Source organism: Pseudopodoces humilis, chromosome 1 (genome assembly GCF_049639895.1).
Source record: "Pseudopodoces humilis isolate 2021_Gansu_Grassland_sample_001 chromosome 1, ASM4963989v1, whole genome shotgun sequence".
NCBI classification, from domain to species: Eukaryota; Metazoa; Chordata; class Aves; order Passeriformes; family Paridae; genus Pseudopodoces; species Pseudopodoces humilis.
The window spans coordinates 24392455-24536633 of record NC_142200.1 but is presented as its reverse complement, the minus strand read 5'-3'; the positions used below and the strand labels follow the sequence as shown (position 1 = coordinate 24536633).

General features: G+C 37.3%; 2 protein-coding genes across 2 annotated transcripts; both read left to right on the top strand.

Moving 5' to 3' along the window:
- Positions 1–9002: 9002 nt before the first annotated feature.
- OTUD6B (OTU deubiquitinase 6B) lies at positions 9003–19446 on the top strand. The gene is made up of 7 exons (XM_005517033.3): positions 9003–9122; positions 11618–11772; positions 12840–12935; positions 14362–14674; positions 16139–16200; positions 16801–16907; positions 17344–19446. The coding sequence occupies exons 1-7, from the start codon at positions 9032–9034 to the stop codon at positions 17426–17428; spliced, it is 909 nt and encodes a 302-aa protein (XP_005517090.2). The 5' UTR covers positions 9003–9031; the 3' UTR covers positions 17429–19446.
- Positions 19447–42758: 23312 nt separating this feature from the next.
- On the top strand, positions 42759–109604 carry SLC26A7 (solute carrier family 26 member 7). The gene is made up of 18 exons (XM_088056089.1): positions 42759–42948; positions 56130–56240; positions 59897–60069; positions 67646–67810; positions 75373–75525; positions 76875–76957; positions 78518–78665; positions 80228–80341; positions 83584–83661; positions 85113–85208; positions 92103–92209; positions 94457–94523; positions 98155–98271; positions 100110–100158; positions 102806–102906; positions 105119–105173; positions 105261–105364; positions 107357–109604. Exons 1-18 carry the CDS (start codon positions 42759–42761, stop codon positions 107390–107392), a joined length of 1947 nt encoding a protein of 648 aa, XP_087912215.1. The 3' UTR covers positions 107393–109604.
- The last annotated feature ends 34575 nt before the right edge of the window (positions 109605–144179 follow it).

Here is a 144179-nt window from a genome sequence, read left to right as displayed (position 1 = left end):
TAAGGATGGAATGATGGCTGAGGTTAAGTACCAACACTAGTTTGAAACATTAAAAGTAGTGGTTTTGTAACTACAGCCCTGTTGTTAAAATGTACATTATATTATTCTTTCATTTACCAACGGCTGTATCCTTTACATGTTCTGCACTTTTTCAAATAATCCAATTTTCTCATTTCAAATCAACTGTTGTCTTACTCCATCTCATCCCTCTCCACAATTTAGTTGTAAATCATCCCATGTGAGGAAAGTCTGGTGTCAGATTCAACTTCTTAATTTGCTCTTTGTAAATGCTGGAGTTGGTGTGATAGTTTTCTTTGGAGTGCATGCAGCAATGTGTCCACATGTCAATCCGAATATGTGTGGGGCCCACTCACTTTGGGACTGCAGAATTTTGGAGCTTGTTCTTCTGTTTTGTTAATCACTTTTTGTTAATCACCATTTCATTGTCCCGATACTCATACTTACAACTCCAAGTCCTTACCCTGGTTTACCTCTTGCTTTCTCCTCCTCTCTGGTTTCTCACTCAGCTTACCCCAATTTTCTCTTGCAGCCTTGCTTCTTGCCAGATATCTCCTAACTCCACCTATCTATGATAGGGATCAGTGATTCTTTGCCTCCTTCTCTGACTACTCCTAGTCCCATTGTCCATCCCCCAGTTTTAGAATTCATAGGATCATATAACAGTTTGGGATGGAAAGGATCTTTAAAATTTGTATAGTCCAACCCCCTGCAATGAGTAGGGACATGGTTTGCTAGATCAGATTGCTGGAAGCCTTGTCCAACCTGACCTTGAATGTTTCCAGGGATGGGCCATCTACCACCTCTCAGGGCAACTTCTTTCAGTGTTTTACTCCCCTCAAACTCCTCTCCCTTTGTCAAACATGCTTTCTCCAATTACCTCCACAGTTTTCTCTATTGGATCCAGACATTCCTTTCTCTTGTCAAAGCCATGATATCTCTCTCCAACAATCACCTCTATAGTTCCTTGCAGAGCTCTCAGAGTTTTCCCTTTCCTTGTCCTGTGCCAGGGTCACCAAACTCCTTTGTCTTTCCTTGTCCTTAGGGCACTCAGGCAGATTCCTTTCTTCCCCCCTACCCAGGGTATCCAGAGATGAGAGCACTAGAGGTGGGCTCCAGTACCTAGCCCTATGGACAGTTCTGGCAGTCCAGGGTTGGGATTAGAGGATAGGCCTAGATTGGTACTTCATCCCTGGCCAGCAGGTTGTCTGACACAGCCAAGTATTTTTGGTTGAGCTGTGACAGTGATTATGTACCTAGAAATGATGGAGACGTCTTTACACTGAAAAATTATACAAAAGTATACCTGTATTTTAGTGATATAAGAATTTATAGTGCATAAATCACAGTGCATACTTAGTCATATATTTGTCTGAAGTCTATGTACAAGTAAAATGCAACTTTAGCTGCAATGCTTACTACTGAATGCTACTTTGAGAGTCTCAGAGATTGCAATAACTGTCCTGTTACTCATTTCAGCAGTTTAAGGAGTACCTAGGGTTCCTCTTGACTTTTCTTTCATTATCATGAGATACGGGAAGATTACCTGGCAAAAAAAATGTCTGCTTAACATGTGACACTCTCTTTCCTTGTTTTACAACAATAAAATGAGCTACAGTTAGCAACTCCACAGTGTAGAAAGTAAGGAAAGAGTATAGTGAAAATAAAACAGCATAGTGAAAATGACAGCACCTTCACCTGAAAATGACAGGGGTTTAGTAGAGCCTGGATTATTGGCCAAGATTCTTTCCAGGACTACACCAGCAAAATGTGATGGCATCCAGTGCTAGCCCTGTGAAACCTGACTGATAGTGTCTGCTGAATGCATCAAGGAACTGTGCTTACATACTGGAAATCTCAAATGTCCAATTTTAATATTTCTTCCTCCTGAAAAGCAGTGTGAAGAGCTGCAGCTGGGCTTTTACTTTTTGCTTATTGTTTCTGAGCATCTAGAATGCATTCAAGTCACCTCTTGTTAAACAAAGACTACATCTCAGTCATACAGCCAAGAAAACTGCTTAAAAATCCAGACTTGAGGGTTTTTATAAAATTTCACCCTTCTAACTTGCTAAAATTTAAGAAAGCAAAACACTGCAAAGCTCACAATCCATCTGCTGAGGTTGGTGATAATGTGCTAGCACTAACAGGCACATTTCTCAAAAACAATCTTCACAGAAACCAAGGACATCTCCAGGTAACAGTCACAGTTTCTCTGTATCCCAGCATTAGTAAGACAACTGTGAGTGAGTGACCCTGAATCTACTTGCATTAATGGAAACCTAAGTTTTTTTTACATCTTCTAATTTTACAAATAGAAAAGATAAATGCATTGGTCTTTGTAAGCTCAAAAATATCAAATCCAGAAATAAGCCCCACTATTTTAACTGATAAATGATTCATTACAGATGTTAAGTGATTTTATATACATTAGGTCCTGACTCTTGTCAGATTTGGATTGAAAAATTACTAGAAAAATTTCACAGATTAGAGATCTCAGCTGCAGATATCCTGCTGCAAAAATCTTCTAGCACTGTTTCCAGCAAACATAACAAAGCAATAGGAAAATCTCAGCTAGTTCATTTACTGATATAAGTGAACTTTCAACAAGTCTGTAGTGTATATATCATGCTGGGACATTTTAGGAGCCTAAGAGCACTTGCCATACTGAGCTTTATGTTCTGTAGAGGCTTCATTGCAAGGTCATGTATACTCCTTCATTCATGTAGACTAATTGCAAACCATACTGCAAGCCACTTTTAGGGCATAAAGAAAATGAGAGTTTAATTACTTTTGCTTCAGTATCTGGGCTCAGGTAACCCAGATTCACTGATTATATAGCATGTAAATCAGAAAACTCTCAACTAAACCTTAGCAAAACAGCAGAGCCATTTCAGCAGTTTCATGTATAGCTGTAAGCAGCCTATAATTCACTTAAATGCTCTGCAAGAAACATCTTGTAGATAATAGAGGGGAACGAGATACAAGCTGATGTAAAAGCAGAAAATAGCTTCTTTGTTTGACCAATGATTTACATCATTTAGCTGAGTAAGATTTGGGTAGTCTTTACTGCTGTCATGTTAACTGTCTGCCAAACAGCTTATTGGCCTTGCAATTGAAGAAATAAAATCAAGATTTTTGGAGGGTAACAGAAGTATCAGGGGTCCCACCCCAGCTTACTTATGAATGAACAAATAACCTTCCTGAAGTTCAGATGCAACTAAATACTGTGACACCACTGGTAGAATGATACTAGAAAGGATGTCAAAGTGCAGTACTTTAAATAGCCATGCATGCTTTCCTACCCAGAAAAAAAACAAATATGAAAGAAAGTGAACACAGCAGATGGTTGATTCGCTGTCCAAATCAGCTGATATCACAGATATGACATTATTGATTTCAGTGACTAACCTGACAATATTCAGTCACATTGCAAAAGTACCCCTTCATTCTGAAAGTTTCGATTTTGTCAGTGTGTAAGACAGACTGTGCTTAGTACAGAGCATCTTACAGCTCTCATTGATTTCAATGGGAGGCTCAAATTCCTACAGGATGGATTAATGAAGAAATAAATTCTAATACCAGAAAGGGCCATAATGGTAATCCACTCTGCTTGAATTCTGAAAGTCAGTAAATGCTGCTTGCATGCTTGCTGTAACTTAGGTCTGAGCTAACATATATCCATAGGAACTATTTTAGTCTATTAAGGACTATTTAAGGACCTGTGTGACAGCAAACATCTCAGAAAACCTAGATAAAGTGCTTCACAGTTGGTTACCTCAGATTTCAGAGAGGTTTTTTTTGTTTGTTTGTTTGTTTTTCCTTTCAAGTTCCAACCATTATGTTTCATTATGACCTTACCTGTTAAACCACCCTTTCTACTCAAGACCTAGATAAACTGAGTTTACATGCAGGAAGGATCAGGCTAGATGCTGTAAGACTTTCAGAGAGGAAAACCAGAATTTGTGGAGGGGAAAATGCTGATGATCTGATGAGCTGGCAGATCAAGAGGTCCCTGAGGAATCAGAGATCCTGGTGCAAGCAGGCAGGGAGCAGGCAGGAACAGGGAGAGCCCCTGGAGCCGGGGCAGGAACAGACAGGGAGAGAAGATGGCACACATGCCACCCTGGCAGTCCCACAGAGACGTCTTGACTGCAGGTCCCCATGATGGCAGTTTCCCCAAATTCAGACTTTTTTCCTTTTATAAGGAGATTTCTGATCAGCCAGCAGCCTTTGGACTCCACCCCCTAGGGCATACTCACGCTTGGCGATACCGGAGAGTGCCGTTTTCGCAGGTCTCAGCAAATGCCTCCTCCTCTGCCGCTAGGTTGATCCTCTCTAGCTCAGCTGCTGCTTCCCTTTGATAGCCCAAAGCATTCTCCATAACTTGTGATGTGGATTTTTTCAAGCAGTAATTTGATATCAGTTAGTTTATAATGCTGGGTGCTCTGTTTTCAGTACTTTCAAGGCCTTTGCTGTTATCCCACATTAAACTCCAGTTCCTAACAGCCGTCTTGGCACAAAGCTCCAGTTCCCAGGACAGGCTCTCACCACAGGCTGGTAACAAATGCTGCAGGCCAGAACTGGGGCACTGAGCCTGTGGCCTGCTGCTAACGACAGAAGTGCTTTTCTTAATAGCTTTTATTTATTCCAGGTTTCATGGCAGCAGAGGAAACTCATCGTTAGCTGGCTGTGCAGCATTTATGGTACTGCTGTTACCAAACATGTACTCCCTCATACTTAGTGTACACTAAAATCTCCACTCCTGTGTAAATTTGAGTTCAGTTATATTAAGTGGTGTTCAAATGAAGCTAGCTTTAATCAACCCAGCACTGTCCATTTGGTGACTTGAGGTATTTATTTGGTTGTTGTTATTTATTCTATATTCTTTTGGGTTACTCCTAAAGATATGGCAGAAGCCTGGACTAAAAACAGTGGTCACTGCAGAGACTTCACTGTGGTGGATCCCTGTGGTGACTATCCTTTGAGTGGGGATAGCTCTGCTGGAGGGAAGGAACCTCAGCTACCTTTTTTTCCTGAAAGATTTAAGGCTGTAGTCTCCTAAAAAACAGAACTCAGCCTGCTTAAATGACAGTGTGTCATGTGTCTGAACATCTAATTATAGTGTCTTATATGGTAAAAATAGGATTTTTTTTACTTTGCTGTGATTTCTAACATTCTGGAAAAAAAATCGAGAAATGTAGAAGGTTTATATGTTAAGGAAACTCTCCCATCTGGCCATTCTGAGGGCAATCTGGGAGTCCCACTTGCACCACTTCTTATTTTAATGCTGTGACAGAAGCCCCTTTGCAGCAAGTAGATCCAGTGACCGGGCAGGTTTGACTCCCGGCATAGCCCACACTCAGACCTAAGTTCCCCTCATCAGCTCAAACCCAGGTTTCCCATAGCAGAGTCCCAGATATCCTTTCTTTTTCAGTAATTTAATTGTGGTACATTAACTTACAGAGCTGCATGCCTCTGGGGGAAGGACCCCAATGAAAAGATCACTGGGGTTTTAGACCCTCACAGTCTGTGCACCTGTGCTTCAGGCACCTCTTGATCCAATGGTGGGTTTTGGTCTGGGGTCTTCCCGTTGCTCACTGGGTCTTGCAGAGTCTCTGGTTGACTGACTATCCCTGCCTGGCTGGTGTTGCAGGTCCACATGCCCTGTGTCAGGCAGCGTGGCTCCTGTATCTACCAGAAATTCAACAATGACACCAACTCCCCACATACTGTATGTCCCTGTTGATCCGGGTGTTCTCCACAAATTGTGTATTTCTAATTGTATGGCTCCCTCAAATTCAGTAGAATTGCTGGTCTCTAGTCATCGTGACAATCTATCCTTGCACAATTACTCCCCCACTTGGTTGGAAAGGCCATTCTCTTTACCTATATCCTAAATTTCCACAATAGTAACACTCCATTTCCACATCCCTTCTCTGTCTCTTTCTGCTTTCTGGTTTAGGTCCACTAATTGTATTTGGTCTTCCTCTCTTTCATTTTCTCCCCTGGAGATTTCCTGTCAAGGCAACAGCCATCAGATTTTCCACTTTCTCCAATTTCCCTTTTCTCCTCTACTTGCTCTGCCCTCTGTTTTTTTCTTTTGCCCATCACACATGTATACTGCAACACATGAATTTTACTCCCTGCCACCCTTGCGTATGGTCCTAAAAATACTTTTGGCTGTCTGGTGCTGCCTGACCTACAAAGACACTAATTGCAAGTGTCCCATTGAAGTTTTGTGAAGCCATTCCCCCATATTCTAGCAAAACCTGTTTGAGGCAGCCCCAAAAATCTCTAGGATTGTCATCCACTCTCTGTTTACATTCCATTATTTTAGTCCAGTTAACCTTTCATTCCTCATGATGAAATTGCTTCAACAAGGTTTTGAACTCTTGTCTGACATGCAGGCCTGTCTTCCATGGTATTATTACAATTTGGGTCATTCAGTGGCCAGGGGTTCCTGTTTCCTCCTGGCTGCTGTCATAGTTCTGCTTTGCTATTATTTTTTTCCCTTTCACCTGGCTAGAATAGTTCTTTCAAAAGCACAGGTATGTCCCCGCAGCTTGGGTCATATCCAGTACATATATTACAGCTGAGCACACTTCTTGCTATTTTCCCTCAGCCTTGGCATCTCACTTCCCTATAATGCCAAATCCTTTGGACCCCATGGGTGTTTGATAAACACCTGGAGTAGCCCCACAGGAGGAAAGTTAGATGGTATTGAAGTAGTATTTAAAGGACAGGGCAGTGCCGAGGCAGGAAGAGTGCCAGGGTTCCTGCTTTGGGGCTCAGCCCCTGCCACTGCCAGTGTCACTGCTGGTTCGGCTTCCCTTTGCCGACTTCTCAGCCGTGCACAGCTCTTCCAAACATAACAATAATCCATGTGATCTGGGAATCTATTTTCCAGACATTGCCACAGGAAAGTTAATTTGTGGAGATCAAAAAGTGCCTCATGACAGCCGTTGTTCTGCCGAGTTACCGCTCCAGGTTACAGCTGGGCAATGCTCCTGCACACTTACTGCCTGCTCTTCGAGGAACAGCAGAGTCCCAGACACGCTCTTATTTAATCGTGGTGCAGCTGGGTACCCCTGTGGAAGGACCCTCCCCAAAAAAATCATCACTGGAGTTTTATTCCCTCACAGTCAGCACGCCCGCACTTCACACAGCTCTTGGTCCAGCAGCGAGTTTTGGTCTGGGGTCTCCTCAGTGTTCAACAGGTCCCGCAGAGCCTTGTGGTGACCGGCCACCCCCTGGCTGGTGTTGCAGGTCCCCAAAGCGCCCTTGCCCATTCACAGCTCGTTGCCTGGGTCCCCAGCCACTTTCCCCAGCCAGGGCACACCGAGATATCTGCAAAGGGTGCTTTTCAAACAGTATAAACTGGTATTCTATATTTAAATATACAGTATACTCAAGAACATGTAGTAAATGTAATAATATTAATATATAGATACAGGTAGATATACACATATATCTATATTATATTGTATCTATATGATATATATCTATATCTATATATATCTATATATAGATATATATCTATATATATATCTACATCATATATGCATATATAGAGATATAAACATATATATACATGTAGATGTAGATATATACATATAGACACATACAGATACAGACAAACTGATACAGAGCACACATATGTTAGTCAAACCAAATCCAACACGGATTTGTCCCTATTCTGGATTAGAAGAATATTTACAAGGCCATCCTACTGCTTTCCAGTGCTATACTAGCTAAAAGTCAGTTGTCCCCTTTCTCTCTTCCTAACTCATCTGTGATGTCTTTTATTCTAACAAGATGTGAATAGCAGGTGGGAGTAAAATAAAATGATACTTTCAGGTATGAACATATGAATCTGAAAATCATTTACATTTCAGCATAATTCTAAAGGGGGTCTAAAAAAATAAGTGGTTCTATACAGCAAGAGAGTTTGATATATCATGTTATGACTCTGGTTTAGACTTGTGTTCTTTCTTTACACTTGGCATTATACTTCATAGAAACTCAGAATTGTCTAGGTTGGGAAAGATGTGTATGATGTCCAACTGTTAATCCAGCACTGCCAAGTCCCTAACCAACTCATATCTCTAAGAAACATATTTACGGTTTTTTAAATACCTCCAGGGAGGCATTCTTGTAGACATTCTGTTCATAAGAATGTAAAATGTGTAACAGCGATGACCCTAAGAGCTAAGAGAAACGCAGTTCCATTACCAGTTTTTGCTCTCAGTTTTTGCTCAGTTTGAGTAATTTACTCATCATTAAAACATTAATTTTTATAGGCTATATTTTGTCCATATCAACCAAATGTTCCACAGTGTTGATGCCTGCACTGAACAGAGAAGCATCACACTACTCAACAATTTGTAGTTCTCACTTTGACATGCTTATTTGACCCCAAACACGAAGTCTGCTTTTTACTGTAAAATGGGGTTTTTTATTGGCAAATGTTTCACTGTCTGAGTGATTTCACAATGGTGAGGACACACAAACACCGCAACTTATAAAATCGTGAGCCTTTCTGGTCTTTTCGGGTTTCAAGAGAAACACACACAGCAGCACATGCAGCACTCTGTATTTTGCACAGAAGTGAACAGGCTAAATACTGGTTTTTTTCCTTTATTTGCTAAACCCTAACCGATTGCTTTCTCACCTTCTTGTTTTAACAGTATCTACCTCTAGCTGAGTTAAACGTGCGGTTTTTTCCTTGTGCAGACTTGTCCACAGGAGTCCTTTACCGGGCCATTAGGGCAGGAGCGAGTACCCCGCAGACATCAGCGGACATAAACGCTCTCAGCCCTGGAACAAACCGAGGATTCCTTCCCGTCCCACGAGCCGAGCGCAGGGCCCGGGGGCAGGCGCGGGGGCCGGGCCGCTCCGGCTCTCCCGCCGCGGCTGAGGCGGCGCCGGGCGGGGCGGCGCTGGCGGAAGCGCGGCGAGCTCCCGCCTCCCGCCGGGGTCGGGGGTCAGGCGTGCCCGCCGGCTCCGGGCGCCCATGGAGGGCTCTGGGGACGAGGAGCCGGGGCCCGAGGGCCCCCTGCAGCAGCTGGTGAAGCGGCAGCGCAAGGAGAAGCGGGAGCTCCAGGGTGAGGGGCGCCGTGCCCGGCACAGGGCGGGCGGGGAGAAGGCTGGGGAGCGGCGGCGGGGACACGCGAGGCCGGCTGGGCTCGGCGTCCCCTCTCCGCCTTCCCTCGCAGGAAACCCCGCTCGGCAGCGCGAGTAGCTCGGAGGGGCGGGAGGGACGGCGGCGGCTGTGGAGAAGGAGGGAGCGGCCCAGGCAGTGCCCTCGCAGGGGGATGAGCACGGCGGTAGCCAAATGGTGTGTGCGAGCAGCGGTGTGGCAGCCGGGCTGTGCTGCCGGCAGCAGTGCTGCTCCTGCGGGCGGCCTGCGGAGCGCGCCTTGCCGTGGCCTCGGGAGCCGGGCCATGCGCGGGAGCTGCGGCTTAATGCTGAGCCATTGCCGTGATGTTCGCGTTGTGTTGCTTTGGTTTTTACTTGAAGGAGGTGTGGTTTTTTAAGGCATTTTAGACGGAAAAGCTTATATAGGGACTCTTCCTGCCCAGCCTGTTACGTTTCTTCATTCCAAGTACAGTTGATCTGAACCGAATTTTCATATCCTGTCCAGCCATAATATAATTATCAGTGTAATAAAAGACCTGGGTGGTCTTACAGTGCTTCAGTATGAATGTGTAACACTTTACATCATTTGACCTACCGTATTACGATGTATTAATATAATTAAGGACGTCTGATAGATTCTCTTGAGTTTCATAGTTATTATAACATTTTTGTTAAGCCTTTCTCATTGCTGGTATACTGATACAGCCTTTTCTTTGTTTGGTTGGTTTTTTTTTGGTATACAATGAAATTGGCTCATATGCAACCTTTTATCAGAGGGTTAAAGAAGAAGGGAGTCAGGTTGCATACTGTCAGTAAATCTGTAGGAACTTACTGCTTTGAAATGTCTGTTGCTCTCTCAGATTTGGTTCAAATCTAAGAAGGGTAGGAATCAAGCATTTGGTAGCTGGGGTAAAAAAACACATTAACTGGGGGAGGCTGAGGAACAGAGGGTTTTTCCACCTAGAGAAGGTGGTTTTACACCTGGAGAAGATAATTCTCCACGACCAGTTGGTGGGGGGGATATACGCAAGGCAGAGCCCCAGTCTTCCTAGTAGGGAGCGGCAGTGACTTAGAGGTACATATTTGCCTACTAGAAAAATACATTCCTGGAATATGCATTGATTACTGTTTACCAGAATAAAACTGTTTGTAGGAATTAACACAAGGTGCATCTCAACCTCTGAAAATCCAACACCTTCTCTGGTTGATGGTACTTGTCTCTACACCCCCCCTCCCCCTTTCCACCACCCATATTCTCAGTTGTGTATTTGTGTGTGCCTTCTATGCTCTGGATTCCCTTCTCCTCTATTATGTTAATTTTAATGAACAAAGCTGCTTTTCTGTCATACTCAGCTTATTCATCTCTGGAGCTGAATGCTTAACATAAATCTTTCAGTATGAGCATTCTTTCTGCCTCCCTTTGAAAAGTTTCATTATCATTGCCATCATCTTCAGCTCAGTTGTGTCAGTCAAGGGTGAAGGACAGGAAAATGTACAGGTGATGAATAGCAGGCAGGGTGTTAAATAATTGCTGCTGTAACTCTAAAACAGTTAATACAGAAGTGACAGAGGTAGTGGGGAGTGTTCATTTAAGACCACATGAGAAGAGAAGACTATGGATGAATCTGGTTGTAGTTTCCACTGTGTAATGGATGGAGCCAGACCCATCAAAGGATAGAGAATGGACTAGGGACACGGGCTGAAGAGTAGCAAGAAAAATCTTCATCAGAAGAATATGGGAAAATATTTTCATAGTAAGGATCATTAAATATTGGGAAAGAAGTTTCCCAGAAAGGTTGCAGAATGCCTGTCCCTGGAGACTGCATAGTCATCTGAGTAAATTTCAGGTGCATCTCAATTAACATAACCTGATGTAACTTTGAACTGAGTCCCACTTTGAGCAGGAGGTAGAACTAGGTAACCTCTGGACACCATTTCTAATCAAACTATTCTGTGATTTTAGAAATGAAACATTGACTTACAGCCTCAAAATACTTAGGGACTTTAATCAATTTAAGATTTTTTTTTTGTTTTTTGCTTTTAGAAACTTTGTCTTAAGGATGGGTAAACTCAGTTTTTAATTTTAATCTGCTGCTTATGTGATTAAAAATTGCACATCTTTCCTGTGAGATTTGATATTTTGATGCCCACATAATCTTTTTGAAGGCAACAGGCCAAAGTCTGCTGCATTGATGAAGTTCATATGTATTTTTACTAGTAACCTGGCATAAGTTTTTCTCGTCTTCAGAGAAAGAAAGAGAAGGCAGTTTGCATCTTTTAAGAAAAAATATAGCCATTTGGAAAATGTGAGGATTAGAATTGGCAGTCTCGCAGCTAAACTCTTCTACTGATTTGTTGATGTTTGTAAATTAGTTTTTCTGTGTGACTTCCAGTCATTTTCTGCAATGACCATAGAGTATATATTAAGAAATAATATTTTATTGCAATGCTTCTCTAACAGCAAAAATTCAAGGCATGAAAAATGCTGTTCCCAAGAATGATAAGAAGAGACGAAAACAGCTGGCAGATGAAGTTGCCAAACTAGAGGCAGAACTTGAACAGAAGCACAAGGAGGAATTAAAGCAGCTGAAGGAAGCTTCACTTGAACAGAATAAGGTAGGTACCCTAACTTCAGCTGAAGTTGTACAGGTACAGTTTGTGTTAGGGCCTTTTTAACTTTTAAAAATCAATGAAATAATACTTCAAAGTAGATGTCCTTTTCTTCACAGTACTAGTAACTCTTTACAACGTAGGAAAGCTTTAGCTGTTACAGTAAATGGGCAGTGCTGGAAGGGACATGTAACAGTGGGGGGTTTTTGTTCTTGAGCACTGTTGCAAGAGTGGTTTGGTTACTTAAAGAATCACTGTAAAATTATATTACAATATTTCAAAAGCAGGTTTAATATAAATTTACAAAAGCATGACCAAATTTGATGATAAGATTTACTCTCTTCCTGAATCCATGGATGAGACATACAAGGAAAATCATTTCACAAATGCCAGGCTGTAACAGAGATTAAATGTAGAGTAGGGGGAAAGGTGCACGAGTGCACAAGTAGTATGTGGTGTTGCTTTTAGGGCTACATGAGTAACTCAGTTATGTTAGAGAATTATTTTTTTAAATTATTATTTGTAGTGCTTTGTATTGCCACTCTGGTTATTTTAGGTAAACTACTCAAGTATTGATGACCTTCAACAAGTATTTGACTTGTCCGGTGTGTTTTGTCTTGCAATTTTGTCAACAGTCATACAGTTACTATTAGGGTTAAGTTTGTCATTTTTTTTGAGAAGTTTGAACTCTATCTTTTTCAGTTGCTGGTTATGCTTTGATACAGAGGATGGACACTTCTGCTTTAATTTTCACAGAATTTGCTAATGGCTGGCATGGTGAGGAGAGCTTTTTCTTAAAGCCAGTAAGCAGTGCTCACACTCCAGCATGTAAGAGAACATACAGCTTAAATTTGAGATGCACGTGACTGTCAGGACTGCAGAAAAGTAATGAAATGCAAGACAGTTATTTGTGACATGAAATGCTCTGATGGCTTCTGTGCTATACACAGATCTTTGTGGTTAAACTTCTTAAAAATACCCTGGAAGAGAACTTAAAACTGTGTCAGAAGATGAGTATCTTAGTTGTTGTTTATACTAATAAGAACATTTAACTTTTTTTTTTTTCTTTTTAGACAGATTCCATAGCTGATGGGGTTGCAAATATAGAGCTTGAAGGAGTAGAGCAGCAGATTCAGCATCATCGAATATCAAAAGCACAGAAGAGGCGGGTATGACTCCACGTTAAACATTTTGCAAATAATGATTGACATTATGTTCAACTAAACTCTAACAGCCAAAGGCAAACAATTTTGTAGGGGACATTACATGGGTGATTCTGTATTGATGCTGTCCCTACTGGGTGCCTTGAAAATCTGTTAAACTGCTGTCTAGAGATATGTGAGGATTTTATAAATAGTTGTACTTTTCTACCCTCAGCCATGAGCCAGGAATCAGATTGTCAGAAAATGTGAGCCATAAAAAAAGAAATGATGTAAAGCAAATGGTTTTTGAAAGACTTCCACTAAAAATATTATTAAAGAAGTAAAGTAGTTATACTACATACATAATACTATGTGGAAATTATGCAACTAGTGGGACTTTACACATACAATGAAAGAATATCAATACTGAAGAAATTCTTTTTAAATTGTTGTTGAGTTGTTAAGAAACACTATCTAGTGTCCTGTCTGTTAGGCTTAGATCTGTCTGGTTCAATATCAGATGTCATGATGGATTAACATTCTTGTTGTACCTGCATGAATCTGCATATTGGGTCAGGGCCAGGGGAATACTGCTTTATTGCATATTTCATCCCCTCTTACATGATCACTACAAACATGTTAAAAGGATGTTCATAATTCATGGCACTATGTCTAGGCAAACCAGGAACTCTGGTCTAGTTTTCCTATATTCTTATTGCCTAAACCAGTCTGATCTTGATTTGTGGTGAATTTTAAGTGTGAAAATGGAAAGATCATTCTTTGTACTGTTTCCTTTCTTACTTGCTCATTTACTTTGGTTCTTGCTCCTTTATTAGCATCAGCATGTATTTACGAAACATTCTATGAAAGGAATTTTTCTTTTTTTTTTTTTTAATTGTATTATTACATCACATATTCTCTACATGCATTCTTAGCCATCTTTTTATGTTAGGAGCAGTCTTTTATGATGTAGAGTACCTGTCCTGAGGGAGTTTCAGTTTCATGGCATGAGCTCCATTATGCAGTCATATACTTAACTGGTAGATCTCACACTTCTTATGAAAGAGCGGTATTTTCTTATGTTTAATTAGAATTCCCACACTTGAGTGTTGAAATAGTTGATCCTGAAGAAAGGACTATGGTTAATAAGGCTGCCTTTATATGAGTGTTGTAAGGTGTTATTTTGCATGTTGATAATAACTAAGATTTCTCTTGTCATATAAATTTGGGTGTGGCGTCAGAGGCAGTTAGGTTATATTGTTCACTTAGCATTTGCTAAAGTTTGGGTTTAGGAAGTCTCTAATTGGTAGTACTGATTCAGACAAATATTTTATAGATAAGAATGTGCTGAGAAACCATTGGAAGAGTTAGAAGCAAGCACTAAGCCGAGAACTATACAGGCATATTCTAAATTTTAATATTTGATGTAATTTTTGTGTGTTTTTAATCTAAGGAGAAAAAAGCTGCTTTGGAGAAAGAAAGAGAAGAAAGAATAGCTGAAGCTGAGATACAAAATTTAACAGGTGCTAGACATCTTGAAAGTCAGAAACTTGCCTCCCTATTGGCAGCAAGACACTTAGAAATTAAGCAAATCCCTTCAGATGGCCATTGCATGTACAGAGCTATTGAAGATCAGCTTAAGGATCACCAAAATTCCTGGACTGTTGCAACTCTGAGGAATCAAACCGCAAAGTATATGCAAAGTCACTTTGATGACTTCCTGCCTTTTCTTACAAACCCTAATACTGGAGATATGTATAGCAGAGGTAAGACTTGTAGCATAAGAGATTTTAAGAACTATTATAACTGCTTCTGATACATCTCAGTCTCAGTTACAGCTGAATTGGGACTTTTATGGTGTTTGTAACTTTGTTACTTTATTGTGTTTCAAGGAACACAGAATTATGATCTGCTATGAAACTTGGTACACCTGGATCTTTAATTAGTATATGTATTTAAATTAATCTAGGAAATATTATTCCCCATTAAAAAAACCAAAAACAAAACAAAACTTGCTGGTTTCTAGATGATGTGAACTCATTCTGGGATGTGATTTGTTATTATAAACAGCCTGGCTACCAGGTTGGAGTGATTTTCTTGTCAAGTTTTATATTTCAATGTACATAGGAAATCTGTTAAAAGTTATTTAATAGTAGTTTGAATAGGTGCATTTTCTTATTCTACCTTGTTGTTTCACTGCAAAGTATTTTGGAACCATTATTTTACAAATAGGCTAAACTGAAAAATATTAAGAAGCTGTAGTGTGGAGCAACGGTGTTGGTTGAGTAAAAACAGAGTTTATGTATCTCTTATTTGAGCAATACAGAATTTATTCATAATGTGTGGAACACCCCAGAAATGACTGTGAAAATTTCCTAAATTTAATGCTACATTTGTTTAATAGGCCTTGCTGTGGATTTCATGTAGTCCCTAGGTGATGTCATTCCCATGTTGACAGAGATTTTCGTCACGGGTTAAATGTGTCCCAGGAGAATACTGAATCAAATTCTGCACAGCAACAGGGAATTGTGCTTTTCTGTTATAAAGGAAATGAATGAAAAGTCATTCTGAGCGCTCTACAGAAAATCTGAAGAATCTCCTTTCTCAAAATCTGTTTGTAAGGTTCAAAAGCTTGAGGGTTTGTAATTTACAAATTTTAAACTTGGTTTCTGTAGAACATGATCTGAAAAAAATTTCTTTAGCTATTTACAAAGGAACTATTGAGATTAAATACTTCGGAGGTTAAAAATAAGGCAGCTAATATGGAAATTTAAAGAACCCCTGCCAACTGATTGACTACATGCAGTTGCAAGATTTTTAAAACATACCTGACACCTGGCTAATGTAAAAACTAGATACACTACTCACTGTCACGTTCTTTTCTAAAGTTTCTAAACATCCTCTGAAACTTAACAGAAGGAAAACAGTATGCAAAATCATGTTTGTTGTTACCTGTTGTTCTCTGAATAAAAAAAGTAAAATGGCTGTAGTTTATTTATACTCTTTTTTTTATCCCTCTCTTCAGTCTGAAATTTTTTTTTTAAAACAGAATGTGTTTGGGGGTTTTCTTTGACAACTCTTTTTCTCTGCTTTTCTTCAGTGAATGTACATATTTTCCTTTATAATATGTTTGTAGTTTTCTGGCTCTAGCTTTTCATTGCACAGTCAGTGTATTTCTTCAGCTGCTTGTTCTCAAACAAGAACTAAAAGTTGTCTTTCTTTCCCTGCAGAGGAATTTGAGAAATACTGTGATGATATAGCAAATACAGCTGCATGGGGTGGGCAGCTGGAAGTAAGTATTGTATTGATTATTTTTATTTGTGAAATTCTGAAGTGGGTGAATATACCTATAAAAAAGGGCTTCTTTAGAAGGAATACCTGAAGGCATAAAGAGACATAGTCATAAATAGCTTATTAAGAATTTTTCCTTCTGGTTATAGGTTGTTTACCCAAAATAGTATATTTTCTGATGGTGCACCACTGTTGTGTTTGACAGCATGCAAGTTAGCAAATTCATTTGGTATAAATATCATTAGAAGGACTGACACTATGAGTGGGGGAGTGTTGTTAGGTTGTTGTCACGTAAATGAGAACTTGAGCTTCAAAAAATACATATTTATTTCAGTTTGTCTTATTTTTTACAAAAGAATGGTTAGCAAATTAATGAAAATAGCCCAGTGTTGTATCCTCTGAACAATGATTAGTCCAAGGCAATCTGGTTTCAGTTAAAGTTTTAAAAGTTAAAATAATTTTGCTTATTTTAATAAAGTTTATTTTTTGAAAATCTTTCTAATGTTATGCTTGAACTGTCTGTTAAAATTAAATGCCTAGCCTTCCTGTCTCCTGCCTGCATTGTCTTTAATCCTATTACTAAATAGTTTTTCTCTTAAAGCTTAGGGCTTTGTCACATATTTTGCAAACACCTATTGAAGTAGTGCAAATGGATTCTCCTCCCATTATTGTTGGTGAAGAATATTCAGGCAAACCAATAACACTTGTGTAAGTATGTAATTTTATCACTTAAATTTAGTGCACTTATTTCTGTAACAGAGGACTCACCTATAATTCTCACCTGCTCTTTTGTTTTCTGTTACGCATCTGATGTTGAAACACTGCTTGAGTAATGGTTGTGCAGGTCAGAAATTGTTTGTGATTGGCACACTTTGGAGAAACTGTAATTAGACAGTGTCTGATGTGTATTAGTCACTGATTCAGAGAATGCTGCAAGGTCATTTTGCCTGTTAAATAATTACAAAATAATAATGACATTGATACAAGATAGAGGAAACTTTTTTCCTTCTTCAGAGTATTTGTCAAACTGTGCCTGGAAGTCACCAGAATTAAAATTTGTCTTTGTCTTCCAGTGCTGTTACTGTTTAGTGTGATGTATACTTTTTTGTTAAACTGAACACTATTTCTGTAACTTTTTTTTTAGGTATATGAGGCATGCGTATGGATTAGGAGAACATTACAATTCTGTGAAAGTTCTGACAGACACTGCTACAGAAAACAGCAGCTAGCATACGAAAGTTGTACATTCACATGGATAACAGTTGCATCATTATGTCTTGGGCTCCAGGAAGTTCCCAGTAAGACTGGAAAGTAAATGGAATGGATTATAAATTTAAAAAAGAAAAATAAAAAAAAGAGACCTTTAAGGCTTGCCTATAAATCAGAGAGGTCTTGATTTGAAACAAAACCAAACCAAAACAACACAACAGTATTTTGAATTTGTTGGTATTAGTTATGTTTAGAAGATCTTCTGTAAAATGGTGGCTGTGTAGATCAGGTTTTTTTCAATAGAGCTTCCTCCCAATTCTGCAGGGAAAACAGCAAATAATAACAATCTGTTTTGGTTAATCTGCATTTCTGATGAAGAATTAAGGTTACCTGGAGGTCCCTGTTCCATTATTTCTGTCAAATTTTCACGATAGTGGAAGAGTTCAGGCATTTGAAATAACTGATTGTATTTTGGTTATGGAATATCCTCTGCAGTGTTTCTGTAGTCCTGTCAGGATCTAATATCAACAGTATAGTATTGATTCCCTTCTTTATTTAGGCAGAAAAGATCTGGAGATAAATCCAGCAGCAGAATATCTTGCTTAGCTGAAGGAATTGCACAGTCTTTTTAGAGACTTTCATGTAAGATTTTTACCAAGGTTTGATGCAGGGTTGTTTGTTTTTTTTTTGCAGTTGAGGGTAGAAATTCAACTCTTGTGCAGGAGGAGCATTGTTATTTATGATTGTACATTATGCTGTCAGTGCAAGCTAACTGCACTGTTCATTCTCCATAGTCTTTCAGCTGTGCATTTTGGTGAATCAGAAATCTTACAGAGCTCACTTCAGGTAGTGGAACTCATCTGAACTCATAATTTCTGGATCTGCTGATCTAAGCACTTTGTCATCTAAAGTGTGATGTTTTATAATACTTGAAACAGCTGGTTGCACACAGCTGTAGAAATAACCACCTTGGGTTTTGTCAGTAACTAAAGATGATCTGAAAAAAAATTGCATTTATTTTGATTGCTTCTTATGGTGCACAGAGACTTGAGAGGTTTTAATATGGCTTGACTTTATACATTAGAAATGTAGATTGTTGTCTGTAAATGTGACTTCAAAATTAGGAGCATACCGAAACCAAAGTTTTAATGCAAATGTTTTTTAACAAGAAAAGTAATTTTTAAATTTTTTTTAAAGCCTTAGTCAATAAAAGAATTGTCTGTATTTTACTGCTGCTGAGTTGGTTTGGAGAAAAGCTGTTCATGAAAAGATTAAACACCTTTGCCCTGGTTTGAGGATTATGACCTAAGAGTATGTATCTTGTAGTCCTTCAGTAAAGCTAGCCTGCAGACTTACATTCCTGGAACTTAGAAAAATTTTCTCTTACTTAAGAAGGAGATAAGTGATCACTTTATGGGTCAGATTATGTCTGATTTAAAGCACTTTGAGAGAGAGAGAGGGTAAAAAAAATCAGATAATTACAGCAGGAGTTTTTGGACAAGCAATTCTTTAGGCTGGTGCCTGCTGGAAAACAAAGTATTAACCAGATCAGGAGTTTTTACATTCTTATTTATCTGTTATAGTATAACAAATATAGCTGGTTTATATACCAAACCAGCTGGCTTACTGTAAAATTTGGTTTATTACCTTGATTGTATTAAATGATGGTTTTCATTTCAAACAAAAAAAAAATAGGATACAACAGCATGGAAAAACGTTTCTATTCATAATACCATTACAAATTTCACTGAAAATAATAACTAGTACTGTTCTCTGCATTGCTTAGAATTGATGTGATATAAAATGCACATGCTGCATTTTATAGATAGGCAGTTCTTTGGTTTATTTGGGTTTCAGTTTTGTTTAATTGAGAGAGAAAAGATTCTAGAATCAGGGAAAACCTGTACTGAGAGTTTGTCGTGTTGAAGATGTTTACAGTTTGTATAAAGTTAAATAATTTAATACAGTGAGTGAAAGATCCTTGCTTATGCTGTATGGGACTTGCCAAAAAGTAATAAATTGGTTTATTTGTGGCAAATGTTGTTGGGGTCAGTTTTATTTTGTACTCAAATAATTCACTTATTTCCTACTATGAATAATCTTATCTGTTTAAGTTTTAGGATCCTACTGTAATATGAATTCTAAAACAACTGATTGTATTCAGGCAGACAAAGCTTCACTCCATATGAAATTGTTTCTGAACAAAATTTATCCTTAGCGTTTTAGCAGTTAAACTTGAGCTCATCTGCAAAACTATTTGAAAATACTGTTGACCTTCCCCATGTGTTAGAAAGATGAAATGAAACTGAGAGGGGGTCTTTTTACAATTAAGCTTTTAACTTCTTTGTCAGTTTACATTTTTCTCTGCAGAATACCACAATTTACTTTGAGTGCACATTTCAGTAGCTTTCTTTGCTTTTATCTGTAATTCAATTTCTTCAGCCACTATTTCTTTCAAGGAGTGTTGAATACTTTTTGCAAGATTGAGATTAGTTGCCAGTAGGAATGCTCACATAAACAGGAGGGAAGCTGTCTAGTGGTCTGCAATAAGTTGTGTACAATATTCTGAAAGGGAAGAACATATCTGTTGTTGAAAACAGTGGTTACGTGTGGCTTGTCCTTGTCCCCTTCACTTTGTACCAGTCTCTGCTCTCCTGTCCAGTTGACTGGGCTGCAGGCAGCCCCAGGAAGGAGGTGGGAGCTGGGTGGCAGCCAGAGGGAGGGCAGACCTGTCATAAATTTATTTCAACAGTAAATTAATTTTTCTAATAATTTATTATTTAGATAGTAAATTAGTTCAAGGATTTTTTTTTTAAAGAAAGAAATTATATAAAATGCAATGAAGCAGTGATGTCCCTCGTGCACATTTGTTCAATTCTCATAACTTACTATGTTTACGTGTGTTAAAATATTGCAGCAAAGCTAAAATGGAACTTTTTATGTTGAGGATGGCAGAGCACTGGAACAGGCTGCCCAGAGAGGTGGTGGGGTCTCCATCTCTGAAGACATTCAAAACCCACCTGGTTCCTGCTCTGGGTGACCCTGACTTGGCGAGGCCGTTGGACTGGATGATCTCCAGCAGTCCCTTCCAGCCCTAGTTACTCTGTAAAATCCAGCGAAGAGGGAATTTGTTTCACAGCCACTTGCTTTGAGGCAGAATTGTCAGTAGGAGCACTTTTTGCCTTCTCTCCATGCTCTGTTCTTCTCCCCTTTTTAACAGGCAATTGCACAGGGGCTGTGATAGGCTTCTGGAAACAAAAAACAGTGCTGAAATTTGGGGTGTATGCAGAACACATCCCCTCTGCTCCTACCGTGACTCAAGGAGAACGATGTGCTGGCAGCAGTGTGACTGGTGCATCTTGAGTTATGCCTGAGAGTAAGGTGTGAGTTACAGCAGTGAGAATTACTGGATAAATGCACGGGTGGCAGTAGAGTCGGTGGGGTCGGGAGGGACACTCCCTCAGGCAGTTTGGGCTGTGGATTTTACCCAGTTCCTCCCTCTGCAGCACTGGTTGCCTTGCAGCTTACGGGTTCGGTGATGTGGCAGTGACCGAGTGAAGGCAGGCGGCGTCCCTTTGGTGGGCAGCGCGGGTGATGTGCATGATGGAGGTGTGTGCAGGGCAGTCCTGCTCAGGCCCTGCAGAGCTGTGCTGGTGTCTGCAGGGGTGCAGCAGCCTTCCTGACAAAGGAGCCAATGGTGAACATCTGGAGATGGCCTGAAAGCTTTGGTGAGTGTGGCCATCAGCGTGTCCCGTCTGCATCATCTGGGTACATTGGGCAGTCATTGGCCATGGAATTATTGCAAGTACAACTCTCCGTTTTTAGTCCTTGAAACACAGCCTGCTTCCCTTTGTCTCCCAGCAGACCTCATGGGATTTATTTATGAATGACAAGCAGCCTGTGTTTATTACTTAATCTATAAGAAGGTAAGCAGACTTAAAAATAGGATCTGAAACACAGAAGGCATTTTCTGTACTTTCCTTGGCTCCAGTGAGAATGCTAACCCACCAGCTCCTTTGTTTGGAGCAATTAATAAAAGCAACAGATGGGTTATGATTGATCACTAGATGTACTTTTGAATATCGCTAAAATCCTTAGCAATTGCCTCTGTATGTTAGAAACAGTTACAACATAGAAAGAATTATTCATGCACAAAAATATTTGGTAAAATTTAGAATAAACTGATGTAGTCTTTGTGTTGAAAATTAAATAAATACATCAAGGTATTAATTGAAAAGCTTTATACTCTTTACAAGTTAGAAAAATTGGAGTGCATAAACTTATATAGCAAGCAGATTAAAAATATTCCTAGGAGCTGTGTTTTCAACAAAGGCTCCCTGAACTTCATCAGTTCTGGAAATATTTTGTCATGATATATAAAGGAGTTAGACACATTAAGAATCTGATGGTGATATGTTTGTCGAGAAACTAAAACCTTCCAGATGTGTGTAATGCTGTTTTATTTTTTATTGTCCTTTTTATTCTTTTCTTTTGAAGGATAGTGTTATGACAACATTTGAGCAAGATCTCTTATTTGAAATTATTGTATAAATCATGAAGTTTGGCAATTGCGTTCTGGAAAGTATATGAATATTCTTTTGAGAGGGCTAAGGATGTAGAGATTTTAAACTAATAATTCTTCCCTGCATATATATATTTATCTATATATATATTATCTATATGAAATAACAAATCAAAACATAATTCTAATAATAATATTATCCTAAATAATAATCCACACTCCACTGAGTTGCAAAAGAGTGAGGGGCATCTATGAAGAACCATTTTTTTCAGCTGTCTTGCAGAATGTTGGAGCACAAAAAGCCAGAAAGAGGATGGGGAAAGTAGTTGTGAACTGGGGATGCCTGCATGAAATGCACACAATTATTCAGTGTTGAGGAATATTCTGGGTGCTGGTGGCTGGCTGTGCCACACATTGTGCCCTGGCTGAAGGGAAGTGACTGGAACCCCAGGCAAACAGCTGTGAGTGTCCTTTTACACTTCATTGCTTTCCAACAGTTGCACCATATTAATCAGCAGCCTTCAACATTCAGAGTTTGGTGAGCTCCCTGAGAGTGTTCCGTAGGTTCACTGGCATCACTTGTGTCAATGGATTTTAAAAACTTAATTTTGATCTCTGGTATATTTATCAGTATTAGACATACTGTGCTTAATGTTGCTGATTCCATTGTAGTGCTTGCTGTCTGCTTGATCTGCTGCTTGCGTGTCTTATCCATCTACTTCTGAACATTTTATCACAACTTCTGCAAACAACTGAGGAATTAGAGCCAACTTGGAGCTTTTTGAGAAAAACTACAGGGGGCAAGGAGCTGGAGAATGTAATGCAAAAATGCTTTAAATCCAAGTAGAAAAACAGCTGTTCAGTAAAAAAAAACAATTAAGAGACTATTAAGGAAAATGATTCTGCTGATCTTCCAAACCTTTACATTTTAGGTTGTACATTTTAGTTGCTACAATCAAGTAAAATTTTTGTTTGTTTTAAATAGAGAAACAGCTGGATATCACACCTCTGATAGAATCTGCAAAACCTGAGTACATGCTATCACTTCTAAAAGAACTTTAGCTTTCCCCATCTTAACCTTCTTGTGGAAGGACACATTACAAAAACTATAAGGGTCTTTTGCCATTTGGGAATTCTCTTATTTTTCATGAAACATTTTTGATGCTGTCATAATTATCCACATAATTGCTATGTCCTACTTGTGCCTGGATGAGAGCCTTCTGTCTACAATTCTTGCCACAGCCATCACTGGAAATACAAAAAAATGTGAAATAGCTATCTGTGTGGATACAGACCCTTTGGAAAGGACAGGCTGGGAAGGTGAGGAGGAGAGGGTTAGCTTAGTGCTCGTCTGTGGGACGGGTGCTGGGTCTGTTCCTAGCTCATGCATCACGATCAGAGGGGTGGCCAAAGTGGGCTTGTAGTGGGTCCCTGTTACACACCAACAAACACATTTCATATTTTTATTAAGTTTACTAATAGTGTGGGTGTTTTGCACAGCTTCAGGTCCCTGGCCAACTCCAGAGCCTTAATCTAAAAAAAAAGGCAAAGCAGACTAAATTTGAAAATTTTTGCTTTGTAAATACATTTGATTATGAAATCTCAGTAAATTCTGTCTCTGAAATTTTGTATCTTTTCTCTGCAAGTCTTTTACACATTTGAAGAACACACAAGACAGGTTATTTGTACAACATAAGAAAGCAAGTCTCAGTATAGGATTTCTAGTAGTCTCACTTCACACAATGTATGTTATACTATTATACATGCTATTGATGCATGTACCACTGAAGTTTGATGCACATACTAAGCTACTATTACCTTCACAGAGTGGCCTTTCCAAAACTCATTAAAAATGTTATATGAGTATTGAAATAGTCTTTATAAATTTCAAATGCACTGGTATGCACCAGTTTGCAGTCAGAAGGCATAAAAAAATCATTTTACTTAGCCCCATCCCTGGCAGCGTTCAAGGCCGGGCAGGGTGGAGCTCTGAGCAGCCTGGTCTGGTGCAAGGTGTCCCTGCCTGTGGCAGGGGGGTAGAAACAGAGTAAACTTTAAGGTCCTTTCCAACCCTAACCATTCTATGATCATTTCAGGGACTGAAATCAAATTGCATTTTAATAAGGGGAGGAAAAATCCAATCCTGTACTGAGCACTGTAAAAATAGATGAGAACTACTGACAATTATATTAGAATCTAAGTAAACAGGCCAAGAAGAGAATGAACTGGTAAAGGTATAAAGCTTGCTTTTTATTTATTAAAGCACTGTACTTTAATTAGATTGTACTGTAATTAGCTATTGTTCAGTGTAGACTCGCAGTAAATTTTAATTGAAGAGCCTTAAAAATTATTAAAGTAACTTCACTTCTAATTTTGCATATAGTACATCTCACAAACATTTCCTTTTGAAGTACTGAAGTGAGGGAATAGATAATCCATAACTATTTTGAGTAATTCAAATTATATTTTAAATTCTGAAGCTAAGATTCTGCATATTGCTCATGTGCACATGGACATACAAAAAATACATAGATGTAAAACATATTTTCTACATATTTGGTACTTTTTTCAGTTCATTTTCTAAAGTAATGCAATAGTTAAACAAATTGCTGATGTCAGGGCTGAATGTATCACTAGCACACAATGCACAATTCAATTAATGGCTTCAAGGATGGTTTAACCAAGTATTACTGGCACACAATGTGCATGAAACTCTTTTCATTCAATTAATGGCTTCAAGGGTAGTTTAACCAAGTGTGTGAAGAACTATACACCAAGATTAAAGATATGTATTGAATAACTTTTTATCTCTTAAATATAGTCAACTGTTTTTATAATAGCATAAATCAAAAAGCAGGGTGGTGGATGTGGGGTGGGGGTATGGATCTCAAAGCTGGGAAAAAAAATACTTGAGGTTATTAGTGGCCTCAATAACACATTTTAAAACTGAGCAAGTTCCTTCCAACAGCTGGTTTACAAAATATCAAAATTTGATCTAATTTTTCTAAATGCAGTGTAAAACAAATTGATTTTCATAGAATATTTTAGTTTTTAAGGGATCTCTGGTAGTCCTCCAGACTGAAACTCACAGAAGCACTAGTTTAAGATAGAGCAAATTATTCTGTCTTTTGTTTGTGCATCATCTTGTATGTGGAAAAAGGGGAGGGAAGGCAACTGAGAACTCTGTAGACACGGTCAGAAGAGAAATGCATGTTCTGTGTTTGCTTCAGGCTGCAGGTCCCTTATTTCTGTGTCCATGCCAGTCAAAGGGGCCACCTCAGAAATCTTTTATCTGAAGGTTTCCCCAGTTTGAGCTGAGTTTTCCAGTTTCTTCAGGCTCAGTCTCTTAGGTCATAGTGAGGGAGATGTTTGCTTGGTGTTTTCTGATTGCTTTGATTGATAGAGCCAGCTGACAGATGGAACAGCTTTAAAGGTATTTCTGCTTGTTCAGCCTGTTTATAATACTGCTGTGTTGTATTCAGTAGAATTAAGTCCCCTTATACTTATTCCTTAAGATAGGTCTTTCATTCCATCCTTATTGTTAACTCTGCCTTTCTCATATGAGCTATCATGCTTAGTGCTTTTTGGTTAAATCATTTTGTTGGAAAATATCTGAAGAGTTACAGAGACTGTAATCTCCTTCTGCTGGGGACTGTTTGAGTTACTGAAGAATTGGATATCAGTTGTTTCTTGAGATTCCTGGAGCTCTCAGCTGAGTACCCTGGTGGTTGTGAGCACATTCCTTGGCAAAGAAATCTGCTTACCATGTTTGGGCAGATGGGGAGCAACTCACCCTTCATTTTTTGCTTGAACTTCAGTTTGCCATTTTTCTTTGCAATTTCCCATTTCCAAGGATCTTTTCATGATCACATCTTCCTTCTGCTGCTTAGCAGCAGCTGCAAATCTCATTAAAGCAGTTTCTATTTCTTGCACCTCTTTAATAAAGGTGTTACCAGACTGGAGTGGACATTACTAATGAACTTTGTCACACTGCATTAGCTATCCCTCTCAGCAGATGCCATGAACTTTTATAACTCTCCCTGAGCCTTTCTGCATCATGGAACATCAGTCCCAATGAGCACAGAGTCTTTCTGCACTTTGTTATGTGGCATCAAATACTTTTCTAGTTGGATGTAAACTACACAAGTTATTACACAGAAATTGCTCATTTCTTAGGCCTTTCACTTCTTTCAAAGAGACTTCTCCATCTCAGAGTAGGTAATGATTTCTTTGCATGTGCAATTCTTGCTGTGACTGCCAGCAAGAGTTCCACCCATACGATGATTTTTTCCAATATCTGGATTTCATCCATGAGTATCTGGTCTCAGGCCAGGGAGTTAATAACAAATAGTTTGCAGCAGAAACTCTCTGTTATAACTCATAGAGTATGTAATGAAAAGAGTGACTTGGAAATTGAATGTCCTAAATTCCTTGGCCATCTTCCTCAGCCATCCAGTCCTCAAGACACATTTGCATTTTTATTTACTTTCTGAAGCGCTGATAGTCCTAATTTTTCCCTAGGTCCTCTTAAAGTTATAGAGTTTTGGGAGTAAAAGATTTCTGTGTTGGATAATGAACTTTCAACCCCATATGAAATGATGTAATGCAGTTAAAAACAGCTCTTGAAAGAGACTGAGGTGGATATGCCTCATTCCAAATGTGGGTGACTTAAAGGGTCCCATTATGGAAAAATAAATGGAGCTTCGTACTCATAATTACTTTAGCTGACATGTTTAGCTGAGCAGCAATAAAACATACATCATCTTAATATATATTGTTAATCTTGCCAGTGATTTATACCATGCAAGCTGAAATTACCTCACCCAGTTAGAATGAAGTCAGTGAAAAGCAGCTAAGGATAATTAAGCTAGACAAAGTGGCAAGTAGGTTTTTCACTGCTTAATATATGCTATTATAAATTGTTTAAATACTAAAAGACAACATGAAATTCCTTTCTTTTAACCACAATTGTTCTTGCTGTGGATATGTTCAAACAAAAAAGATATTTCAGATGTTTCATAACAGTAAATAAATATGGTTTTATTTCATTTGGAGAACTGTATTAGAATATGCAGATTTTGGGCTAAGATCTCTACCCTTGATATTCTTCTGATCATGAATGCAAAGCAACAAATCATGGATGCAAAGCAACAAATGAGAACCTTGCTGTTTGGGGTGTGTGTCTGAATATACTTCTGTCTGTACTGCTTTGGAGAGAACATTTTAGTTTAGGTGTGTTTCTTTCAGTCTTTTCTAATCTGAGAGAAATCAGCCTGGGAATCTTTGCAATAAGAGAAAATAAAATTGTATACTCACCTACCTTTTTTCCTTTTCTATTTAAGATGATTATTCTTTAGATAAAACATACAGAATTTATACTTATTGGGATATTTTCAAGCACTTTAGCATAAAAGGAAATAATTATATTTTATTGTCTAACAATATCCTTTTTTTCAGTTTGGCTCTCAGGGCAGTTTTTGTAGCATCATTGTGCAAGATGGGCTTGTAAGGTTCATATACTTTTTTAAGTACTCCATAATGAAAATCAGATGAACAATTTCACTAAAAGAGAAAAAAGAAAAAGGAAAAAAAAGAAGTAGTTCAAACCTAAGATTTAGAGGAAAAGAAAATCCACATTATAAAATCTTTTGTCATTGTTGTTTGTCATTTTGTAACAACTTGGAGCAATATCTTAATCCAAGGTTTCAAACAGAACATGGTTGGCTCTTCAGTCATGGTTATGCAGTTGCTTATGGCCACCATCACTTATGTTTTGTATGCCATTGAACACAGGAAAACACGTTTCTTCACAGTAAAGGCCTAATTTAACAAGCTGTTTCTGGTTACTCCTAGCGTTTGTTTATGACTGAGTTGTAAAGGAAATGCTCCTATGCAAGCCAAATTTTTATGAGGTGTTTTGAATTATCTTTGCTGTCAGTGGAACATAGGTGCATCTTTGTGCTTGTTATACAGGCCACTGATTTGTTGTGGTAGATAAGGCCATAGAGGTCAAATGTTTTGTCTGCAATTTGACGAATTGTACAACAGGAAAGAGAATTGCATTACACAAGGATGTGGGATGAGAAATTGAGATGGAATTTCAAAGCTCTAGGAAGTGCAGTACTGAGAAACAGAAAATCCTGAACCTGTTCAGCATGAGCATAAATATCTATGGAAGTAAGTTCATTTTAAAGTGGCCAGAGTATTTTGATTTTAAAATTGTTATTTTTCTGGTTCTGGATGATCTTAGATAAGAGGATTTACAGTACTATTCATTGAAGGACTGAATACTTGATTAATTTCTTATACAGCTGCTTAACTAAAGGCTTTATTCTGGCTTATAATTTATAGTTTTATAAAGCATTTTAAAGACATCAAATACAAATGCATTTTGAGTCCCAGTGTAGGCGATGGAAAGGAAGATTGAGGATGGTCAACACCTCGGAAACCCAAACCTCTTAAGAGCCATTTGAACGTGGAGCTACTCCCAGCCAACAGTAACATCTGGATTTCACAACAGCTTAAATAACTTTCCAGATGGATGTTGCTTATGTTCCCATTTCTGTAGACACAGTTGACATTGTGAAAAAAGAGTGAGAAGCTTGAGGGTCTGTTTACAGCATCTGTACAGTGCTTACCTTGTTCTTACTGGCAAATCATCCATTTCATGGAGCTTGAAAATCATGGAATTGTCATGGTTGGAAGGAATCTCCTGAGATTGTCTAGCATAACCCACTGCTCAGGCAATTTGAATCTCTTGGCATGCATCCTGGTTTTGGCCCAGAGCAGCGGGAGGCAGAATGGGCAGGACCGTAATGTTACTCGATACCAGCTTATGTCATTGCCGGGGTCGGGGAAAGGGATTCTCTCCTGTTTCCAAGATGAAGGACATTCTTTGCCAGTGGCAAAAAGCATGGTGTGATGGGGAAGAGTCAGATGGCATTTGTTGTGTTTTTCTGTGTAAATAGCTTCTTTATCTTATACCTTTTGTTATTAATATTGTTGCTGTTACTGTTCGCTTATCTCATTGCTGTTTCCAGTAAACTGTTCTTATCTTAACCCCTGATTTTCACCTTTTAAGCCTCCAATTCCCAGCTCCATCCCTGGAGTAGAAAGGGGGAAGGGAAGGAGGGGAGGGTGAGGTCTGGTTTGGGAGAGTCCTGGTGGGGGCACTGAAGTAGGGAGAACCATTCCTAAACCACAACAGAATGTTAGCTATGGACAGGAACCACAGGTGGTTTCTGAAGATGTTATACTGAATGTTGATTGACGAGTAGTATTAAGGGTGTCTTGGATTCTGAAGCGAGACATTACTGATCTGCATGCATCACATGGCAGGACTTTGCCAGGGAAAGCAGGCAGAAGGCTGCTGCAGCCCATGCCAGGCTCTCTGCTGGACCCTGCCACCCATGCATGACTCCAAGGAACAACCCTCATCCTCATGTGCTCCTCTCATTTTAAAGTTTCTGAAGCAAGCTGAGGGCAGCATTTGTACAGAATGGAAGTGAAGGTATGTATAAGTGTTTGACAGTGCAGCATAAGGATTTTTAGGGCTTTGTGGGGATGGAAAAACTTCTGGGATAGCACTGAAGGGCTGAGTATGCAGAAAAAGGCAGAACTGATGTAACCTTATCCATACTGACTTTTGGCTCTGGTTTTTGAAGTGAAACCTCCTCCAAACCTTGCTCAGTTTGCAGCCCAAAAGATGCAGGGCGTAAGCAAAAAATGAAGCAGTGTGGACACTGAAGGGTGTGATGAACAAGTTCATTTTCTGGCCCTCATTTACTTATCAGCATGGATATTTTCTATGGAGTTCTGTCCTAGTTAGAATATTATTTATACTGCAGTATAAAGAATAAATAAATAATAAATTATTTTCTTCTTCCTTAATTAAAAATAACCTAATTTGGTTTTTTGATTTCAGAAAACTTATGTTTTCTTCAGCAACATTACTATCTGATCCTCATGCAGGATCATATGACATGACAGGTAACAATGGCCCTGCTCTAAAGAAACCTACATTTAAATATTAATCTTGAGGACAAAATCTGAGAGTAAATTGTGCCCTCGGAAGCCTTTGTTCCTTCAAAACCATTAAGAAAGAGCCAACACTGTACAGAATATCTGTCAGGAAAAGAATTCAGCAGTACTTAGGGGTCTAGATTTGTGGAAAGTAGTTTCGAAACGTTGGTGTTACTCTGGTGTTTCTTCGAAAAAAAATGTGCAGCACCTCTTATTTTCAGAAGAAAATGAAAGTAAGCTGAAATGTACACCTGCTAGTATAGAGAAAATGCTGTGCTCTTACCCAGTCGTGGGTGTGATGCTGTTGTTGTGCCGTGGAGCAAGCAGGGAATGTACTCACTAGATCAGTCAGATTGCTCTCTTTGGTATTGTTTGCAATAATTGTTAATTAGTTTCCTAGCATAGTACCTCATTTGCGGTCAAAGTAAAATGTACACCAGCTGGAGAGAAAATGAATTCCAAAGCAGTAATCTCTTCATATACATAATTATTCCTTGTAACTCTAATGGTGGTGGTTTTGGCTGTTTAAACTCCAGCAACAGATAGATCAAGCAGATGACATTGCTTAAACATTATTCAGGGTTTTATTGAGTAAACCACAAACAATTGATATATGATTGCTTTTCGACTGGCTTCTTTCATGTGTTTTAATTTGATATTGTGATTAACATTTTTTCACTTAGAGACTTTTGGTTCAAATTTTAAAGTTGAAGAAAATGTTTGGATGTGCTTAAAGTGTTACTTCTAATATGTTTCAGCATTTTTTCTATAAGTCCTGCCTTTCCTTGGTTTTGAAATTGGCTTTTAAAATGTGATGTATGGATGCCTTGATTTAGAAACAAATACATTCTTAAAAATTAAGATAAAATACTAGGTTTGAAATGTTTGTAGAGTTTTGTGGTTTTGGTTTTTTTTTCTGAAACAGTCTGATCATTCATGTAATTTCTTTCTTCCCTAAAATTAGAGGGTTTTGTTATTTCTCACCCTTTTGAAAGGATCATGTTGTTACAAAGACAAAACTGATTCAGGAAACATATTCTTAAACAAGTTATTAGTAAGTAATTTCAGTGCAAATCTCAATGTGCTTGAATTTAAGGATGTGCTTAGTAAGCTCCTTCAACTGATCCAAATTTACTTATTTTGAAATAATTCTAGTATGTCTACCACTAGTATAGTAGATAACTTTAAGGATATGTAAGTCAAAGTTCCATAAAGAGGTGTGGATTTTTTTTCCTATGCAGATACTTTTTTTGTGCTTAGAATAAAGAATTGCTGGAATGCAAAGGTTTCTGGAGACTTTTGGCTCTGTGATGGAGCCTGTGGGGACTTTGGGCTTGATCTTTTTTCTTTGAACAATGAAACTGGCTGAGAGATGAACTTTTATACTGCTGTACAAATTGTGAGGGGTATCTTGTCTATGCTCTAAATATTTTGTCACCTTCCTGAATGTGAACATCTCAGTAAGAGGGTGTTTAGAGAACACTTAATTCTATTTTGATTTTAATGTAGAATAAATATGTAAAAATGACATACTAAATTCATATCCCCATCTCATTGAGATGATGTTAAGAAAGCTTTAGTAGGTGCCCAATATATGGAGGTGACAAAACTGACAAAACCAGAGCTGGTCAGGGGAATTTATTTGTGCTTTGCCTTTAAAGGTCTTTATAAATCAACATTTTATGTGCAATCAGATTGTATTCCCAAATACAAGAAGATCAGACTATATTCATATCTGTCTAGTCTAAGATATAACATTAAACATGATACAAAAGCCGATTATTTAAAATATGTAAAAAAATTCCCATGAAGGTTTAATTTTTTACATTCAACTAATTTATGTAATGTAATGATGCCTTTCTGTCTGATATAGGATTCATCAAAATGCATCTATGACAAGGAGAAAAGTGCATTACTGAAGTTTATACAATGCTGTCACAGGGCAAATGTTCACAATGTCTTGGCTGTGTAGGATGACATCCGCACATACAGGTTAACCATTTAGAAAATAATTGCACATAGATCATTCTATGGAACGTTAAAAATTATCTGTAATCTAGGTACAAAAATTGTTCTGTCCAGGTTTTATTGTTAAATGCACACGTACTAATTTACACTGAAATATTTGTTCTGTCTTCCTTTTCAAAAGCAGTTTCATTACTTCATTACATAAAGTTTCACAGTGTTTCCTGTTTGATATTATATAAGACATTGGTTTAAGTTGTTGACTTTTTAAATAGCAGTTTACAAATACATGTACAAATGAATAAGGCAACATCAAAGTGGTAGATATTAATTATACTGGCAGATAGAGTAAATCTGGTGACAGACAGGGGCCTCATTTACCAAACACTGGGATCTAGCATGGCTTGAGGCAGCAGAAGGTCAAAGAAAAGTTGGAAAATGGAATCCTGGTGCAGCAAAGTGGGTGCTGTCTCTAACAGCTGCACAAACCTTTGGGCTCTGGTGTAGGTCCTCATGACTCCTTTGTAATTCTTTCCAGTTCGTGTAAAGGACAGTCATGAGACATCTCACTGCTTTATCTTCTTATGAGCTGCTGAGTAACATTTCCTTCTTCCACTTATGGATGGACAGAGAGTCTCTGAAATGCAAGGGAGGATCACGCACAGAGCTCCTCTGCCCATGGATGATAGTTGTACGTGACAAATTTGTGTCAGTACAGGCAGGTGAAATTAGTCTTGCTTCTCAATCAAAATGCATAAGCAAGTATGCCAGATTTCTTTGAAGTCTGGAAAGGCCTGGAAGGTCTCTCTGAGTTAATCAAAGTCTATCCCTCTCATTTGGGGAACAAAGTTTTCTGTAGAAATTGTACTCAGATGTGTTTCAAAGCAAGTTGTTTGGGTTTTTTTAATTGCTGTATCTTGGAGGAACTTTCCCCTCTCTCCAGTGAAATCCTATTACAATTTCAGCTGTGGCAAAATTAAGTGAAAGCAATTATAGTTTGAAACAACCAATCTGTGCTATATATGCCTTATTTTACGCACTGTTCTGCCCAATGTCTAACTTACAAATATTTCACATTTCTGAATGAATGATTCATTTGAGGGAAGTAATTCTAAACTGGGAAAGTGTGAAACTGATCAGTGATTAAGAAAGCCCCAGTGAATAATTGCATCAGTGCATTTGAGCACATGGGGACAGGTTTTCACAGGGTGGAAGGGAAATGCCAGTATGGAGTAGAGGAGTCAGAACAAAGAAATCTTGAATAAGAGGAGGAAAAATATTTGTAAACCAGCGTAAGAGAAGACAAGGGCAACACAAGAGCTAAAAAGTCTAAATTGTAGAAGTAGCAATGGAAAAGGAAAAAAATGGTTTTGTCATTTGCAAAGATCAGGAACTGAACAAAAGCAACTACTAAGCACCTGACTCAGCAAACTATCCAGCCATATGCTCAAGTGCATTTTTACTTAACAAAGCACTCCACAGTCAATTAAGCAATCACTAGGGTCAGGAGGAATCTTTCCATAACAGCTATGAGAATTTAATCTCTTAGATTTTATTCCTTTTTAATTTAGTATGTTTTGTTTTCCCATTGTTTATGGGATTAGACAAAATGAGGCTGAGACAATGATAAAGATTTTTATAGTTTCTATGTAAAATTTTAAATGCATGCATAATGAAAAGCACTGCCTTCCTGTTTGCTTTCCAAAAATATTTTAAGAAGTTGCATCAATCGCTGGGTTTCTGTTTTGGAAATATGTCTTAAAAATACAGGGTTTGAAGTATGTAAGAGAGGAAATCGGCATGAAATGACCTCAGTTGTCTGTACTCCTCCTTCATGACAAGGAAGAGTGGTAACTTTATAAGGTTTCAAGCTATCTAGGACAAATAATTGATTATTTGGGAAAACATGAAGTTCTGCAACAGTTTTTCAGTAGCAGTGGTGCATTCCTCTTGCCCTGAAGAGCATCCCTGCTCCCTTGGACGGCACAGAATGGTCTGTGCCAGCCATCTTTACCAGCTGTCCTCCACCCTCTAGCTGGTGCCGTGTTCATATTCCTAGGAAAAACAAGACATACTATGTTTTATGATGTAGGTTATTGCCTTAGAGACCCAGGAAAGGGATCATGTTCAAAACCTTGAGATGTTTACTGAGATTACCTCATTTATTATTATCTATTGTTAAATTTTCTAATCTAAGTAATAGCTGATAATTAAGAAAGCACAAAACCACTGCCTTTTCTTCATTGATGAAGTCATTAGCAATCGCGTCAGAAGAGAAAAGGAGTATATCCTAATTAGCATGTGAAGCAGAGCTATAAAGACAGAATGTATTGTTCAAGGTCACCTAGAAGAGATTTTTTGTTGTAGATATAGTTCAGTAACAATTAGGAAAAATTGTCCAAATCATAGAATCGAGGATATGCAAGCATGATTGTACATGGAATTACTTTTTAAAATAATTAATTGTATAAAACAGTACACACTGCATAAAATGGACAAGTAGCAGCATTTGGCTTGGGCTTCTTCTCATTTCTGTAATTTTATGCAAATTAAAATGGACTGTGGTTTGGGATTTGGGGACTATGGAGCTGTGTAATGGGCATTTTGAATAAAATATATGGACTTATCTAGATGGCATATATGAATGAACAATCTCTTTTTTTTTTTTTTTTTTAGTACATTTTAATGGATTCTTAAGCACCTGGCATGTGAGTCATGGTGTTCTCAGTTATCCAGCACCAGTGTACCACTGGGTTGTTTTTGTTTCTACACTTTGGAAGAAATAGCCAAAGGAGTAGCAACATTCCTGATTTCAGGGCACTTGGCAAGTATACTGGGAGATTTAGGTTGAATTATTTGTATGCTTTTGAAATTTGGAATTATTATATTTTTATAACCTATGGATGCACGTATGGGGAAGTTTAAAATACATTCTTTCAAAGTGAAGTATTGTGTGTGTGACCAGTTGCTAGGTCCCAGGCAAGGATGAGAATTTGTATTGAAGTAAGCAAGATAGTTCAGTGCAGCTGTTTGTTGTGTGACTTTTCTGAGGTTACTGTCTTGTAGTAAAGAAGTTGTTTAGAAAATTAATGTTCTTATGTCTCCATATATCTTTCATGCTTATTAGTGGAACTAGTAAAAGCTGATGTAACAATTCCAATTATTATTAGTACAAATCTTTTCATCTACTCTTTAATTTGGCAGCAATGGATTTCCTGATTATTCTGTCAGTTTGGCAAACAACAACTTCGGGGAGAAAAATCATTAAAATCTATTTGGTCTCAAGTTTGAAAAGTATCCTCTTTTTTATTCAGTATCCACTATGCATTCTCCATGTGAAATGTTAAGTGTGCAGACTACTAGGTAGTTGTCTCATAAAATATCTTTTCAGATATTTTAAATTACAATGAGGTAAGAAAAGACTGTGTGGATATGTTAATGCTTTTACATTATTTATTTTCAAAAACTGTTTTAGCTTTCCCACAGGCTGCATGGAATTTGCTCAGCTGTGATCCTGGAATTCTGTCAGTTTGCTGTCTCTGAGGGCAGGAAGATATTAGCTGCTTAAATACTAAATTTTAATTATTACACTTCATAGGCTTTCCTGTCGTGTGTTGTAAAATCTGTTACCACTGTGATTTATATTATGACAGCCTACAGATCTGGATTAATATGTTGCTTTATAAATACACTGTTAACTTAGTTTCCTCAGTGAGGTAATTAAGTATCTGTTTCAGCTGGATTAAGTTAATGAGTGAAGTATATGAACACTCTAAAATTGCAAGTTTTTCTTTTTGATGCTTTTGCTGACTGATGTGTCACTCTAAAATAATTAACAACCCCACTGTTTGCTGTGAGAGAGGGTAGCAGTGAGGCACGTAGAGGTTTTTGCACAGGAAGAGAAGAATGTGATAAGATATTTTATCACAGGATGCAAAAGAAGAGATTTCATCTGCTAAGGGTCTGGAGGGAAGGTATTTCTGATTACTCAGATATTGATATCCTCTCTCTTAAGATTGCCAGAACAAAAAAAAATTATTATTGAAGAAAGTTTGTATTTTGGAATAATCTGTGATTCTACTGCCATAAGATGATGTAACTGTCATTAGAAAGGAATGCAGTGAGGGGGTGAAGCACAAGAACAGTTTGTCCCTCCTGAACAACTTGATCTGGCTTTGAAGTTATCCATTCTTTGAGGAAGTGTTTGGATGAGATGGTCTTCAGGTGTCCCTCCACTATTAAATTATTAAATTGTTCTAAGGGTACCTGGAGATAAAGTGCTTCAGGATGCTTGCTTCATGATACGAGTTCCCAAATCATTCTCTCATGAGACAATCCATAAAAAGTGAGCACCTAAATGTTCTGTGGTTGATGACATTATGTTCATTCAAGGAAATGGTAATTTGATGGGTTGCACTCCTTGAACACAGTTACATTTTAGACATATCTGCTCTTTGTCTAACTCACAAGACTTGCACCTGAATTCCAGGGAAAACAGAACCCTGTCATGGGAGGTGTTAAGGAAACTTTCCTGTCTGACCATCCAGGAGTCACTCAAACAGCCACAGTCCCACCACCTGAGCTGGGACCAAGGCCCCTTCACACCACAGCGACCCGATGAGTGTCCTGCGTGATTCCCTACACACTCCACACTCACATACTCCAAACAGGTTTTCTAACTGGCCTAGGCTTCACATATCATAGTCTTAGACCTCTGGACCCTTAAAATGATTTAATCATGGTGCAACAACAGAATAACAGCTTGTGCCGAGAAATGTAGCCTGAATAAAGGACTCCCCGGGGCTTGTATAACCTTGCTTTGAGATGAAAGGATGCCTGGAGTGCGCAGAGACTTTGACTCTCGTTCTCTGGAGGTCAAGGCTAGAGCTGAAATCGGTGAAAACCTGCTCCTGTGGTGTGGTTACTCCATTCCACAGGCTGCTGAGCACCCACCAGTCAATAAGATATGCAAGAGAAGGGGTCACTTGAGTTTGAAGTTTTTGGTTTCTGAAGTTGAAAAGTTCTCCTTTATTTTGTGGCTTATAGGTTGGCTTGTGCACTCAATAATCAGGAAATCTGGTTTACTTTCTCTGTTGTAACATTTGGTTAAGTGAAAGAATATGAAGAAACCGATGCCTGTGATTTAAATATTTTTTCAACATGAGTTTTTAATGTTGAAACTTTTAACAGCATTTCTCTTGCACAGAAAAATCTGTGCCAAGGGTAAGGGGTTACCACAAAATATTTCTGTTAAATGCCAGTGTCTCTGTATATAGATTTATGTATTTCAGCTATGTTTCTAATCCATTCTGTGATGCTTAACCCAGTTTAAAAAGAAAAAAAAAATACCTCTTACTAATTTGAAGGTAGCCTTCAAACAGCTGCCAGAAACAACCTTAAAAGGAAATGAAAAATTATGCTGTTTTTACAGATATTTTCTGTAAGAAGGGGATACTACTACGTTTCTTATAGTCATTTTAGATATACTAAAATTATCTAATATGACTTGCTAATGATTTATTTTTTTTTAAATTTCATTAGCACCTGTATGGCAATTTATTAGCAAACAGCTGTAAGGATCTCATCAGGAACAGAGTTTTAGAGGATGGTTGCATTATTACATTTTTTTTTTGCCTGTTCTACAGTCCCTATGCCATCCATTAGAAGTGCTCAGAGCAAACTGTGCCTGAGCATTACGAGCTCCCATGGTTCAGAACCTCACTAATCAATCAGCTGACCTCCTGTCTTAAATTTCTACCAGTAAACACATTTGAAATGTAGTGAGTAAACCTTTTTTTGACGCTACAGATATCTGATTTTCAACGGTGTTAATAAACTATATCGTTAATATTATCCAGTTCAAACCCCATCATGTCACGACACAGCATCAGATCAGAACAGTGCTCTTGCATCCCGCAAAGCCAAAGGAAAATACCAAGCGGAGCCACTCGATGTCAGTGTTGCTTCACCAAGTTTTGCCTAGCACAGCATCCTTAAAAGTGCTGAAAAGCCCATTTACAGAGAAGATGTGTAAGTAGAGTCCAAGCCTTCATGTCTGGCTTCTGTGTTGCCTCGATGTTACTGTCCCCGTAGTCTCATAGATATTCTGTATGATGAGGGGATGGAGATGATAGCTTTATGTGCTTTGTGAGCGGTAAGAATCATATCTTTGTCAGTTTAGGTCCACATTCAAGTTATTGGTGACTGAAATCAGTACTTTTGAAGTTAATCATTACTGAAAAATCATTGCATCCAACTGTGGGAGATAAATTGGGAAGCTTTGGAGTTTGTGAATTTTGTCTGGCTTTGATGCAACAGAATTTCAGAGGGGGAAGTTATTTCAATATCAGTAATAAATGATTTGCATACTTACACATATGCTTCTTCTCTGCCTAGTGTTGTGGTTTAACCCAGATTTATGTAATACACATGGTTGATAACCTACTTCTTTACAAATTCTCAAAATTCAGGAATGCTGTTTTGAACAGTGTGGATTTCTATCACTGTTTTTGAGTTGTTGCATTTGTCAGCACTCTGTTATAATTTCAGTAGCTTGAATAATATTACCATATGCTGTGTTCTGCAATATATGAAGTGCAAAATTTGGTCTCTCTAAATTAGTTTCTATCACTCCTTTTTAAAATTTTACTTTCATTCCTACCCAGTTGAGCTTTGTGAAAATACTTAAAATTTTTTCTAGCATTTTTCTAGGAATTCTAGCCATTGTTGCTAAAGACACAAGATTTATGTGACTAAGATTTTTGCCTGTTTTATTTTCCTAAGTCTTTCATTTATTATCACCTTTATCCTTTAGCCATACTTTTTGACAGAAACAGAGTAGTACCAAAAATGAGTTCTTAAAAATTTTTGGTCGGTATAGAGGAAAAGGATGAACAGGAATTAGTTTCTGCACAGAGGTGAGGAAAAAGATGAGGAAAGCTCAATCATTATGTATTCATGATATATAAAGATATATAAAGATCTAAATCATATATATGTTTTTGCCAGTGGCCAGCCAGAGAGGTGTGTGTCGCTTTGGATTAATGATAGCACGTAATTCCCTTTACCCTGTGATGGTGGAAGGGAAAACTCCAGGTAGTGAATTGGATGCTCTGGATGTTCCTGGGGAGCAGATGATACACATCAGCAGGAGCACAGGTTTAGTTAGTTCACACTGCATATTTGCAGACATTTAGTTAAGTGATCTGTCTTCCTGAGAAGACTTAGAAAGTGCAAGTCACACTGCAGAATCACAGAGATTAAGGTTGGAAGGGAGCACAGTGGGTCACCTGTGCAGCCTCCCTGCTCAAGCAGGGTCTCTCCAGAGCACATAGCACAGGATTGTGTCCAGATGGTTCTTGAATATCTCCAGTGAGAGAGATACCACAGCATGTTCCATTATTTCTATCTATGCCTGTCTGAGGTGTGAATAACTTAATTTAAGTTCTATGAGCATATGTAAATATAAGTACAGTTTTTGAACTTGCCTGCCAGTTTATGTGAAGTCTTAAAGCAGTTCTCATGCAAGAATGAAAAGATTTCCTACAAAATCTGCATCTATATGAAGTGGGGTTTAGGGGTTCTCTGTCAGAGTTCTCTGCCAGAAATATTTCCTTTTGAGGCCAAGGTTGGAGTAAGGTGTTAGACTTTTTTTTTTTTTAATCTCTCGAGTCCAGAGAATCAAACCTCCTTTCTTCACATATCCACCTTCATACATGCAAACTTCCCATACACACAAATGTTAGAGGAGCTGATGAAAATACAGACTGCCCCCACAGAGGTTACCCCATTTATTTTTGGAACCTGTTGTAAATCAGGTTTTAAAAGCCCACCATATCAGACCTATGATGCAATAAATATCTCCTTCTATAAACTACCTGTATGCTAATTTTTGACTTACAGTAATTATCTTTTTAGCATTGTACATAAATATTCTATTAGAATTACATTTTAATGCATTTCCAGAACAAACAAACAACTATGTAATCATTTGAAGATAAGTTTTACTTATATATGATTATTTAAAAAACTAATTGTGAGCCATCTAATATTACAAAAATGTGTGTGGACACACTGACTTAAATGTACAAAACAGAAGGTTTCTCACACTTATACTTTGGTGTTCCAGAAAATGAAGTTTTATTCACTTGTTTCTATACAGGAGAGAGTCTCATAGTCCTGATAGCTCAGGTACATTATGATACAATTCAACCTATGAAAATCCTGCATAGTCTAGGAATGTATAGATTAAAGATTTATAACTAATGAAAACCAGCTAATGGGAAAAAGTTTAAACATCATGTGTGTGATACCATAAGTTTCCATTAGGGTATTATTGATGTGTTCTAGGAAAGTGGAGAGGTTTTTATGTTTCTTTAAGATTCAAAGGTTGTAATATTGAGGTATGGGCTTGTAATACATACCTATAGACCAGTTTTCCCTTAAAAATGTTGATTTCTTTGGGAGTTTGTAACTGAAATGTTACTTTGTGCCACAGCTAACTAAGAGTATTTGCTAATTTCAGAGTTACAATGAATTTCAATAGTGATGGCATTATCAACTTCAGATTTATGGATAATGCAGTTTTTTCACTTATCAAAATAATTGTTGGGGTGAAACAAAGTTTCCACAAAAATTCCACAGTAGCTGTAGGATATTTGCACTCATGCATGCACACACCCACAGAGAGATACCATCCCTTGGTGGTGCTGGGGGTCAAAAGCCTGTTGATGATGGAAATTCAAGGTGTTCAGATACCAATCTGGGATTGACAAAAACTTGTCCAGTTGAACTGACTCTGCAATTAGGAGGTGGGAAAATCTCAATTACAGACTTTTTCAAACATCATCAGCATTTTGGTGCAAGAACTTTGAGGACTGGAGAATGTGTTCTTGTGTGTTTAGTAATGCTTCTTTCGTTTCCTAATGCGAGTTTTTTTTGCCTCTGGCAGAATATTCAGAGTTTCTAGCAAACAATGGCAAAAAAAATAAAGAGGCTAGGCTCTTTTACACAAGTACCTATATTTGGGTATGTTTTTGCACATGCATATTTATGTGTAGAAATGTATTTTGGTTTTTATTTAGTGGTAAATACTGTTATAGTTAGAGGTACTGAACATTTCATCTAAACAAAGCAGCACCTGACTGCTGAGGAGCTCTCACTGTAGCTATGAGGATTCCTGTCCACTTCTGACTATTGAAAGAAGGAAAAGATTTGTGTTGTGAAACACTTGGCAGACATAAATGCCTCAATTATGAAGCCCTTGAACTGCCCTTTCAAGTTAAAGAACCAGAGCAAACCAAAAACACAAACTGCATAAAGAAAAAAAAAAAGTCAATGTTTAGAGGTTTATTCTAATGAACAGCAGGAAGTTTACCTGTCTTTAAAAATTGTATGTTGTTAATGGGTGGGCAGGGCAAAGAATAAGTATGACAGGAATAGTTAAAAGTAAGGGTCTGTCTCAAGCTAAGAAATTATTTCTTTCTCTTTCTTTTTGCTTTTTACCTTTGCAATGCTGTGGGACACAGTTGTGGAAAACAACTGAATGTCACTCAGTAGAATGAACTGATGCATTTGTCTTTGTACCAGTCTACCTGTTATATTTGGAAGCAGTCTCATTTTTCTAAAGTTGTTTTGGATGGAAAGTGCTGCAGTATTTTTTTTTCCTTAATCTAAACAATACAATGTAAATTAATTTATATTTTTAAAAAGGAATATTTAAAAAAATATATTTATTTTTACTGCTTACTACAAAACAGTGATTGGGAAGACACTTCACCCGAATGATGGATCTTGCATTCCAACTTCAATTTCTTTGCCATCCAGAGATACAGAAAACTTAGAGGAAAGCTTACTGTGTCCTTGCTCCATATCAGTCAAGGCATTTAAATGCCTGAACATTTAAAGCTCTTCCATGCCCTTATCACTTTGTGTCTGAGCACTTTGTTTCGTACACAAGGTGCATGACATTATTACGAGAACAAATGTTACTTTGGCGAACAGTCTGTGCCGAGAGAGCCTTTGCTGAGTGGTCAGCCAAGAGCAGAAAGGACTAGCTTTGAACAAGAACGATTGTCACAAGAATTTTTGGCATTGCCCATGTGAAGCTGATACCTTGCAGTCCCTGACTGCACTTTGAGCTTGTTACTCTTGCGTTTGAGGTTTCAGCCTACAGAGAGTCTGTCTGTGTTTCCAGTAGCACTTATTGCTACCTGATGTTCTGTATTTGCTACATAAATAAGCTTTTTGCTGGCATTTAGAAGACAAAATGCTGATGGAGTAAGACAAGTCTTCTAGCATGAGCTTTACTGAGGTCTTAATGCCTTCTGCCTGCGGCCAGAAAAGCTCCCCCAGGAGAGACAAGGCTGCTCTCCCGGGCTTGGCAGGGAGATGCCTGCTCTGCTGGGCACTACTTGCTCAGATTAGCATAGCCCAGCCTATATCACACACACACCCAGTAATACCTCATTTTGCCACTGGCATGAGGCCAAAAGCACAAGCATTACAGGGATATAAAGAGGGAAGTTACTGCAAAGAATCACAAACTAACGTGAGACTAGACCAAATTTTTGCAAACAGCAGAAAATGTGATCTTTGTTGTAGATGGCTCGTGCATTTAATGTAGATGTTTATATGATTGAAGCACTTAATAAGTGTTTTCATTGAGTATAGTTACAGAACAGCTGCAGAAATCTGAAGTGCTTCTGTTCATTTTTATTTTTTTTTCTCCGTAGTTTATAACTGAGAAATCTCAGAAGAAATCTGGAGACTGACAGAGATCAGGGTGGTTCCTCAACTGTGCACTCTCCTGACAGGGGCACTGCGTTTGTGGGGTAGGAACGATGACAGGGGCAAAAAGGAAAAGAAGCACAGTCTGGAGGAAGATCCAGGCTGTTCGCTTTGAAGATATCAAAGCCTGGTGTATGAGAAGGCTGCCCATCTTGAAATGGGTACCTGTCTACAACTGGAAGGAAAATTTGGTTCCTGATACTGTTTCTGGGATGATGCTAGCCATCCAACAGGTGACTCAAGGTACAGTCAACTCATTTCAGATTACTAGTTTATCTGGTCATATCTAATGTTGATTGAATCTAAATAAAAATATAAGGAAAAATATATAGTCTTAACTCATTTATAGAGTGAATGTGCAAATGTGGATAGAAATGCATTGTGGTATTGTAGTTAATTTCTGTGGAACTTTACTATTTATCCCATACCTTTGACAATTTTTCAAACATTTAATATGGAAGGTGAGAGAGCAGTGAATCTATTCATACTGGATATGGTTATATACAGTGTTTTATCTGTTTTATCTTTTATCTTTACACCTTTTTCTCTATTTCACACAGAAAAAAAAATATAACTAAATGATAATTGCACTATGAGATATGCTATTCTGGAAGAAACATGTGCATGATACTGTTACCTGTAAAAATCCAAAACACAACAGGAAAAATTCACAATTTTCTGTGCATAAAGAATATTCCTGGCAGAGATATTATCCAGGGAGAGGATCTGTGGCATTCATAGCTTGTATGCTGATTTAATGCTGTATTGCATTACCTACCACACCTCTTTTCATGCAGCAATACAAAGCAGGGGTGGAGCTAGATTTCATTTTACAGATTAAAAAAAAAAAGAAAAGAAAAAAGGAGAATAAAAAGAATAGCTTCCCAAACCCTGCACAATGACCTGCAGAAACTTTAAGCTCCAGTCATGTTGCTTAGTAAAGTGATTTCTACAAGGAAATAAATGCTTTTGTCAGTTTTTGGTGTGTCTTTGATAATGTCACCTTCTTTTGATAATTTCTTATATTTATCTCAGACAAATCACAGTTTCTTATCTCAGATGGACTTTAACTCTTTCCTTCTTGTGAATGACATACGTCGTTTCCTAAGTCCTCCATATTAAGTATGCTTAACTGTCATTCACATTGTTTAATTATAAAAATGCCTTTAATTGAATTATGCTGGAACTGGAAACAACTGATTTGTGTAAGTATTTGTGCTTTTAAAGTAATTAGGAACATCTGCATTGGCATGATTTAAGGACTTTAATACTGTAAGTCTGCAAAGTATCTAATTTCACTGGATGTATGTATACAACAATTAATTAAACTGCTGCAAATAAGAGTATGTTGAAATTCATCAAAAACACTATGTTAAACAGCATTTCTGCAGTGTTGGTAGTTTTAGGAAGGATTTTCATGTTTGACTCTTGTACCAAGAAGTTGTTTACTATAACAGATAAATTTAAGAAGACCCAGTGAAGACAGAAAATACAGGTCTGAGTTTTCTAGATTATTTTTAAGTACTCTAGAAACAATTTTATCCTTATTTTATGCTATTTAAAAAAAAAAAACAAACAACTTTGAAACTGGTCCTGGTCTGTTTTTTCTTTCTCTGCTTGCTGCTTCTCAAGATTTTGGAAAGATTTTAGGGGATGAAATAGGAAGAGAGTTAGAGACCAAAGTATTTCATCATGTTTGTGGTGCTTTCCCTAGTGTTGTAAGCATTCTAGTTACCAGAACTATCCTAATATTTTCACATGAAAACTTATACATGAAAAGAAGTTCCATTTGTTATATAGCACAAAGGAAAAAATCCCAAATTTTGTGGGGTCCTATTGTGACTGCTTTCCTCCACCCACAAGATAAATCAAGAAATTTTGTAATGCAATGCAGAAATTCTAATAATAGTAGGGAAAAAAGGTAACTGATGTTAATTGGCTTGTTGAGCATAGTGTCAGCCTCAGCAACAGGTTTAAGCAAATTCAAGTATAAGGAAATAAACCTGAGTTATGGAAGTATTTTGAAAAATGTGCAGTTGTATTTGTACACAACAGTTTTCTGAGTGATGAAAGCTGCAAACTTGAGGGTGGAGAGCAGTCCAGTAGCTTGAGAATAATCAAGAAAGGCCTTCCAAATGAGCTGTGTTTTTCACATTTTCCTTCTGTGGGATATCTCACTCATCTGGCCATATGCAGACTATTCAGGTTAAAAACTGCTTCGATCTGCTGTAATGTGCTTGTGTTCCAGCTTCTAATCTAAATTTTAGATAAAATTGCTGGTTTCTCTTTGTATAGTAAGGAAGAAAATCACTGTCCTTACTGTGTTGTAGTGAAAGCAACAAAACTGGGCTGGGGAACAGGAGACTGAGGGGTGTAGTGAGATGGAAAGTAAAGGCATGGGATTATCATGATGCACTGCTGGGCATTTGTGATGAAAGAGTCATTCCTGAAACCAAGCAGTCATTCTGAAAATGTTCCTATAGTTGTTTTGTTGTCTGCTAAAAAGAAGAAATAAATATTAATTCAGGAGTCCCAAAATTCAGTGCTCTTTACCTATTGAGATAATAATTGTATTGTCTCTGTATGTATCCCCCTTTATCTTCTTATACAGAATATGGAGAAAGAAATGTCAAAGATAATTATGTTTCTAAAAATTCTATGAAAATATCACGTAGGAGAAAGGCCCTACAAGTTCTAACAAAAAAGAAAACCCTTTCAAATGCACCAATTGGTGCAAAGGTCCAGCTGAACTTGCACAGTCTGACTCCGAAGTCAGTCACCCACAAGTCAAAACCAGTAAAGGAAATCAGGCTTCATCAGTTCCAGCTCTTCAATATTAGTTCCAAATGTAGTTTAATAATGCTGACACAGAATCCTTATTTTTACTTTGATACCTAAGGTTGAAAAAATAATCTTTGAATCTAAAATTAACTTCATGATGCAATCTTGAAGTTTGCTATATATTGTAATAGGAAGTTAAGAAATTTGAGCTTTTATATTTTGGTAATCACTACATAATTTGTCTCAAAAACTTCTCAAAACTCTGTTATTGGTAGACCAGAGCAAGATATCTCTAAATTAACAAAATAAATCTCTAATTTTCTTGTTGGATTAACATTCATTGCTCTCTTCCCTTTCCCTGTAAATATATATAAATTATAATATATAAATATAATATATAATATATAATATATTATATTATATATAATATATTATATATTATATAATATTATAATAATATAAATTATAATAATTTATAATCCCTGTAATTATATATAAATATAATACCCCATCAACAGTCATTCTATGAAGAATCTTCTTTCCATTTAATTCTGTATCCCTCATCCTTGCAAAAAAATTCAAGTGCTAGATCCATGTAAATGTCTCATAAATGCCTAACCTTCTTTTTCCTTTCCAAATTGAAATCATGCTAATAAAACAAAGGGTCTGCTGTGCAGGTAAGTAGTTCTCAGCAAGCTGCTTTTGTGTTCTGCACTGGCCAATGAAGACTTAGTTGATAAGAGTTTATGAATATTAAGTTATTAGAGAGCATCCAAAGGAGGGTAACAAGGATGATGAAGGGCCTTGTGGCTAAATGAGGAGCAGCTGAGGTGACCTGGTCTGTTCAGCCTGGAGAAGAGGAGACTGAGGGGAAACCTCGATATGTTCATGAGGGGAGCTGGAGAGGAGGTAATGATCTCTTCTCTCTGGTGACCAGGGACATGACTTGAGCAAACTGAGTCAGAGTTGGGTTGGATATCAGGTTCTTCATCTGGAGAGTGTTTGGGCACTGGAGCAGCTCCCCAGGGAAGCGGTCACAACATCAGCCTGACAGAGTTCACGAATTGTTTGGACAATGCTCTCAGGCACATGCTGGGACTCTTGGGGATGGTCCTGTGCAGAGCTGGGAGTTGGACTCGATGATCTTTATAGATCCCTTCCAACTCAGCTTATTCTGTGATTCTATGCCTGTGAGAGGTGATGAATGACTGCATCTACATCACTTTTTTTTCTTTCCTTTCATTCACTTATTAAGTTGTCTGTCTTGACTGACAAGTTTTCTCACTTCTGCTTTTCTGAGTCTCTCCCACATCCTTTGAGGAGGAGTGAGTGGCTGGCTGGGTACTTAACTGCTGGCCAGAATCAACCCACCACAGGCATGATTCATCTGACTAAATCTAACCATCTGCTTTGTTAAGATCAATTAATTATGTTAATAAGATTAGTAAATAGATTACTCTTAGTGTAACGGGATGGGCTCAGGTATAGACACTGGCGAGGCAGATGTCAAAGTTTAGGTGTCTTAACCTTTATATCCATGGCATTGTGAGTAATAAACAGCTCATGTTTAACAGCTCATGGTTAAAGGCAGGTCTTACTGTTTTCTTTCCTGTTTTCATCCATTGACCTCTCACAATATAATTGTGGATTTTTTGTGTGGCATGGTCACCCCATACTAATATAAGAAGAATTCTTTAATCAGCCTGGGTCTGAATTTTTCTTGGTTTCCTTACATGATAAAATTAAGATGCATTATGATGCAGTCTTTCCATGTAGCTAAATCTCATAAAACTGTCATCATGTTTTTTTTCTGTAGCCTTCTGAACATGTGCTATAGTCCCATCATGACTCTTCAGAAAGTAGCTGCCTAGCTTATTTTCACAGTGGTAACATTTATTGCACCAAGCAAATTATTTGTCTTTACTTTCAAGGCCTTTCATGGGTGATTTTTCCTGAAATAATTTATTCATTACCAAGCTCTTGACCCATCTACCATTAATCCATTTTGTTATCCTTCTTAGTTCAGTCTTGTCTTTTCAAAGAGCTTTTTGCTTCAGGATTTAAATTTTGCAGTGTATATTTGTTGGTAGTCATACCTCAGTATTTTGCTATTTAGAATGTGGGGTTTGTGTTTTTTGTTTTTTGGTTTTGTTTTTGTTTTGCTGTTTGTTATTTTCCTGGGCAGAATTGTGCACAGACACTGCTCACAAAGGCTGGCATATAGAAGCCATGTAGCTAGTACCATGACCCATCACTAAGCTTCCCTGAATTCCCTGAACACAAGAGAAATAAAGAAAAGTTTGTCTGAAAACAGACCCTCTGCCATACAGCTGAGTTCATTGCCAGAGGAATTATTACCCAAGTTAGTCTGCTTGAATATATAATTTAATGTGTGTAACTTATTTATGTTCTCTATACAGGTAGGGGACACAGATGTGTCTGAAGAATTTTGGTCATGACATGCTGTAAAAATTAAGTGCTCTGCATAACACTTGAATTTGTTTTGTTCTTTCTGGATGTAAATTCCTAAAGTAGGTACCTAACTTCAGACAACATCAACCCTTCTCTAAGGCTTCTTCCAAGATCTCACTTGAGGTTTTGATAATTATAAATCTCATCTTCAAGCTATTAATGACCAGACAGACTCCTGCTTATACAAATATATGACTTAAATTCTCTTTTTTTTTTTTTTGTAATTTTATGGGTGATGATAATACTTATACCCTGCACTTTTCATTATAACAATTTAGAGCTCTTTACACTGTCCACTAATAGAAAAGTTTATGGGTGGGAAAATTAGACACACAAAAATGTTTTTGCTTGAAACAGAGAAATTACTTATACAATACTACATTGAGAGTTTATGGTGCAAAGAATTCAGGTTTCAGTAGTTTGATACTGATATGAATGTCTAACACTGCAGCTGACTGAAATTCTTCCAAAAACCCCCAAACCTACAAGAGCTTTCTCAGCCTGTAAAAAAATGAGTACAAAAAAAAGGCATGCTACTTTCTACTGAAGTATTTGGTCTGAATGGAAGCCTCAGTGCAAAATTAGAACTTTGACTCAGTTTCCTGAAGGATGATGACTTTGCCATGTGGGAAATGGTCAAGCACATGGATATATAACTGATACCAAACAGAGAAAATGAAACACATTCAAACTGAAGGCTGAGATGGGTAATTGCCATCTCAGGATTCTGAAAAACTAGGTAAGTGTTATTGTGTATCTGGTAACACATACCCTAGGTGATTCTGTCAAATTTGGAATTATTTATATGATTGATAGTGAGCATAGTGTTGTATCCCAGTTACAAGTCTATATTGCAGATGAGGGACTGAACCAGATGCAAGCCATGGAGTTGTATTTCTATTTAGTAATAATAAAAACTATAATAATAATAATAATAATGAAAAAAACATATGCATGTAGAGCAATAAAGGACATCAGAGTGATTGATTCAGCTATGCAATTCTGAAGCAAGGCTCTAGGACAGCTGGTGGGTTTTGCTTCAGATTTATGTATGGATTCTAAAGACAAATCTGCTGCTGCTCTCAGTTAGATGTGGTTTTAATGATGTGTTGGAAAATAATTAGCCTATTTGGAAAAAAAAGGCTGCTGTGTGAGTTAGGAGGTGCAAAGAAATTGATGACCACTTGCAGTGCAGTCTGTTGATCCATTATCACAAATATAGTGTGTTGTTTTGATTGCCTCTGTTCACGGAAGGTGATCTCAGTAGAAGAAAAGGCTAGGAGAAGGAGCAGAAAAACAAAGATTATATTTGGGAGAAAACTTAAATGGCTCAGACAGGTTAATTAAAACATGAGAAGGTTTTTTCCTTATCAGGAAAGATTTTTAAATTAAAAGGCAGTTGCAGCACATGGAGAAGTGAAAATAAAGTAACATGAATATGTTTAGATTTAAAACTGGAATTAGTTCTAAAAATATTGCATTTAAATATTGGGATATGAAGATGGAACTTCTTATCACATAATTCCATCCACAGATGTGCTAAATTACAGGCAATTGTGTTTGCCTGTTTTAAGGGGGAATAGACCACAAGAGAGGGTCTTCACAATTTTACATCCCCTTTCAATTTTATGCTCTCTTTTGAGCTGAAGCTCAAAAAAAAGAAGTGAAGTTTTGGACTTCTGTATATATAAGAAAAAGTTAAGTCAAATGTGTGGGAGTTTCAAAACTAAAACACTGCCACTGTATTTCTGATTCAGTCTTTTCTTGCAAAGTTTGTGGAATCATAAACATTATTCTGTTTCTTTTGAAATAAAGAGTTTTCTGTGTTACACTGTATGTACTCAACAGCTGCCCATTGGAAGCATGAGGGTGGAAGATTTGGACTTTCAAACTTAACAGATTGCAATGATGTCAGTGTTTGTAGTTTTAAAAAAATATTTTTTTTGTAGGCAGCTAGTACAGGGATATGCTTCATGTAGAATTTATACATAATATTGTACATTTGCTGCCTTTCCTATGACCTATCATGAACAAGAACTGCTTTGGCTCAAGAGGATTTTGGTAGGCTGTTTTTTTGGAGGGTGGAGGGCCCTTGAGACATATTTTCTCTGAAAGTTAAATATGTAGATGGCATCTGATGAAATCAGTATTGTTATTTCTGCCAACTTCTTTTCTTTTTTATTCTTCAAGCCCAATAATAACTCACTGAGTCTTGGTGTGGTTTGTATGTTTTAATTAAAGTTAATTTAATCTGGAGCTGGATTTATTGCTGAACAACTAATTCCTTAACACTGGCTGGAGACCTTGACATTAAAAAAAATTGACTATACTGCCTTCCTGCATTCCAGAACTGGTGCCCAGTGTTTTGGAAGGCATGATGCCAAAAACTTCTATAATTTTTTTTTCTTAGCTTTTCATGGAGGAACCCCAGCTGTGTCTTCTCAGGGGTGATAGTTGCCGGGGGTTTATTTCAGGCTCAGATCATAAACGTAGACATAAGTGTACTCTGAGCTGACTAACTGGAGCTAATAATTTTATTAAGGGGTAAAGCTGCCTTGTAAATATACATCTGGCTTACAAATAACACGCATAGATGAAATCAAATAGGCACATTAGGAAACAGAGCCAGAAAAACCTCCTACAGAATGCATTGGAGGATCCACGTAGTTCGTGATTTGTGGAAGAGGGTGTTCAGTTGAACTCTGTTATAGCTCTCCCATGCAAAGAATAATGATGTAAGCTGAATATGAAATTTAACATGCTAGTGAGTAAATGTGGGACAATGTTTCACACTTTACAACTTTCTAGTGGAGGAGCAGAGCACTTAGGCTGCTGTGCATCCAATATTTTATTTCTAATGTCTATAAAAATTCTTCCAAGTTACACATGTGCTAATACAGACCTGTCTAACAAACTGCTAGAAATGTGAATTCAGCTTCTGGATGACCTCTGACTCCCTTGGGGCCTCCTGCCCAGGTGCACTCTGGTGTACATACACTGTAGGACCAGATGAGCTGCACGGATCCCTGTGCCTTGGGGTGCCTGAGCACCATGGACAGAGACTGAGAAACCCAGGAAATGTTGATACTTGAAGGAGGAAATGACACCACATATAATCTTCCAGATCAAAAAAACATTAGTGTTCAGATCCTTGGCCATCAATTTGCCAAAATGAATGCCCTTTTCATGGATTTCAGCAAGTCCAGCTCATCTGGATTAAGGCCTGCAATCACTTATGATAGGTTTTTGTTTCTCAAAAGATTACCTCATAGTTACCTGCTTGCCAGAAGTTTCTTATGGCTTCATTCTCTGTTTATTCTTACTGAAATACAGAGAAATTTACCTATAATCCACATTCAAAATGCTTCTTTGATTCTGGAGGTGGCTGAATTCTTCAGGTATTATGGCTGACTGGTGGACAATAGCTCACAGAACTCACTGTGAAACAACATAAAATCTTTGTGGTATTTAGATATTGCGTCAAATTCATCCTAAAGGGGTCTTAGCATTTCATCTCAAATTGTCTGTCAAGACTGATAGACTTTTTTGAGGAGCTCTATTAAAAGAAAAGAAAACAGTAGAAATTCTTAATGTTCTGTTTTGTACATATCTAAACTCTATTACATACAGAAGGGTCAAGTTGTCTTGAATAGTGATATCATAAGCGGGTCGTGCCATCCACTTGTTCCTTGTTCCACAACGCTTGCACATTTCCCTTTTGAACATTAAGATACAAATGCCAGTATCTGGAGATCTGTAAAGTAGCAGAACAGAACAGTGTTTTCTCAAATCTCCCTTTGATGTGGTTGTCAGATGGTACATTGGGAGAGCTGCATTTCAGAGTCTGTCAAATACTGCGAATTCAGGTACTATGGCTAACACAGCTGAGGTGTTTAACTCTCACCAGGCTGAAGGAGACAGCTGCAAGGGAAGGAACTGCACTGAAGGATCCTTCATAAAAGAGGGGGGCTGCCAAATCCACATTGTGTAGTCTCTGAAAGATTTATGACTCATTTTTAAGAATCTGTCCTTCCATTTTGTCTTTACATCCTTCATTTGCCTCAGGCTTTGAATGACTGAAGAACCAAGGAACGATTTTAAGCTCTTGGTACTTTGTCACTAAATAAATAAGATGGAAGGTACGATCCATTTGCGTAGCCCCAAATGGCAAATGGGGCTGTTGAGTAACAGAGGTCTTGCAAGCATGAGCTAAATGTCCATTGAGTGAACTGATACTGAACTTCCCAGTTTTTGGAGGTTAACGATATTATTTCCAAAGGTTTGTTTTTTGTTATGAGCTTTTACGAAGCCATTGTCAAAGAACCCCCCAGAACTGTAGGTTTGTGTAGGAAAACTGCTATGAAACATAATATAAATTTTTTTCCTGTGGTGGAAAAAAAATTCTTGTTTTTTTCTTCAATAGAAGTTAGCTATCCTAGAGTTAGAAATTAAAGCTTGGGATATGAGTCATTGGTTGGCTGATTTGTTAGTTCTCCAAGAAGCATTTATAGGATACTGATCAAATGTGTATCAAATCTACATTTTAGGGCATCCTCAGAAATTACCTTTCTTACTATATCATAGAACTTTGTGAACAACTGGAGAAATTGTATTTTTCTGAAGCATCAGAGAGCACCCACAACAGCAGATAGCATTTTTGAGTGGGATAAGAGGAATTAGTGTAATTTAGGTTTCCATAAACCTGGGGTCTGACCGTCTTATAGTCCCACTTAAGAGTAAAATGTTACAATTACAGAAAATAATTTGAATATGCACTCTATCAGAAAAACTTTTAAAATATATAGCTTTTTACAGTAAACACTGAATGATATTAATGTTGATACTCCTCAAATTAATTATAGGCTTAATAATTTTCCTGCTTCTTAATTTAATTTCTGCTTTGCACCTAGTATTTCCAAAAGATATGGTACAGATTTCCTCAGATGTATTTTTCATGAGCATATTATCAGATGCAGAAAACTGTTAACTAGTTGACTATACTCTGGTGATTGATAGCTCTTCCTGTGGAAAATATTTTTTCATTGCTGTAGTTTTGGCACTAATCTGATTAGCAGAAACTTCCAACTTAAACTGAGACCTTTCTCCTGTGGTAGGAGATGGCCTTGTTTCTCTTCGTATCAAGCTTGTTATTTTGCAGTTCCTTGCATTTGACACCGAGCAACAGTGTTGAACATCTCTTGCTTTTCAGTGTGGTGTGCCAGAGGATTGTTAAGCACCTGGTGCTAGTCACAGGTCATGGTTTTCAGTGAAAGTGTGTCCCACAATGTTATCTTATGATAAGGAGGTAGTTAAACCAAACAATATTAATGTACTGTATCCAAACTTACTGTTCAATATTTGTTTGCGTTTCTTTTCATGGAATTTATTTTCCTATATGAAAACCTTAATGTCACTGCCATGGGGGCTTCTCCATATTACCAGTGAAGATTATGTGAGATCCTTACTTTATGATCTATTTCTTTCAAGTATTACTCTTTGGAATGAAAAAAAAGAAAATGTTTCCTGTCTTTTGACAGGAATGTTCTTGAGCAAACAGAATGCATTGCAGTGAAGTTTAATTCAAAAATTAATGAAAATTAAATGAATTAAATAAGCTTAAATGTACTACTGATTACATCTTGGAAAGTATTTGAACCTTTTGAATATTTTATGCCTAATCAGAAAATCAAGTCTTTGCTGATTCTGTTTTATGGTGCCTCTCTGTTCTTAACGCACTTCAGTAAGTGACATGCTTCAGTAATAGGAGTAAAAACCTAACAAACAGAGCCAGGAATCAAGTCAAAGGCTGGTAATTTTAGCTCTGTCCTGATTGCCATGACCATACCATGAAAAACGTGACACATTGCTTCTAGGAACTTAATACAAAATAATGTGAGAGGTCTAGGCATGAAATGGAGAAAAACAAGGGCCAAATTTAAATTCAGATTATCTGTCTGTAAACAAGTGATATTTATCAGCAGCAGATCATCTGGATTTATAACCATTACTAGGATTAACAAGCTCTTCCCAAAAACCTTCAAAAGTACCTACCTGGCTCAGCATTCTGTACTGCAGCTTGAGTATTTCCCTTATGCTTGTCAACACAGACAGGTCACTTCATTTCAATTGTTATAATTAAAATGAGACTGAAGTTATACTGATTTTTCTGAATACTTTACTTTTTGGAGAGTAAAATAAATTAGCCTAGCATAATGCTTTATTGCAAGGCTAGAATGTATGTGAGTAGTATTCAACTAGTGAATTAATTCCAAATTTTTTGTTTCCTTTTAATTTTCTTCATAGAATGGTTATAATGGAAGGGCTTTACAGTGTTAAACAAGCTTTAAACATTTCTTTCTCCTATTCTCCATTTCCCCCCACCCACTCCATGCTCTATTTTGTCTGGATAGGGTCATGCAGTTCTCTCCTGTGCTGTTTTTATTCTCCTCAGGCACACCCTTCAGTGTTTCTCTTGGGTCAGAATCTTCTTTTACCTCTATTGATCATGTGAACGTGGACGTTGCACTACAATTTCAAAGGGCTTTCTTCTGGTTTATGATAAAAAAATAGCTGTGCTAAGAGAAACATGTAGAAGTGATTATCAGTGGATGCACTAATTACAAGGCTCAATAACATCCATGTCCATTTCTGTTTAAAAGAACTTTAAAACTAAACACATTTTAAAATATCTCTTCTCCAAGTCATACTTGATAGTGCTACTTTGCTGAGCACAATATGGATGAAATTGATCCATGTAGGATTCACCTCAGCAAAATCTTCACTGTGAGGTTTTTCTAAGAATGGCTGAACTGCTTCATTGAGAACTTGACACTTCTGATTTTTTTTTGCATTCTTTTGCCTCCCCCCACAATGTGCACTTTGTTACAGACTTAAATGATTTTGAATAAAAATGTTCAGAATAGTCTCTGAAAGCCCATAAACAAAGACACTCTTTGGCCCTCTCCATTCAGCCCCATAACACCACCCTTTCAGGTAAAGAAAGAACTGCTTGTAAAGAGCTGCTTTCTGGAGCAGTTAGGAAAGCTTGGTGAGAACAATTAATCCTACAGATTTAGTTTTCTTTGGGGATTTCTCATGTACACAGAAGGCAACTCTATTCCACAGATCTGAATCTCCTCTGTCACAGAGCACACCTGGCCACTCTCCCAGCACACACAGGTCTGTCCTAGGCTTGTGAACACACTCAGGTTGAAGATGGACTTCAGAAAAGCATCTTGTGTGTTACACAGGCCAGTCCCTTCTTCCAGAGTGCATGATGAGGTATTCACCAAAATTTATGGAGCAACTGTGCAAGGCAAGTTCTCCTACTCTCATTTCCAGTAGTAAGGGCTGTGAAATGGGCACAGAGCCTGCTGATCTGGGAGTCTCCTGCTGATGACTTGCAAGAAGCCAGTGCAGTCTGACTTGCAATCTTAGGTATCTCAAGCTCAAAAGCAACCAAATCTCCTGCTTTGCAGGACTGTCTCTGTTGAAAGTTGAGTTCCTCTCCAAGACTTTCTAAGAAAAGGGTGGATGCTATTCTTTATGGCTAAGCAGTAAAGGTAATTAGTAAGTCTATAAAGTTAAACCTGAACCAATTCCGTTCATTCTCCATCTCAACGTGAAAGTCAAATACTTTCTGTTTTTGAACAGTCAGCTTCACACGATGAAAGAAATGTTAATATCTAAAGGCTTAAAAACTCCAGGCACCTAAAAGAGGATGAACTCTGGAATATTTTTTTGTTTAAGAAATTAGAAGAAAGCAGACTGAAGGGGCTCCATCCAAACCAAAATTACAAGTTTTGAAACATTTGTAAGAAATGACCATCCCACTGCCTGGAGACCTGGAAGTCTCAAACCCATGTTTGTAGGGTGGGGGTGAAACAATGCTGCCTCTTCCTGTGAGGCCTGGCGATTGGAAGAGTCTTGGAACCACTGATGGAGACATGATGGAAACATGGTAGGATATGCGGATTTTGATGATGAAATGAAAATTTCTGATCCTTATTGTACAGTAGTTCACTCACACTCTATGTTTTAATAAAGGAAGGCAAGTTTTTTCCTGCTCTTAATAAAATTGTAGACATTTCCTCATAAAAATAAAAAATAACAAAGCAAACAGTACAGTTTTTTCTTCATACTGTGAAGTAATTCTCTTTAACTTTCTATAGGGCTGGCCTTTGCTGTTCTGTCTTCGGTTCATCCAGTTTTTGGTTTATATGGATCTTTCTTCCCTGTCATTATTTATGCCGTATTTGGAATGGGACGTCATGTTGCAACAGGTAAGTGTCTCTTTGCTAAAGTCATTTTCAAAAATAAGGAACTGGATACTGAAATTTATTCTTGTGTAAAGGTTAATGGAAGGAAAATTATCTATGATTAAATAGAAATAAGATGTTTTTGTGCTTCTCTTTACAACTATTTTTTGTCAGTTTAAGTACTTTAAAGAGCCTCATTAAAAAAATATTGGAGTTACTCCTGCCATTATAATTTAATATTGCATTGACACTTCCTTTGTAAATGTAATTTAGTAAGAGCTTTTGTATTTTAAATCTGCTTTAGAAATCTGCTTCAGGCTAAGAGTTTAACAAAGGTCTCTGCCAATAAGATGTATGTAAATGGAAATGAAAAAGCTTTGACTGACTCTTAAACCATAGAAAACACACATTACCTGTCACCTGTCTAAAACACAAATCCTGCATTTCTCAGGAAAAGAAAAACAAAAACGACCTTCTGAGCACATTACCTGATATTGCATTAAAGCTAGAGATTCTCCCAATGAGGACTCCTGTCCTCTCACAGGGTAGTTGGGTAGGCAGTGAAAAGTGCTGCCTGGCTACTCTGCTGGTAGTTATGAGTTTACCCTTAGTTACTTGTTTACCCTCAGCAGAGCCACAGCAGCTGAAGAATTGAATGGCTTTGTTCTCCCAGTAGGTTGATGAATGATCTGTTTCTGAGCCCAAAGATATCAAATTATAGAGGGCAGCTGGGAATAATACTCATTAGACTGAACCACAAATTCTTTGCTGCATAGAAGTGGGCAGTGATGGCCCCTGAAATTTGCAAGAAGGGTGAGATAGGCCCAGTAGCAATGCACAGCATGGCTGGGTAAAGGGAAGGGAAGGGTAAGGGAAGCAGCCCCTGTGGCTGTCAGATTTAAACAGGAAGGAAGTATCTCTTCCTTGAAGAGGAGAAAATCTCCTGAAAGGAGAAAAGGTGGTTCTGGGTAACCATATTCAAAATGAACTCTGTGGAGTCTGATTGCACAAGTGTATGTAATGTTCTACTAAGAAGTTAGCAACACATTTCGAGCACCCTTTTTGATCAAAAATATTCAGTTACTTTATAAAAAAATAAAATTCTGAACAGCTATAAATTGTCTTAGAGAAAAATAAAAGCTGAAAGGTTTTCCCCCCCCCCTAGATGTACAGAAAGTATTTGAGCCTTTTGATGTCCAAAAAGAATCTGTGGATATCTTAGTGTCCAAATGTTGTAATGAGTAAGGGACTGTACTCAACTCATGTTAAAAGGGAAGCATTCCAAAAAAAGGTGGAAATTTAGAATATGGAAAAAAAATTTTACTCTTGAATACAGATAGATTAAAACTTTAGCCTATATTAAAAAGCACTTTCAAAACTAAAAAAAATTAGAAATGTATTGTCAGAAGTTTATTGGTGTAAGATTATTAAGAAGACAAGAATCCATCATATGTAGGAAAGTAGATAAGTAAGCATCTGGCTGACAGAGATTCTAGTAATGAAAACAGATGACAAAATAGGTGAGTACAAGCTGTTAAGTCTGATGTTTTATCATTGGGAGAGAATACTGTTCAGAGAATGACTTGCTGAGTTCCACAGCTTCATGTCTGCAGTTTTCTGCATGGTCCTTGGTGTGGAAATTCTTTCCATTCATAATTCTATTTCCAAATTTAATCTCAATCCAAAAAAAGGCAACAAAAGTGTTTTCTTGCACACAAGGAATTTTTTTTAATTAATAAATTTGAGTGACATATACTGTTGGTCTTTTCAGAAGGAAGGTCTCAGGCACTTGTTCCCCCAGTCTCAGTTAAGGCATCATGGTGTGTAGCTGAGTGTGTAGGAGCTATACTGCCTGTCTCAAATACTCCACATTCCTTATGCACACTGGAGACAATCTCCTCACTTACCAGAATTTTCTGTAAGATCTCTGACGCTCTCCATAAGTACACAGGCTGTAAAAGTGTCCTTTGTTAGAGAAGGCAGTCATATTAGTATGAAATGAAAAATCCATCAATGGCCCTGCTCTGTTAGCTTTTATTCATTTGAAATGTCTCTTCTTTGAGATAGCTGATCTACTTCAAAAGATTTCTCACCTGAGCAACAAACATGTACCTTTGTCTTGACTTTTGTTAACATAATTGATTTTTAGCCATCCTGAGACATCTTCATCTGCCATAAATAGCACAAGTCTTTGATTTAAGATAGAATTTTATGGAAGCTGTTTTCAAATTTAATTTTATGCAAACATCTTACAACCATAGAATGGCCAGGTTTGGAAGGAACCTTAAATATTTTCCAACCCCTCTGCCATGGTCAGGGACACCTTCCACTAGGTCAGGTTGCTCAGAGTCACATCCAACCTGGCCTTGAAACTTCCAGGGATGGGGCAAAAAAAGATATGTATAATCAGACCTATTGGAGAGGAGTTAATGTGGCTTCTGTAAAGGAAAATCCTACCTCACTACCTTCTAGACTACCGTATGAATGTCAACAAGTGCATGGAGAAGGGAAATACTTTGAATATAAGATATCAGAATGGTCAAACAGGTACTGATAAGGTTCCACACCAAAGGTTACTAAAGAAACTAAGTTGTCCTTGTGATAGAAGAAAAGTCCTTTTATTAATTATTAGCAGGTTGAAAGATATGAAGAAAAAGGCTGGACCTCATGGTCATTTTTCAGGGTGGTGGTATCCCTGGTGGGTTCCTGAGCAATTCATGCTGTGAGCTTTACTCTGTGAAGGGCAAGGTGAGGGCAGGACTGTGTTCACCAGGTCTTGCAGCAGTAGAAAAAAACGAATTCAGAGAGAAATTGCTTTAAAAGACCTTTAAAGTATAGATTAAAGAAAACAGTCCACCAGATGCTGAACTTCTGCAACCTGCTCTCAGAAGACATTGTGGAAGGAGAAATTTCAAGCAGGTTCAGACAAACCTTTGACAAATGCGTGAATGCTGGATTTCACAAACAAAATCAGAAAGGGCCACTCTAGCACAACAGCTATGGATGCTGGCAATAAGGGCAATGGCCCACAGAAAATGGCCAGGCTTGTGTGCTTTCCCCAGGTAACACCTCTGACTGTCACAGCTGGAGGCAGAGTACTGGGCAAGATGGGCCACTAGTCTGACATGGCAAGATATGCTCTAATAGCTCTGCATGTTTGTGTCTTTTTATGTTGAATTGTCATCCTCATTTATGTGTCATTAAATGTGCTTTACCTCTCTCAGCAAATAAATGTTTTTCTCATAATTTGCCTCCATTTATTAGAGTGCTAGGTGCTATTTAATGGGCTAGGTACTATATATATAATGAGAATTAATTGCCCTAGAAGTTTGAATGGTGAACACTTGGGATTCTCAGACAAATAGCTGCTTCATCACATTAAAAGCATTTCTGATAACTTGAAATCATTGTAAATTATTGTATTTGAATCTCTTTTGTAAACCTGTCTTAACAAATGTGCTAAAAAAAAAGATTTACATTTAATTTGCCTGTATAAATGGTATTTTATGGGAAGAAATGTGTGTTACATGGAAAAATTACCTTAAAAATTGTTCTTATGATGACAGGTATATACAAAATGGCACTTTTACTCATAATGGCCATTTTGAAAAAAAGACCATGAGTGATGAGTACAGACAGATATACAATTATTAGTGATTAATGTGTGGCTTTTTTTGCAGGAACTTTTGCTCTGACTTCCTTAATATCTGCCAATGCAGTTGAGCGTCTTGTTCCTTCAGCCAGAACTAATTTCACTGCAAACAACAATTCAAGAATTTTGGGTTTGTCAGAATTTGAAATGCAGAGGATTGGAGTTGCAGCAGCAGTTTCATTTCTAGGAGGAATCATTCAGGTTGGTGGTGATCACATTTTCTGTGTGCTGCTGATGTACTGCCTTTGTGACAGCTACAACATTTGCAATACTTTTCATACTTCTCTGAGAAAAACTAATGAAAACATCTGCTTCAATGGTCATAAATGATTAAATTAATGTGCTTTAAGAATTTGCTACTCTTTTGTTGAGATGTAGTAATTATCTGTATACATGCTCCCAGTGTTTTACTATATGAAGCAAAACCACATTCAGTCAGCTCTACTATAATATTCACTTGCAGTTGGTGTCCCCTTTTCTTCTCCTTCAGAAACAAACATGAATCAGCTCCTGGTAAGCACTGACATATTCCTGTGGCTTTCTGTTACCCTTGGCTTGAAAAGCAATACTATACAATATCCAATAATTAAAAACAGTAGGGAAAACTTTAAATTCTCTTTAGAGTTCACACACCCATCATTAAAGTGAAATAGTAAAACAGATGTCTTCAGATCAGAGGGCTTTTAAATTTATTCTTTTTTTTTTTTTTTTTTATTCTGGCTAAAAGGGCCAAGTTTCTTTATCCATTGCCAATTGCTTAGGTCTTCAATGAAGGCTTCCCTCTTTCCTTGTAAATATTAAAATAGAAGTAATGTCCCAGCATGTGACATTGAAACACCTCCTAGGTACCTGGGCTCCTGAAAGAGACCTAGACCCCTCCACTTGGTGCTTTGGATCCCTCTCCTGTGCAGAGGATGAGCAAAGGAGCCCAGAATGGGATCTTCAGCAGCCTACGTGCTTGGCAGGAAACAGGGCATGTACTTATGTTAGTCAGTAGGAAATATCAAGAAGCATTGTTATTTCTGTTGCATTTTTATAATTCTTTTATTGGAATATGGTTTGGGGTAGGAGCATGAGGGACAGCCTACAGACAGCACAGAAAGCAGAGCTGATGCAGATTGCACGGGGCTGTGCCAGCATGTGCTGTCCCGATGCATCAGCGTGTGCAGCACAGCACTGCATCTTATGCAGGGTTCTTGCAACAGCAGAGCATGAATGCAGCCCTTCATGCAGGAGTCCTGTGCTCACAGCTTGGAAATGTCCTGCATCGTCCCCAGAGAGGCCAAAATGCCTCACATGGGAGGCTGGTGCCTGCATTAATTTGATGTAACTTCGAAATCCAATGCAGAAATTATTTTCCTTGGTGGCTCAGAATCCCATTAGATGTGTGAGTCCTCTAGACCTCTTACTCTTTCATCCTGAAAAGTTCTGCTTTTTCATATACCTTCAACTGTATCAGCTAATTTATCTCAGCCTATGTTCCTGTTTAATCCTGATTGGAATGAGAAGAGGTGGTAAATCCTCTCTGCATCTTCAGAGCAGGTCTGGCAGGGAAAGGTACCACGTGCATGGGCTCCTCTCCCAGGTCAATAATGTCACTTCCATTGGAATCATACTAGCACAGCTGGTGCTTGTCATGCTGCCATTAGTCCTTTATGTGAGTTTAATGGTTAGAGACCAGAGTGAAATACTTATTTCCTAAAGAAATGCCTTGAGGCTGTGATACACAGGTGAAAGTCCAGATCCAGGCTGAGAATAAACTTTGCCATCTTCCCAGGTGCTGTTAAGTGTGGGAATCTATGTTTCTCATCATGATTCCAGTCTCCTGACTAATAGTTGCTGCAAACCCCAGATAAGGTAACAGGGCACAACTTGCTCTTCATGAAGAGCTAAGTCAATCACCTTCTTCTATTTATCAGATTTGATTAAAAATTAACTACCAGCCTGGAGTTAATATGTGTTCTGGGACAAGAAGAATTGTGTGATGTATTTTGAGGCAACAGCTTTTCATTGAAGATGTCCTGAAATACAAAAAAAGTTGTATCTTCTGTGTAGTTGGTATTTGGGATGGTAATGCTCTGGGAAGGGAGCAGATCTGAGTTATGCTATTTATTATAAGACTTTATTTTTTCTGAAAAACACTCAAAATGCAGTTCCCTAATCAGCCACTAATTGCACAAAAACAAGAGATGCTGTGACTAATCCATACCTTGGATCCATAGCCTCCAGATGAAGGATGAGAAGTCCTTGCCAAAACAGCTGTTTTCTTCTTGGGAAGAATAGGTAAAGAGCTGAACACCCTTGGCCTAAAAAACAATTTGATGTTATTTTTCCAGTAGCCTGGCTAAGTACTCTAATCAGCAAACAATTAAAAAATAAAAGTTAAAATATTTATTAAAATAGTTAAAATAAAAGGTAAACATACAAAATAGTGAGTAATGGAGGGAAGGTGGGATGGGGAGATGTTTTTGAGATGAGCTGCTGTTGTCTAGTTTGTGTTTAGTGAAGACCACAACTGTGCATTTGTGTGTGAGGCAAACTCTGAGCAGGCTTTGTGAATTTCGTGATATCTAGACAAGAAATAAATTAGAACTGTTTCCTAATCATAAGACAAGGATAGGTAGAGATTAACACAATTGAAATTTGGGGCTTAGCTGCTTAAGTTTTTCTCAGAGTAATAAATTTCAGAGTCCTAAACTACTTCTGAAATTGAATGTTTGAAGAAGTGTTCATAAGAGGAAAGATACTCAGTTATCTTAAGAGGCATTCTGATGGAGATAAAATAGTATTGAAATAGAAAATAAGCAAACATAAAATAAAAACTGTAATTGCCAAAACTGTTTAATATAATGCATTCATTATTTCATTTTTAAAAGCAGAATGGAAGGCATAATGAAGATTTTTTTTATGTTTGTGTAGCTGCTACTCTATAAAGATAAACAGGGCATGGACAACAAGTTAATAAAATTCTTCCCTGATATTCAATACTTCAGAGGTTTTGATGGGAAGAGAAAATGATGGAACATAGCAAACACCTCTGGAGTAATTTTGTAATTAAAATTGGATGCTGCCTTTATAACATTAAAAATTCCTCAAGAGAGCTTTTGGGTAGGATATTTTTTTCCCGTATTAATATATTATATGTGCAAGAATGCTTGCATAAATATATGTGTCTCTAAAATAATCTCAGCATACTAAACTGAAATTCAAGATTAAGATTTTCTAAATAAATAGATGAAAGCTCCTTGCAGATCAAACTGAGGAAAAAAATATACCCTAGGAAAAAAACCATAATTCTCTTAAGACCTTAGTGTTATAAACTTCAGTTGGGCTATTCTGTAAAGGAGAAATAGCTGCTTATTGCATTCCAGTCTTGTAACATTTTTATTAGTAAGTTTTTCATCCACTGTATTTTAAAAACTAACATGTTATTAGTTGCTGATATACAGTGTTGGAAATAAAAATGTTTCTGGTTTTCAGGAGAACAAATTTACAGAGTCTATTATCAATTTGCTTAATAACAAAGGAGCACATTTGAATAAGAAGAGTGTTTTCATAAGGCAATATTCTTGTCCAAATCTCTATTACTCTGTAGGAAAAATGATGGTGCACTAGTCTGTTACACATAGCTCTGCATGAGGTAAAAACATGAGTCTATTATACACTGATAATCAGGAAAAAAGTTCATTTTTCTTTTACAGTGGAAATACCTTATTGTAGGCTCATATTCTGTATTTTGGAAACTACAGTAGTTGTAGTACTTTGTAGTAGTAATAGTATTAGTATTTTGAAATAGAATTTTCAAAACAAGTGGGTTGGGTGGGAGTTCTGGTTCCCACAATTATGGTAGAACACGGTATATATTAGTACAGAAAGACCATAGAAAATACTTTTGCAGGTCCTGGAATGGGGAAAGTTCACTCTGCACATTGTCAGAAGCTTCCAGACACTCTCAAGACACCCAGAATGAACATAAGAGCTCCAGCTCAGAAGACCAGAAGCTACTGGTCTACCAGATAGATGTCTATTGAAACAGGCCATGGAGAGTTTTAAATTGGCAACTCAGCCAAGTTGAACTGTGTCTGACTGCTGTCTCCAGAGGGTTCATAGATGTCTTCACTTTTGCAGTCTTGAATTTAGAGAACTGATAAAATGTACTAAATGAGAGGCTCACAGTCTGCTCTGTTTCCCTTCAAGAGATGTTCCCCATATCTGGCCTCATCTACCCAGCCCATGCAACAAACGATCAGAAAGGGCACCACACTTTGTCTGCTGTAAGAGTGTAAAACCCCTGCAGTACAGTGGAGTTTTGAGGGGTTTAAAATTCATTCTCCAAAGCTGAATCTGTGCAGCAGGTAACATGATATCAGTCTTTCAATTTCTCTGGACTGGAAGTTTGACATTAGTGATTTCCAAAGACCTGTTAAGTGATAAAAATTTTTACTGCCCATGAAGTTAAATAGACTACATGATGAATGGAATTTTAATAATAATAATAATAATGATAATAATAAACTAAGCATGTTGTCATGGGAAGAAAGTATTGAAAGTGGACAAGAACCAAAGGTTCTGAATTAATGAACATAGAGGGCTTTGCTTTTTGCAGTTGCTCATTTTTCTTCTCCTGGCTAAATTCCCATTCTCTTCTACTAGTCAGAGTAAAATTATGGAGCAGTAAAGACAACTGCAAGAAAAGGTTCCCTTTGTATTGTTTTCTTCCAATTTGAAATTTATTTCTTTTCTATTTTTTTGTTTAGAAATCACACCTTCCACCACTTCTGTCTAATCACTTCCTTGTATACCTTGTTTCCATGATCTTTTCTCCTTTACTATGCATTAACTCAAGGCTGATTTCCCTCACTTTCTCTTATATTGTTTTTTTCTTTTCTCTGAAAGGTGTTGATTTCATTTACATGAATTTATTCAAGAACGTATACCTGGCAAAAGCAAAATTCATCTCAAGAAAGTTACTTCTTAATGAGCCTTTTTACATGGTATTATGTACTGAAAATGCCACACAAATAAACAACAGCCCAGTGCCTTTCAAAGCATTGTGCATATCCTTTCCCTGAAATATACTCTTGTCTAAATTGTTAAAAATTATGGATGCAATTCTAAAATATGTGAAAATTTTGTTTCTTTTACAGTTTAAGAAAATCACAGTATTATGACAAAAATAAAAAGAAAAAAATATTTTTTTACATTTTTTTTCCTGTTCTTGCACTTTTCTGTCTCTTTTCTCTGTAGTTTTTCTGCATCAGGAATGAAAAGAAATCATAAAATACACCAGAAAATAAAATGGAAGACCTGCAAAAATAAGCATCAAAACAAATAGCCAAGACAAAGCAGCTTGTTAGACATTTCCTTGAGAATATTGAACTTTCTTCAGTTTGGTCAGTGTTACTGGGTGAAAGATTTTATGACATAATGCAATGTAGTGCAATTGTGTGCTGTCAGCTTAGCTCAGTTTCAAATGGTGTTTATTCAAAATGCAGTGGCAGCCAAGCTTAAATGGCTGTTTCCCAGCATGGAGGGTTAATTGTAGAGTCAGTCTGGGCCTGTGTAAATGCTAATAATTTTATCTGTCAGGAAAACTCACATGCAACCAGATTTGGGAGGCTTGTTTCAATACTTTTTTTCTTCCTCATGATCCAAGAAGTTTCTGTACATTACTCATGACTGCAAGGAAAACATGAGGTTCCCACACCAGTTTATGCTGAAAATTACACCCTCCACCCATCCAGAATGTTTCCTGTTCTGTTTTCTGGTTGTTTCATTTTTAGATCTTCTCCACGAAAGATGTATGGCTGAATATCAGATTTATTTAACTATCATGTAAATAAGGAGTAGGATGTTCATGCTGATGAAGTACTGTCTTTGTTTCTGGAAGCCCTGAGCTACCTTCTGCAGTAAGGAGAGGGGACCAAGTGGAGGTTGTTGCTTTTTTAATTGAGTGGCTGCAGAAACTGTCTAGCTGAAAACATATTCATGTTTTACATGTATTTTACATAGCCTACGGCTGCGTGCAATTAATAAAATCTGTGTTTGAAATGTGTTTTTAGCTAGTACCTGTGAAGCATCCTTTTAAAATCCTGAAGATTAAAAGAAAAAAAGTAAAAAAAACAAAAAGTAGATCTGAGAGTGGTGCTGAAGTTTCTAAGTTTAGCAATCATTTTGCTGTAACTCACAATAATAACTTTCTCTCAAATGCTAACAGTAACTAATACTTCTCTGTGATATTATGTACTACACAGAATTGTCTCTGTGGTTTTGATTCCATGGCTAAATAAGCATCCAATTTCCTGGAAACGAAGCTATTACACAGTTAGAAATTTCACATTCAGACAATAGAAATCAATCTTGGAAAACAAACAAAAATCCACTAGAAAAGGGAGAATTTAATTCTTATTGATCTTTGCTACTGTGAACAATGTTTTAAATATATTAGTAGACACACTGTTAGAACATACAGCTAAACAAAATATCTGAAATTAGTAATTATCAGTTTTAGGCCTGACTAACTAAATGACTACTGACTGAGGGTATGCAGTAATTATCATTATTGGAGTCCAATCTTGAATGGCAATCAATGTTCCAATTGCTCATATTAAAGAGCAATTTACATGTTATTAGTGGGATGTAGAAGAAAAATCTCAGATTTAACCTCTCAAATGGAAGAGGATATTGCTCACTAGAGGTTTTGTGGTAAATTAAAAGCCACTTATTTTGATATTATTGTTTCTTTTGTGGTACTATGCTCAAAGCTCACCGTATACAGGTAAGTTTTATGGTGAGAACATGAGTGGTGTTCAGGCTTAAAGAATGATAACATCTGAAAATGATAGTTTTAGCTTCAGGAAAAAAAAATGCAATAAAAAAAAAGCAAGGGTGACTGTGATATATTCCAAAATGATGATGTTTAGTATGGTAAACGCAAAATGAACCTCTTAGAACATATTGTAACAAACAACTCTGTGCCAAGAGCATGCAACTTCTCAGGCAGAAGAACAGCAAATGCAAAAGATCATAGAAGTAAGAAACTGCAAAACTCATTGTGAGGGGTGATAATGTAACTTAATGGGGATCGTGTTACGTAAATCACAGTAGTAGCTGTAGTCATATAACAACTTTATTCAAAGAATTAAGAGTTGTCAAATCTCAGACTTTGGAGGGAAAGACTGTTCAGAGTCCCGGATAAAGGGAGAACACCACAATAGCTGCAATAGTTGTAGATCCTGCTGTAGTTTAAATTCCTGGATTAGAGGTCTCACCACAAGGGTCTCTATAGAATCTCATACATTTGGTATCTGTTGAAATTACTAATGTTGGGAATCCTGATAGTGACATTATGGCAATCAGTAAGCTGGACCAAGATATGGCTCTCGGCCCATTTAGGCTGCACAGCAGTGGAGCAGGAATGAGTCCTAGAACCAGCATCACTTTTGGAGTTCCTGTCCTTGTTGCAGCATTGAGTTGATGTTTTTATGGTGTTTACTGTGCTCACGTATTTGAGCAGGAGAGAATACTTAGAGTTTCTTTGAGTCTGCTTTTGTTACTAAACCAGTGTTAGAGTCTGGTAAATTAGGGAGTAAAATAGGTAAACCCACAGAACTTCAGTGGATTCCATTTTTACCTATATTTGTCTTCCAAAGGACTTTTGCTTTGTATCTTTAGCTCATTTATCTTGTAACTTATTAAAAGGACTCTGGCTCATTGTCCTATCACTAAGATGCCGCATTTTATAATAATGGCTGATCCTCCTGCCTTTTCCTTTTAGGTAGCAATGTTTATGCTGCACTTGGGCAGTGCCACTTTCTTGTTAACAGAACCGGTGATAAGCGCGATGACAACAGGAGCAGCTACACACGTTGTGACTTCACAAGTGAAGTATCTGCTGGGAATGAAAATGCCATATATATCGGGACCACTGGCATTTTTTCATGTGAGTTCACTGAAAGAGCTGGGTTACCTCATTAGCTAATATTTTATTATATGTATTGTCTCTGAGTAAGAGTATGGAATTTTCTATGCTCATGAGTGAATGAACAGAAGATGAACCTTCACATTGCTTTAACTGTTTGTTAGAAGAGATTTGAAAAACCTGATAGAGAACTAGCAGGAATGGGTACAGTTATTAATTTAAAATACGTTTGTTAGGGCACCAGTAATTCCATTTATTATCCTGAGCCATTATATACTCATACAAGGAGAGAAATCTCTCTCTGGGTCAGCATGTGGAAGGAATATAAATGTAATTTAAACATATTTTCTTTGTATGCTGCTGAATGAAATCTGACCATCTTTGTGGTAAAAGGAAAATGACCTATGATTTGTGCATATCCTATGCAAAAATTACTCTAAATATGTTATTTATTATTTTATGGCATGATACTACTTTGCCATAAACACAGCAAGTGGACAGCTTTAAGGTAATTTTTATAAAATGCATGCAACATTTCATGTAGTATTGTTGGAAATGAGCGATTAGGCTGTTGAAAGCATCACCATCAGAGGTATTGGCAAAGAGCAGGTATGAGCTTAATATGAACTTATGAATGTGTGACTTTAACAGAGTTCAGTGGCAAGGTTCACTCTCTTACTCCAAGGATGAAGCATTCATAGGAGAATTGCATTATTATCAATTTAAAATGGATTACATAGAGACTGAGGATGAAAAAAGGTAAGGATGCAGAGGGTATGGAAAAAATAAGGTGTGCAAAAGGGTTTAACAGAATTTCATCACTGAATAATTTAACATTTATGAAGTGATTAAATGGGATTTTTAAATATATATAACAGTGACTTAATTGCAGTTTCATGATAACAACATTCATACCATAATAATTTCACATTCACACAGGCAGAGATTTATACCTGGCTGTCTGTGAGTGTAAAGGTGCTTATCAAAGATTCCCCTTGGCTTCGGGGAAGTACTCATGGCAAATGCCTGAGTGTTTCTCAGCAGGCTGGGGTTGCACCTCAAGGAGCCTCTGTGAGTGTGTGTGTGCGTGTGTGTGTGTACCAGCCCTGGCCTCACTCTAAGTGATGCTCTTTTGAGTATCGCAGACTTGAGGGGCTAAGAGAGGTGCCCCACAGAGGGGGAGGTGTTGGCACAGCCCACTGCGGCCCAGAAGAGCTCAGAAGGCCTCCCTTAGGGCTGTTGTGTGCAGGGTCACAAGGTGATTTGCTTTAGTCATCAGCTGGTTTCCATCCTGGCCACAACCCATGCTGGCAACTACTGGAGTTTCCAAAACATTTGGAAATTGTTTCCAAAACTTCAGCAACAATGGTGCTGTTCTACTTGGGCTCCAGTTCAGGTAGGGAATGTTCCAAGGCTGTCAGGGGGTGTCTGATCACCCTTTGTTGCCCACCTCAGCTGGACAGTGGATGTTGCTGTTACTATGATTTCCCACCTGCATCATGTGAAAGCACTTGGAACTGGCAGGGACACAGCCCCACCTGGCTGGTTTGGTCAAGGCCAGGAGGTGATGCACCACCACCAGTGCCATGGTTACAGCCCTTGGAAAGTACATATTTTTGGCTGAAACCTTAAAGAGCAAAGCTATATAATCTTATTACACAGAAGTCACAAACATTTTCTTGAGGGTAACTTATTCCAGGAATCCCTGAGTTTCAGTGCTGTGAGCGTAATCTCTTGGCATTATTAGTTACCTGTCAAAATTATATTTTGCTCATAATAAAACTGTATTTACTTGATGAAGTGATATTTACATAGCACTGATAGTGAGACTTCAAACAGTCAGCCACTAAATTAGGACACCTAATTTAAAAAAAGCACTGACTATGTCTTTGTGCCCTACTATGTGCTTTATTTTTTCCTATTATTTGGAAAATTTGTTAATGTGATATCCTGATTACAAGATGTTGCCTTTGAGAATGCTTTTTTTCATAGTATTTTATAAATTTGATAGTTTTTAATATGGATAATTAATGTGTTAAGTTTTTTACATGACCAATTTATGAATGAAAATTAAGAGCATGTAATAAACACAAGTAATTTATCCATTTATCTTGTAGACACATACCTAAAAGTGTCATAGCTATTTTTATGAGTCTTCAGTTGGCTTATTAGACTATTAAAAATGGTTCTTTTTTTTTTTTTTCATTATTTAAAAACCTTTTCATAAATGGTTCTTAATATAAAATGTGAATAGCCTCTTTTTCATGGTGTTTCCATGGAGACTATACTTACATATAGGAATACTGTCATCTTGTAGAGATGACTGGTTTAAAGTAGTGCAGCCAAAGCATAATCAAAATATACATTATGAGCAATAATAAAAAACAGCAGTGATATGAAGAAATATTTCCACCTTGGTGTGCTGATGATATCATAAATGAGGTCATGCAAATGCTTTGAAAGAAATCTATTCCCTTATCCCTTGTATTTTTAATGTATTTGAAACAAGTTCCTTGCCTTTGAACATATTCCAAAGAAAAATTTTCCCGATTTTTTTAAGATTCTGAATTGCTCTGTAAATTGTATGAAAATAAATGCCAAAAAAAAAAAAATCTACTCTGTACAACTTAAAAGAATAATAAAAAAGGGGCAATTTTACTATATAAATATTTAAAAATATTTCTGGTGTCTGTTCAGACTTATGACTTGCCTTAAGAAGGTTCAGTATCTCAGTCTAAAGCACCAGAGCTAGGCTTTAACAATAGTTTTCTTCTGAGGTTGTAGTTTTATCTGAAAATTATATTAATTAGATATAAGGTAGTTTTCACATGTATCTAGAGAGTGAAAGGCAATTTTGGCATGTCTCTCTGGACACGTTTACTTCAAATTCTCAAAATCCAAAGACGGGTACTTTTGCTTACATTTTTTTTCTCTGTCCACTCCAAAACACCTCCCACTCACAAAACCAATTGCTTTGCCTTAGGCAGCCTTTGGGTTGGCAAAGCAAGAATAAGAATGTTTAATAAAGTGTGATAAGAGAGTTGCAAGTATAGCAAGCCAGTGAAATTAATTCTTTATAGCATGTGAGATCATCGTTAAATACGTAGAAAGGAACTTCGCATATGGAGAACAAATCTAGTACACTGGCCTTGAGCCTATGGTATTGCTGTGTTTACACATAGGTTATGTAACTTATTACATTTTGTTTTCCCTGTACATAGTTTGTCACATTTCAGCTGAGCTGCACAGTGCAGCATCAGCTATTATTTTGCAAATGGAAAAGGAAAATTGAAGGTGAAGAGGAAAAACAGTGAGGGAATAATGCCTGTGACATCTAACTTTACAAGGGAAAAGAAAGTGTCATCTAGTTTTACTCAGCATCTGAAAATGGAAGAACATAGTTGCATTTGCCCCTTATTTGTGTATAGATATATTTCTCTTTCCACATGTTTCTGAGAAAATACAACACTGCAAAATTAACTGCAATGTAGGAAACTTGCTTTGCAAAAGGGGTATTTTGTGGTTGTGTTGCAAGTTTGTTGCAAAATCCTTGTGTGGTTTTGCTGTAATTCTGAAAAAAAGCCCAAACCTTCACGTTGTGCTATCAGTCCTTTCTTTTCACCCTTTTTTTTCCCAGTTAGCTATACAGCTTACAGCATTTGCCTGTACATTTTCCCCGCAATGTGACATATTTAAAAACATAAGAATGAAATGTTTTTGAAAATGAAATTAAGTTGTCCACTCTTAAAATGTATTGTGTTAAATAACTTGGTCCTTTAATTCGTTCACTTCAGCCTCTATACACATTTTAGAGCTAATCTTTTGGGGTTTTATGTAGACATTGAAAAAAAACAACTCAGAGCATTTTGTATTTATTTGGATTTTGCATCCAAATAAACACCCTTTCTAGAATATAAAACATTTCAGTGTTCAATATCATGTCAAGACTGATGGTTTCCCATGAGAAAAGGAAGATTCAGTGTTTGTGTATATATATATATATATATATATATATGCAAAGCTCAAATATTGCTTGTTTCACTTAGGTTGAAATTTGCATCGATAAACAAAAAGTCCACTGATTGCTCATAATATTGTCACATAGGTTCTATCAAGAATCTTTACACAAAACTAGCAATGAAACTAAAAACACAAGAGGCAAACAGGTCAATTAATATATTATTGCTGATTTAAAAAATATTTTAAATTATATGATGGCAAAGATTGCTTTGTACACTGCAATATCGAGCTAAATTCTGCTGCATAATTTCCAAATTATTTCTGTAAGTGCATCATCTAAATATGTGAAATGCTGAACTTAAAATTACATTCTTGATTAAAACATTTGCAAATACTTCTTTTGAATCAGAAGCCAATGCTATTGCAAGCTTGATCTTCATGTACTTAGATTTAGGATTTCTAGTTTGATCTTGGTTGAGTACAGTGACTGACTGGACAGGTTACCATGTAGAATGTGCAGTTTAAAGAGATGTCTATTGTGGATGTTAATTACATTCCTGTTAAGATCCACATGCTGTCTCTTTCCTGTGAAAGGGTCTCCTTGTTTCACTCATCATATCATGAGCTGAGTGGTTTTAGGTTTTCAGAAAATGGTTACCCAGGCACCAACTAGTCAGTGGAAGCTCTTTAGTCTAATGCAGCAATTAATTTAATATTAATGTATTACTGCCAGAATTGTTTTAGTGTACTACAGACACTTTGGGAATAGGCCTGTTTGGGCTACTGAATTTGAATGAGCTACAAAGTGTTGGTAGTTCCATTATTTTTCACTTAAGAAAATGATGTAGACTACATACAGAAGGGTACAACTTCAAAGAAACACCAAAGGATGTACTAGGCAGTTCGTACAACGATTTTGTTGCAAAGTCTGAAAAACCTATGGCAGAGGTCTACAAGTATTTTTAAAATTAAATGTCTTTTTTACTCAATTTGAAAGATGAAAATTTTTGAAGCTTGTGTATATTTCTTCACTAAAATTTTATTTATTCACTCAGACTTTTGTCTCACTTTGTCTAGGAAAATTAGATTTGATGCCATGAGCACAGATAGATAATGCTGACACTTTAATAGCCAGCATTCATTTCAAAACAAATCCCATCTCTCTGTCTTCAGCAAGTAGGAATCAACCCATTTCTTCCCTTTTCTTGCCACTTCACCTTAGATCTAGCTCAGTCTTTGGTAAGTTTGTGGGCACAGTTTTCCAGATTGTCTCCTTTTGTCTTAATCACAGCTTCTGTTTGGGCACTGAGCCAAGTCCTGTGCTGTCTTGAAAATACATTCTTGGAAAATTATGGGTACAGATCTAGTTCCAAGCCACTCAAGACACAATCCACATATTTTCTGATTACAGTGGGGCAATCTGTGGTTAAAAACTGTGGTTTAATTGCCATTCTTCAGATTTAAGACATATCTATATCATATTACTTAACAAGTTGATTTTAAAATATTTTCCTGGTTTCTGAGAAATGTTTGTGCTGGGTTATATTGTGCATCTTTAATCAAAACTCCAAGGGCTAAATTTCCTCGTTATGTTATGTTAAGTTACTTTTCTGAAACCATATTTAGGTTGGGGGTTTTTTTTTTCCCTTTCTAGATAATGAAAATATTCTCAGAGAGAAAAAATCAGGAAGTTAATTTACTCATTCTTCAATTTGAGCATTGCCTCTTCAATGAGCGACAGAATCAGAACAGTAGAAATAAATTTTATCATCATATTGACTACCTTTCCACTAGAAAGAGGGTTCTTTCCTAAGATAATTTTTCTAGTACTCTTTCCTGTCCAATATAAATATATGTATTTAACCCCCAAGCTGTCAAAATTCGTTAGCATTATACAGGTATTTGAGAATATGTTCTCTGGGGCAGAAAATTATTAATCTTTATTTTGATAAAACTACAAGTGTCTTTTGTAAAAAAAAGTACACTTTTGATTTATTTTAGTGGTCTTCTTAGTCACTGCCAGAGAAAACACCTTTTTTATATATATTGCTATTATTATTTCAAGCTTCACTTGCTTGATTTTATCCTTTATGTTGGGGTTTAAAAAAATGTGACTTGTGATGATGTCTAGATCTACATCCTAATCTTAACTTCTGTTCTCTTCATGGTTTATATTTCAGGATGCAAAACAGTTCCCAGAATTTAAATGCAGAACTCATGGGACTGAGACTATCTTGTTTTTTCCCTTACAGCTTTAGTAAGCATGTGTATTGTATCTATTTTTATGGCTTGCTATTCTTTCAGGCAATAGACTATTGCTTTTCTTCGTGAGGCCCGAAAATAAGTTCTGATAAGATCTCATGATTTTTTATTTATCAGGATAGATGCTCTCTCTAACTTTCTTCATCCCTTCTAACTATTTCAGCAAACGTCTAATTTTCTTCATTACTTTCTGTTAATCTCATACCACACTGATTCATGCCTTATTTCCTGAACCCACAAATTCAGCATAAAGCAAAAATTACAGTTCACTGTGTCATCTGTGCTGGTACAAAGCTAACTACATTCTTCTGAGTCTGTTACTTACAACATTGTATTCATCATCAAAGACCTCTTTTTCTCATCACCATTGGTCATTCTATTCTATTCCATATTTCTATTCCATATGCCCCTTATAATTCAGCACCATATACCCTCTGTTCATCCAACTACATTTTTCTAGCCTGTTTTACAGGTTACTGCAGCACACATTAACTGCTGAAAAGCTGATGGACTCCTGCTCACAGCTCCATAGCTCTGGCCTGGTGTCCTCTCTTAACTCTGCAGTCAGCAGAAAAGGAAACACAGGGCTAAGAAGATAACTTTAGTTATTTAAATAACCAGTAACATACATATGCAAGCTTGGCAACTATTTAATGTGTGCAGCACCTGGACCTGACCAAAGCATGCTCCATGGAGAACTGTGTAAGGGAGACTCAGGATGCCCCACTGAAATTACTCTGGAAAAACATTACTCTGGAAAAATGACCCACAGATTGCAGAGGATGCCCTGAAGAGGATGCTCATCTTGGAAGATTCCTGTTGCCTATCTTCCCATCCAGACACTACTGCATTTTTCTTTCCCTTTTCTTTTTTCCTCTCCTTCTCTTCCCCCATCTTTTCTGTCTTGTAATTTCTTTTTCTCAAAAATAACTTTTACTACTAGGGTTGGTGGACGTTATATGCTATGGCCACTACAAATAAACCTTTGTGCAAGAAACTTTTCTCAACAGTTTATGCAGCACTCATTTATCTCACTGAACTCTATGAGACTGAATAGGCAAAGGAAACATCGCATTTACTGCAATTTTATGCTTGTTTCTACCAATAGAAATTTGTAAATTAATATAAACAAATATTCACTGCATTTTTTTTGAGTTTTCAAAAGTCCACAGAAGCGGTAAATTGGTGATTTTCCTCCTTGTAAAATCTAAAATACAGGCCAAAATGTGTCCAATAACTCAGCTCCTGCAGTGTTGGTTCAGCTCTCACTCATTATTTGCCTGAAGTTGTGAGAAGATGCCATGGCATGTGATCCAGAACATATTTTTTGATCTGTGATTATTGTTTGCTGTTCACTGTAGATTTATGCCTATGTGTTTGGGAATATCAGATCAGTTCAGTTGGAGGCATTACTTCTCTCCTTGCTGAGCATTGTGGTACTTGTTCTTGTTAAAGAACTAAATGAGAAATTTCACAGAAACATTAAAGTTGTCCTTCCCATCGATCTACTTTTGGTAAGTACAAAATTATATATCAGGCTTTTTCTTACAGAGCTTTCAGTGGATCAAGCTGCTGAAGTTTACTGTGCTGTCTACAGTTACCCACACCCACACTTGCCACTTATTAAATAGACAGCTGATTTTCATGGCTGTAAATTCATTGTAAAAACAGGAAACAGTCTGGCTTAATAATTAAGAAAGAAACTACATAAGCTCACAATTTGTATAGTATTTTTCATATATTTACTACTTTTTACATAATCACAGGAGCACGAAGCTTAGAATGTTAAAGTGTAAGAAGTTTGAATTAGAAAATAAAAAGTAACTGGCATATTGTAACTCCAAACAAGTCTTGTGCTGGGTAGTCGTGCCTTAAATGTCGCAATTTACCTACAACAAAGCTAAATAGTTATGCTATTGTTTTCTGTCATTTTACTAAGTTTTTCTTTAACATAGTACAGACTAGATTGAAATTAGCAATTGCATTATAAACCCCTGCTTTAATGATTAAGCTGTAGTCAAATGACCAGCACCAGACCACCATCAGAAAGTTTCTGTTTTTCTCTAAACCTCTAAAAGAAAAACAAAGTATGAAGGACAGTTGGTTTTCAGGGTGTATTATCGCAATTACTCTTCTGTTGCTGGAAGAAAGATATTTACAAGGGCAGAATAATGGAAAAGGAGGTAGTATGGTCCTGGTCTCAGTGTCACCTTTTTAGAAATAAAAATAATGGATAAAACATGCCAGCAAACTAAGGATTGCAGACTGGAAACGTGTTCTATTGGGATTTGTGTGTTCATCTCATCTGAAATACAAGAAATTAGTTTGAACTTCCTCAGGGTCACACCTTCTTCTCCCTCTGTAAGATTCATAAGTGCTAGAACATAAAAACAAAAGGCAGACATATCTTCTGCTGCGTTCTGTGCTGAAGTCAACACTGCCAGTCTGGATTAGATGGGCTCAGAGAACATCAGCTGAATCAGACTACTCAGGACCACCTAACTTATGAACTGCTTTAAGCTGCTCACATGAATGGCAGTGCTCTGGGGCACATGCTGAACAGAGGGACTTTGGACACTGATTGCCAAGGTTCCCGAGGCTTTACAGAGAGCCATACAAATCTCTTTCATTAACACAGAATGTACAAACTGCACTGAAGTCTCACTTCATTATTGTGTCCAAATCTGGGTTTCTTTTGACTCTCTTCCATATTTGTAAAAAAAATCCAAATAATATTTTCCTGTTTTACTGGATTGATCTAAGGATAAATGTATGAATAGTGCCATGTACTTAGGTATGGCAATAACAGAGACCATCTCAGAAGCAACAGAAATGTAACATCTTTTTCTGTTTGAATCACTAGATAATTGCTACATCCATTGCTTGCTACTATGCTGATATGGAATACATCTATGGGATAGAAGTTGTGGGAAATATTCCTAAAGGGTAATGTGAGTTTTATTAGTTTGTGTCTTTTAAACATTTTTATTTCTGAGAACAATTTCTGAAAAGGTTGAAGCTGTTTCTGAAATAAGAAATGGTAAAAATCTATTATGTTTGTTTCCTGTCTCCTCAGATACTCTCTCACAATTCAATCCCATGTTAACAAGTTATATGTGCATAGATGTCATCACAAAAACGCATTATTGTATATTTTCATAGCTTTTTATTACTTTGTGGAATAAAAAGTAGGTTCAAAGTACTTGATGTATGACAGGGGGGCAGGACACTCTTTATGAAATCATTGCAATCTTGTTTTTGAGAGTCGCCTTGGGTTATTGTAGCAGAAAAGATTTACAATGAGATGTGTAGATTACTACATTTCATTCCTCTCTACCCATATAGTAATTTTAGAAAATGTGGTTTCTGAGAAAATGTAAAAGATTTAATTATGCTTAATCTAGAAAAGAACATTTTTACTATAGTTAATGATACACTTTTCCCCATGACCTTGCAAAGGAGGGGAAAAAATTCAATATAATTAACTAGAAAGAGAAATTTGATTAGTTGTCAAACAAAATGGTCAAACTCTACAGGTTGGTATGGAAGAGCACAGCTGTTGTGTAATCTCCTGCTTGGATATAGCAGGGTTTCCCTAAATTTCACAAAGTATGAGTCCAAGACAGCATGAGTGTGTGGCAGCTTGCACTGAAAGAAATAAAATAAGGGACGTTCCTGAGAAAGAATATGGTTTTTAAGTATTTAGGGCATACTACAAATCTGAGACTAAAGCATGACTAAGTGTTCCCCTTCCATGTGTAATGAATAAGTAAACAGTATTTGTGCAGTTTTAATCAGGAATTTATTTTCTGTCTAACCTGACAGAAATAGTGTTGAAAAACAGAAGCAGAGTCTGGATCATTCCTGCATATTTTTAGGCATTTACCTGAAATACCTGAATATGCCTGAAATGCTTTGTCAGTGGAGAGCATCAGAAACCTTAAGAGCACCATTTGGTTTTTGGGCAGTGTGATTTGTGCTCTGGAAAGACCAAAGTCTTTTTGAAGAGTTCAGAGACAGTCTGGGGTGGTTTGGTTCATAACTTGAGCAGTTTCATTGCAATCCCCATTAGATGGAATAAATGTCTCTACTGTCAGTAACTTTTTTAAAGATTTAAATTTAACTTTACAGGAAGACCAACTATATTAAAAAAGAAGAAATCATATGGTAGTCTCTTCTACTGAACATTACAAAATTAATGAATGATTGCTAATTTTATTTGTCAGTCATGGAGTAAATTTATCAACATCTCTTTATAATTTCTCAAATTAAAGTTTTCAAATTGAATACTCCATTTCAAACTGCTTCACCTTCTACGAATTCTCTTCTGCTGTTCCCAACAGACTGAGATCTTATTAATCTAAAACATTGAAAAATGTCACCTTACAAGTAATACAAAAATTAGCTGTTCCTGCAGAGGTAGTCTCTATATACCTGCAATTTATGTGGACACCAGAGAAACAGTGCATCAAGTTTTGCAAAAATTACTGTCTTTATTTTTTATAGGTTGCCATCACCAAAAGCACCACCCATGAGTGTCCTGCCTGAAGTAGTCACTGAAGCTTTTGGAGTGGCACTGGTTGGTTATGTAGCCTCACTAGCTCTTGCTCAAGGCTCTGCTAAAAAGTTTAAATACACTGTGGATGACAACCAGGTAAAGCTCTTTCTCCTTAGTGTCACTGAGCCTTGAAATCACTTCACCATTTGGGGAAAGTATTATAGATGAATGCCCTGTAGGAAAAGTTATGTTCCATATAGCATGTTGACACCTTTTAGTGTTTACGGTAACACCCAAATTTTGTTTAAATTATCTCTGCAGAATGGCCTCATTGGTTGAACTGCTCCTTTTGGGGGAAGCTCATCCTTCATGATAATCTTGTAATGCTACCAAATGCATTTGGGTATTAATGCATTTTTCACTGCTCTAAGATGAGACAGCTTCTCCTCTGGCAGTTGAGCTCTCATAGACAAGCTATGATGTTAAATCAGCCACCAATTAATGAAACAAAATAATTCTAAAACAAAAACAGGCACTTATAGCCCCAGGACTAATCTGATGTTATAAGAAATTAATTATAGTTCTACAAAGTAGAAGACTCACCTGAAATAAAGGTTTATTTGTATCTAAGAAGGTGGATGAGTTCAGAGAGTGCTGCCAAATTTAAAGCCATAGGAGGAAGAATGCTTTGAGCTTAGTACAGGTCAGACTCCAGGGTGACATGCTGCTTTGTTTCAAGGCACTCCATGGAACACAGCAACCTGTGTATCTTCCTGCACCTTTGGAAGTCTTGTAGCTTCCACAGCTTCATTACTGAAGTCTTGGGAACTCTGTGTATTTCTGCATCAAATAATGGAGCAAAGGAGCAAAACCTGCATGAGAGGAGAGCAGTGAGCTGGTGTTTGGTGTGGCTGTACTGCCTTCAGGGGCCAGGCATTGTGCTTGGCATGGGGGTTTGGGTGTGTGAGGCTGCTGGGCTAGCTTTAAGGAGGTGCTGTTCTGTGCTGTGAAGGCAAACTCATGAGCTGGTATTTTTCTGGCTGGATACAGCATAATTTTCCTACATTTTCCTCAGCAGACCAACTTGCCTCTCCAAGTCTTGGTGGCCATGGTGGAACACTTCCTTAAACTATTCTTCTTAGGCTGCACATATAAAGTGGCTTCTCCACTTTTTCTTCTAAGAATCTTTGTTCAGACATGTCTGCATTTTGACTGTGAACACCAAATACATTTTTGGTGAAAGACAGCATACATATAGTATGGCTACCACACTTCACTAAAACATACTCGAAAAGGAAGGGAAATCAATGGCTGTCTTTTTCCAGTGAGCAACAAACCAGAAATGATCTGGATAGTTTCCAGACACCAATACTTGGGGCTCTGGTCAGTTAAAAAGCAGACATGGATCAAGATGTAAATATTTTGGTTGAACTTAATCTTCAAAACTTAGAAATAGCATTTATTCTATTGAACAAAATGCCCCTCCTGCTTTTGATGAATCTGGTTCAACAGCTCTATCATTCAAATTAGTTCTGAGTTGTGAGAAGATCTGTTCTGTTGGGAAATCCTTTGTCATGTGCCAGTTGGATCTTTTCCCTCAAAAATGTGTCCATCCTTTATCATTGCTAATATTTACATGGGGGACTCCTTTGTTGGCAAGAGGCATTGAAATGACAGAACAATAGGAAAAAAACATCTTCTATTTAACAACTTTGCAGGAATTTTTGGCTCATGGCCTCAGCAACGTGATTCCTTCATTTTTCTTTTGCATACCAAGTGCTGCAGCAATGGGACGGACGGCACTTTTGTACAGTACGGGTGCCAAAACACAGGTAACAGCTTAGAGTGAAGTACATCAGAGAATTAAAGCTGTGATACTGTTCACTGCAATTTGTAATGATTTATCTATTGTATTTCCATAGTCTCCCTTCTCCTCTGTCCTTGGAATGACTCTGCCCTGTCATTTCTAACAATCTGCATGAAATGACATCTGATCAGTGATGCCTTCCTAGGAAAGACAATGGTTCCATTTATTAATTTTTAAGTGTTTCATTCAATATGAACTGTAAGGTCTGTGGCAGCAAGGAAGTTAGGAATTGTGTTTTCAGACTGCAGGAAAACCACATAAAAGCCCTTTCATTTTATGTGAATTTGTCAGCATTGTAACGAAAGTGCCCTCTAATGGTGTTTAATGGATTTAATGGTACAGTCTAAACTGAAGTTTAAAAAAAAAATTACATTTCATTTATCTGATTTAATTTATCTTCTATCTGATTTCCAAAATAAAATTAAAGTAACCTTTACAGTTGTTTGTTAAAAAAACACAAGTAATCTCCCAGCTTCTGCTTTGTGACATGGTGTACTTGTGCTATCCCTCAGTGTACACCGAGCCCACAGAGATGACATTTAGATTTTTGAGGATGTTTGTTGCTATTTCCTACTGTAGGAAACTAAACCTACAAGCTGTTATTACAGTAGCTCAGGAAGGAGGGGACTGTAACTGCTGAGAATGATAACTGTGACCCTGTCAGCCTTTCATCTGTCCAAATTGTGCACGTGAACAAGAGAGGTGGCAAACCACCTGGGGCACCCCCACAGCATTGCCTCTTCCTCTGAAACTCAAGGGCCCTTTGGTGGCAGCCTGCCACATCAGTGTCATGTCCTTTGGAGTCCACTGCTATTCTCCAGGTAACAAGTGACAGGAAAGGAGAAAACACCAGCAAGCTGAGCCTGGGAAGGTTTAGATTAGATTTTTTTTTTTACAGAAAGGGTTGTAAAGCATTGGAACAGACTGCCCAGAGTAATGGCAGAGTCAATATCCCAAAAAGTTTTCAAAAATTGTGTGAATATGGCACTTGAGGACAGGTTTAATGGTGAACATGGTGATGTGCTGGGTTGATGGTTGGACTTGATGACCTTAAAGGTCTCTTCTAACCTTACCAGTTCTATGATTCAATGATTCTATTTTCATTTTATCATTGTTTCTCTTGCCTGTATAATGGACATTACCTGCAAGGAAAAGGTTCATAAGGTACAAGGCTAAATACAAGACATAGGCACTGTTTCTCCTCAACCATGTCTTGCAATTATTTTTCATGCAGACGTCACAATATTAAGGAATTATACAGGGCTTTACTTCAATACTCTACATGTTAAATACTTGATACTTAGCCTACAGAGTACTCTGAACTACTTAATCATAATGAATAATCTAACAAATCATAATCTTGAAAAGTATTTGTATGCAAATACTTTAGCTACCACTTGGCCACTAGTTATTTCATACATTTTAGTTGAAATTGGTGTCATACAATGTGCCATCATCCTCATAGACATTCTTTTCTGTAATCTGTTAATGTACTGATTGTACGGTTTACAGTTGTACTGCATCATATTGTACTGGCTTTTCCATGGAAGATTTGAGGCAACCTGCAGACCTATAAGCTGAAGGCATATGAAGGGAATTTGAGCACATTGGCACTGGTACACGTAGGGAACGACCATTGTAAGAGGTTATTCAATTCATGAAATGGAAAAAGAAACCACTATAATTTGATTTCAAGACAGCAAACACACAACAAAAATCTGCTTGGTTTATCCATTGGTTTCACAGTATAGCAGTGCTTGTGTCTAAAAGTTAAGACTGTGGCTATGAGAGTATTTTAATAGGCATAACAATCTCAACCCTGCCTTCCTGGAAAGCAACAGCTCAGCTAAATGCTCTCCTTTGTGGCTGTCCAGACAGAATGAGGAAATGAGAAGATCATCACTTATAAATATTGCTCAGGTCATAGACAAAAAGAAGCCTTTCAACATAGAGGGAAGTCAGTTTGACATAGGGCATGGATGAAATGCAAACAGCCTTTCAGGAGCACAGAGCAGCCCTTTTTTCTCAAATGGCTATACCTGGATTGCAGTTGTGTCATTTGCTCCTCACTGATATATCTTCCTGGGAGAAAACAGAAGTAAGGAACTGTACCAAGGACTAGAAGTGTCCTTCAAATAGAATCAACACTTTTTTTTCTTGCTCTTCATGAAGGCAGAAAGAGGGAAAAGTTCCTTGTGACTTTACCAGCAGATTTTCTGTCCCTTTTTATGTAAACACTCTTGTCTATCCTTCTTGATGGTATTTTTAAGTACATCATGACTTTAATTTTCTAGTGTTTTAACAACTTGTCTGGTTTTGTTTTTAACAACTTGTCTCTTAAAATGAAACCTAATTATTTTAGTCAAGAAACATATTATCAATATAAAAATAAAATGAGCATCTGTCTACTTATTGTCAAAAACCTTCTGTGAATCTGAACTGTATATTTATAAGACCAGAAGTACTCAATGAGCACTCACAGTAGACTAGGACAGTGCAATTTTACTGTAGTTTTCTATCAGATTAATACCATAAATACTGTGAAGAAATGTATAATTATTAGACCATATATTTTTCTGAATTTATATTACTTGCATTAATTAAAATTAAATTAATTAAAATCTTCAGTATATATTTTTAAATGGTACCTACACTTTCTCAAGCAAATACACTGGTATTAACATGAAATTGTTAGTGGTTTCTCATGTAACAATAGTTTTCTTTTAGTGTTAATCCCAAGAAAAGAAGTTAGAAGTCTTCTCTTGTGGAAAAAATGCATACATAACTTGCTTAGTGCTATGACAGATCTGTTATTTAGTACAAAATAGGGTGCACGGTTATAAATAAGTTGCAGAATGACAGTGGGTGCTGAGAAACTTCTGGGATGAGATATTGCACGCACACATTCCATTAATATCCAAGTGTGTAAGTGATGCTCTGACCTGTGTCAGTATGCTAGCAGCAGGGTCAAGCACAGATGTGGAGATCTCTCACTATGTTATCACTGTAGTTGATTAAGGGTAATAATCAGATATTAAAATTGAAATTATATGCATCTGCAATCCACATATACATTAACAGCTAACACCTTCAACATCTGATTCTTGACTTTGTCATATATTTTATAATTTATCCTTGTCACAATTTCTTTTGTTGTTTTTATTGTTGTTAGACTGAAAGATCTGCAATTCTTGTTTATTGTTTTAGGTGGCTTGTCTTATCTCTTGTGTATTAATTCTTGTGGTGATCTACACAATTGGACCTCTGCTGTACTGGCTTCCTATGGTATGGTACTTACTCTTTTTAAAGATTAAGATGTCAAACATTTTCTAATGACAGTTTCCTTCAGGGAAAGACAGTGCAGCCTTTAAAAGAGCTCTATTTGATTTCAGTTGCCAAAAGAATAGTGAGGGCATGACAAATCTGAAAATCATAAAATACAGAGGTAACAGCATAAGACATAGGTTTTAGACATATATAGTTACATATATAGGCTATCATGTAAGCACACAGAAGTGAACTTCTACTTACTTTTGGCATGTAGTTTATGAAAAATATACATCCAGGTTGCTCTGGATTTGTAAATTGACAAAATGTGGTGGAAATTAATGAAGATTCATTATATTTCCCCAGATATGCATAAGACATACAACTTTGCTTTTCAAATAAATTTGACACAAATTATTTTAGATACTGATATAAGCTTAATTACAGAAAGATTATGAAGTATTCTTATATCTCTGTCATGGAATACATCTATGCTAAAACTCTTTAAAGCAGTGTTGCATCTTTTCACATAAGCTATATCTAGCCTTTGGTATTACAAATTAATAGTTAATTTTAACTAGAGGCATGTCAAAGCTGCTAAATACAGCTCCAAAATTATCCACAATTCTGCCATGTGTGTACATGAAGTTTTAACTCAACTATGTTTTAAAATTGCTTTGTGCTATTGTTTACATGGTGTCATGAAAGTTCTCACTTTTCAAACACAGATCCTTTTATAGCTTATTTTAACCACACAAAGTAAGGACACTTGAAGAAGGGTGCACAATATGTCTTGGGTTTTTTTTGCTATACTTCTTCCTTCCTTTAATTTGTTTTTATATGGATTATATGTAAATTTTCACCCGTTTCCTGAAGGTCTTTAACCCCATATTTTAAAAATACTATTTGTTTTTTTCTTTCTTGATAATTTATTTATCTTCTGATGTTTTTTCAGCCTCTCTATGGGCTTTAAGTTCATCAGTTTGTACTCCATTCTTTTTGGCTCTAGATGATTTCTTCATACATCTCCTCCTCCTCCTTCCTGAGTCAAAGAACAAATTTTTTTTTTTTTTGCTTTAAAATTAATGGACTTTTGCCCTAGAGGCCTTCTCTAGGGGAAGGGAAGGAAGTGAGGAAGGGAGCTACAATTCTTCACTGCATAGAAGTTGAATGATGGTTTGCTTTTGAGTTCTCCAGATTGTGGCAGAATGTATTGGGTAGTCCTGAGGTTTCTGTCATTTTTCTCACAATCAGGTAGCCTTCACAATTAGATTGCCTTCAAAAAAAAACCAAGATGAGGGGTTGTTGCTGTTAGCATCTGTCACAAAAGCAACTGTGCTCATCCCATTTTCTAAACACCTACTAGTCTTTAAAATAATTTAATTATGATATTGGCTGCTAAATTAAAGAAACAGCATTGTTTTTCACTAACAACTCTGCAAATGGCTTTTGTGTTTATGTCTTTGCAGTGTGTGTTAGCAAGCATTATTGTTGTGGGCTTGAAGGGGATGCTAATGCAGTTCCGTGACTTAAAAAAATATTGGAATGTGGATAAAATAGACTGGGTAAGTAAAATTTACTCTAAGGAGGTTTTCCTGAGACCATTTGGCAAATATCTGTTAACTAAACTTCAATATTTCTGTGGCCCTAGAAGACATAAGTGCAAGATAGTAGTAGTAGTATTTTTTGTGTACTATCAGCTCAGATTAACAGCATCTGTAATATCAGTTGTATTAAAAAATAACATTTTAACAAATCATAAATAATCAAACCTAATGCTAGAGATGTGTATACAGACAAATCAAGTTAATGTGAACAAATATGTGTCTAATTTTTATGTCTTTTCTATCTGTTTAATGTGCTTTTGTTACTGTAGCATTATTGAAGAGTTGGTATCGTTGTCCTCTGGGAATAGGGATTGACCACATAGGTCAAACATAACTGAAAACACTAGTGATGCAGAAAGATATATTGAGGGGTGCTGTAGGTAAATTGCCTTAACTCAGATTTTGCAGAGTATCTATGGTTTGAACATAGTGAAAGATTCTGCACTATGAGAGGAGGAATGCATCAGAAAAAGTAGGTAAGTGAAAAGAGCCAGTATGAAAATCTAGTTTAATGCAAAGTCTAAATAATCTGACAGAATTTGCACAGGATTCCTAGCAAATAGTAAAGATGAATCCATGTGTAAGAAGACTCCTGGATTTCTCTTCTGTTGGAGATTTTGGGTGTAACAAAAATAACAAAGCCAATTAGTGGAACCAAAGTTTTTATGCAATTACATAAATACATATATGCTGACATCCCATATGTTTGAGTTAACAATATTCAGAAAGGTATTTTGGCCACATAGTCCTTTTCTGTGGTGGGAAATACAGGTAATTGGAGTTAATATCAGACTTTTTTGAATCTACCAGTGACTCAGTATTCTACATCAGTAATGGTTATGTCTAGACAGAATTAAACTTTTTTAATTGAGTACTGGATTTTAGTATGGGAAACAGAGCTAAATAAATATCATGTTTGACTGTGAGGTTTTTCACACTTGGTTGCAGAAAACTAGAGGTTCAGAAAACTTGTTTTTGTGGGTTTCTTTTGTATCACCCAGAAGAAAAGCTCTGTCTTTCCTGAAATATTTTCTTCCTCAAGCAGTAAAATTCCAAAAATATTTTCTATCTCTTGTTTTGTATTTGATCTTCAGCTTAACCCATTTGCCAGTGACAGAAATGATGGATGATGTAGATCAATAATTCTTTTGGGAACAATGGGCTTAAAAGCATTGATAGGTATGGGAAAGAGATATATCTTCTCCATCAGTTCATTGAGATAAGTAGTTACATTTTCCAGCAAGATATTTTGGAATCTCACTAGATTTAACATGTCTTCACAGATAGACTAATCTGACTGAGTTTTGCTTTTCTGGTTTTGTCAGAAAAGGTTATGTGAGTAGTTAGTTATTACATCTGTGACAACTGTCATCATTTCTATGAGAGGTAATAGAACAGGGGAGTTTGCTGGGTTAATCTTTTTAACTAAACATACTTGAGCAATGATTTATCTTCAAGTAGTTTTACCATCAGTTCTTAGCTTGACAGGATAAATCATCTTGCCTTAAATAGCATAGTTTAAAGTAAGGCTATAAACATTGATCTTGCATTGCTGCCTGCTCTGAGGAGCCCCACCAAACCCAGTGAGTTGTGTAACTACACTGGTGTTATTTTGGCCTGAAAGGATTCACCCCAGTAACTGACAGAACACTGGAAATGAATCATTTTGTCAGCCAGGTTATCCAAAGTGTTTTGAAGATAGAAACCCTAACAAAACATTTGGAAACAATTAGTAGTTGTCCTTTCTGGAACTGATTCTTTGAAGGGTGTGTGTCATGTAGCATTGAAGTCAGGTTTGTTTTGGTTATAGGTCTGGCAAATGATAGTGCATGGAAATGGAGTATTACGGAGTTTGTTACCTTGGTCCTTAATACTTCTTTAAGCATCTCATTAAACATAAATGGGATGAAAAGTATCTATTTGTTGGATTGTTCTCTATAAACCTAATCCTTTCACATGTAGAAAGTAAGACATTGTTCAGGAGTTGGAGTTGTGGAAATTCATTGGTTCCTTCCATCACAGGATATTCTGTGTTTCTATGAAATCTCTTCTTTCAGTCATGAAAGAATGGCTTTTTCTTTCAAATTTACATCCCACCTCTCAAACCACATTCGACTACTTTTCAGCTACTACCCCACTGTCCTTATTCCATAGGTCTTTTTCTTGCCATTCATAGCATCCATATAACCTTAAAATGTCTCCTGCTCCAGTTACGGTCTCCTATCAATCCCTACATCTTGGTTGATGACTTCAACAATCTCAGATTAATAATTACACTATTTTACTACATATGTTATATGCATAACTCAGAGTGATTTGTCTTGATATTTTTTCTGCTTTTTCTGAGAACAGCCAGGAAGCTAATCTGGCCTTGTCTGTAAGCATAGCTCACTTCTCAGGTCCTCAGGTCAAAAGATGGTTTCCTTGTCCTTTCTGTAAGCCTAACTTCTTATGCAGGCCAACTTGACTAAGTTTCTATTCTCCAGCTTGGCAGTGCTGGTGATACTAGTGATACTTGCCTAGTATTACTAAAAAGGCCAGTGAAATTCTTGTTAAATCTTGATTTTAAGGTTCAGTATCAGATAATCTGCCTTGTAAAACAGGTAAAAACTACTGCCTGTCAATGGACTACTGAATTAAAATGTTCTCTTTGCTGTTAACAGTTGGACTTGAAAGTAACCAAAGATGGGGGAAAAATACTTCAGAAGGTGAGGTTCTAAGTGAAAAATTGTAACAAAATAAGGATCATTTAAATGAGTTAATTATATAGGACGGATCTGAGAAGTTCAGCAATTAAATACTCTGGCATTTAAAGAGAAAAAAAATGTTTTAAAGTTGCATTGATGTCTTGACCAGAAAATGACCACAGCTGAGACAAAGCCAGGTTGCATGCCTGACTTTTAAAGCAGAAAGAATGGCAAGAATCTATGGTAAAAATAACACACTCCCAACATGGTGTTGTGATGAGACGCAGTTACGGATTCATTAATTGTAATTGTGTGCACATACATTAATATCAAAGGAGTAAGGAATGCTACTAATTCAGCAATTAAAGTAGATCCAAGAATGAGTGTCTTATTTTTGACAAGTATCCTCCAAGATCTTGTCACTGAATTTCTGAGACATGCATCCAACACCCTGTCAATCTATTTTGTCAAAATATTTAGAGGAGAGTGCCTAGAAAGGGTCTTCCTTGAAATCTGGAGCTCATTAGTGCATTTTCTTGGGGTTTTTTAGAACTTCTTCAGATATTATCCTCAGAGGGAAGATGGCCTTTTAAATTTGTTCATCACACATGGGTCCTGATTCATGAGAGGGCTCTGAGAGCTCCCAGAGCTTTACTATATAAACAATTTTCCACAAAGCAGTAAACCATCTCTTCTGTGAAAATAATTTTACATCAATGACTCTATCTTATGACATCCTAGGGAGATTGTCTATTTTTCCTGCATTAGTGAATATGCTAGTGTGAGTTATGTTACTTGTGCTGTAGTTGGTCTCAGTGGGGTGGGAAGGAATTTGTGAATGCTTAATCTATTGAAAGCATGATTACCATATAAATTATTTTTAAAGAGTATTATTTCTATCAGTCTATGTTTCCAGGGCTGTTTGAAAACAAAAACTGTCACAATACAGTAAATATTGTCAATAATATGTCAAATACAACTGTGTATGGAATGCCTGTGAAAAATTATTTCAAAGAACTACAGTACCACTTTATTATCATAGGATCATTTAGGTTGGAAAAGATCTTTAAAGACCATCTAGTCCAATTGTTAACCCAACACTGCCAGGTCTACACCTAAACCACGTCCCTTAGTGCATTAGGCAGTTCCTTTTCTATGGCTGTGGTGGGCTTCACTTGAATCCCAACTTTGATAAAGGGTGTGCTGAGGATGAATGCAGACATTAGTAATTTGTCTGCAGAAGGATGTGGGAGCATGGCCATGTCACTTGGTCCTTAGAGCCAGAGCACCCTCCAGGACTCCAGCATCTTCTCCTGAGACAGTTCCCAAGTCAGCAGGACTTGAATGGGATTCTTCTTTTGGCTATATGCTGGAGGGACTCTATCTGAGCAACTCATCACAGCCTCACATTACAAATAGCACAGAACTGGTCAGTTAAGTCATGTCCATCTCTTCCTCCATTAAGCAACAGCATAATCAAGTAGGAGTTAGATGAACTGCATCCTAAATTTTCTACATTCTGATAACCAAATCAATTGATTATGGTAGGAATCTAGACAGCTGTGTTGGAGAGAGTTAGGTGTGAGAAACCCTACCCATTCAGGCAATAGCTGATCATCTCCTTAGTTAGCAATGAAACAGTGAAGTGCATAATCTGGTTTCAAACTGGTACAGAAATATTTATTATCACCATACTTTAGCACTGCATGGTTTACCCTTAGGTTCAGAAAGTATTTTGCATTTATTTATATGATTTTTTTTCCTACCAAATGCCAATTTTAGACCATCGTCAATAGTGGATGATTAGAGCCTATGAAACGGAAAGCCTAGATGGAGGCAGCTGCTACACACAGTCACTGTACCTCTCAGTGCTTCTGATACCTTCTGATATATACAGGAGCTGACATAAATCCATTTCTTCTGCTTCTTTCTTTTCTCCCTCTTTAGAGTTTTTCTTTAAGTTAGTACAGTACTTTGAAGGTGGATTTCATTTTGATTTTTGATATTAATGCGTGCCTATAAGACTAAGATTTGAAGAGTGATTAGATTCTATCTATCCTGAAGTATGCAATAACCATATTGCCATAAGCTGCCAAAGGGAAATTTTGATATTTTTATGACTTCTTTGTTGAACTTTGCAATAACCCATGAATTTGGAAAAAAAAAAAAAGGTGTATCAGACCAACATAACTTCTTTCTACAAGTTTAGTGCTACCCTAATTAAAGAAGTGCTGATTCCAGGCCAATATAAAGCACTGAAAGGGTGATTGACTAATGAGAGTATGATTGTTTTGGCACAGCCTCTACAGCAATGGCAGTCTCTCATTACAGTTAAGATGTAAGATACTAGGCTACTGGAAAGGCACTTAACTAACTTTCTCAGTAGTCAGCAGTACTTAAACATTTCTGGCTTTGATTCTTCCTATGTAGACTTTGTATTGCATTTTTATGCTTTATGTTTTCTTCTGAGACATAAGAATATTGCAGTGATTTAGTTAGATGTGATGAGGTTCAGGTCTGCAGCTGAACTGGATTGCACTGGAGTGGATTCAGGTGTTGCCAAGGGTTCAACCTTATTAAGGTAGTCCATTTCTTGCTCTCACTGATTTTCAGGTGTTTAGTATTTCTGTTAGCCTTTTCACATCCAGGTGGGCTGCTTTATAAATGTATATTTGATTTATAAATGTTAGCATTACTTTCTTATTTTTTACTCAGAACTCAGTATCTGTTGCTCATAAAGGTGGTTTTTGTAAATACATGCACAACAATTTGTATAAGATGTCTGTTAAAATACAGCTAGTGATTGAGGACTGCTTCAGAGGATGAACTACCTCCTTACCTAGCAGCCCTCCTGTTGAAGAAGCTGGAAAGTTTTTTGCAGTAGTTAGGAATCTTGAAGATGAGGGAGGAAAATATTTCTCGACAGAATCATGTAACACTCTGTCCTCTGTGAAACACAAGTTAGTATGGTATGACTTACATTTTATTATTCATAAAATAACAGTTCTCAAATCTGCTCAAGCAAAATTCCTGTGGTTGGTCTGAAAGTATTCTATTATCTCTGGCTTTTATGAGTTAAGTGAAAGCATCAGAAAGGATAATCTTAACACTGATTGTGCCATTGTAATGTGGTCTGTTGTTCTGCAAACATGAACAAGCAGCACTGTAATTCTTGAAATGGGCACCTGCGGGGATCAGTATATCCAGAGGAGTGAAAATACTTTCCATTCTTTTTTAACACCTTTTATACAAAGATTAGATGGCAGTCTTTGCTTAAGGCTCCCTCAAGGAAAGAAAGATGTGCTTTATTATACCAATTAGGTTGGTATAAGAAATTGAGTAATTTGTACTTTTCTTTTAATTGTAAAATCTGTATGTCTCTTAGCTGTACATGTCATTGTAGTATGGAAAGAAAAGTGATGATTTCTGGTAAGAAAATAATTAATTAAAAATTGAAATGTAAAAGTTTCTTAATGTTCTTTTAAATTTATTTTTAAATTGACTTTAGTTTCATATATGCGTCTGAGTATTTTTTAAAATTGTTTTTAAAATTAATCCAAAATTTTAGTAATCATTTGTTGAAAGATGGGGAAGTAATATGAAATCTCACCATTTCCATTAGAAGGAATTAATTCCCCAGTAATTTTTATTTGTTATAGAGCCATTTCAGTCAGCTGTACTCTGATAAATGCCACTTTTAATCAGCTTCCTCACAAATTATAATTCCCACTTATATGATTAGTGGGAGAAAAGCTCTCTGTATGTGACTTCATTAGGGCACCTCATTATGTGAAAGGAGAGGATTTAAAATCTATTGCAGTGAAGAAGGTGACAAGAATTTGCAATGTGAAAAATAAAACAGAGGTTTTCCAAAACAACTGAGCTTATTCTGACTTAAGCTGTTAGCACAAGTACAAACACTATTTTAAGTAACTCTGGAAGGAACCCTGTGAGCACTGTGATGAGTTGTGCCATGCTGCATGTGGTCTCCCACAGGGAGGCATTACTTAAATTGCTAATTCAGTCTTCAGCATTTGCCAGTTCAAGGATCCAAATGTTCACATCTGAGAAATTATCTTAGTTTTAAAAATCTTTATTTCTGATTCATAAAGTGCACATTGCTATAAAATTTGAAACTAATCACTTCTTTTTGCTCTCCTTAAAGAGCATATGGGTTAGTACCTACATGTTTACAATATGCTTTGCTGCCAATGTGGGACTGTTGTATGGCGTTGTCTGCACTATAGTAATCGTGATTTTCCGCTTTCCCAGGTAAGGAACGATTTATTTAAGTGTTCTACTAGCACTTCATTATGTATTCATTCTGCATATTGCTTCACAGTCAGGATAGACATAAGGTATACTAAATTTAACAACTAAACTTCAGTTTTTAGTTGTAGAAAATTGCAAGATAAGATAATTCAAAAGGAAAAGTCACATCTGTCCATTTACTGTAGATTAAGGAATCTCTAAAACGTCTTATAAAATGGTATTATTTTGTGATTTCTCTTATTATTACATATCTGTAGGATTTGTTATGTAGCAAATATTTGTTATTTGTGAAGGTAGCACAAAATCAGCAGGAAGATTAATTATATTTTTTTCCATTAGATTTTTATTTGCTCTTTAAGGAAAAGTGTCTGTCAAGCTTCAGTAACTAAGAGCCTTTATAAAAAGTCCTAGGTACTATGTTGCACAGGAATTGGTAGTTGACAATTGCACTGCTAATACAGATTAATCAAACAGAACTGTGCAACTATTCTAACGTCTAACAAAAAGTGTAAGTTCTGTGTATGACTTTTCCTGACTTAGAAAAGTTAGGAAAAAGAAACTAGAGCAATCAGAAGTTGGGTGGGTTTTTTTTTTAATATATTACAGTTGCTCCTTTGGATCATGAGTAAAGGGAAATATAGCTGAGGTTCATGATTGATTTGTGCTATAGAATTAATTCACAGCTCACCAGTCCTGCAAATGACTTGCTGCTTGCATGCAGTTGTTTGCATGAACATTGAATCCCACTGAAATTAAGCACAATATAGACAGCTCGATTAAATGCTTGTTAAAGTTAATGGTGTTAGACATTTGTGCACAGCTCTGTTCTCATTGAATAAATTGCAGAACCAGCATTAAAATAGTTCAAAATTTCAAGTCAGTTAAAAATTATGGGAGATAGCTTCTGCTTGAATCAATCAGCACTTTTGTGATAACATTGTGCTACTCAGCAAACTAAAATTTTGGTAAATTCTTGTAATAAAGTAAAAGGCAAGTTTTCATGCTGTTTTTGTCCTGAGCCTGGACTTTAGAGGTTCTCCAACAGCAGAAAGGGATGGATATCTAACACAAAAGAGCCTGATTAGTGAAGACCTCTGTCTGAACCTGCACTTATTAATAAATAAGTAAATAAGACTTCCCAGTGATCTCTGTGCTCTTCACTGAAGCTGCACATATAGTCCATACCAACTAAAGGTATTGAACAAGATAGGAGCCTTAAAACTAGTACGGCACAGATGGAGTTAACAAGATAACATGTAGTAAGCCATGCAGTCATGAGCAAAAGTGTTAGCAGAAGTGAAGTAAGGAAAATATGATTATTTATTGTAGAGTTTCTGTTCAGATGTCAGAGTACTGGATGTGGTATGTGTTATGTATCAAAATGTATTAAAATGAGCAGCAGCTGTAGCTTCATTTATGCAAAGATGAGAGAACAGCTGATGTTTGCAAGGCTCATTTATCTGGCCCCAATACCTGCAGATATTCCTTGTATATTGCTGCATCTGTCTCAGAGGATAGATAGTTCCATAGTCTTCTGCAGTTAAATGTGTTCCTGTAAATTCAGACCCTGAGTCCCTTTCCAAGGCAACTTTCTCTTTTCACTGTGTAGAGAGCATAGGAATACTGGCCCTTTCCAGTAAGCCCCCCATTTTGATAGCTAGAGTGCAGTGTTCTGTTTCATCATTTAAAGATGTGTCAATTTCAATGACAAATAAAATATCTTTGTTTTTCATGACCCACAGCTATTCTTCATATTTGTTTTCCCTTTCCTTATGATTTTGCAGATAAAAAATATTAAACTTTTACTTTTGAAGCTATAGATTGAGCTTTATATTATAAATTATTATTAATAATTTTAAACATATATAATATATGTATTATATATATTATTCCTATTATATATTATTATTTTTATTAATGCATATATTATTATATACGTGAGCTACCTTGACTTGAAAGTAGCACTCTGGCCAGCAAATGAAAATTAAGGTTTTCTTCACAAGAGAATTTAATTATTCATATTTTCAAAGTGAATTCATAATTCTAAAATGAACTTTTTACTCTTTAAGAGGATGATTATCAGAAAATATAAGGTCTGTAATCACAAAAATACTCACAGATTGCATTGTCAGACCTTTAAACTGCTATGCTATAGTTTCAGATGTGTGTCTTTTTGTTTCCGCTCAGGACTACTAATGATTTACTGTACAGATTTTTGTCTGATATTGATTGTAATACTGATTTCAGAGCAAAGACCCTGAATTTGAAAAATATGAAAGAGGTGGACTATAAATACAAAGGAGAAGACAATTGTGTAAGTCAATTTCTTTTTTAACTTTTTGTTTGGATGTGCGTTTCACTAATTCAGGTTTGTTTGTCTTCCCTAGTTAGTTACCAGATTGTAATCAGGGAATCAAGGGAATGCTTTTATGATATGACAACTTGAAATCTAAAGCCAGAATAATATAATAATTAGTTGGCCATCAGAAACTGGAATATTTTCATGGTTCTTCTGCTTGTCTGCAAAGTGAAGTTAAGCGAGTCCTCTTAGGTCTATCTTAGTTTATTTGTCATTTTTAGTTATGAATTGCTCTTTCTCAAAGTTTCCTAATGCCTAAATTTAAGGAAATGTCTTGCCAGGAATGGCAAGGGCCATCTGAGCAGACAGTCTCTGTATTATTATCACTTTTCCTAAAAGTCCTTTGCTATTTTCATCATCCCCAATCTCTTTTCTGAAACCATTTCTGTCACCAACCCCTCGTGACCAGACTGTCCAGAGGACACCATGAAGCTGGGCAAAGTGGGGCAATACCACAAAATAGTCACAGACTGTTTCACAAATCTCATCACCCTGTGCACATGAAATATGGATGGAAGAAACTCTCCCAAAGACTGTGCCTTTAAAATTTGGCTTCTTACAAACTTAAACCAACCAATCAGATTCTTTTGGTTGTTTTCATTGCAATTTTCGTCAAAATTGCTTTTTGCTCAGATCTATGGTAAGAAGAGAAGGGTAATGACCCAGAGAGGTCAACTCCCTCCTCCAAGATAAATGGTAGTCAGCAGCCAAGAGAGAAGTAGAAAAATGTGTCCTTTCAGCACAGAGCCCCATCAACAGGACATCCTACCTTCTCCACTGTGGCAGCTTCTCCTATGTCCTTTTTCCTTTCCTAGTGCTGATGAAGGGTCTTATGTATCAGTAAATCACATGCTCAGCAGTTATTGTTTCTCCATTAAGCAGATCTTTAAAGAATTTATTATTTCTGGCAAATGTCTTCTATCAGAGCTATCTTGGGTTAAAAATCAGAACATCCAAGGGCTCAAGGGCATTTACTCTTTTGGCATGCTGAGCAATGTTGGAATGTGAAAGGTACATAAGAATGGGGAGTACTCTGAAAAGTGAATTAAAACACTGTTGTTGAGGCTGGACCAGCTGTCAATTATTATATCACTTTTCCTTCTTAATAAAAATGTTGGAGTAACTTTGTCAGAGATGGGTAACCAAAATTTTATTTGCCTACTATTTTTCATATCAGTTCATGAAGCATTTTGTACAAATGCCTATACATTTTATTTTTTAAGCTTACTGCTGCCCTGCTTTTTTCCCCCCCAATTCAGTAAGATTAACACCACTAACCTAGTAATAACAAAAGTAGTGTCTGCAGACAGTGGGGAAAATAACATTATGTTAGAGAAGCAAATTGCTCTAGAGCTTATTACACAAAACAAAAGAAGGAAAATATGCCTTTAATTTAATTTAGAGTCACTGCGTTGCAGCAGGCATTTAGGGTAATTTTTAATGTATGAATGTTTGACTGATCCAGTTTCCCTGGTAAATAACTGATTAGACATAAACAACAGGACTTTTAAACGTGAAAATATGCAAGCTTAACGATCTTCCCTGCCATTAAGGTCTGTGGATTTATAGGGGTTATTTAATCAATAAGAGAAAAGACACTTTAATGTGGAAAAAAATCAAAGGGTACTTAGAAGCTTATGTGAAACACATTTCGTCCCAGGCGCTCACTGGCACTGAACCCGTACCCAAGCAGAGCCAGCGCTGTGCAGAGCACGCAGGGCAATCACCCGGGGCCTTCTAAGTGGTGGCAGGGGCAGGCACGTGGGATAAATTTCCTGCTTTTGTAGCAAGGACACAGCAAAGAGGAAGTTCATTTTTCTCTGATTTTTCTCTGTTAACAAAGAATCAAACCAGAGCCAGGAATAATTGGCTGGTCAAATTTAGGCACAGTTGACCTTGTCCATTCTGGACAAAAATTATACCTAAGTCTGCCATCTGTTTGATCTGGCCTTATGATTTTAGCCCTTCAAGTTTTGTACCTTGTACTTACTGGAGCTTTATAATCACAGGATTTGATCTTTGCACATCAGTCTTCCTTATTTTCTTAGCTTTTATCTTCTACTTTGTCATGGCACTGAAATGTCCATTTGTCTCTGCACCAAGCCGTGTATAGCATCATTTTTGTGGGAATCTGTGGGATGTCAGAGCATTTCTCCGTGCAAGCATATACCATCCTCTGTTTTGCCCTTATTTTAGAGCTCTGTTCCGTACAACCTGAGACATTTTAACTGCCAGTTGAGCTTTGCCACTTGTCTGACTGTGGCATGTAGGTGATGTGGTATTTACTGCAATCACATTCATAGGTAAATTGCATAAAGTCCCTACACATGGTCTGGGGTTCTTTGCCTCAGTTTGGGATGTTTGAAATGTTTAATTTATTTCATGGTCACTGTGGCAGTGTCTGAGAGATCATCTTATTCCCAGAAGTCTGAACAGCAGTCTACAATAAGGAGATATTTTATGTGGTTTGTGGTGAAGATTTCCATTCCTGTTTTGCTTGAAAGTCTGTTGGGAAAACAGCATTTTTTCAATGCAATCCCAAACAATTTTTAACTATTTAAAAAATGGTCTGTTTCAACTCCACTTACTTGTGTTTGATTCTGACCTTGTTCCATTGACTTTTGTTAGGAAGAAGAGTCTTTTTTGACCTATATTCTCATGCAAATTCTTGATTTTTACTTTCATTGTCACACGACTTGTGGAAAATTACATGTTCAGCAGAATTAACTCAATTCTATGTCCTACAAAACCAGTCTTTAAGCTTGTCTTGTTGCTGTCCAACATATTTATTTATATATAAATATTAATTTTCTCACTGGCTTATGAAGGTATTTTGAAAGTACACCTTGAGAGTGAGAGAAATAGCATTTGTTTTGTACAAAATGCCTCCGACTTGTACTTGGGGGTTTCTGAACATTATCTGGTGTCCTTCCAAAATTGTTCTGCTGTGTATCATTTATGTTTTGTGCTACACAGTCTGACTGAAGGTACTGGTAAGCTGGTTGTAGCTTACTCAGTGAATTGCAGGGACAGGCTCAAGGGCAAAGGAGATTATTGTGTTGGTTGTAGAAATGTGCTGGTAAAGCTTTAAATGTGCCAGTCAAGGGTCATCTGGATCCAGTAAGTATTTTCATGGAGAACTATCTCTGTACTGAAGTCATCTTCAGATGAATGATGAATATTGCCAGCTTTCCCCAAACCACCTGCAGTGTTTGCCCTAAATCCTTGTGTGCTTTTCTCAAGATGTTTGTCTAATAAAATATATTCCCTGTCTGCAAATGTTACCCTGCCTATCCTTGGGGATCATGCCAACTGAAATAGTACTAATATAATTGTTAGCTAATAGCTCTTAATATTATGCCTCATAATGTGCATGCTTTTTTTCATGTTAAATAATATTATAGATAATGTTCATTATATATTACTTGTGTTTCCAGTCTTATTATCTCTTAAATAATTCTTACAATCCAAAGCTCCTCCTAGGTTAATTTACAGGTATTTTCAGTTTTTTAAAAGAAATGAGTCTGGGGTTTCTTCTCCAAATCCAAGACGAACTTTTCAGCATTATGTTTATTTCATTCCCCAGGAATCCCTAAAACAGGTAAAAATAGTTTCAGTCAACAGCCCGTTAGTCTTTTTGAATGCCAGAAAATTTCACGCTGACTTGTTAAAGATAATCCAGAAGGATGGCATGAGCAGCCAGGTATGTGATATTGTAAACAAGGTGGGATGTGCTTTACACTTCAGTAATCACCGTGACTGGGTTGAAGATCATGTTTGCTTTCCTTGCTTTTCTTACAGAATGCAATCAGATACTGAAACAGATATAAAAAACATTAGAAATTATTAATTTAGAATAAAGGTAATCCTAATCTTAATCAGATTCAATAGGGACTGTTTTCATATTATTACTTGAAAATAATATCATATTATTACTTGAGAACAGTAGTATTACTTGAACATAGTAGCAAATATCATATAAATTGAAAATACTTACTATTTTCAAGTAATAATATGAAAACAGTCCATATGATTTCTACTTCTGCATGTGATGTGGTAAGAGACATTAAAGCACTTATCCAAATCTCCAGAATTTCTGAAGAACTTACATAACCTCAGCTGATATAAGGCTGGGATCTTAGAAACAACAATGAGTAGCTACAAATATGCTTGACTAAAATGTGATTTTTTTTTTTTTCTGGATATAAGTCCACAAGAGATGGAAACTTAATTTCTAACTATAAATAATTTTGGGAGAATTAGGAAGAAAGTGGCTACTTTTTTTCTCAATGGTATTGTTTCTTTTTCCTCTTTTGCACTGATTGTATTAGAAAAATAAACTATACAAATTACATATATCATGTTTTTGGAGAATATCCCTGTAAGTATAGTATTTTCCAAATTCATCAGCACATAACTACTGCAGCTTTCTGCAACACTTCCTAAAAGGGAAAAGATAAATTATCATTTTTCTATCAGTACCGTGAAGACATTCCAATATGATACAATGCCCACTGTAGACAATTTCATCCAGTTTGGAAAACTGGACTGTGAAAATCCCAGCTGTGTCTAACACGGGTTGTTAAAACAGACACGTCTACCACCTCTGCTGTCCCTTGACGAAGAGTTGTGCTACCCATATGCACTTAGATGGGTGGAAATTCAGCTCAGATAATGTGATGCTTTTTTCCTTTGGTTTTGCTAGGCTCACTGATTTGGATTACTATGATAAAAGGCCTCTAAACAGAGAAATTTATTAGGATTTGCATGGAATTAATTTGAGTCAATTTAGCAAGTTAATTTAATAAGTTAATTTATACATTACTTCTAAAAGAGATTTTATCCTTTGTCTCTTCTGTAAGGTACTCAGCAAAATAGCTGTCTGAAATACTGTGCTTTTTGTTTTTAAATTTCTTTTTGTTGAATAAATGTCTTTCTGTAGCACATAATGGATGTGAAGAAAATGCAGTTCCAGTTTTGTTTCTGTGCTGTTTCTGGTTTGTCATGTTTCTACAGAGAACTTGCACATTGAAATAATTATTATAAAAATTATCCAGATAATTGTAATTCTTTAATAAATTTACACATCCAAGATGTTCTTACTAAAATATTAGCATAGCAGATGAGATAGCAACAAGTAGAAAATTAATCAAAAGTTAATCATATAAAATCACTGCCAATAATTTTTTTTTGTCAATAACATCTTTTCCATCTTTTGACCACTTCTTAACCACCCCCTCTTCCCCAAAAGAACTGTGTCCAAAATATGCTTTCTAGTGAATCCAAACTTGACAGAGGTTGAGTCAGCTAAAAAGAAATGCAAAATATGAGTTTGAGTATGTATCTCAGTATTCTTCTAAAGTTATCCCAGAAATTATAATATATCCAATAGACTATTGCATAAGACATGATTTTTGGAGAGAATGAGCTAACTTTGATACTGAGAAACAGAATTCTCATGTATTGCATTGATTTCCTCTCATTACTGTGCAATGGACTGGTTTTCCTTGATATGTTAATAATTTTTTGCTTTTATTTCAGTGTGAGCAGAACACTTTGCTCTGTTCATTTTCTAATGGAAGTTGCCATGGTGAGTTTCTTATCTACAAATGGTGTTAAAACCAAAATGGATGTAAGTGTGCAAAATAGCTCCACATTTTTCTATATATTTCTAGGTGTATGTAAGTTTTGTGGAAATAAATATTTTCAGTTAGACCCAACAGTCAATGAAGCATGAATGCTAAACAGTGTTAAACTATGCTAACCTTGGCCTAATAAGTCCTTTTTTTCATTCTGTTTTTGACTGACTTTTTAAGATTTCAAAGGCAAGGAACCCCTTGAAAATGCTTTTTCTACAGGAGTGGAAGGTACTAGTGGACGTCTCATTGCCCATCACACAGGGGCTGGAACTAGATGATTTAAGGTCCCTTCCAACCCAAATCATTCTCTGATTCTGTGTCCCTGCTTACTGCACTGTAATGAGTGTGTGTGTAAAGAGACAGCTACATAATGAGGGAACCCTTCCTGTATTGCTGCCTGGACTGATCTTCAGATCAGGCTGAAGAGACTGTTTTGCTAAGCTCTGGTCTTGGGATTTTTTGCACGCACAGAGTTGAATATTACTATGAAAATAAAAGTAAGATTAGAACCATGTTAAATCTTTGTGATCTTAAAGCCACATAGGAGAAAATCTCAGAAAATGTCAACTGAATTGTTAGTGATGTGATAACCAACAATATTATACAGTATTTCAATACAATATATAATAAAATACCCTAGAATTTTCCTTTCAATTAAGGATTAAGCTGGAAACTCCACTCTTTCCACATTTTGTAACTCTTAAATCAAACCAGAGCACATGCATTCCCATGGGAGAGCTGCAGCAACCTTTTACAGTGGATACTTTATACAGATGACTTCATTGTGGATAGAATTAAAACAGTGTTTATTTAAAACACTTATAAGCATTAAGACTGCAGTAGAAAATCTGATTTGGAGGCTGTTGTCTGAATGTTTGCATTTGTTAACTAGACTCAGGACATTTTTATGGTACTACAGTGTTTAGTTAACTTGGGGATGACAGAGTGCTTCGCTGTAACATAGCAGCATATGAAAATGGTTATTGAAGATTAAATTGTATTTTATTAACTATATTGTAAAATACTATGTTTGAGAAGATCTTACCAGTACATATTTCAGTCATCTTGAAGATGAACTGGTTTCTCATATTACAAAAGTGACAGAAAGCACAAGACCTCTTTTCTGAAAGCCTAAGTCATGCCTTGAGGACTTAAATGCTCTTGCTACTTGTACCAACCAGTTTATTATGATTCTTCATTGGGTCTTTAAAACAACAAACAGAGAGAAAAAAGAAAAATCCCTTAAAGAGAAAAGCAAAGTATGGAGCTTAAATTTTCAAGAAGGAGGGGGGCATGAGGACACAATCATTAAGCTTTATGGCAGTTGTTGAGGAAAGCTTGGATATTTATGTCTTTGTCAGAATCCTTTCTCTCTTTGGGGAATACTGTCTGTATCAGCACCAAATGAAATGGCTGCTCTTGCTCATGCCACTGATCCAAAGAGGGTGCAGTTCTTAACCTATCCCCCCATTTACAGGCCAGATAGCCTCTACTGCAATTCAGGATGCAGCAGGGAATTATTTCACTGAATCTGGGAGATCACATGAACCCTTTCTGGATTTCTATCACAGTAATTTTCAGGAGGTTCCCTTTAAAATTCTACATTTTTGTTTGTATGTATCTATTCATGTATATTGGACAATACAAAGACAGTAAATGTCTGGAGATGCAAGTCCAAAAGTCCTTGGCTCTCTGACTACTGTCAGAAAGAAATTACTACCATTATAAATTTGCATCATGGGGAAATTCCAAGTCCCCTCAATAGTTTAAAATCTTTACCTCTGCTCTGCCAAAGCCATTTAGCTTAACTCATCTTTAGAATCAAAATTCCTTTCTTTCATATTTTTTTTTTCAGTTGCATGCATTATGATAACAAACATTTGTTCACTGAACAATATAAATAAGATGTGCATTATTTTACAGTCTTCCCTTTATGAAAGCCAGGAATCATTTATCTATGTGCTAGTTCAGGGTGCGTTCAGAACAGAGTATGTTTAGACTAAACACAAGATGGCCTGAGGATGAGGAATGAATATAAGAACTTTGCAAATCTTACCAACACAATTTTCCTCTCCAGGATCAATATGTTGTTGTGTATTAAAAAATTAACCAAGCAAAAACCAGCTTAGTAAAACCTTAGGAAAAGTAAATACTTCACTTTACATATATTTATTCCTTTTGGTTGAATATTAAATTAAGCCACAGGCAGGTGTTTAGGGACTATGGAAATCAGTGTCTAACTTAAAAGAAAATAGATATATTTTCTGTGTATCCAATGAAAAATCTTCCAAAGTAACCAAGCTGACTCAATGAGAAATTCAAATTTGAAGAAACAATTGCTTAATTCTTGAGACACTATTTCTGCCTAAAACATCTCCATTCTCCATGTTCTGTCTGTCATCACTTCTTTCCATTGCCCTAAAGGTTCTTCATTTGTTCTTCTAAAATATGGCATTTGCTTGCCTGGTACCCCAGCACATAACAATAAAAATTTTATTGTGATAGTTTGGGTTTATTTTGTTTAGCTATCATCATTCTTATACCCATTTCTTGAGTATTCTCCTTTTAATTAAAGTTTTTCATTTATCAAATGTGTAGGTGAGTTGGTGCAGTCACGTCACAGTGAGCGACATGTTTTGATATTAGACTGCAGTGGACTGAATTTCTTTGACTACACTGGAGTCTCAGTACTTCTTCAGGTATTCAAGACACTAGAAACATTCTGTATATGTTATAATTATACATGTGAATTATTGGGGCCAACTATCAGTCACTCCACCTATACAGTGGATAAATATTTCACCCACAGAAAAGATGAACACAGATTAATTACATTAAAATATTTCTAAATATTTTGGTTAACAGTGCAAATGTACGTATCTATATGTAATGAAGGGGAGTTTTGGAACTTTCCTTTTTTCTTTTGTTTTTTTAAATTGGTTTAGGTCATATTTGATCCTGCTGTGTCAGCTGTAGACGTGTGTAAATTTACCGCTTTAAAGTTTCAGCTTTAATTCCATGATTTTATCTGTATGTTCTTCTGTCTGCTATGGCTGAGGTGAAAAAAATGATCTCCATAATTTCTCCTGTGGGTAACATATCTTGCAGACTGGGTTCCAGCACTGCAGGAATTCCAAGATGCTCCCAGAAGACTGAACCCTGCAGTCACTGGTTACTGTGGTGAATGTAACTAAATCCATATGGTTGCTGGCCATAATTGGTGTCCCCTTAGGGTCTGCCCTGTTTAATATTTTTGTTGATGATTTGGACAAGGGGATCGAGTGCACCCTCAGTCAGTTTGCAGATAAGAGCAAGCTGGGTGGGAATGTTGGAGGGCAGGAAGACTCTGCAGCAGGGTCTGGACAGGCTGGATCGATGGGCCAAGGCCAGTTGTGAGGTTAAGCAAGGCAAAGTGCCAGGTCCTGCACTTGGGTCACAACAACCCCAGGCAGTGCCACAGGCTGGGGCAGAGTGGAAAGACATGGATTTGTGGTGGACTTGGCAATGCCAAGTTAATGCTTGGACTTGATAACCTTAAAGGTCCTTTCCAAACTAAACAATTCTGTGTGTCTATGGTTCTACATAATGGTGCATATGGTTCTATATGGTGCATAAAAAATTATGTTCAAAAACTATTTCTTACATTTCCATCAGATCTGGAGTTTAAAAGTAGTGTAGTGAGTACAGAGTTAAGTGGGTATAGAAGGTTTCATTTGCATAATTTTTCTGGGTAAGATAGAAGACATGAACTTGGGTCTTAACCCAGGCTTCTTCTTGCCCTAACAATTTTCTCAATTTAGTGTGGTGATTGTACAGTGAAGTAAGTCTTGCCTTAAAATATTTTAAATTAAAACTACACGTATAGGCAGGGATATAATGAAAAAGAAAACTGGAAAAATAAGGTTAGCGGGAGTGTCTATTAGCTTTGAAATACAGGGCATTCAATGTAGTATTGGTTAAAGAATTTATGAAACTAATTTCCAAATGGTCTTAGAGACCTCCAAATTGCAAATTATGTCAAAATGTTTGACAAATGTGTGAAAGGTAAGTCTGGTGTGGGCTGTGAAGTGCACAGGTTGGTAGTGCAGCCTCTGGATAAACGGTTGGTCCAAAATGAAGTTACTCCTTCTCTTACCAAGAGAACCACACTCAACACTTCCTTGTTGTTACACTCATTCCCAAAATATCATCACTGATGTCAGAGATGGAGAATTTTTTAACTGAGTAAGATTTTTGCTTCATTTTAAAAATAGAATATTCTGACAGGGTTCTCACTGAATCTTTTCTCTCAGAATTTTTCTATTTCACATGGTTATTTTAACATTTTTTGAAGCAGTAACTGCTCGGATATTCCCCATTTGGCAGAAAACTGCCCCACTCTGTTTTTAGAGTTGTTTTCACTATTGTTTAATTCTTTTGCTTTGTATCTTATTAATATTTTTTTCTTTAGGGAGTTAAATACTTTCAAAGAAAGAATAAAGAGCAACTTAATGCTGAATGCAGAATGATAGTTATGGTGCTTTTTTGATAAAAGTCTCAAAGTTTCCTAGGTCTGATTCCTGTTTGTGTGGACTGGTAGTATGCAAATGGTAAGGACATGGGAAAACACACTGAAAAAATAAGAGAACTGGAAATAATGCCCCTAAAAATTACAGTCAGAATTGGCAAAATTATTATTCAAATTCAGTTTTAATTCTCAGCAGAGCTGTAGAGTACTGTGGAGAGGTGGTAAGAAATAAATGTGGATGACGTTTGCATTATAGAAGGGCTCGCTCTGGTGGCTGCTGGCAGTACAACTGCTGCAGCAGCACTCTGGGCTTTGCCTATCTTGAATATAGGCTTTTTGTGTAATTTATATTCTTTCAGTATTTAAAACAGGGTTTTTTTTTAATTTCTTGTTTTCAAACATAGATTTACACGGACTGTAAAAACAGATACATCGATGTGTTGCTAGCACACTGCAAAGGCAAGTATCAGTTTACAGTAAAAATTTTAACATGATGATTTATATATCCTCACTACCTTCTCAGTGTTCATGTTTGCTTTATTGCAGCTTCCTTGATAAAAGCAATGCAGTACAGTGGAAATCTTGACTCTGAAAATCCTGTATTTTTTGAATCTATTTCTTCAGCAATTGATGCCATTCAGATTCACAAGGTAAGACTCAAAAGCAGGAGTAGGTGAAGCCTGAAGGGCTTTTTGGAAACTTGCAGTGATTTGTTAAAGTCTGGTAAAGTCTTATTTACCCAGTGAACCTTTATGTAGAAATCTTTTATCTGTCTGTACTCTACAAGTCCTCAGCCTGAGGAATGCAGTTTTCTATTTTTCTGCTGCTAGCACTCTCTTCCCATCATGTCTCCTTTTGCAACAACTTCTCGGTCTTCTATAATAAATCCAAAGGTGCTGTGTTTGAGCCTGGATTAAAGCACCATTCTCCACTGGAAAGATTTATGTCATCCACAAACACCTAACACAGACTCTTGGTGAGACAAATTAACTCACAGCCAGTTCTGCATTACTGAAACTACAGTCCTGTTTCTCAGCCTGGGATGCTTGAACACCACAGCACTGGTCTGACTGAAATGGTTCTGGATCCCCAGGTAGTTTGGTTTGAGATTGAAATCTTGTCTCTGCCCTGCACTGTACCATGTTGTGTTGGTTCACTGGTGGAAAAAGGGGAATTGCAGCAAGTGAAACAGAGGGCTAGATGGAAAAGGGAGGCTTGAGCATCTATTTACTTGTTCAATGACTCTTGCATTCCTTTTTAAAAAGATTGTTAACCTGAACTTTCCTCTTGAACTATGTGATCCTTTTCCACTGTCATGGCAGTGTGAGTCTGCATTAAAAACAGTGTGCTTTCCCGTGGTTTTATTTATGATTCTAACATGGCTAGAGCTTGGCTCAGAGCCTTCTCCAAGAGACATTAAACTCATCATGGTCTGTGGTTTGGTTGTTTGTCTTTTATACTTCACTTTGTATTTTACTAATTAAATCAGACTTGCCTTTGGACATAACCACTTTCCATTGATTTATCCAGATTAAGGTGAATTGGCACAGTTGGTCCAGTGAATTGACCAGAAAAACACGTTCCCTTCAGTGTTTTTCAACATGTTTCATTATCCTGTCCTACAAAAAATTTGTTGAAATGGTAACTGCAGGGCAAAAATAATGGGGTTAGCTATTGTATATTTTGTCTGGGTCTCATTAGATGAATTAGAATGATTGTTGTCCTATAAAATGTCTGCTTTTTTTATTGCCATTATTAACTTTCTTAACATTCTTTTAAGATAGTTATGTACTAGCATTCCCATTTTATGGAAGTGGGACATAGATAGACCAGGAAAAATGTTCATAATGAAAAGGGGGAGTTAAAACCCTAAGCCCACTTTCTAGGGAACTGATTGTTTGGTTCCACCAGAGCTGCTAGGCAAACCAAACCTCTGCATTAGTGGCTTAGAGCAGTTTAGTCTAAAAGGCTTGAATGCAGCCTCAAATTTTAAATGTAATTATGAACAGTGTATATATACTGCCAGTACTTCTTTGGAGTATTCATAGTATGTGTTTCAGGGATTTTTATGTGTTCAATGTGTTGAACACCTGAAGATATGGTGGACATGAATGAAAAGGCAGGGTAACTGAAATAGCAGCACCACACAGTAACTACTAGTCTATGTACTCCTCCTGTGCCTTTTTAAGGTGCTGAGGTCAGTAGGACTTTTGAGTATTAACATGACAGAATAGGCAAAACAGAATAGAAAAAAAATACAAGGAAAGAGTTGGAGACTAACAGAAAGTGGTTTGTTCCGATTCACATTTCAGCTTCCCCATATAGCAGGAAGTAGTCTTCCACTGTCAGAAAGGTGGAGGTAAGAGAGCTTTGTCGTTCATTTTCATTTCTGCTGCTGTTCAGAAATGCAAAGATGTTCTTATCTACATGCTCCAATGAAAGTGTTGTGTCATTCTCATTTTTATGTTTATAAATTGATAAGATACTTGCCTATTACTTTATGCAGTTAATCATAAATTTTTGAAATATTCATTTCTATAATGGTGGCATTTTCAAGCTAGCACTCCTTCATCTCCTAATTTATTTTTTTTTCATTATATTCTAGGAAAAATTATACTTTTTTTTTCTGTTTCTCAATTTAGAATTACAGCAAGTTCAGTGAACAGAGTGAAGTGTGATACCCACCCATTGAGCATGGCAAGTTTCATCTGCTCGTACTCAAAATGAACTACATAATTTTTCTCCAGTGGATCTCCTACCTGATATTTTGTATACCATATATATTTAGTACATTGAGTAATGACAGATCTGCCTTTCAGAAAGAAAATCTTTCGGCTGCAATCACTCAAGAGAATTTTTATGCAATTGTTCTATTGTGGTTTTATATAATATTTTTATATACATTTAGATACAAATTATTAGAAAGCAGACACGAGGTACTGTGTTTACCAGTTAGGTGTATTCTTTTAGGTATCTTCTATTGTAACATTAGTTGTAATATGCATCTGTAGTTTTGTGTGTGGAATAGAGACATTAAGAATTCTTAAAAGAGTATGTTGTAATTGATAGAGTATTTGCAGGAAGGCATAAATCAATGCATACTTTTTCTAATGGCTTTAGTCTTTCCCCTGTTCAAGACAGCCATTTGCAGTGACAGCATCATATCACAGCTATCATATGCTTCCACTTTTTGTACTTGGGTTTTGTATGCTTTTTAATGTCTGTCCAGATCAATGAGAGAACTTGCAAGTATGTACAGAGAAGGCAGATACATGTTGACTAAGAACGCTGGATTGCCTCTGTCTATTGTCTTGTGCTATTATGGTTTCCTACATTCTCAAAGCCACAGAAACTCTTTGGCTCAGACTGTAGAGGAAAAACTGGTAATATTTTTCCAAAACTTTTTTCCAGCACATTTTTTTCCAGTCTGCATTTCCAGTTTGAGCTGTGATTTGTTTGGTGTTGAAATCTTCAGCTAAGGCAGCTGAAAGGTGATCACAAAAAACACATAAAGGTGTGTGCCACATTTCAGCCACAATCCTGATGTGCAGTATACTGTGTGTGACCACACAAAATGGGTAGAGGAATTCACAGGTTGAGCATTTTGGTTTGTATTTATGGGCTGTCAGCAATCGTATTGGATTATACTACCACATTAGTATCATGTTATATGGCAACATATGAAGGCCTTCCAGTACCTGAAGGGAGCCTACAAGAAACATGGAGAGGGACTATTTGCAAGAGGTTGTAGGACAAGGAGGAACGGCTTCAAACTGAAAGAGAGTAGGTTTAGACTAGATATTAGAAGAAAAATTCTTTACTGTGACAATGCTGAGGCACTGGAACTGGTTGCCCAGAGAAGTTATGGATGCCCTGACTCTGGAAGTGTTCAAGGTGAGGTTGGATGGAGCTTTTAGCAACTTGTTCTAGTGGAAGGTGTCCCTGCACATGATGGAGATGTTTTTTAAGGGCCCTTCAAACCTAAGCCATTCTACGATTCTATGTACAGTTTTTCCCTGTTGCCTTTGTTCCCTTTATGTGAACACCAGCAGCAAAACGTGAGTTGAGCAAAAAGAAATCAACAAATTACAAAGATAAAGAAGTAGTTTTGGTTTTGTTTTTTTGTTTTGTTTTAATCTACTTAAAAAATCTATGGAAGCTAAGGGTAAATTAAAATGGCACAGCCATAATGGCCATCTTACACTACAGAGAGGAGGAAAGTACAAGGGTGCTTTGTGCAGCTGACACATACAGGCAAAATCTAGTTCTAAGTGTTGTTTTCAGCAGCAGTTACAGCTGTATGCTTGTCTGGACCCTCCTTGCTCTGTCTGCCCAAAGCTGCTGCCTGCAGGAGATGAGATGCCTCATGGAGTGACTTCTGCATCTCTGCATAGTTAAGACATTAATAAACTTTTCCTCAAGTCTTGGTCACCCCACACACGATAATGGGAGAGAGTAATGGGGCTTTTTGCCTTTTCAATTTTGAGTGACTTGCAGTTATTCCCTACTTTGTCCCACAGAGGACCAGAAATGCTCTGTACAAGTTCTTCTGAGACTGCTTTGGTAATTACTATGCAAAAGGTTGATAAGTAACTGTGAGAAACTCATTATATGCAGGAGAAATAAATTCTGTATATTGTCCCAAGCACATTAATTTCAGATGCTGTAGTTGATTGCAAATGGCTCATTACATCACTGGACTCAGTAGCAGGCTATAACATTTGATTAATAATTTCCTGAAACAGTTTTAGTAATTTATTAACACTTTAGAAACTATTTACAATGTACTTTAATCATAGAAGCATCAATTTCATGTCACAGTTGAATGGAGATTTCTACTTAACTGCAAACTGAATAAATGAATAAATGGTATCTTTTTTACTAGGTTCAGCATTTGTTCTTTGCTGGTTAAATGTTTTTTTTTCTGAAAATTTATAGATTAGTTGATTAATGAAATTGTTAAAAATAGGGTCTTTAGCAAAGACATCTTTCACTTTTCAGGAAACTTTCACTTTTATTCTGAATGATCTTGTAAATGGATCAACACAGATACTTTTAAAATTTCTTTTAGTATTAGCCCTTTAAGAAACCTTCTGCATTAAATAATCATTTTTGTAGTGCTTATCAAAATAGCTTCTAATTTTTACTGCTTTCAATAGGAATACTTTTTGCCCAGTTAGATGGTTGGTTTAGGGATGAACATTTATTATTAACTCCAACCTTCCAACACTGGGCTTTGGGATAATTTTTCTGTAATCTATTTTGCTATAAATAATTAGTTTAAATAACTTTCCATTTCTGAGAGTACGCATTGTTAATTATATTCCCTGTCTGGCAAGTGGCATCACTTAGGATGGTTGTTTTATCAGCAGAATAGTGTTTAAGGGACATGTGAAGATAGCTGCCTATTAAATTTCTTCTAAAATACCTGTACTGAGTTCAAGCTCTGTCAAACCAGAACTGCTCTATATGACTATGGACAGTGAGCGAGGGAGTGTAATTTCTTTTTTACCACTGACTTGGAAACTGCATCAGCAGTTTGTAATTTGCAATTTGCTCTTCCATTTCTCTTTCACCCACCCTTCTGAGTTACTGCTGTTTACTGAAATACGTGCCTGCACATTACCTGTCTTCAAGTGGCCAGGATGCCCCTGCCATCAGACCTCGTGGACTTCCAGATCCCCAGTTGCTCTGCTGGTGGGATGGGAGCTGCCTCATGCCCTCCCTGAGTTGGTCTCTGCAAATCCCTGGTGGTGGCATGTTTGTGCCACTCACAGAGTCAGTAACTTGACAAACAACTGCTTAATTCCTCTGTGAATCTTAAACTTTAAGTTTAGGATTAAGTTTTGGAGGCAATTCCCACTTATCAATTTCAACCCTTCCCTCAATGCTTTTTATATAGACTGTCCACTGGCTTTCCTCTGGCTGTCAGAGAGAATTATTATGTAAATATTTGGAAGCCCAACCCAAAACATCACAATTAGCTTCACTGGAACGGAATTAAATATAATAGAGTAACATTTGAAAGAAACCAACAGCGGTCATGTAGTCCAACTGCCATTATTATAAAAGAATCTCATAATTAGAATAAACCGTACTTATTCTTCTGATCCAGAAGGGCAAAGGAAGCCAAACTCATCCTGTGTGCAGGCTCTTTGCTAAAGTCTGTATGTCCTTATGGCTGTGCAGGCCTGGCCACACTATCACAAGGGAGTGAATTACAGCCAGGAACAATAAGGGGTTTAGTTATTTGTGCCCTTCATCTTTGTACCTTCAGCCTTATTTACTTGAGCATCCCTAGGGACTTTTCAGAATAATGCAGTTTTATTAACTGCAGTTACATCCATCAGCTTATGCAGTGTTAGCAATAAGAGCAAACTGCAGGGTTCCCTCTGCCCTCAGTGCTTTCTAAAGGTGCAAGAGAGAGACTGCACCTGCCAGCAGAGGCTTGAGGAAGTTTCTCATTTACAAACAGGTTTCAAGTAATGAAACTAATGAGTTTACTACTCTTAGTAAGCAATTCTGAAAAATCTAACCATTCACTTTGATTCTTGTATGTATATTTAGATGCTCAGATTTTATCTTGCAAAATTCAGTATGTGTGATTCACCACGCTTTTGCAAATCAGTGCTTCAATTTTGCACATTTGGTGTATTCTGCACTTCATAGGATAACTTTAAGATTGTTTTTTGCAAAGATGGTCCGAAGTTATCAGAGATGATATATTTACTTTATGTGTTTAGGATTTTATAGCTATTTTTAGAAATTTATTCTACATTTTAAATATTATATAATGTAAGTAAAGAGTTTTTCTCAATATTTAAGAGTTGCTAACCAGAGTATATTAAAATGGTGATCTGATTATATGCTTCTTATGGAATTTGTTTCACGCATTCCAAAACAAAGCAAGCAATGAGGAAAAAAAGAGAGAGCAAACTGATGTTAAAGAATATAACAGCAATTAAAAATTAGGCATAAAATACATAATAAGGAAAAGACTGTTAACATTATATTTATGCAAATTAAATGTTTCTAATTCTTGTCATATGTCTTTCATTCTAAAGGTTATTTGCCCTGATTCTATGATTCAAGTGTCACAAGGTCTGGCTGTAAATGCTTTCACATAATTTATTTGACAGCTCTGTGTGTCATAAATATATAATGTAATAAGGGAAGGTATCTTCACTGTTGAATGAAAACATTAATGTGTCAATACTGTGTATGAATACTGTTTGACATTTACTAGTTTCAAAAATAAAATACACAGTATGCCTTGAAAATATGGTATTCCTATTTCTGGAAGATACTTTCTTTGTCTACAGGAACTCATAAATAAATGAAGGAGCGCAGTTCCAGAGTGCATGCTAAATGGTGCCTTCATCATTAAGATAGATTTTACTAAAGATCACATAATCTGTATGTTTCCATATGTTTTATAATGCATTTAAATATTTTTTTCTTTTTCAGATTCTGTGTATTAGCATACGCAAGAATAAATTTATACTGAAATAAACTGAAATATGAGACAATTTGCATCTAGAAGGAGGAAAATGCCCTCATTATTTAAATTCTTATTTTTTTTACTTTCTGTACTAGCCACTTTGTTATGAGATATGCTACCTTCTCCAACCTCAAAATGTCTTAAATCTTAACAATGAAAAAAGAGAAATTGCCTTACATTCGGAAGTTTTATTTCCTCACATCTCTTACATGAGTATGGCATATAACAGACATTTTTACCTCTACAAGAAATACAGAAATCTTGGTCCAATTTCTCCAGTATTGCCTCTTTTCATGCACAGTTGTTCTAATATGTCTTTTTATAATTGTCATTTGCATCTACAGATGGTGCACCTCATATCCAATTGGCACATACTGACAGCACTGCTTATATACAGTCTGGGCTTATCCCAGTAAAGAGAAAATGATGGGCAAATCTCCCCACCACCTCCCAATAACTGTAATGACATTAATGAAAAATGGATTGACATATCCTTAAAAATTTGGCCTTGAAAGTAGCAGCTTAATTTTTCAAGCCTGGTAATTTATGAAGGCTTTTGCATGCTTCTAACAAAATGAATGCAACTACTGCTTTTTTTTATTTTTTTTTATTTTACAGTGGTACAAAAAAGTATAAACAATTTACGGTGACATAAATTAGCTAGACAGCTAATGACAGGCTGTTTTCTAGATCTAGAGCTATCCTTCCCAATTACACCCACACAATAGCTAGGAAACCTCCAAGTTATCTCACTTTGGAGTGAGATAACTGAAAAAATATCATTGTTTTTATTCCCAGAATGGGCACATAGAAGCCCAAGATCAGCTCTCACCAGGAACTTGAAAGGTAACTTGAAGTGCAACTCCTTCCCTACTGGGAATCCTCTGGTTCCACAGCAGTTCTGGAGCATGACATACAAAAGCAGAGAAACGGCTGCTTGGTTAATCTTTTTTTCATGTGTTTTCCAATAAACAGGTCTCTTGTGCTGGATACATTCAGGTGGTTAATATTTAAGAAGAACCAAGAGAGTGCCTCATGTTCCTCTGACTGACTCAGTGATGATAAATGTTTCTCATCCCTGCTGTGCTTTGATTAAGATACTGCTGCAGTTCAAAAACACAGCAAAAACTTGGGAATTCCTGAAAACTCTACAATGTTCAATTAAGCTCTATCCTGTACATTCACTTAAATCCCACAAAATATATCCCACTAATTTGGACATACTGTTCTATATTCCATTTGAGAGGCAAAATTATCTACTCCCTTAATTGTTACTTGCAATAGTTGTAAGATTTTGGGGAAGGTGCTTTTTTGCACATTCGCTCTGATTTGTAGGTCAGGTTATATAGTAAAAAATGTTTGCTGCTCATTGGATCTGGAAATGAGATCTCTCCGAGTTCATAGCAGCAGTACTGGAATAGTGAATTGATACTAGAGTGGGTAGCTTATACTCCAGTACAAATTAATAATTTCAAAAACTTTCAGGATTTTGCTTCAAGTTCCTGTTCTCTCTGTGACTGTGTACTTTTTAAATCTTACGAATTTCATTACTTTCTGGTTTAGCTTGGTTCCTACAGCCAAATTCTTAATTCAGAATACCTCCATAAAGGAAGGTATGTTTTGAAAGAACAAGAGCAATCCTAACTTATCTGTTAGGGGAAAAAAATGCACTTTTTTGGTTCTGGAGTACTTCCAGATTTGAAACGTGTTTTGGAATAATATGTTTGCAATCTGCAATTCGTGATTATTTTGATCTTATATTCAGTAATAAAATTGTGTTTAAATCTGCTGATCTCAGCTCAGGTTTGGTGCTGGCCTGACTCCACTGTTGCCCTGATTTCAGAGGTCTCATCTTCAGTTCCCAATCCCATGAAACAGAGATGGTGACTTGTAGGTGACTCATGATGCTCTACAAACCTGGGGACCGCTTGCTTTGCTCCTTCCTTCTGCCTCTCTCCTAGCAGGAGACAACCTGCTCTACAAAATGCAGACCACTAGTGACTGCTGAAGTGATTGAAATACAAGTGAAATGCTGCAGATACAGAACTGGATACCAGGGCTAAGATGCTGGTGGGCTGTGAAACTGTCATACATGGGACTGGGAGGAGACAAGTGCTGGGGTGGACAGCAGGATATGGGAAAAGACTATATAGGAGAAAAAGACTCAAGTGAACAAGACTGTGATATTGTGCATGAATGGAAAAGCTGAAGAGCAAAGGTGCAGCTGGGATGTCAGGCTGCATGGAGGTGCTGGATGAAAAGAAGGCAGACCAAAAAAATTTGAACCACCTCCTATTGGCAGGCCTTTGATCACTACACAAGGTCATTTTCTTCCAAAGTGCAGTTCGCCTCACACAAGGATAATTTCCTCACAGTGCAATTGATCCCATTAATGTGGTTTCAGCAGCACTTCAATTACTTCATATCAGTAAGTTTGGATTTTTTCTGCAGTCAGACATCTTTTTCAGACAAAATGCAACATTTATAGGTGTTTCACTCATATAAGTATGAAGTATGCATATTACAAAGCTCACATCTGCCTCTTTTCAGCCTCACAGACTACACCTTTTGAGAGAGACACGTGGTCCATAAGGAATAACAGGTGTACCCCAAGTATTGCCACCTCCATGTTATGGGCAGCCCTTGCAAACACTGTGCTCAAAGCACTTCAATCATTTCTCCATCATTTTCACCATTCAGATACCTCACCAGGATCCACCTGGGGTAGTGGCAGCTCCATTCATGTCATGAAAATCATCAAAGAAAATTTAGCACAGGACTAGAAGTGTGCAACAAAAGGAAACAAAGGGAAAACACTTTAAGTTAAAAGATTAATTCCAAGCTAGGATGACAGTTCTAGAATAACCAGTCCATTAGGGCTAATCACCAGTTAGCTATGGGCAACGCTGTTAAGTTTCATGGGGACATGGTATCCTGTGCCTTGGTGACTGCCTCCACTCTGTGCAGGGAAAGGCCAAACCAGGCAGTACCATAGAGTCTTCAGTACCCTCAGTACTCATCAGAGCTCCACTGAGATGCACTGCCCCAGAGATGTGCAGGCACTACACAGAAGACAACTGTGACTCACTGAGCAGTCAACTAACTAAGTGTTAGCATAGGCAGAGGTACTACTGCACTTTTTATCAGGAGAGAGACATCCACTTGGCTTTGGGTAGCAGCTGAATCTGTCTTTATTAACACGGTCCTCAGCTTAGAATGGCATCATCCTGCCTGCCTGGGCTGTGCACACCAAGGTGTGGTTGGAGAACCTCAACCAAGTATTTCTAAAATGCCAAAATCTACTGTGCCCAAGTCTGGACTTATTTCAGGAAGGTATCTTAACTCTTCTATGATTTCTCCTTCCTGTGAACATTACCTGGCTGCATAGAAAAGAGGGCAACAAGATTCATTGGTGACAAGGGCAAAGACAGAAGAGGGCATGAGCTGACAATCTAAGTTCCTGGGGTCTGGTCTTCATAATGGTGGTCTAACATTAAATATATATATTGTCCTAGGAAGAGGGAATGGTACCCAGAAGTTCTCCACTCCTATGACTTCCCCAGGCACAAAAAAACAGTGTCTCCTTTTGCCAGGCAGCCCAGTTAAGCCTTAAACTCTATTTTGCCTTAGTTTTATTGTAAGGTATCCTCATCCACCAGTAGGAAGGTTATTACTTTGAAGATAAAATGGTAGATGTCAATTTTGCCAGCCTGAAAAGGAAGCTGTTTCTGGATTTCTCAACTCATATGGCAAAACCTGGCTATTGTGTTGAAGCAGCTGCCCTAGCTTATGTATGATAAGAGGACTAGCAATATGTTAGCTCTCTACTGTCAACACAATGGACACACTGGAAAAATCAGTGAGAAGCATCTCTGTATTTCTTCAAAGAGTAAGGGAAGTGCCTCTCTGCTTAGTCTGGTCAGCTGTGGACAACTCTGGTGCCACCAGAGCTGAAAGTCTGGACACTAGGTAAAAGCAAGTAAAATGTTCTAATATCTAAAGTCATGAGCAACTGCCAAAACCTTTTACTGGTGTTGGAGGTATTTCCTCTGTCCTCTGTCAAAAAGGACAAAAAAACCCCAAAACAAACAAAAAAACCTAAACCAACCAACCAACCAAAAAAAAAAAAAATAAGGTGATGTTTAACTCTGCGGTATATAAAATGTTTCTGCATCAGTGATTTCTCTCCCATGGAACAGAGCAGGTAAGTCTTGGTGACAGTTAAGCTTATGCTTTTTGTTTTCCCTTGAATTTCCTAACATTTGCAAATATAAGCTAGGTCCTTAATGTTATATTAACATAGATTTTTATGTGTCAATTAACAGATAAATTCATTATGAAAACTCATTTAGGAAAGGGCTGACACCAGACAAAGCCTTGAGGCAGCTGTGGAGTGCTGGGATGAAACATCTGCTCTGTCAAACTGCACTCAGATGCTCCCATTTCTCAGCTGTTCACCCCTGCTCCACAGCACCTCAAGCAGCCACTCACCTCCTCGGGACATACAAGTTTGGACACAGACCCACACAAAGGCCAAACATCTCCATCAGTTCTTCCAGGCATAACCACCTAAAGAAAGTTGTCAAGATATGCAACACTTTGACATCATGAAAGAAAAAAAATCTGTACAAGCTGCATGCCATGTTCATTTTTCATACGAGATTTGCTTCTGCTGACTTATTTACTCAGTATTGAATTTGACAACCATCTCAAATATTGAATCTACTTCTGAAACACACCTATTTTCTATGTTATGGACCTTATTTGCTATTTTCGCTGATGCAAAAGTGCCTTCCATTACTAGCTGTGTTGCTTCTCATGACATAATAGAAATTGACTCAGTAAGTAGCATATGCTGTTATCCCCCATAATAGATCAGCCACATCTCAAGGATTGGAAGCCAAAATTACCATTTGGCATGTCTGTAAATTCAAATACAACGTCTGTCCCAAGCTGGAAATTAATGGAATTTTATCTATTTTATAGATATATATCAAAGCTTTCATTACTGCCATAAAAAATTTTTCATTTAGTATTTGTGTTAAAGAAATTCTCTGTGAGTGTTTAATGTTGTTGAAGAGCTCATCAAGCTGCAATTTGTAAAACACATCTCCTTCTGCCTCTCTGCAGATTGTTTCCTCCACTTTGAGGTTCAGTGCTTCCAGAAACTCAGCCTGGGAGAAGGTCCTGAGAAGCTGCTTCTCTGTCTCCCTGTCCCAAGGCAGGACACACTAAACCATTTCCTGAAGTTATTTCTCAACAAAATAGAAGGCAATACTAAAATATTATACATTTATACATGTACACATCCCTTCATATATATGTAGTGTACGTCAAAAGTTCTTCCCTATTGGTTGATACTATTTAGGTTTAGTTTTTAAAGGGGCAATAATACAGAAAAAGGCCATTACTGACGATGAACTTCATCTCAACACTTTCAGAACAGAAAACTTCCTGACAGCAGTCAGATTTCCATGCACATACACAGCAGGATTGGACCTTTCATGAGTAGCTCATTTCTTACCAGTAGCTGAGGTGCATTTTCAACCAGCACACAAGCTCTGGTGGCGATTTTTCACCCAACTGTACAGACTTTTTATCCTCTGCCACTTGTGTTTTTGATGAGGATTTCTTTTCAACAGCTATGGTTTCTAAAAGGGACAAATTATGCGTCCAGTTCTGCAAACCTGCCTGCAATGAACGCCTTTAGAAATCAGTGGAGCTTTCACATGGCAGATGGCTCCCTAGGATTGAGCTCTACATAATTTTGCGATATTTTAGCTGGGGATATTTTAGTGGCTTTTTCCCTATGCATGACAGCATGATTTGCTAGCTGCAAGAAAATGTCATCAGACCCTTTCTCATTCCACAGTGAAACCTTTGGATTTGTTTTCAACGAGCAAAGATGTTTTCTTTCCCTGTTGTACAGGACACTTCTATCCGATGAAAAATATTTCCAGACAAAAACAGTGACAGTAGAAGGGTAGAAGGCTAAACCAGCCATGTTGTGAATCAAAATAGATGTAAAGCCAAAAGAAGAGGGAAAAGGTTTTGCTAAAAGCCTTTAAACAAATGTTCTATTATTGAAAATGCTTCCATCCCCTAAATCTTTGTGAAGAACTTTATAATTATTTAATTTGTGGTGTCATCTGATTTCTTCTATAATGCAATCAATGCAAAAATATGATCAATTCACCAAGTTTAGCTTTTTTGCATTTGTTCAAAAAGGATGTATTCAATGATTATTGCATGTCAGTCTCCATCTACACTGCCTCCTACAAAAACACAGCAAAAGCAAAGAAATAGTTGCTTCAAACCCCTCTCTATTTTGCCAACATTTGTCCCAGTACCAGAAAGAATTAATTTACTATCACTGGCTATATCTGCACGCAGAGATTGAAGTGAATTATTTTACACCAGTTTTGCCAATGGACTCTGAAGGGAACATTCTCCTTCAAGCTGATCACACAACCAGTTAGGGACAAGACATGTTCTAACCAGCTACTATAGTGCTTAAAATGGACTTGCATGTCCAACTGCTGTTTAAATTCAAAAGACCTGTCAGTGAGTGAAGTAAAGGTTACCCAGCTCCCCAGGCAGTCCATAGAAAGAAACAGGAGCCCTATTCAGATAGTTTACATTTCCCACTATGTCATTCCCATAGAAGATATATGTAACTATGACTTACCATCTCTGGCTAGTAAGACTGATTCTACTGTCAACTTTTTTGCTTTTTTAAAAAAATCTAAGCATCAATGTCTCCATTCTGAAGCAAAGCAGATATTCTGAATATATCTCACTCCATCCTAGAATTTGTAGTCTGCAATATCATTTACAGCACACACAAATATACAACTCCTGTAGTTTTGTCCATTCTAATCTTGTGACTAATTATTCCTTTCCAATGTTTCCACTTGTTTTCATAAGGCATTCCTTCTTCTTTGACCCTTCAGTATGATGGCTATTCAACAAAACTAAAATTAATGCGGCTTCGTTGTTTCCTTCTTTATACAACAGTGTAACCCGTAATATCATCTGACTTCTGGAGACAGGAACTCTTAGTTAACCTTCCTTGCTGCTCTTGGCTGAAGAGTTGCTGGGCATTGCAGCATGTAAGACATTGCAAATTACAGAAAAATAGTGGCTATCTTCAAAAATACGGTGATACAGCAGTCATTTTAACAGCAGGATATTTTGATTCATTGCTCACATTCACTGTTCACATAATAAACACTTCAGGATTTGAGTCTGGGCTATAGAACGGTGGTTTTTTTTGTTCAAAATAATTCTTAACCATTTTACCAATGGTATTCAAGCCAGACAGTTGATCAGAAAGGTCTGGAGCCTTGGGAGACTATTCAGACTACCACCTGAGATCTCCATGCAAATTTCATAGGCTGCTCTGCCTGCGCTTGGAAATACAAATGGGAAAAAACTCACTGAGAAAACAGCACTAGTCATGGTAAGGGATCATGCTTTTTTTTTTTTTTTTTTTAAATGATACTGTATCAAATGGACAAGAAAAGTTGTAAGAATGAAGAAATAATAACAAAGAATTTGCTTTGGCAGTTGAGAATCATGAATGTGTTTTGCAGCTGGAAATCAACACAGCCAGGGAAGAAGAGTTCTCATTATTGCACCAGTGACAACAAGTCAGTACACAAAGAATTAATAAGACCACATTTAGAAAAATTAGTAAAATGGGACCTTAAGGAAGCACTCTAAGGCATAACATGCAAAGCCATTTTTGCTAATCAAAGAGGCATTGCAAACTTGGCTGACATTTGCCTTAATGAAAGACTTTCATTTTTGTCCAGCTCCTCCACAGAGTTCAAAACTGTGTAGCTGAACTCTAAACTGTCTGGTATTTTGTGTTGAAGGTCTGAACTTTTTTGTCAGCAGAGAAATTAACGGATTATGCGTTCCCATTTTTCAAACTCTGTTCAGCCAGTGTCGGTAAGCTCTTGCTTACAGTCACAGACTTGTAGACCTACCTTAGTTCATGAAGATGAAAAGGGAATTAATTTTGCTACAGGATTATTGCATCCAGTTTAGCATTCTTTGTACAAACTTACTGAACCAGACCAGTAACTTCCTTTAGACATTCACTTCAAAACATTCCCATTTCCTCATTATACACACATGCCTCTCTATTTTGGAGGAACCTTTTTACTGTCATCTAAGTAGAAATCTACACATACACATGTACAATATTCTAGAAACAGGCAGTCTCTTGGTCTCCTTTTATAGTCTGAAAAAAAAAATTACATATTGGATTATAACTTTAAATCTGATTTATCCATTTAAGTTTTTCTCTGCTAGGGTCCTTAAAAAGTTTAGCTAGGCTAACTTATATCAAAATTCAATCACAAAGGTGAGAAAATAAAGAATACTTACTATCAGAGGTAATGTTTTTTTAAATTGTCATAATTTTTATTATAATTTTTTGTGGAGTCACATCTGGAATAAAGGAAATAGTATTATCTCCTCCAATCTGAGATTTGAGGGGAAGTAGGTCTTACCACGGCAAAAAAAGAAGAGCATCCCTGAGATCCCTGACATCAAAAAACGTCATCAAAAAAGAGCTGAATTTATAGACTGAACCCTTAGGAAGAGTTTATGTGCTGAGCTATTGCCTGCCTTGTCCCATAGGTGAATTCTGATAGTACCCAACAGCATCCCAAACCACAGCCAGTTAAAGAGAGGGTAAGTATGTCAGAACCAATTAATTTTTATATTTTATTCTCAAAAAACCACTTTATTTTCATTCTTTGAGAAGCAACTGAGCAGGGGAAAGAAACTGTTTTGATTAAAAAAGTCCCTTGTCCCACCAGTTATACTGATTTGGTACCTGGAACATGAAAGTGAAGTGCTTTTGTCCACTGGTAACAGAAAAAATGCTTAGTTTTTATTTGAATTTTTGTACTATTAATTAAAAGGATGAATTTTTTTTAATTCTTTTAGTAAAATTTCATGTTAACTGCAAAATGGTTTTCACTGGGGAAAAAATTCTTGATAGAATGTTGCCAGTTTAGCCTGATGTAAATGAGAATTAAATCCTTACATGTTGCTAGAAGAATAACAATGATGTAAATTAAATCATAATCTAGAAGGGAAAAGCAAGTTTAACTTATGGGAGATAAGAGCCTCAGTGGCTGTTCAGCTGAAAACCCTTAACATCCTTCCAAAGACTGAGTCTGAGTTGCACCCAGTGTTTTAGCTGCTTACAAGATACAGATTTTAATTCAGGGGATGGAGCTGTCTTGACCAAAACTTCTGTTGTGCTGTGTTTCCAAGTTGTTATCCACTCCAGGAAATGCTAACACAGGCAGACTATGAATGGCTGACACTCTTTTAATACTTTGATCCTGTTTCATGAACATAAACTGAGATGAGCTATTTTATTATTTTTTTTCATTATCCATTAACAATAATCAGGAACTCGGTTAATTAATCCATGTGTTTCATGGGCTGTCAATATTGAAAAAAGGTGAGTTTTGGTCAGTATTTTGCACATAATTCTTACTAACATGTCAACAACAGACCTGTAAAGTTTCTCTACTTCTTTGACAGTGATTTTGAAGAATGCACTGCTATGCTTGAACCCTGTTACCAGGAATGAATGCAAAATAAAAATGCTCTTAAACCAAGAAGAGAAACAACGCTCTATTTACACAAGATGCTTATAACAATAATATTGATTGTGTAAACAAGGCTATCATCATTGATTCCAATAATTTTTTGGTATTTAGGGAGAATTCTGCTTGAAATGAAAATGCTGCACTCAACATGCATTTGAAATGGTTTTAAAAAGTTGAACTAAAAGTGAATAATGATCTCCATGGGTATTTCACCAACTAAACAGACTTGTGACTTGCTACTGGGAGAAACAGAAAACCAGTTTATGAAATAGCTTCCTTATAAAATTGCAATTTCATTATTCTCAAAATGCATGATATCTATTGATTTTGAGCAAACGTACCATGAAAAAAATAAAAACAAAATTGACTTACTCTTTAATTGGTTTCATTTACTATCCTATTCAAATGAATTGAATATCATGCTATATGTAAAGGAGATTTTAATATAACATAAAGTCCAAAAAAAGTATCTAGAATTATAATTGGAATCTCAAAAATTTTTACAATTTGAAATCAAGTGATTTTTATTTTGCTAGACTGATATTATTGAGATTAGACTACAATAACACTAGATAGACTGATTACCAAAACAGATTGCTTCAAACAGCATGTACTAAAGATTTTTGGATTTTTTCATTTAATGAGAAATACCAGAATTTCAACTCTCCCCTTAACTTAATTCAAAGGAGAAAAAAAGGGAAATTATTATTCAAAAATTTCAATGGCACTGTGTACTAACACAAATTAAAAACTATGAAAGTAGATGTTGGGAAATCTTGTTCTATGAGGTTGCATAAAGACTGATATTTCTTATTATATTAACAAATCCGTATATGTGCATACATTAAATAAAACCAAGGATTTTGGCCTGACAGATAAAATATTTGGGGGTTCACTGTCTGTATTGTCTTAATGGGTAGAGTGTATTTATCACTTTTATGAGTGCACATAATTTATACCTACTCTTCACTTGACCTGAGCCGCTAAAGCAAACGGATTACCATCAATTCAAGTCAGTTTATACAAAGACCCTTTTCACTGACAATTCACTGCTCCAGCACAATAACCTAACAAAAGCCCCACATAAAAGACATTGTAGTGTATTTTTAGGATACTTTGTATTAATTTTGATCTACTTCAGTATACTTTGCATACCTTCTCTGTGTTGATATTATTTGAGTTTTAAGTACAATGGACTTTGTATAAAACTACAGAGGAATGAAATAGGGAATTAAAGAAAAAAATAAGAACCCCTTCAATGCTTTCATTTGTGGTCAGTCATCACTGTACTCCCTCTCATTTCTTTTGAGATTCGTAGCCAAGCCGACATCTACGGCCATCTGTTTTTAATCTCTATTCAGAATGATAGTCTGTGGATCAATGAACTTTAGCCACAGTCTATAGAGAAACTGCAAATCTTTTTGGGATAATTTCCAGAGGATAATAATATTCACAAGAGACTTCTGTTGCCTTCCTTATCTCCAACTACAGTTTTTCATAAAAAAATGGTATCATAGCTGCCTGTTCCAACAATTGCTTCTATCATGATGCATTATTGCCAGTGAGCTAAACAATTGAAGTCATAAATCTTTTGAGCTTTTAGCTTTGCTACCACTGCCCAAAGGAGATTTTGTAAGACACAAGTGAGCTAAAGAGAGTCAAGTGACTAAATGCAAGAGGGTGAAATGGAACAGAAAAGTTTCATTCTAATATATTGTCTGGATTTTCTTGCAAGAAAAAAAAAGCATGAAATAAAGTTCTTTCGCAAGTCTGAAATCAAACACAGTGCACTTGCTTCAGTTAATGCCCATCCAACACCAACCATACTGACAGAAATGAGTCATTCTATCAACTGTACATTACATTGAGAAACACATATGAGCAGAAAATAATAACTACTAGCTCCTGTCCTGGTGGTAATTGACTTGGCATCTGCTGAGGATAAAACGCACAAATGCATACACTAAGGAGTGCTAATCCTGCTGGCTCTCACTCAGTTCAGTGCTGAGCACTCCCTTACACTCACACTTCTCTGCATGACCTGCAGCCATCCTGCTAAAGCCAGAAAACACACGGCTTTGTAAACCCCTGACAGGGTCTGCACTGCTGCTGCTTCTCCCTTCCTCATAATGAGGAAAAAGTGGGGAGAGTATCTGGGACTGAAGGAGGAACAGGTTCCCCAATCCCAAACTGAATTAACTACTGGACTGGTGGGCAGCACAGTACTCTTCTCAGAGATGGCTGAAATTACCTGACTCTAAAGAGTCATTACCACAAAAGCAGGTCCATTCCTTGCAGGGGAGCAGGTGGGCATGATAAATCAGCCAACCAAACTGCTCCAAAGAAAAAATAAATAAGCAGCAGTCCTTAACCCTTAGCTCTCCCAAATGTGCTTTCCTATTTCTTTCAGAAATCTGTCCAAAATGAAATTGGCATAAACTCAGGAAATTCTTTCTGATCTGAGATTCAGGCCTCTTATCTGAATTGCATCACTGCACTTGAAAATCACATCCTTGTTGATGAGAATATCTGTCTTTTCAAATTATTGTTCTGTATGTCATGTAAGTTGCAGCATTCTTATCTCCCTTGAGAAAAAAATTAAGCTATTTTTTCAGATTCCTGGAACATTTTTTTAGGATGTTGAGATTCTACATTTCAAATACGAACAGCTGAATTCTCCCCTTAGATACATAAATGCAATTCCCACTGAAATCAATTAAAGCTGTCTTGAAATCTCACAGAGTGCGCTTCACTTTATATCCATTTATATCTTGAAAGTAATTGGACATATATCATGTGAATTGTCTAATGGAAAGATGAATCACCCCCAGTTCACTATCTGGAAGGAAAGTTTAGATACTTGATACACAGCTTTTCACTTCCTGTAAATTTTCAGAATCACAGCTTCTCTCTACACCTCAATTTGTATAAAATATTTCAATTTCATGGTGCTAATCCTCTTTTTTTGTGAGCTTTATTTCGATTTCCTGCCAAGAAAGGAAGAACTATGGGAAAAAAAAGAAATTAGTTCTTAACAGAGTCTACTCTCATATAAAATACTTCTACTCTACAATATTATGGGGAACATTTTAAAACAAAACAGACTTTATAAGAAAACAGCAAGGCTATGGTATTAACCTGAGAAGTATTTACAAGGAAAATGACTGCAGCAATGGAAACTCCAGTTGTTCCAGAGTAGTGCTTACTCCATCCAAATCAACAGATTTTTTGCCACTGATCTTTGTACTGACAGAGTTTCACTCTGCTCAAGGGCTGTGACTTCTCTTTTGCCAGTGGAATCTTTAGAGCATGTGAGAAAAAAAAAATGAAATGGAATTTTCTTGAAAATATTATTTCAAGAGTCCATAGAAACACTGACAAGCATGTGGCTTATTCTAGAACAACTTCTTAATTCCGAACTGTCTCTAGTTTCCATAAAAATAATCATAGCATTATACAGAGTACTCCATGTTAATTGCAAAATATTTTTTTCAGAAGTGATTTCTGAGGTATTAGTTTCATTGTTTGAATAGAAGCATTTTCTTGGTTTTAATAACTTTAATTCTGATTGAAATGAAGTTAGGCTAGGGTGGAAAACTCACTTTTAAAGAAGTATCTGGCTGGAAGATATAGGTACAGGTCAGAAGCTATCAGAAGCCCTTTCATAAAGCCTGTGTGAAGCATCATTCTTGGGAATGGGAGTGTGAGGATAACTGGGAGGCAGCTTCTGGAGCCAAGGACCTGGGGAAGCAGCTTTTCTGTCTTCCTTCCATTTCTACCACAGAGTAGTTAGCTTTAGCTTTACATATGAAATTGCCTTCCTGACCATACTTTTAATAGAAGAGCCATAAACCTTTAATTAACAGGTAATCTGAAGGAAACAGCATATTGTCTCTTGCTGGTGGCAGACAAGGCGTTACTGAAACGAGATTTATCTTCAAAGCAGAAGATATCAATCATATGCTATTACAATCACAGCACCATTTCTTTTACCAGGTGATGGACAGTGAAGCAATGATCTTGACTGATGGATGTCAGTACACAAGAGAGACAGTGGTTTAATGCATTTTTTTCAATAGCAGACCTCTGAACAGTTCAAGTCATAATTGCCCCTTCTGGGGGCCAGAAAACTAGGACAATTTTGAAATGAAAAAATAATGTCTATTTCTTCCATAGAACAAATTTTACATTTGAAATACCATGATTAGTATTTTTCTTAATCAATGGCTTTATAAGTACTCAATTACAGTAATTTTAAATTATTTCAATTTTTTTTTCCTGGAAATAAAATTATTTCACTAATAAAGTATAACAGAAAATAAAGAATACTTTTTTTTTAATTCAGCCTCAGAGTTTCACCCAAGAGTCATGAAGTTTTTCTATGAACACAAGAGTATCCCTGCTGCAATCACCTGCTTGTGTGTTTTTGGGTGTTGACTTAATTTGTCTACAAATTGCCTGCTGGGACTTCCAGTTCCCCTCTGCTGTGGCTACAAGAATCTCAACTATCTCTTAACATCAGTGTTGAATTCTGTGTATATCCAAAGAGGTGGGGGATCTTCCTTCTAATCTCTTCTTGGGGTACAGCCCTGCCTAATCCTACCTGGTCATCCATTTCTCTTTAAAAACATCCACAGTTCATTCATCCTTTCTCAACATATAAAGAAAGTACGTGAAAGTACAATTATTTTTAAAGAGCTGAGAAAACCAGGTTTCTTTTATGTTGACCATCTTGTGCTGAAGCTGTAGGCAGGATATCTTATTCAATAAAAATGGTAAGAGCTGTGGTTTCCTTACCCTTTTTCTTTTTCTCTTTTTTTTTTTTTATTTCATTTTATGTCTTGCCCCTGAGAACTTGTTATATCTCACAAATCATGGATTTGCTCTAAATACTGTGGTTTACTAGCTTTCCAAAGTTCTGGGCCTTTGATGATGATACAGTAATACTGGGTAAAAGTGATTAAGTATTTTTATTTTTATTTCTACTTCTTTAATTAATTTACTGGGGATTTAGAAGCTGTGGAAAAATATTTTTTTTTCCTGTAGCCTATTAGATATTATGGTGAATTGGGAGCCTTACAGAAAACATGAGAAATTACACTCATCTCTGTTTTCACAAGTTTATTTGGTTGGCTTCAAATCCTCTGTACTTTCAAAGAAAAACACATAGAAATGAATAAGGCATTTTAAAGCTTGGAAAAAATATTTTGCAAAATAAGGTGCATGATAGGTCTGGCACTGTCTGCCAAGCGTATATTTGTGCTATGAGTACTGAATGAAACAGTGCTGCTAAACTCAGCGCTTATATTCCCTTAGGAGGTGACAAAAAAAGATTAGGGGCTTTGAAGACCTCCAGAAGCAGGTCTTTTCTGGCAAGTTGAGGCATCTAAATGACCTCCTCTCTGGGGGCGTGGAGATGAATCTGGGGTTTCCTATTGATCATACATGACACAAGACAGATTATGAAGTTTAGGTTCCCCCTTGCCCGAACACCGCATCCCTCTCACTCCTGCTGTGAGGAGGGAAGGACAAGGGCAGGGACTTTTGGCTTTCACCAGGCATTTTCTTGCTCTCTGGTTCTACTCTGGTATCAACCCCAGCTGGCGAGGGCTTATGTTGTTGGTAGCTTTGCTACCGTGGGGTATAGGGATGGATCGAAGTTTGGGCATGACATGAGGAGCTGGGATACAGATGAGAATAAAAATGGAACTTGCCTTCTATTATTACACCTGTCTTTGCCGCCTTGCTCAGTAGGATTGGCCATGTCGGTGTCTCCGTTCCTCCGGGCGGAACGGCTTCAGCGAACTCTACCATTGCTCTGCGGGCTATCCCTCAGCAGCGGCTGGGGCAGCTGCCCAGCCCCGGAAAGTCGCGGTCACCAGCCGTATGCGGCTCCTGCCACACGCAGAGTTGTGAATGAGGGTGTCGGGACGGGCCCCTCAGATCCCCGGCTTCCCCCGGGCGGCTCTGGCCCGACCCCGGCCCCGGCGAGCCCTGTGTGGGGCTCGGGCCCTTCCTGGCGCCGCCGGGAGCCGCCCCCGCTCCGCGCCCGGCCCCGCGCTGCGGGCCCTTCGTTTGAAAATAAAGCCGTCATCAAAACCATTCGGGTGAGTCAGCTATTAAACCACTTAATTCCCAAATCCGTACCAAGAGTGATTTAGAAAGGGCAGTTAAAGAGCCAGGGAATGCTCTCCGTGGATTTTATCGTGAGCTTCATCAGCCCGGAGTGCTGCCTGTCACCCTCTGCACTAAAAAAAGCCTCGATGCACAAATTGCTATGGTGTTTCATAGGTGCCTGCTTGGCTTCCCCTCTTCTGCCCCAGAATGTCAGAAAATGTTTTCTTGGGTATACATCACTATTTTATTTTATTTTATTTTATTTTATTTTATTTTATTTTATTTTATTTTATTTTATTTTATTTTATTTTATTTTATTCTGATATATTTTGTTTTCGTTCATTTTATTCTATTTTATTTTGCTCTGACTGTAGGTTTAGGGTTGGATTGAAAATAATCAGAAAGAAAATGACAGTGAGACAGTCACCTAGTGTGAGATCAGCCCTGACTTGCTGTGAGCTTAACTACCCATCTCCTGGGCAAAGTAAAGGAGCAGCAGGGCTTGGGAATGAGCCAGCTCCATCACAGCTCTGTCATTATGCCAGCAACCCTAGAACATAACCCTCCTCAGGACAAGGACCAAGGGTTCAGTCTCACCCTGCCTGTCAAAGCCAAAGAAGATAGGACTTGCAATTAAAGTGGACACAATTCTGCTTTAATATCTATTAATTCTGGAGTAACAAAGCTAAGAGTAGAGTGATTAAAACAAGAGTCACAGCAGGATTAACATGAAATTAATTTTTTGTTCTCATGTTGTTCTCCTGGCTGCTCAAAAATAAAGCTAATACCATGCTAATGTTCCTTTTTAATAGACACTGCATGAAACTTGCCTGTTCACACCCTGCAGTATCTGAACAAGAACCTGGCCCAGATCATATGTTCTGCATCTCCATCTGTGCTGGTGGGTCAAACTGCTCTGTGAAAAGAGCTCTCCAGTAACTCCTGGTATTCAGCTAAACTAGTGGGAATCTGAAGTGCCAGGGATTTGGATTGAATTCAGCTTTCCTTTTGATTCAAAAAAATCCAGACAAACTCACAACTGAAAACCTTCTTGTCTTTCCTAGGTTAAAAAGGAGGGTGAGCTGCACTAGTAGGTGGGAAGGCCTTTGCTCTCTCTGCTGGCGCAGAGCGGGGCACGGTGCTAGAGCAGCAGAGTCAAAGATGCCTCTCATGACTGCAGTGAAACTTAGCAGACAGAAGTTCCCCCAAAAGAGGGGATCTGGTCCACAACAGAGGTCCCTGACTGTGCTGCATCCAGTGTGTGAGCCTTTGTTTTCACCCCAGACAATTCGTGATGCTCGCTGCCCAGCATTAATGGAGTTGTGTTTCCTTGCATTTTCCGTAACTGCCTGTTTTTCTACTTGTCTCCCCTTTTCCGTTTCCTGTTGGCACTGCATCCTAAACTCCTAACCTCTTACACACATGCACCGTTTTTTTTCACTTGCTGGGGGAGGTGTTGCACAATGAGATCCGTGTAGTGAGAGTTCAATTGCTACATGTCGGAGCATGGCATATGCTAGCCAGTTTTCTCACCCACACCCCTCTCCGTGGGATTTCTCGGCACATTTGCTTCCCAGCTCCTGCACTCAACATGTGCTGCAAAGTGTAGTGGAATATCCGGGTCTGAGGCCCTGCAGTATACAGGAGGACGCTTCCTGACTTGTATTAATATTGCTGCCAGTGAAATCTGTGGCATTTTGATTGCTTTGGAGCTCCAGTGCTGAAACGTTTTTCTTTCTGCCTACCCATATGACTCTCCTTTCAGTTTTTTGTGTTCACATGAAAGAGAGGGCAAAAAAAAAAATCTTTTGATGTTTTTTGAGAATATTGCAAGATATTCTCATGAAAACACCATTTCTTTTGCTCAGGCTCTTGTTCATACAGACTTTCATGACTTCCAGGATTGACTATTTTAATTTGTTCCTGGTGGTGTTCCAGATTGTTTGCTAAACTGGCTGCAGATGGTTTTGAATGTTGCTGCTGCCAGAATTGTTACTAGGACTTGATCTGCAGATCATATTTCTCCAGTCTCACGTTCCCTCTACCCTGGTGCCTGTTAAGCAGCATATGGCTTTAAAATTCTTTGCTGACTTTTAAAGCTTGCACTGGCCCTGATTCTTTTTACCTTCCTGGCCTTAAAATGCTTTAGACTTTGGCTTAGGCTCATGCCTTATCTGATGTAATGGCCACTGACAGTTCAGAGCCAGCATCCAGCAAACCAGGGTCAAGTATTGCTTTGGATTTTGCTCCTTGTCATACTTTTCTTTCAGTGAAGTGAAGGAAGTGAGTAGATTTTTTGGTTTCTATTGCCTAATATTCTAATGATTACTCCAAGCTTTACATTAAGCTTTTCTACATAGATTTACACGCAGATGCACACACACACACGAAGTCAACATACAAACAGTATGCTCCTCCTTTAAAATTCAAAAGTGCAAACAAAAGAAGTTTGATTCCCAGCTGATGTACAAGAGAACTGGTCTAAAAAATTCTGGAGAGACACTTCCTGATGACACTAGGTGAAGAGGGATAGGTCCTTGTATGTGCATGGCATGGAAAAATTTGGGAACATCACCTTCTCTTTCAAATACTTTGATTACTGAAAGCTAAGGAGTGTCACTCTTAGTTATCTATCAACTTTGTGTTGTTTCAGCTCAAAAGGAGGTATGCAAGAACACTGCCTTGCATGTGTGTATTTCATCGCACAATGTTAGGTTCTCCCCCTAACTAGTGAGACCCTGCTGCTGGTTTTGATCCCTGCCAGATGCGGAACAAAGGACAGTAGAAGGGGACTGACAGATTCTTCGTCTGTTACTAAATGTGCTCACAGAATTTTTATTAATGGTGGTACAGCACAAATACACAATGGGTGAAATTTTGTATTTACTGAAATCTATGGGAATTTTCTTGGTGGCTTTTTTAGAGCTCAGGCTTTAAGGGACAAAGTTTGGAAGTGGAGTTGTCTTGTATTTCAAGGTTGGCAAGTGCATGGAAAGAGTTCTTGCTGTCAGTAACTTAAGAGAAGATTGCTCTGGGGGTCACTGAGGTGCAGTCAGGGGTTGCCATAGGTTTAGAGCCCCTTCCAGAAAGCCACTCTGCAAGCCCATCTACTGGTATTTATTTTTCAAGGGTTAGTTCAGGGAGAGTTCCTGTCCTCTTGCTAACTTTGAGCCCCTCTGGACACTGAGATGTTTGTCTCCATCTGGAAATAATTCAAAGTGTTCCTTTCTGCTCCCACCTCGATCTACAACCAGGACCCCGTTTCTTTGGCTTGAGTAATTCTGAGTTTATGGATTTTATTTTCTTCTTAGTCTGTCTCTTGGTAAAGTCCTATATATTTTGTACTTACTCATTCCTTTTCTTTCAACAAAGTAGAAAGTAGAACACAGGTTCTACTTTCCCTATGGAGAACCATTCCAGACTTTTTTGCTTCTTCCACTTCTTTCAGAATTGACCAGAGCCGCAGAATACATAAAAAGGATACATAAAAAGGATACATAAAAAGGATACATAAAAAGGGGAGGGGGGGGGGGGCAGGAATGGGAATTTGACTAGGAGAAAAAGCAGGAAAGAAAGTGGGGGGGGAGGAAAAAAATAGAAGAATTTGAAAACTTATGTTCACCACCATTTAATCTGAATGTATTCTGTGTGTTCTGCTTTTGTGTTTTTCAAAAAAAAAGGGGGGGGGAAGGAAAGGGAAGAAAGTATGGACATACCAACATTTCTTCATAAAATAATAGAAACTTCTCTTTTCTCAAGAGAGTTGTATACTTTTTGAAAGAAAAAGTCAAAGTTCAGATTACTTTTTGGATCATAGAATATATTAAATTTATTCCTGTGTGGTAAATTCGTCAAGGGAGAATTGTAGTACTCTATAAAAAGTTAAGAGTGCCCTAGTAAGGTTAGAAAGTATTGGAAAGCAACTGTAGCTATAAGGCGGGGAACACAAGACAAAGGACATGGAAACTCATTAAAGTTCATGACAATTTACTGCCATGATATTGAGGCCAAATGACTTATGAAGTCTCCAGGTATAGAACCAGGTAAGATAACTAGAAATCAGGAGTTACTTTTCTCCTGTGTGTGCATTTTAAGACTAGTATGACAACATGACGGGACTGCAGTCAGCTTTTTAAACAAGATGTTGAGCAATTAGAAAAAAATGAGTTCTGGAAAATTAGGAAAAAGAGTAAAAATTATCTGAGAGCTAGAGAAGTTACTTTCCCTTGACAGATTGGAAGCATAGTGTGTTTATTCAAGTGAAAAGGTGGATGTTGAAGTAATCTCTAATCAAGCAGATATGGCCACAGCAAGAGTTACGGCTGCAAGCTCTGGCCACATGAAGTCAGAAGAAAACATAAAACAGGCGCTGATCAGCAATGGCAAGAAACTACTGCAAGACAATACAAAAGACCCCCAGTAACACTGCCTAAACAAGTTTGAATTATTTTTTGGGAGACTTGTGTTCACACAAGTTTTACTTTAGTCACGCATATTACTGAGTTCACTCAGTGTGTGGACATTGAATAAAATGCTGTGCTCTGGGGTGTTCAGGAGAACAGACTGAAAGAGAGAGATGTTGGCTCATCCTTACCTTCAGCAAACTGGGAAGTGACTTTCTGGATCAGGCCAGGTTTCTGTTACATCTTGCTTCACACAGAAAGGTAGAACAACAACCCCAAGACATTACTTGTCTTTGTATTTTAAGGGGGAAAACAATATCAGTATTTTTATAGAACTAGTTGAAATGCATTCCAGCTGATGCTTTCAATTCCTTTGACTAAAGTTAAATTTCTTAACAATTCCAAATAAAATTGTTTTGTTTTGGTTTATTTACTTGGACATTCTGAGGTCATGACTTCAGAGGGACTTGGGTTCCTCACGGGAACCGTAGTTCAAATGCAGCATCCCTATTTTTCCTCTGTGGTTTGGGGTCCCCAGTTCAATTGGACCTGGTCTGATGTTGCAGCTTCAGGAATGTCTATGGTGTAACTCAGACAAGGAAGCTTTTGCAAAAAAAAGCTGGAGCATGTATTATCTGAACTAAACTGCTATGAGACATTTTTTTGACTTTTGTGACCATGAGGTAAGGTCTAACTGATCTGGGCTGAAGTATTTTAACCAGCCAAAATGTTTTTCTTGGAGCCAGTGTTGCCCAGTGAAGATTCAGAACCTTCAAGGAATATTATTGTTTCCTTGCAGTAAAGTTTAGTTTTGCAGAAAATGCATTTTATATGAGAAGGCATTTGTGGAAATTTCCTGACTAGTTTTATTTAAGAACTAGAGAACCAGCTCTTAATTGAAAGGGGGAGAGTGCCAAATATTAACACCCCCAGGGACAACAAAACTGATTAAATATGTGTCTAATATTCTGTTTTTAATCCAAAGGAAACTGCTTCGATGGCATACATGTTGATTTAAGTTTTTTTCATTTTCCTGAAAAAGCGTCTAAGTGAAACAGCATGTTCTTTATGTGAGCACAACAAGAGTAACCTGAGGGTCCCATTCCCTCAGGTTACTCTTGTCGTGCTCACAGCGCATAAGTGCTGCTCTTTCCTCTGAGCAAACAGGCGCACCAGCAGTGTGAGGGCTAGAAACAGCAGTGAGGAAAACACTGCAGTGGTCCTCGTGTGTGCCTGAGAGACTGCTGGGTCATGAGCTGCAGGGATTGGAGACCTGAGCTTTCTTAAAATTGTTCTCCACTGATGCGTCCCTTCCTGAAGTTACAGCTCTTAGGAACAGCCCCACTTGATTAAAATTAGTGGTAGAACACTAAAAATGGCAAAGTTTCCATCTCTTTTCAAAATCATAGATTCACAGGTTGGCTGAAGCTGGCAGGACCTCTGGAGGTCATCTAGTTCAGTTCACCCCACTCAAGCAGGGCTACCCAGAGCCAGTTGTCCAGGGCCTAGATAGCTTTTGAATGTCTTCAAAGAGGGAGACTTCACAGCCTCTCTGGGCAACCTGTGTTAGTGCTTGGTCATCCTGGCAGTAAAAGAGTGTTTCCTGCCATTCAGAGGGAACCTCCTGTGCTTCACTTTATGCCTTTTCTTCTGGTCCTGTTACTGGGAACTGCTGAAAAGATCCTGTAGCCATTGATAAGGTCTCCCTTGAGTCTTCTCTTCTGGGTAAACAGTCCCAGCTCTCTCAACCTTTCCTGATAGGAGAGATGCTCCAGATGCTTAATCATCTTCATGGCCCTTTGTTGCACTCTCTCCAGTATGTCTATATTTCTGTTGAACTGAGGAGCCCAGAGCTGGGCCCAGCACTCCCAGGTGTGGCTTTACCACTGCCAAGTAGAGTGGCCAGATCACCTCCCTCAACTTGTTGGTAGCCCTGGCTACCACGTGTCATTCTAGCCACAAGGGCACATTATTGGCTCATGTTCAACTTGGTGTCCACCTCCACCAGTACACCAGGTCACTTTCACAACACTTATGTCTAGCAGAGTTCTTGTGGAATATGGAGTGCATGGAGTTGTTCCATGAATCTTCCAGGTTTCTTCCAGAATACAGTAGTGCATGGAGTTGTTCCTTCCCAGGTGCAGCACTTTGAATGTGCCCTTGCTGAACTTCGTGAGGACTTCCTTATAAAACTAGGTGTTACCTGAAACTAATCTTTGCTATTCAGACACAAATTACATTAAAATAGAGTGGATAATTTAAATAGAATCATTCTGATGTTTTATCAACGCTGTGTTGTAGGAGACGCTTTCTGGGGATGGTCTGAGACACGGCAAAGACCTCTAGAATCAAGTTAGGTGTTAGAAGTTTATTTCAGGGCGTGGGGGGGGGGGAGAGAGAGAGAGAGAGGGAGAGAGAGAGAGCCTGCTATGAGCCAGCAGATAGAGCTCAAAGCGGGCTCGGAGGGAACAATATGAATACATGAGCTCAAGACTTAAGAAAGAGAGTGACAGAACATAAGTGAGAGAGCCGGGAAAAAAGAGGGAGAGTGTAGCCAGAGAGTCAAGAGAGCTAAGAGGGCTAAGAGAGCGTAGCAAGAGAGAGTAGCAAGAGAGAGACCAAGAGAATCAAGAGAGAGAGCTCTCCTTTACAATTACTTATATAACCTATACATTCGAATATTCTATTCCTTTACTAACCAATCTTTCTAAGTATACTATTACAGTAACATTTGTGTGCGACCTATAGAAATCGTTATTTTTGCATATTTTTAGTTATCTCAGGGTCCTTCAGACCTTTTCTTATAAGGTTAGGAAGAGGGGTCTCAGCTTGGTTTTATTGCAGGAAAGAATGTGTTCTGGCATACCAGCCCGGTTTCTTTGAATTATTCAAACCGTGCTATCATTTGTATTTCTTCCTTAGCCTTTCTGGCTACAGAGTGATATTTATAATTTCTTTCTAATTCTACCTTCCCAACACTATGTATTCACCAGCAGTACTATCAGGGTCATTAAAGTATCCTACCTCCTGCCGTACCAGATCCACCTTCTCCAGAAAATATCCATGTTGTTGATCAATATGCTTTAGCAATGATGAAAATCTAATGAGGTGGAGCTATTGAGGCTACCCTTAACTCTGAAATAACATTACCAAAGCTTCCAAATCTCTGCTGCCAGGAGAAGAAGAAAAGCATCTTGGTTTTTATCCCTTGACTTACTACCGTTGCTGCACGTGCTGAGATCACAATCATCTCTGAGAGAACTCACATTTTACACTGTAGTACAGACCTTTCACTTACAGACAGTGATCAGATGGTCCATTGCAATACAGACTAGTGACTTAAGGAGATACGGATCACAGTCAAGGTTGCCTTGATAGCTCTAGCTTTTCAATGCTCTTAAGTTTGTAGGATGAGTTGCAGCAATTTTACTGTAATATCATCTGTTTTAGTGCTTATTAAGCTGCATCACACTGAATGATTCTTTTTGAAAAACATTGCATATTTATAAGGATGTGCATATACAGTTTTTTAAAATTAAATTTGTAACATGAGCAGCTGATACAAATCTAGGTGCAGTGCCACACACTTTATGGTACTTACTTCTTGGAAAGGCTGATGAATAATTGTAATTCTGACAAATATATTTGCTTAGGTGACTCTAAAGCTGAAAGATGTCTTTATAATCTGGTGTTAAATACCATTTAAGAAAAAAAAGTCTCATCCAAAACTCATGTGCAAAGGAAGGCAAAGGTTAAATCAAATCTGAACCTCTTTTACAGGACAGAAATCCAGAGCTGAGGTCACATTAAGCCACAATCCAATTTTGTAGACAGTATCCTGAGAAAAAGCAGAAATTCTGAGAAAAACTCATCCATCCATAACAAGGAAGTTCTTCTCATCAGTGAACACAAAACCAGAGGAAAAGACCAACAAAGCATTAGTTTACTTTGACCACTAATTTGTGGATGGCTAATTGGAGATGACTGTGTTACAGCAAGCAACAAATGCTTAGTGTTTATATCAGGTAATCCAGTGAAATGGTCAAAGACAAGCCAAATCATTTACAGGAGGCTTTCAGTGTGGCAAAGGGTTTCAGAGTGGTTTTGCCAGTACACAGCTAAGCCCTGCTGGAGATGTTGCATTTAACTGATGCTTTGTGACTGATCCTGGGCTCTGGATGCAGGAGTAGAACCATGTCTGCTCGTGTACAAGTATTGGGTTTCTGGCTGTTGCTATCCCTTGGATAGTTAGGAACACGGAGTTGCAAACCCCTTTTGGGAATGCCAAACACAGTCTCTAGAAAATGAATGCATGAAATATCTCCTTTCATATAGGCACCTTTAAAATATGATATAGAGCTAATACATTTTAAAGTCGCAATAAATTAAAATTGGGAAAGGTGGGAAACCTTTTGAATAGCAACGTTACAAAGCAGATAAACATAAGAGTTCAGTGTGTACAGATAGAAGTTCATCTCTGATGCACAATGCCAAAGACATGCCTGAGGGAGGAAGCAGAAGAATTGTGGTGATTGGCACTTGTTTCCAGATCTGCTCCTGGATTAGATTAGGACTGCTGTATTTGTGACAAGGGTTTCCTGGCCAGAAGTATGTGTGCATGAACCACCCAGGTGGCCTACACATGAACTGGAAGTGCATCCCAACCTCAGCATGTCTGATGTGCTCTGCATGTGCTGTGCAGCTGTGCACACACAGTCAGTCAGATGGATCCAGTACACACTGCATTTACCCTGTCATCTGTAGAGTCTATAAACTACCAGGGGAGTCAGGAAAATGACACATGTACACAGTGGAGGATTTTTGGTTGCTTTTGGACTTACTACATCCTAAGATTCATTATGGAGGTAAAAAGAGGACATGCCTGGGACAACCCAGACCCATGGGAAATGTTCTTTCTTACGTATGATTTACCCAAAAGGTGATTTTTTTAGAAGTTGTAAAACACCTGTTGTGCATTTATGAACTGGAACATAGTATTCTATGAGCAAAACCAATGTCTTTTACATACAATGAAAGAAAGCAAGTGTTTAATACATGACTCCTGGACCAAGCTGAGAATGAAATCGTATCAAAGCAAAAATGCACCATTCAAGCAATGCAACATAGCTCCCAGATGCATAAACCTTTGGAGTAAAATAAAACCACATGATCCCCATTCATAAAAGCAGCCTTTGGTGGCATTTGCTCTGCCTTTGGCTTGCAAACATTCAAGTGTGAAAGCTTTTGTTCATGAGGATATCTGCAGGGATGTGAATACTCCTACACATGTACTGCTGATATTAAAAAGTATATAGGTATACAAACCCCTGTGTAAATAGGCACCTCCTATAGTGATTCTCTTGAAAAACTTCTCTTCATTTTAGGAGTCAGGAAGCAGGTTTTGATGAGCAAAGGTAGACTTAGAAAAACAGAGCAGTTAAGCAGTTCATGTAAACTGCTCTTATACAGAAGTATTTGAAGAAATGCATGAAAATCAGTTCTGTATTTTGGTAAAATACTGTCTGGAAAAGGTAATATAAAGGAGATGATGCATTGCTTATAGTGATAGGTGTGCACAGTTTTCAGCAGTTTTATTGTTCACAAGGAGAGAGGCTTGAAAGATTTACAGAAAGGAAATTCACAATAAAAATGCAGTATTTTTGCCAATAGCAGAACCTCTTGCAGAATGTTTCTTTCCCCTGTCATTTCAATTCAAGACCTAAATGTTATTCACTGACACACAAACTAACAATGACATTTTAAAGCTTGCACAGTGCACATGCATCCAGCTCCCCTAGGAAAAGTCAGGCAAACACCTGATGCCTGCTGGGAATTTTGCTGTGGGTGCCAGACAGCTGCTGCCCATCAGTGTTTCCAGGTGTGCTTATTCAGTTGGGAGGTCGCTCCAGCTGCAGACACAATCATAGCAGGGACTCAGGCAGGCTGGAGAGACAGAGGACATGCTCGGATTTTGCTGCTTGGGCTGCCTTGGTTTTGCCCTGATTTAGAGCACCTGGCTTGTTTCAGGATGCAGATGTTTGCTCTGTTGCCCAAGAACCAGCACTTCATTCCCTTTATAATGAGCACTGTGGCCTGGGGGAGTTATTAAATCTCTGGTTCAAAAGAGTCTAGTTTTTCTCTCTTTTTGTTTCTCAGCTGACAGTCTAAAGTTCACAAACAGATTAGTGGAAGGAATATATAGAAATTAAAAACTTAATTTTCAAAGTCCTCTGAGTCAAATCTAATTGACAATTTGAATTATAGCCTGCGCTGTTCTTTGTTTCATTTTTCTTTGGGGAAATCCCTGCTTATAGTTTTGCCTTGTCCTTTGCTATAATTTTGCAAGCCTATATTTAAAAATTATTCTGAAGCAACTTCTAGAGGCTGAAGCAATTTTAGGACTACTGCAGTGCTGGTGTGAGACCATGCAATATTCAAAATTGAAAAGATTATACCTTACTCAGGAGACTAGGTACCTTTTTTAAGACCACCAATTTAATTAAAAAACACAGGCTCTATATTAGCAGCAAGCTTATGGATCACCATATGCCAGTCAAACATAATGAAATACATGCAAATGTTAGATGGTGTATTCTTTTGTCTCTGAAATTAGCAATTTCAGTGAACAATTTCTGTGCTGTATGTGGGGATTGACTTTTCTTTTTTCTTTATATTTAAAAAATAGTGCCTATCTGAGTACATACCTTTTGAATGATAAGAAAGGCAAGAAATAATCTGTTGTCAGCAGTGCTTTCTTTACAGCTAAGGCTTGGCATTCTTGTCTTCCATCATTAATGTCTGCATCATGCACAATATTGACATCACACTGAGGTGTCCTCTTTCCTGTAAACACATTTCTGGCTTTGGAGGTTGTTTGCATTGAAGGGGAAAAAAGTAGTGAAATTGAAGCCCTGGAGAAAATCACTTATGCTCAAGAAACACATTTCAGCCTCTCTGTCTGAACAGGTTTGTTTTCTATTCCAACTTCATTCTTCATCACTGTCACCCATCCACTCGGCCCTTTGTGTTTGAGAAGTCAGGACAGGAGAACGTTTGCTCTTTGTATTGCTGCCACAGTCAAGAGCTGTAGCAGAAACTTGAGAGCTGTAGTGTAACAGCTTCAGTGACTGTCTCTGAGAATCTTAATAAAAGCAAACTAATTTTAAGTAAGGGACAACCTCACAACTGATAAATGTGCAAATAGAGCAAAATATATTGGGAAGAAAATCTAGAGTGTGAATCTCATGTGAAGACAACTGCAGAAAAATCTTTCTGATTTACACATCTGATAAGAAAATAAAATCATAAGTTCATCAGTATATGACGCTAAGTTTATGCCAAATGCAAGGAGTTCTAAAGTTCTTTTCTTCTACATAAAATTATTACATTATTATTGCAAGGCCTTTGTAAAGTTCTGTTAGTATAATTTTTGGTCTGTTATCTGAGAATGTTACAGCTCTGTCTAAAGATACTATTTCTATCAGTACAGGATCATCAGGAGTTCCATAATGACCAAAATAATGTAGTGTAAAACGGGTCTCATGAGGAAATTACCTTTTAAATCAATATATCAGGTTTATTTTTTTTTCTTTGTGAATATGACCATGCTTTGCTTAGTTATTACATTTGCTGGTGCTCTCAGCTTAGCCTGGAGACATGCCATCATATTGTGATTAAAGTCTATTCCTTCAAATACATTCTGGTAACAGTGATAATCAAGGTATTTCCAAAGTCCAAAAGGTGCTCATGAAAGAAAGGCTTAAATCCTAGGCCTGATGAGACTTTGTTTTTCAAAAGCCACTTTTCATACCTATTGTTAAGTATTTTTCTAAGTTATCTATTATTATTATTATTATTATTATTATTATTATTATTTCTATCATCATTTAAAATAACTATTTTGATTAGCATGAAGCTAAAATATCACATTTATTAAATGTCTTTAATTTCTTCATGTCTGTAATCCCACATATACAGAGAGATTATTGCCCAAGTAAAGTGTTATCTATTCCTTTTTTTTTTTTTCATAGCCAAAATTTATATTCTCTTCTTGCTAAGTTATATAGAAAAAGAGAAAATACATCCAAGAATGGGTAGAGATAAAATATGTGTTTTTACTATAGTTGAACCACAGGATGTCACTGTTCCTCTTTCACAAGAAACAAACTTCAGCTGTGAAAGTAGACCAGATTCTTAAAATTACAGAAATACACAAAAATTACATAAAAAGCACAGAAATTAAGTCAGACATTTCTTTTTGTATGTGTGAGTCAATCTAGGCAATGTGTTGCCTATGTAGAATAACAATTTAATATTCAATTCAGTCTCATCATGTACCAAGATTGATATATTTTTGGTACATCCCTCCAGACAGAACTGACACATATCAATATGTCCCATATTGCATAAAGAGTCAGGCAGAGCTGAATAGAGTTCAGGCGAAAGTTAATGTAAGACATTAAAACTTCTTCTAGCCTTCCCTAGTTAGCACTGAATTTCTAAAATTTAGCACCCTTTGCAACCACAAAGCTGGATCTTGACAAACACATGCTGCTTCTAGAGCTTTAATACGATCCCTCCATAAGATCCTTGGTTGCCTTCATATATAGAGCTCCTCATCCTAGAAGTTCCAGTAGGATGCTGGAAATTAGCTCAGAGAGGATTTAAGATGTCAGTGTGCTTCAGGAAGTGTTTTTCATCTGAGGGTGTTGCAGAATAAAGTCCTTTTCACATATTCATCCTGATGCCTTTCTTCACACACTTCCATGTATTTGTCTAAAGATACTATTTTTACCAGTACAGGAGCATCAGGAGTTCCATAATGACCAAAACAATGTAGTGTAAAATGGGTCTCATGAGGAAATTACCTTTTAAATCAATATATTAGGTTTATTTTATCCAAGTCTTCTCTCATTGCAGTGCATGGGGCAACTGCCTCACTCACTTCAAATCTACTCTGAAAGAACCTCGTTCAAAACTCCAGTAATGTTGATCTGCCGGTTCACACAAGCCCAAATCCAGTTTTTTAAATTACCATTGGCTATTGATTCCACTTTTAGACTTGCATTTTCTTAGGAAGTTATCTTGTTCTTTATTAATTATTTTTCTGTGCTGAGTAGATTGATTGCACACGATACATGATGAAGGAATTGGATTAGTGGCAGAGATTTTAAGAAATATTCTGTGTGGAAGATGACTACTCCCAGGTTTTTCTGGAATGGCTGTGTGAAATGGAGGCATTCTGGCATATTTTACTCACTTTTCTGGTTTCTATACTCTTCTTCTCACAGCTTTGGTAAAATGGACTCTTCTATTTTCATTCCTTTTGTGGGATGACATGTAAAATATATGGAAAATGTGTAGGAAGACTTTTCGCAATCACCAATTTCATCCCTGCAGCCCACTGAGATCTCGAACTGAATCACACCCCATCTTCTACATGTCTGAAATAATTTCCATACTATTCTTTAAAATGGCAGCCAGGAGTCAGTGAGAGGCGGGTGCAGAGACATGAAACAGAACAGAGTGCAGTACCTGCAGAAATCTTTTTTCAGAAATCAATGACTAGATCATCTGGCATCTCTATCTGAAATCTAGATTTTCCTATCACTGAAGAACTCCTAAAAATAATTATGCTTTTAGTCTTCTTTATAAACAATGAGGGTACTTTGCATGAATTTGTCTTTGTAGATATTCTTCCAAAAAAATAGAGGAGGTAGCAGTTTGGGGTGAGGGATTGTGTGGTGGTTAGCTAGACATATGGTGTGCAGCATAAGGACCATACTGGATGCAGCTCAAGGCAGTAGCAAAATTCCCACCCACATCACCAGATCCAAACCTGGCCCATATACACTTTCTTTATTTGGCAAACCATAGTATAAATTACTTTTTATTTTAGAAATGGAGTCTATAATTCCCCCTAAATAAGGCTTATTATGAATGCTGCTGAGCTCTCCCATGCCAGTGACATCTCATTGCTATAGGAGCTAATACACTTGAAATGTGGGGAAAATGTATGAAGATTAGGAAGGGTTTGTAGGACCTAAACTAAATATGCGGTGACAAGCATTTCCCAGAAATATTTCAATATTTTGGGGAATGTTTAGCTGAATAGCACAGAGGTGACCATAGGCTGAACAACAGGGTTACAGTATTTCATCTATTGATGCAAGTTGGCTGGACAACACATTGTTCCTTGGACTTCCTGTTTCCACCAACTGCGAAGAAAATTGCCTCCAAACACTAAATCTGTGCTCCCATGGGTCAGCCTGTGCTGCTCCTGCAGAGTAACTGGGTGTCTGACAGAAGTGTGGCAGATGCTTCCTCTGTAGCCTCAGCAGGCCTAAAATATAAGTAATCGTGCAGAAGATGTAGAAGCACGAATGTCAGCACAGGCTACCAGCTAAACGCTCCTCTTGTGTGACAGAGTGTAACTCAGGGTCTCCACTGCAGTGTTCCTGGGGCTGGTGAAACACAGCATATTTGCTGCAGTCATACCCTGTGGTGCAGTAATAAGTTGTTCTGTGACAGCACTTTCATTGGAGTGTTTCTCCATATACACTACTGGCAGAATATGCAAACAAACACACCAACGGTCCTAATTTACAACAGACACAGTTATGGCAGCAATATTTTTTGCCTTTTCCAGACCATGTGTCAAATTCTACTTCGCTTTGAATGATAGCAGAATTTTTTCCAGAAGAAAAGATAAGGGAGATCCCATTAGGTTGAAGACAAAACACTGTAGGGAGAGTGAGTGGGTTACAAAACTCTCCAATGTCTTTTTTTCAGCTGTATTGATTTTTTTTTTTATTGTTATTTCTATTTCATTTTAAATGAATAAAAATAATTTGTAGGTCTTAGGACCCTCGGGGTACTGAAGCCTGCAGCAAATTTAAGCATACTTACCACTTCAAAGTCAACTGGGCTTTCTCTTACAGCACACTAGTTAGTGTTTCAAGGGGAAAAATTCCGAGGTATTTTTCACTGGAGATGAGTGTGGAGGAAATGTGCTTGACTTCCAGCAGAGATAAGGTGTTACTGAAATGCTACCTTTTTTTATATAGGGCTGTTCCCTTTAATACCTCCTCAATCCTCTGTTGTCCAGGCAGTCACAGCTTCAGTCAATATGACCTGCACCATTCAAAATCTCTCCAAATCTGAGAAAATGGGCACTCTGAGGGCTTTCAGATCCATTGAGTTCTGGCTGTGGTGATCTTAGGGATGTGTGGAAAGCTGTTCTGGTTTGAAGGGACAATTACTATAGATTTTTTTGATACGTTATGGCTGGACTAGAAGATGCCATTGGAGATGTGTGCCCCGCTGTGCAATGTGTCAGATGATAATGTCTATGAGGTCTTAGTACATGAGTATCTATCCAAAGTACATACTTAGTGCTTTCAGTGTTGTTCGGGAAGCAAATTAAGAGCTTGGATGGAAAATCCTAATTTGACTCATAGTCTAGCCAAGAGTGATGGCTGAAACAAAACAGATTTCATAGGGTTTTAAGTGGCAGAAACTGGAGGGCCAAACCTCAGTTTTTGGAGCTGGAGCATTGGTGCTAACCCATGGAGGCCACAGGAGCTTGATTGCTGCCTCCTTGGGGAGTTCTGACAGAACTTTAGAGGTAGGAATTTGTTTGGTGCCTATGGCATCTCAGCAATTCCCATTGTCAGGCACTTGGTATCCTCAGTACCTCAGGCACCTCCAAGATAAAGCAGAGAGGAGAGTAGACATAGCTGCCAAGGCCCTTCCTGACTCTACCTATACCTGAAAATTTAATAAAAAATTTTCCAGCTCCTTT

What these genes read in the sequence shown, in the direction of transcription:
- OTUD6B (XM_005517033.3), top strand. Translation starts at nt 9,032, where the DNA reads ATGGAGGGCTCTGGGGACGAGGAGCCGGGGCCCGAGGGCCCCCTGCAG. An exon ending in CATGGGGTGGGCAGCTGGAA is followed by an intron (nt 16,201 to 16,800) that starts GTAAGTATTGTA and finishes TTTCTCTTAAAG; the next exon opens with CTTAGGGCTTTGTCACATAT. An exon ending in GGCAAACCAATAACACTTGT is followed by an intron (nt 16,908 to 17,343) that starts GTAAGTATGTAA and finishes CTTTTTTTTTAG; the next exon opens with GTATATGAGGCATGCGTATG.
- SLC26A7 (XM_088056089.1), top strand. Translation starts at nt 42,759, where the DNA reads ATGACAGGGGCAAAAAGGAAAAGAAGCACAGTCTGGAGGAAGATCCAG. An exon ending in GACCACTGGCATTTTTTCAT is followed by an intron (nt 67,811 to 75,372) that starts GTGAGTTCACTG and finishes TGTTCACTGTAG; the next exon opens with ATTTATGCCTATGTGTTTGG. An exon ending in TGCTGTACTGGCTTCCTATG is followed by an intron (nt 83,662 to 85,112) that starts GTATGGTACTTA and finishes ATGTCTTTGCAG; the next exon opens with TGTGTGTTAGCAAGCATTAT.